Here is a 144,179-nt window from a genome sequence, read left to right as displayed (position 1 = left end):
CTCTCTTCCTCTCTTCTTTTCCTCTCCACTTTTTGCCTTCACAATGCTAATTTCTATATTCTACTGTACTCTCCCCATCATGATAGACTGAAATCTCTAAAATTTGTCCTTTATAAATATATTTACCTGTCTTCCCTTCCCATGGTTTCTTGCAGGCATTTGTCACAGAGATGAAAACTAACACACAACTACATGTATTGCATTGAACATTTTGTATTTATTTCAAGGTAGTTATAAAAATGTAACTAAATGAATCGATTTTTAAAAAGATTTCTTAGACAGGGTGTGGTGGTGCTCACCTTTAATACCAGCACTTTGGAGGCAGAGGCAGACAGGTCTCTGAGTTATACACCAGCTTGGTCTACAAAGTGAGTTCTAAGACAGCAAGAACTACACAGAGAAACCCTGTCTCAAAACAAAAATAAGAAAGAAAGAAAGAAAGAAAGAAAGAAAGAAAGAAAGAAAGAAAGAAAGGTTGCTTTTTTCATAGTTCGGGAAGCTAGACATCAGAATCAGCATGTTAACAAAACTGGTTCCTTCTTGAGACTTTGATGGTGTAAGGACCAGACAAACTCCATTTTGAGAAAGAAACTCCATTTACACAATGGAATACTGTTCAGCTATCAAAAACAAAGAAACCTTGAAATTTGCTGGCAAATGGATGGAACTAGAGTCAATGACCCCAAGTGAGGTAACTCAGACCAAGAAAGACACACATGGCATATTCTCATTCATAAGCAGATATTAATCACTTAATTAGGTTAACCACATCACAGTACAGAGACTGATGTGTCAACCAAGGTCCATGTAGGATGTGGACCTAGACCTTCTACTCAAATGTAGTAGATAAGCAGCACAGTCTCATTGTGGGTCTCACAATATGTGGAGTTGGGACTACTACTGACATGGACTCAGGCCTCCTAATGTTTTTCACTTCCCCCTGGCAGGATGGCCTTGCCAGGCCACAGAGGAAGAAGCTACAGGTACTACAGAGGACATTGGATAAGTTGAGGTCAGTTGCTAAGTGAGGAGGGCTCCCCTTTCTAAGGACTAGAGGAGGGAGCAAAAGCAGATGAGGAATGGGATGGGATCAGGAGGTGATGAGGGAGGGGACTGCAATTGGGATATAAGGAATTCAAGCTACAGAACAAGCAACCTTATATTACTAATGTGACAGCATGGGAATAGCTCTAAGACTGGCTGAGATACAAATGTCTATTCATAGACAAGGCTTCATGTTGGTCACAGATTCTCTGTGACTTATTATTAGAAGTCATTCTTAGTATGACATGAAGGAAGATTTGCAGGTGTCTTACTTCTGCTTATACAATGAGCAGAGAACCAATCTTAATTGGTCTGTGCTTCCCACACACCTCATACAATTATAATATTAGAACTGTACAATGATTGGAAGAAATTATGTTTTCAGAACAAAAGAACTGGACACTGATGCTGGATCAACCCTGACAGGATTCATTCCTCACAGCATGCTAGACAATGATATCCTGCATCCTGTATGTTCCAGCCCCAGGCACCTTAGTTGCTGTTACCCATCAGAACAGTACAGCTTCCAGGACAGTGTTATAAAAAGCTTCTCATCCCAATTGGTCTAGCATTTCAGACTGCCCCATACATGGCTCCTATTAAGCCTGAAATTTCTCCGTATTTAGAAAATAGACCACAAATGCTAACCCTGGCTTGCTTAACCATTTTCCCCAATTTTTGGGGGGCTTCAAAGGTATTATTCACCATAAATCAGCTTGAGGAAACCTTAAGAGAATGACATTCCATTTTCTCTAAGGGGGTTTGGGTAGGTTTCTGTTTGCTCTCTTGGTCTACAGGTCCTTATTTTCATGGGGAGGTGGTTATAAGTTATTACTGGTCTTATACAGAAAAAACTAGGTTAGGTTCAGGGGTGTCTCTCTTTTTCTTTATCTTTCTTTCAAAGGTAAGGAGATAAGAAATTAAAAAAAAAAGAAAGGGGGATATAGAAATATAGAGGCAGGAAAGAAAGTGGGGCTGCAGACTATTTAGGATAATTAAGTAATACAAGCTAATTGTTAGTTGAACAAATCACGGTCATGTCAAATACTAATTTAACTTTATTACAGAAATATATATCCTAGTTCTAAAAGATATATATGATTCTACAGACAGATAAGGTAAAATAGTTAAATAAGGTCTTCAAAAGCTTCAGAAACTTACAGAATATTGCATTTAAAGATTTTTAATTATTCTAAATATTCTTTGACAAAAAGACAAGCTAATTCCTAGCAACATCAAGCCTGCCTCAAAGAAGATGATGAGCATCAAAGAACCTCTTTATAGAGTTGACTTCAAATGAGCAAACCAGCCACTGGGAAAAATGTCCTCATTTCTGCCACAGAACTGATTTTTTTAAGTGGCTAGGCACAGTGTCAAGTGAATGCAATAACAGAGACATCTAAATGAGAGGCATAGTCAGGCAGATCCCCCGCATACTTGGTGAGCATCCTGGCCAGCCAATGAGAGACCCTGTTTGAAACCAATGGTGAAATACGTCTGGCTCTTGACTTCCACATATATGCTATACACACACACACACACACACACACAGAGAGAGAGAGAGAGAGAGAGAGAGAGAGAGAGAGAGAGAGAGAGAGAGAGAGAGATTTGAGGATAACTGTACTAAATCTCTAACTCTACTTATTGAGAACCTCAGAAGTACAAACTTATCCCCTCTTTCTTATCCCCTCTTTCTATGGCTATCAAGAAATCCTCCCTTTGAAAGGAAAGTCATTATAGAAGACTCAGAGTGTGAGAACAATGGAAAAGAATAAGCCTAATAGTTTAAAAACCTATGAACACTGCAGAGCAGATCTTGGAGGTTGTCATTAAGTAGCAATTTGTTCAGTTTCCATGTGCATAGGCTTTTAAAATTATTTCTGCTGTTGCTGAGGTCCAGTTTTAGTACATGGTGGTAAGGTATTATTAAATCACCTTGTATCTGCTGATGCATCCTTTGTGGCCTTCTATATGATCAATCCTGAGAATGTTCTGTGAGGTGCTGAGAGATCTATAATCTTATGTGTTTGGATAAAAAGTTCTGTAGATATCTATTATGTCCATTTGATTCATGGCATCTCTTAGTGTCATTTCTCAGTTTAGCTTCTTATTCATTGATCTATTCTTGGTGAGAGAAGGGTGTTGAACTCTTGCACTATTAATGTGTGGTTTAAAATTTATTAATACATTTTTACAAGTGTGGGTGCCCTCATCTTTAGGGAAAAGATATTCAAAATTGTGAGATGTAATGTTGGTTGAATTTTCCTCTGATGAGTGTGAAGTGTCCTTCCTCATCTCTTTTGATTCATTTTAGTTGAAAGCCTATTTTATTAGCTATTATAATGCCAGTTTTCTTCTTGTGTCCATTTCCTTGGAAGACTTTCTTCCAGACCTTCACTCTCAGGTAATGTCTATCTTTGTGGCTGAGGTGTGGTTTTTTGTGTGCATCAGAATGTTGGGTCCTGTTTACACATTCATTTTGTTAGTCTGAGTTGAGTCCATTTATGTTAAGAAAGATTAATGACCACTAACTGCTAGATCCTTTTATTTTGATGTTGGTTGTGCTAGTGTGTTTGTGTACTTGTCTAATTTTTGTTTTGCTGAAATGATGCTATCCATTTTTTCTGTTTTCTTGGATGTACTTAGCCTCATCAGGTTGGAATTTTTCTTCTAGTATCTCCTGTAAGGCTAGATTTGTGGATAGGTACTGCTTAAATTTGATCTGCTGCGGAATATCTTTTTTTCTCCATCAATGGCTATTGCAATTTTTGTTAGGTATTGTAGTCAGGGCTGATATCTGTGGTCTCCTAAGATCTGCAATATATCTACTCATGACTTTCTGGATTTTATGGTATCTGCTGAAAAGTCAGGTGTGATTCTGATAGACTTGCCATTGTATGTTACTTGACCTTGTTCCCTTGTCATGTTTAATATTTTTATTGGTTTTGTACATTTACTGTTTTGATTATTCTATGGCAGGAGAATATTCTTTTCTGGTCTACTCTATTTGGTATTCTGTAGTCCTCTTGTATGTTTTTTAAATTTATTTTTATTTAATTAATTTATTCAGATTACAACTCAGTTGTTATCACATCATGTGTAACCTCCAGTTCCTCCCTACTGCCTGCTTTCACCTTATTCCCTACCTTAGGTCTATGACTGAGGGGGACCTCTTCTCCACTATATAGTCATAGGTTATCAAGTATCATCTTGGTAGCCTACTTATTCTTGGTCAGGCCTCCTCACCAAGGGGAAGTGGTCAAATATGGGGCACCAGAGTTCATGTGAGAGTCAGTCTCCTCTCTCCATATAACTGTGGAGAATGTCCTGTCCATTGGGTAGATCAGAGTAGGGGTTCAATGTTCACTACTTGTATTGTCCTTGGTTAGTGAACTAGTTTAAACATAACACCCTGGGCTCGAACCCACCTATCAAGATGTTCTTGTAGGTTTCTGGGACCCTCTGGGTCCTTCTATTTCCCCATCTCTTATATTTCTCTCACCTGGCATCTCAGTAGGATGTCCTCACATCTATCTCAATCTCCTGGTAAGTGAAGACTTTCATAGGACATGCCTTTTGGGCTAGTGCCCAATTATAAGTGACTATATGCCATGTGAGTCTTTCTGCTTCTGGGTTAACTCACTTATTATGATCGTCTCTACTACCCTCCATTTGTCTACAAATTTCAGAATTTCTTTGTTCTTAATGGCTGAGTAGTATTTCACAGTGTAAATGTACCACAGCTTCTTTACCCATTATTTAACTGAGGGATATTTAGACTGTTTCCAACTTCTAGCTACTACAAATAAAGCTCCTATGAACATGGCTGAGCATATGCCCTTGTTGTGTACTGGAGAATTTTCCAAGGAGTAAAATAGCTGGGTCTTGAGGATTCCAAGTTTTCTGAGAAAGTGCCAGATAGATTTCCAAAGTGGTTGTACGAATTTGCATTCCCACAGCAAAGAAGGAGTGTTCCTCTTTCTCCACATGCTTGCCATCATGTAGTGCCCCTTGAATTTTTTATCTTAGCCATTATGATAGTTGTAAAAAGGAATCTCTGAGTCATTTTGATTTGCATTTCTCTGATGACTAAAGACATTGAGCATTTCTTTAAGTGTTTCTCAGCCATTCGATATTCCTCTGTTGAGAATTCTCTGTTTAGTTCTGAGCCCCATTTCTCACTTGGGTTATTTGTTTTAGTGGTGTTTACTTTCTTGAGTTCTTTATATATTTTGGATATTAGACCTTTGTCAGATGTAGGGTTGGTGAAGATCTTTTCCCAGTCTATAGGCTGTCACTTTGTTCTCTTGACAGTGTCCCCTGTCTTACAGAAGCTTCTCAGCCTCTTGAAGTCCCATTTATTAATTGTTGACCTTTAGGCCTGGGCTGTTGGGGTCCTGCTCAGGTGGTTGTCTCCTGTGTCTATGAATTCCAGGCTCTCCCCCACTTTTTTCTAACCAATTTAATATCTCTGGTTTTATGTTGAGGTCTTTAATCCACTTGGACTTGAGTTTTGTGCATAGTGACAAATATGGGTCTACCTGGATTTTTCTACATGTAGACATCCAGTTATACCAGCACCATTTGATGAAGAATATATGCTTTTTCCATTGATAGATTTGGCTTCTTTGTCAAAATTCAAGTGACCATATGTGTGTGGGTTCATTTCTGCATCTTCAATTCTAATCCCTTGCTCAACCAGCCTATTGCTGTGCCAGTACCATGCTGTTTTAATTACTGTTGCTCTATAGTACAGCTTGACATTGGGTATGGAGATTCTTCCAGAGGACTTTTAATGTACAGGATTGTTTTAGCTTTTCTGTTTTTTTCCCATATGATGTTGAGAATTGATCTTTCAATGTCTTTAAAAATTGTGTAAATATTTTGATAGGGACTGCATTGAATCTGTAAATTGCTTTTGGTAAGATGGCCATTTTTACTATGTTAATTCACTCAGTCCACAAACAAGGGAGGTCCTTCCATCTTCTCATGTCATCTACAATCTCTTTCTTCAGAGATTTGAAGTTTTTTTCAAACAAGTCCTTCACTTATTTGGGTAGAGTTACTCCTAGGTATTTTATATTGCTTGTGGCTATCATGAAAGGCACAGTTTTCTTAATTTCTTCCTCTTCGTGATTGCCATTTGTATATAGGAAGGCTACTGACTTTTTTGTCCAGCCACTTTGCTGAATGGCAAATTCCTACAGTTTATCAGCTGCAGGAATTCTCTGGTGGAATTTTTGAGGTCACTTATGTACACTATGGTATCATTTGCAAATAGGGATAATTTGACTTCCTTTTTTCCCATTTGGATCCCCTTGATCTCTTTTTGTTGTACTATTCTTCTGGTTAGAACTTCAAGAAATATATTGAAGAGATATGGAGAAAGGGGCAGCATTTTATGGTCTCCAATTTTAGAGGAATTTCCTTGAGTAGTTCTCCATTTAATTTGATGTTGGCTATTGGCTTGTTGTATATAGCTTTTATTATGTTTAAGTATGTGCCTTGTATCCCTGATCACTCCAAAACTTTAAATATGAATGTTTGTTGGAGTTTATCAAATGCTTTCTCTGCATCTAAGGAGATGATCATGTGTTCTTTTTTTATTTTCAGTTTGTTTATATGGTGGATTACATTGATGGATTTCTGTATATTAAACCATCCCTGCATGCCTGGAATGAAGCCTACCTGGTCATGGTGAATGATATTTTTGATGTGTTCTTGTATTCATTTTGCAAGTATTTTATTGAGTATTTTTGCATCAATGTTCATAAGAGAAATTGGTCTGAAATTCTCTTTCTTTGTTGGGTCTTTGTGAGGTTTATATATCAATGTGACTATGGCCTCATAGAATGAATTTGGTAATGTTCCATCCATTTCTATCTTTTGGAATAGCTTGAAGAGTATCAGTATTAGCACATCCTTGAAGGTCTGGTAGAATTCTGCACTGAAACCATCTGGCCATGGGCTTTTTTTGGTTGGTCGATTATCAATGATTGCTTCTATTTATATAGGGGAAATGGGACTATTTAGCTTGTTTACCTGTTATTTACCCAATTTTGGCAAGTGAAATTGATCAAGAAAATTGACCATTTCCCTTAGATTTTCAAATTTTATGGCATATATGCCTTTAAAGTAGGATTTTATGATTATTTGTATTTCTTCAGCATCTGTTGTTATGTCTCCCTTTTCATTTCTTATTGTGTTGATTTGGATACTGTGTCTCTGCCTTTTAGTTAGTTTGGCTAATGGTTTTTCTATCTTGTTGAATTTCTCAAAGAATCAACTCCTGGTTTTGTTGTTTCTTTTAATTATTCTCTTTTTTCTAATTTATTGATTTCAGCTCTGAGTTTGATTATTTCCAGATGTCTACTCCTCTTGGGTGTTTCTGCTTCTCCTTTTTTCTAAGGCTCCCAGATGTATCCTAAAGTTGCTTATGTGGGATGTTTCCAATTTCTTTTTAAAGACACTTAGTGCTGTGAATTTTCCTATTAGCACCATTTTCAGTGTCCCCACAAATTTGAGTATGTTGTTCCTTCATTTTCATTGACTTTCAGGAAGTCCTTAATTTCTTTCTTCCTTTCTTCCCTGACCCAGGTGTCATAAAGTAGAGAGTTGTGTAGTTTCCATGGGTGTGCAAGCTTTTTGTTATTTCTGTTGTTGTTGAAGTCCAGCCTTAGACCTTCTGATCTGAAAGGATACAAGGTATTATTTCAATCCTCTTGTATCTGTTGAGGCTTGCTTTGTGGCCTGCTATGTGATCAATTTTGAAGAAGGTTCCATGGGGTGTTGAGAAGAATGTATAGTCTTTTGTGTTTGGGTGAAAAGTTCTATAAATATCTCTTCGATCCATTTGATTCATGACATTGGTTAATGATGTTATTTCTTGGCTTAGTTTCAGTTTCAATGACCTATCCTTCGGTGAAAGTGGGATGTTGATGTGCCCCACTATTAATGTGGATCATTGAGTGGCTTAATCTTTGTTAATAGTACTTTTACAAATGTGGGTGCTCTTGTATTGGGAGCATAGATGTTCAAAATTGTGATGTCATCTTGGTTGACTTTACCTTTGATGAGTATGAAGTGTCCTTCCTCATCCCTTTTGATTAATTTTGGTTGACAGTCTATTTTGTTAGATATTAAAATGGCTATACCAGCTTTTGTTTTGTGACTGTTTGCTTGGAGTATTTTTCCAACCTTTTACCCTAAGTTAATGCCTATCCTTGTGGGTGAGGTGTGTTTCTTGAATTCAGAAGAATATTGGATATTGTTTATGCATCCATTCATTTAGTCTGTGTCTTTTTTTTTTTTTTTTTGAGAATTGAGACCATTGATATTGAGAGATGTTAATGACAAGTGACCGTTAAGTCCCTTAATTTTTTATGTTGGTTACAGTAGAGAGTTTGTGTGGTTGTGTTTTTGTGATGGTTTAGTTATCTATTCCATGTGTAGTTTTCATTGTGGCTTGTCACTTTGGGGTGGAGTTTTCTATCTAGTAATTTCTGTAAAGCTGGATTTGTGAAAAAGAACTGTTTGAATTCTTTTTTGTCATGGAATGTTTCGTTTTCTCCATCAATAGTTAGTGATAGTTTCACCGGGTATATCAGTCTGGCCTGGCATCTGTGGTCTCTTATGGTTTGCAGAACCTCTGTCCAGGCTCTATGATCTCTGCTGAGAAGTCAGGTGTAATTCTGTTATGTTTGCAATTGTATGTTACTTTGCCTTTTTTTCTTGACTCTTTTAATATTTTTCTTTTTTTTCTGTGTATTTCGTTTTTATTATTATGGGGTGGGAAGATTTTATTTTCTTGTCTATTCTATTTCATATTCTGTAGGCCTCTTGTATGTTTATATGCATCCCCTTTAAATTGGGGAAATTTTCTTCTATGATTTTATTGAAGGTATTTTCTGGGTCTTGGAGTCGGGTGTCTTCTCTTTCCTTGATGCCTATTATTTTCAGGTTTTTTCTTTTCATGGTGTCCTTGATTTCTTGGATATTTTATGTCAGGAATTTTTCAGATTTAGCATTTTCTTTGATGGAGTCTTTGCTTTCTACAATTGTATCATCTAGTCCTGAGATTTGTTCCTCCATTTCTTAGATTCCCTTAGAGAAGCTCACCTCTGTGTTGCTTACTTTCTTCTCTAAGGTCTCTCATTCCCGTTTTTCTTCTATCTGTGCTGTTATCACTGTTTCCATTTTTATCTTCAGATCTTGAAGTGTTTTATTGATTTCCTTCATCTGGTTGTTTGTATTTCCTGAATTTTTTCCAGTGCCTCTCTATAGGCCTCTTTTATGCCTTCTACTTGTTTGGGTGAGTCTTCCTACATTTGATTATGGATTTTATTCATTTCCTCCATTATTATCTTTATTACTAAGGATTTGAGGTCATTTTCCTGTATTTCAATTGTGTTTGAGTTCTCAGGGTTGCTTTCTTTGGGATAGCTGGGATCTAGAGATGCCGAGTTATTTTGGTTTTTGTTGTTTGCATTCTTATGCTGTCCTTTAGTCATCTTTCTTTCACTGATGTTGGGTGTTAGCTTCTGGTGTCCTTCACTGGTAATTGAGAGTGGATAGTTGGTGAGTGATTATAGGTCATGTGCCCTTTCCTGTGGGGCTTCCCTGGAGCTATCAGGTGACCTGGTTTCTGCTCCAATAAACTTTGCTCTTCATCTTAAGCTCCTGAGTGAGCTAGCATAGGTAGGCTTCTGCCTGATTCTGTTCACACTATTGAGGAGATTCACACCAGCTGTGTTGGAGGCTGCTGTTTAATTTTCTACCCTGATCTCATTGGGCAGTACAGCCTCTCCCAAGTGTATGGGAGACCCCGTTGGGCAGTGGGGACTGGCCAGGCCACGAGGATTGGCCAAGCTAGGTTTTAACTGCCCAACTGTGGGGGCATGGACTGGTCTGGTGGGTGGATAGCCTCCAACCTGGACCTGTTCATAGAGCAGGACTGCATTGGTTCTGTCCCACTGAGTTGTGGCTGCAGTTCAGACCCCATCCAGACCCCTCAGGGTTGTCCAGATTCTCCCAAGAGCATGGGAGTCCCTGCCAGGCCATGGGGACTGTTTGGGGAGTTCTTTATCTGCCCCATTTTGTATGCTCAATCCACTGAGGCCAGCTGCTTGACTATAGTGTGAGCCTGTTCAAACCCTGTGTGCTGTGATTGTGCAACATGGGCTTCCTGTGGCCTCTGGAGCTCTCGGTGGACTGGAGGGGGATGGGTGGAAATGTCTGTGGACAGATTCACCTATTTCCCTGAGACTTCCCCAGGCCATGGGCTTTGATGTGCCACCATCACATACACTGCACCTGGCTTATATAGGCCAGCCACAGTCTACAGGTGATTTCCATTCCAAAGTCTAGACAGTGGGTTCAGGACCTTCGTGGTCTGTTGATTGATCCGGGGTCAGACCTGCCTGTGATCTGCACTCTGCAGGACCCCACTAACCTAGTGTTCTTCAGTTCTTACAGTCTGTGGCTCCCAGTCCAGTCCCTGGTCTCCGTTCAGTAGAGCAGATACAGTGCATGATAGGTGCCTCCGTCTTGGAACTCCCTCTTGTATGTTTATAGGCATCTTTTTCTTTAAATTGGGAAATTTTCCTCTACAATGTTGTTGAAAATGATTTCTGGGCATTAGATCTGGGAATCCTCTCTTTTCTCAGTTCCTATTATTCATCAATTTCCTCTTTTCATGGTGTATTTGATTTATTCGATGTTTTGTGTCAGGAATTTTTATATTTAACATTTTCTCTTCTTCAAATTCTTCCATTGTATCTTCTAACCTGAGATTATTTCCTGCGTCTCTTGTATTATGTTGGTGATATAGCTCCTGTTTTCTTCTCTAAGTTCTCTCTTTTCAGATTTTCTTCAGTTTGTCCTTTTTTATTGTTCCATTTTCATCTTCAGATCTTGAACTCTTTTATTGATTTACTTCACCTTGTTGTTTGCATTAACCTGAATTTCTTCAAGTGATTTTTTTCTTTCATTTTCTCTCTACAGGCCTCTCTCATGGCCTTTCTAAAGGTCTCAATCTATTTGAATATCTCTTCTTGTATTTCTTTATGGATTTTATTCATTTCCTCCATTATCATCTTCATATGGAAAGATTTTAGGTCATTTTTTTGTGCATGTTTCAGTTGTGTTAGAGTGTCCCAGGTTGATTGCTTTAGATAATTGGGGTCTGGAGATACCATACTGATTTAGATTTTGCTGTGTTTTCACACTGTCCTCTAGCCACCTGGCTATCTCAGAAAGTGTGTGGAAATTTCTTGTGCCCTTCACTGGCTATTGAGATAGTGGATCACAAGACTTTGGAGGTTGATCACAGGACCTCCTAAGATGATAGGTGAGTGGCTCTAGGCTGAGAATAAGCTCCTGTGGGGACCAGAGAACCCTTTGGTGGACCAGCCAGGTGACCTTAAGTCAGACCCAGTAATGTTCTGTGGATCATCCAAGTGACCTGAAGTCAGATCCATTTGTCCTCCACACTGTGGAGGGAGACTCAGCCACTGACATTTTATGTACTGCAATTCAGTCTAAGACACTGAGCACAGTGTGCTGCAGGCAAGTGTGTGGCTGGATGCTAGAGACCATGCCTATGTGGGTGATCTGAGATCAGATCCAAGACTCTTCCATACTGTGGGCTCCCCTTTGGGCTGGCAGACCCAGACACTGGTATTTGTGGCCCACACACAATTTAGTCTGAGACACTGAGCACAGTGTGCTGCATGCTAGAATGTGGCTAGATGCTGTAGACCTCGGGCATGCCTGCACGGACCCAGGGACTTTTCTGTTGATTAGCAGGGTGACCCAAGGCCAGATCCACCTGTGTTCCACACTGTGTGGTCCCCTCTCATTTAGGAAACATCAGTACTACTGTTTTTGAACTTACAGTTTGGTCCCTCAGTTACTGTACAGTCACTCTTGTCCTGCTGAACAGACAAAGTGTGTTATCAGCTTTGCCATCTTAGATCCTATGGTCTTCGGTCTTAGGCTTCTATTTCTGTGAAGAATCACCATGGCCACTCCAACTCTTATGAAGAAAAACATTTAACAGGGGTTGGTTTACAGTTTCAGAGATATGGTCCACTATCATCATGGCAGGAGGCATAGCAGCCTGCAATCAGACATGGTGTTGGAAAAAAAAGTGGAGATTTCTACATCCAGATTTACAGGCAGAAGGAATTGAACTGAGACATACTTCTTCCAACAGTGTCACATATACTCCAAGAAGGCCATACTTCCCTATGAGCCACTCCATTTGAGTCTATAGGGACTATTTTCTTTCAAGCCACCTGTGTATTTGGTGAGGTTTCTAGAAACAGGAGTGGCCTCTATCATGTGAAGTGCTATCAGTTCTTTTACTTTGATGCATGGATCTCGGAATGCTCATTCACTCCGGGGCCTTTCTCTACAATCACTTTTGAGATTTGTAGGTGTCACATTAATCTCTGCTAAATTTCCTGGAAAATTTCCCAGTAGTATGTTGACATTACTTTAGTGTTGACTTAGTTTCTTCAAGATAGTGGTTAGAGTACTTGATCTGAATGTCCTCCCATCTTGCACCAGTCAATGATATCTTCTTTGTTCCATTTGATGATTACACTGTTCTCTATCTGCTCTTAATTCCTATATGTTTGGGTCTGTGCTTTTGTACTGAAGAATTTGATAGATACCCTAATCTTTGCCTTCTATCTTGCTTTTTGTTTGTTTTTTAAAATGGTGGATTCTTAACTCAGAGTCAATGCTTCTTTATGCCACCAGATGGCATCAAAAGCCTAGGTTGCTTCGAATAGCATATTTCTCTAGAAGTTCCTTTGCCTGAGGAAGAGTCAGAAGATGAACTGTTAAAGGCAAAGGGGTTGAAGATCATTATGAGGAATCAACTAAGCAGGAGTCATGGGAGCTCACAGAGACTGAAGCATTAATCATGTGGGCCTGCACAAGGTCCTCTGCATATATGTTATGGTTGTTTGCTTAGTGGTGGGAAGGAGATGGCTGACGGTGAGAATGGAAGTATCTTTGACTTTTTTGCATGCTCTTGAGACCCTTTTCCTCATAATCTGTTGCCTCTACCAGCCCTGTTTGTGCCTGGGGTTATTGTATCTATTTTGTACTGTGATTTCTTGATGTCTTTCTGAGAGAGACAGGAAGAGAGGGAGTTGTGAAGCACATCTAGGTGAGAGGAATTTGTGTGTGTGTGGGGGGGGACTCAGAAGAATAGAGAGAGAGAAAAGCTGCAGATGGGATGCATAGTATGAGAGAAGAATAAAAAAATTTAAAAAGCAAAATAAAACAAACCTAGTGTTTCAAAACCAGTGATTCAAAAGACTTTGGATGTCGATCATTGGAGCCTTCTAAGATCATTGGAAAACACATATTTTCAATTATGTCACTCCTGTAGTCATTTTCAGGGACTCTACCCACATGCTGTCATGCTCACATAGGAGTACAGGAATTGATGATATCATTTCACCAAAACAGTCATATATATATATATATATATATATATATATATATATATATATATATATATATATTCCTAACAAATACAGGTTTATGTGAAAGGGTTGGTCATAAAGTATTTATGTGGACCAATCACACATATAAAGGACCATTACTATGTTGAAAGCAGCAGTATTGGAGGTAAAAATGACATTTTTGTGAATTATGATTACAGGATAAATCTTTGAAATCACATACCATAAAATCATCAACTAATGAATGTTAAAAAATAAAGAGTATGGAAAATCATAAGAAACCTTAAAGAACTGTATTGACTGAACTATGCCATGTATAATATTTCCATTAACCTATTATTATATATTTTTTCATTAGAAAGCCATCTCATGGCAGTGATTGTGTAATGAAGAATGTTAAGAAAAGGAAATATGGTGAATATATTTTATAGTATTTTTTTTCCTCAATAATGACAGCAGAAATTAAGAAACCACAACATATTCTTTGTTTGAAGTTCTACCAGCCAAATCTATGAAGGTGAAAAAACCAAACCACCACATTGATAGCAAGCATCGACCTTTATCTTCAAGAATACAGACTATTAGGACCAAAGATTTTGGGCTCAAGAAAGCCAGACATGACACTGCATGTTGATATGGGTTTAAATGTTTGGTACTAGTTTTCACTCCCATCAGCAAAGGAGGAGTGTTCCCCTTTCTCTACATCCTCACCAGCATGTGCTGTCACTTGAGTTTTTGATCTTAGCCATTCTGATATATGTAAGATAGAATCTCAGATTCATTTAGATTTACATTTCCCTAATAAGTAGGGATGTTGAGTATTTTTTTAAAGTGTGTCTTAGCCATTCTGTATTCCTCTGTTGACAATTCTCTGTTTATCTCTGTACCCCTTTTTATAACTGGGTTGTTTGGTTTGGTGGTGTTTAATTTCTTAAGTTATTTATATATTTTGGATATTAGGCTTTGTTGGATGTTGGGTTGGTAAAAATGTTTTCCCAGTCTGTAGGCTGTCATTTTTTTTCTGTTGACAGTGTCCTTTGCCTTACAGAAGCTTTTCAGCTTCATGAGGTCTCATTTATTAATTGTTGATTTTAGAGTCTGAGCTGTTGGTGTTCTGTTCAGGAAGTTGTCTCCTATGCCAATGAAATCAAGACTCTTCCCCACTTTTTGATCTAACAGATTTAGTGTGTCTGGTTTTATGTTGCACTTGAGTTTTGTACAGGGTGATAAATATTCGCATTTTTCTACATGTAACCATCCAGTTTGACCGGCACCATTTGTTGAAGATGCAATTTTTTTCCATTGTATGGATTTAGCTTCTTTGTCAAAAATGATGTGTTGATAGGTGTGTGAGTTTGTTTCTGGGTCTTCAGTTCAAGTCCAATGATAAACCAGCTTAATTCTTTGCCAGTATCATGCTGTTTTCTTTATTATGGCTCTATAGCACAGCTTGAAATCCAGGATGGAAATACCTCCTGATGATCTTTTATTGCACAGGATTGTTATAGATGTTCTGGGTTTTTTGTTTTTCCATATGAAGTTGAGAATTGATCTTTCAAGGTCTGTAAAGAATTGTGTAGATATTTTTAAGGGAATTGCATTGAATCTGTAGATTGTTTTTGGTAAGACAGCCATTTTTACTATGTTGATTCTCCTGATCTTAGAGCATGGGAAATATATTCATCTTCTGAAGTCTTCTTCAAATTATTTCTTCAGAGATTTGAAGTTTTTTCATACAAGTCTTTGACTTTCTTGGTTAGAGTTACACCAAGATACTTTATATTATTTGTGGCTATTGTGAAGGGTGTAGTTTCCCTAACTTCATTCTCAGCCTCTTTGTTATCTTTATACAGGAGGGCTACTGATTTTTTTAGTTGATTTTGTGTTCAGCCACTATGCTGAAGGTGTTTGTCATCTGTAAGAGTTCCTTGATAGAATTACTGAATAAGTACCCAAAAGTCACTGGAATTCACTATACTATTCATTGGCAAATATTAGCAATGAAGCTATTAATTGTGACAAGAGTCACAATGCATCATAACTTCTGTCAGTTCTGTAATGATGAGCACTTTAAACTGTAGAACAAGCTTGTGTTGAATAAAGATGTGCTATTTTACACTGGAGAGGAAAAGTTTAAACATGATTTTGAGCTTCATGATAAACTCGTGAAAGCAAACCTGTGGTTTGATACACTTTTCAGGGGTAAAAGTAAATTGCAGAAAATAGCTTATGTGGTTGGGATCTTTGCCATCTTGAATGAGGTAAGTTTATCATTGCAGAACCCAAATGCACAATGCCTCAATTTATCTGAAAAGAACTGATCAACCCAAATAAATCTTCAGTTTTGAGAAGGGAAAGGTAAAAATAAAATTTACATGTTCCCTACCATATCTGTTATCTTTGAAGAACATGACTTTGACAAGACAAAATGATTATAATGCTAGTTTTTTTGAGGAAACAGTTGCACATGCTGGCAGACAAAATTACATGTTTTCCAAGTCTACATGATGCCTCATTGGCACTCTCCAGAATCCCATTCCCAGTCAAAGCTGAACATGTTACTGCAGCAGCACAAGAAAGTTCACTGAGCATACTACAGTGATGCAGTGGGCATTGGCTTCATCACAGTGTCACTTGAAAACTACTGGATCAAGCATTTGTGGTAATATCCTGTTCCATCTGAGACTGTTGCACCTTCATCCACTTCCAAAAACATATCTTTGTGAGACAGTGTTATCAAGTCCAAACACAGAAGTAGACTTGTGGAAGATGTTCTTCATTGTGCACTTACAAAGACTGCCCAGAGAATTTCTGGTCTAGTGAGAAAAAAGCAATATCAACCTTCCCATTGACTTTGGCTTTTTAAACAAACTGTCACAAAATGTAGAAATACAGTTTACTATTACTTTATTACAACTGTTACCCATGCTATACCATGCTTTAAGATTAAATTTCATTTATTTGTAATGAGAAATAAAAGCTTCAAATATATAATTACATATACAATGAAAAATATGTACTATATATCAGGTAGTATTTATCCCAAAGCAGATGGAAGAAACCTTAAAAGAATGATGCTCCATTTTCAATAAGGGGAGATAAGTAGGTTTTGGCTGCTTTCTTGGGCTATAGATGCTAATCTTCATTGAGAGTTGGTTATAAGTAACCGTTTGTCTTATGCAGAGAGAAAACAAGGTTGGACTCAGGGATCTCTCTCTTCTCCTTTATCTTTTTTTCTTAAGTTTAGAGAAAGTGGTTGAAAGAAAGAAAGGGGAATACAGAAATATATAGGGATGATAGGACAAAAAGTAGACTGTTGAGTCTACTCTTCAACGTAAGGCCTTTATTATTGCTCAAAAGTTATTTTTAATTCATTGGTATAGATTTTTGTATATTGATCCAAAATAATTTTAATTTTGATACATTGGTATATAATTCAAATTTAATATTATTCTTCACACACATTACATATATTTCTACTCTAATATTGAGTTCTTTTGTACCCAAAAAATTCAAATAGAATATAAGGTTTACCTCCAATACTTTGAAAGTATTATTGCAGGCTATGTAGGATAGTAAATAATATAAGTTTATTGTTAGATGATAAAATCATGGTCATGCCATTTACTCAACTATTTTTATCACAAAGGCTATCCATCCTAGGTGTAACAAATAGATATGATTCTATAGATAGATAAGGCAAAATAGTTAGATAAGGTCTTCAAAAACCTCAGAGTCCTACAGAATATGGCATTTAAAGATGTTTTATTGTTTTAAAGATTCTTTAACAAAAAGTCAGGTTAACTCCTGGCAACACCCAGCCTACCTCACAAAAGATGGTTTGTGTCAATGACCCTCCTTATGGAGATATCTTCAAATGTGGCAAACAAGCCACTAGGCAAAATATTCTTGTTTCAGCTACAGACAGAATTCTGTATAAAAACGTGCAAGCTTGGATGCAGGTAGAGTCAATAGCCAAACTCTGCCAAGACAGGGAAAGTATGTTCTCAATAGTTCCTGCCTCACAGATATGTCTGTCAGAGATATTGGGCCAGATGGCTGAAAATGATGCTACAATGTTATAGAGAGTTTTGAGTGACTCTTCAGGCAGCAAAGAGTCTCTGTCATTTTTTTCACTTTGGAAGAAGCTAACCTGCATTTCCTGTTTACTCAGGTAATTAATTTTGTTCCTTCTCAAGTCTCTGAGGAGGTTGAAGACCAAAGATTTTAGTTTTACAATTAAGTGTAATTGTATAAGGATTAAGATGTTTTTAGGTCTAGATAGATATTTTAATTTGATAGGCAAGAGATGTAATAGATATTGACTTAAATTCAGAATTTTAGACTCAGCAAGATAGGAAATATGTTTTTTTCAAGGTTGCAAAATACAAATAGCCAAATCATTATGAATATAATATTAATATAATTCTTGATTGTTTCTTGGTTCTTCTTGCTATATGTAATTTCTTTATATGTGTGTAATAATATAAATGTATATGTAAAATATTTAAAAACACTGACAGTTTTTTCTGGTTAATTTAGTATTATTAAAAATATGTTTTATGGCTCCATCCCATGTATATCCCATTCCAGGCCCAGTGCTTCATCTTTGGAGGGAGACCCATGGTGGAAACCTATGGAAGCAGTATGATCTCCAAATGTCAACCCCATGATTACACCAGGCCACTGGGAAAACATGGCAGCAGTGAGCTACATTCAGCTCCTCACACCCTCCATCCTCTGGACCTCACCCATACCTGCAATTCTAGAGGCTACTGGATGCCAAGGACTACCAAGTGCGACACCATGAACCATAATTCCCAGCCTGTCTTATCCTCCCAGAAAACCTAGCAATGGAGAGAGTTGCCTCCTTCCCCAGAGCACTCTATTCCAGGTTCTTTCCTGATCTCTCAAGGCTGTCAGTGCCCACCTGGAGAAGACACAGACCTAGGGCCCCCAGGGACTACCAGGCTGCAGGAGAAACAGCAGGGGTGAGCCATGCCTTGCCCCCTGCACCTTGTATTTACTGGACCTTACACCTACATGCATTCCCATAAGCTGGAGGAACATATGGACCACCAGCCAATACCAGAGAAAACCAGATGGATAAAGGCTAGTGAAAAAACACAATACAAAGAGCTTGTGCAAAATGACAAGACAAGAACACAAGTATCATTCTACAGCAAGCCTAGAATATCTCAAAATGGCTGAGGAACAATAAAGTGACATTAAAGCTGGTCTTAGGAAGATGATAGAGGCTTTTAAAGAAGAAATTAATAAATCTCTTAAAGATATACATGAAAACAACAATTAAACAAATGAAGGAAATGAATAAAACTGCCCATGACCTGAAAATGAAGCATAAAGGAATAGAAGCAATAAAGAAAACACAATGTGAAGGAATCCCAGGGGTGTAAAACCAGGGAAGAAAACAGGAAAAACAGATGCAAGCATCACCAACAGAATAATAAGAGATAGAAGAAAGAATCCTAGGCATAGATGATATAGTAAAACAAATTTCATACATGAGTCAAAAAATGTTAAAGCTAAAAAAAATCCTGGGACAAAACATCAAGAAAATCTGGGATACTCTAAGAAGTACTAATCTAAGAATAATAGGAAAAGAAGAAGGTGAAGAGTCCCAGCTCCAGGGATTAGAAAATGTTTTCAACAAAATCACAGAAGAAAACTTCCCCAACTTAAATAAAGAGGAGCCTGTAAACAAATAAGAAATATACAGAACACCAATCAGACTGGACCAGAGAAGAAAATCCTTCCACCACATAATGATCAAAACACTAAATGTATAGAACAAAGAAAGAATATTAAAAGCAGCAAGGGAACCTGCTGTCCTTCCTCTGAGTGCCACCAGGTCTCCCCCTCCAGGGGACATGGTCGAAGGTGAGGCACCAGAGTATGTGAGAAAGTCAAATCCCACTCTCCACTCTACTGTGGAGAGTGTTCTGTCCATTGGCTAGATCTGGGTAGGGGTTTAAGGTTTACCGCCTATATTGTCCTTGGCTGGTGCCTTAGTTTGAGCGGGACCCCTGAGCCCAAATCTGCCTATCATAATGTTCTACTTGTAGGCTTCTAGGACCCTCTGGATCCTTCTACTTTGCCATTCTCCCATGCTTCTCTCAGAGGAAGGACAGCAGGTTACCAAGAAGAGACTTGATACCCTATGAACATATACAGGGGGAGGTAATCCCCCTCAGGAATAGTCATAGGGGAGGGGAATAAGGGGAAAATGGGAGGGAGGGAAGAATGGGAGGATACAAGGGATGGGATAAACATTGAGATGTAACAAGAATAAATTAATAAAGGAGAAAAAAGCAGCAAGGGAAAAAAGCCAGGTAACATATAAATGCAGACCTATTGAATTACACCTGACTTCTCACCAGAGACTCTAAAAGGTCCTGGACAGATGTCTTGCAAACTCTAAGAGATCATAGATGTCAGCCCAGACTACTATACCCAGTAAAACTTTCCATAACCATAGACGAAGAAAACAAGATTTTCTAAGACAAACCAAATGTAAACAATATCTATCAACAAATAACAAGTCCAGCACTACAAAAAATACTAGAAGGATTCTCCATCTCCATGAGGGTAACTACATCCAAGAAAACACAGGAAATAAATAATCCTATAGAACCAAAAGCAAAAGAAGGAAAGCACACACACACACACACACACACACACACAAACACACTATAACCACTAACATCAAAATAACAGGAATTGACAATTTTTGGTCACTAACATCTCTCAATGTCAATGGCCCCAATTTACCAATAAAAAGACAGAGTCTAACAGAGTAGTTGCAAAATCAAGATCTATCATTCTTTTGCATACAAGAAACACACCTCAGCAACAAAGATAACCATTACCTCAGAATAAAGAATGGGAAAAAATGTTTTCCAAGCAAATGGACACAAGCAAGCTTTAGTAGCTATTCTAATATCTAATAAAATAGAATTTCACCAAAATTAATCAAAAGAGATGGGGAAGGTTGCTTCATACTCATCAAAGGAAAATACATCAAGATGAAGTCTCAATTCTGAACATATATGACCCAGATGCAAGGGCACCCACATTTGTAAAAGAAACAATACTAAAGTTTAAATCTCACAACAAACCCCACATATTACTAGTAAGAGACTTCAACACATCTCTCTCAGCAAAGGACAGATCACTGAGACAGAAACTAACCAGAGAAGTAATGAAACTAACTGACATTATGAGTCAATTGGACCTAACAGATGTCTACAGAACATTCCATCCCAAACCAAAAGAATATTCATTCTTCACAGCACCTTATGGAACCATCTTCAAAACTGACCATATACTTGGCCAAAAAGGAAGCCTCAACAGGTAGGAGAAAAATTGAAATAATACCTTGTATTCTATCAGACCACCGTGGATTAAAGCTGGACTTTAACAACTGAAAAAATAGAATGCCTACAAACTAATAGAAAATGAAAAACTATCTATTCATTGACCACACGGTCATAGAGGAAATAAAAAAAAATAAAGATTTTCTAGAATTCAATGAAAATGAAAGCAAAACATACCCAGACTTATGGGACACAATGAAAGCAGTGCTAATAGTAAAGTTCATAGCGTTTAGCACTAAGTGCCTTCATAAAGAAAGGGGGAAAGATCTCATACAAGCAATTTAAAAGCACACCTGAAATCTCTAGAACAGAAAGAAGCAGACACACCCATGTGGAGTAGATGGCAGGAAATACTCAAACTCGGGGCTGAAATCAATAAAGTAGAAACAAAGAGGGCTGTGCAAAGAATCAACAAAAGCACAATTTGATTCTTTGAGAAATACAACAAAATATACCAACTCTTAGACAAACTAACTGAAAGACATAAGGAAAGTATCCAAATTAGCAAAATTAGAAATGAAAAAGGGGACATAACAACAGATATTGAGGGAATACAATGAATCATTAGGTTGTACTTCAAAAGCCTGTGCTCCACAATATTGGAAAACTTAAATGAAATGGACAGTTTCCTTGATAGATACCACTTGCCAATGTTAAATCAAGATCAGGCACTTTTAAATATATGTATAACTTCTGAGGAAATAAAAGTAGTCATTAAAAGACTCCGAACCAAAAAGAATACCAGGGCCAGATGACTTCGGTGCAGAATTCTACCAGACTTTTAAAGAGCTAAAATAAATCCTCAAAACATTCTAAAAAATATAAGCAGAAGAAACATTATCAAACTCATTCTATGAGGTCAAAGTTACCCTGATACTTAAATCACACAAACAAAGAAAATTTGAAGTCAATTTTACCTATGAACATTGACACAAAAACACTCAGTAAAATACTAGCAAAGAGAATCCAGGAAATTCAAAACTATCACCCACTATGATCAAGTAGGCTCATCCCCAGTACACAGGGATGGCTCCACCTAAGAAAATGCATCAATGTAATCTGCCATATAAACAATCTGAAAGGAAGAAAAAAACATGATCATCTCATTCGATGCTGAAAAATATTTTAATGAAATCCAGTCATGTTGAAAAGGCTTAGATCAAGGATACAAAGCACATACCTAAACATAAAAAGGCAATATACATCAAACCAATAGCCAACATCAAGTTATATGAAGAGAAACAAAGCAATTCCACAAAAATTGGGGACAAGACAAGGTTGCCCACTCTCTCTGTATCTCTTTAATATAGTGCTTGAAGTCCTAGCTAGAGCAATAAGACAACTAAAGGAGATCAATGGGATATAAATTGAAAAGGAAGAGGTCAAATATCACTATTTGTAGATGATATGAATGTTTACATAAGTGACCACAAAATTCTACTACAGAACTCTTAGACCCAATAAATCCCTTCATCAAAGTGGCTGGATACAAAATTAAATTTTAAAAACTCAATAGCCTTCCTCTCTACAAGCAACAAACAAGGTGAGAAAGTAAATTAGGGAAATAGCATGCTTTATAATAATCACAAATAATATAAAGTCTTGGTATGGCTTTAACCAAGCAAGTGAAAGACCTATTGTATGACAAGAACTTCAAGTATCTGAGGAAGGAAACTGAAGATTATCAGGAGATGGAAAGATCTTCTATGCTCATTGATTTAAAGAATTAACATAGAAAAAATGGTCATCTTACCAAAAGCAATCTACAGATTCAATGCAATTCCCATCAAAATACCAGCACAGTTCTTTATGGACCTTGAGAGAATAATTTTCAACTTCATACAGAAAAATAACCCAGAAATGATAAAACTGTAAAATAAAAGAACTTTTGGTGTTATTTCCACCCTTGATTTCAAGCTATACTTTAGAGGAACAATAATAAAAACTGTATGATAATGCCAAAGAAATGGACAGATGGATCAATGGAATAAAATTGAAGATCCAAAATAAATCCACACACCTAGAGACACTTGATTTTTGACAAAGAAACCAAAACCATACAATAGAAAAATGATAGTATCTTCAACAAATGTTGTGGTCTAACTGGGGTCTACATACAGAAAAATGCAAATAGACCAATATTTATCACCCTGAACAAACCTCAAGCCCATGTGGATCAAAGACCTTAACATAAAAGCAGAAGCACTAATCTCTTAGAAAAGAAAGTAAGGAAGAACCTTGAACTCATTGGCAGAGGAGACAACTTCCTAAACATATCAGGTTTTAAGAACACCAATTAATAAATGGGACCTCTTGAAACTAAAAAGCTTCTGTAAGACAAAGGATACCATCAACAGATTGAAGGAGCAGGCTATAGACTTGGAAAAGATCTTTACCAACCCCGCATCTGACAGAGCGCTAATATTTGAAATATGTAAAGAACTCAAGAAATGCAATGCCACAAAACCAAATAATCTAATTTAAAAAATGTAGTACATAGCTAAACAGAAAATTCTCAACAAAGAAATCATGAATGGCTTAAGAAGCACTTAAAGAAATGGGCAGAATCAATATTCATCAGAGTAATAGAAATCAAAATTACTGAGATTCCATCTTATACCTATAAGAATGGTTAAGAGAAAAAACTCAAATGACAGCACATGCTGGTGATGATGTAGAGAAAGAAGAACACCCCTCCATTGCTGGTGAGAGTGCAAATTTGTATAACCACTTTGGAAATCAACCTGGTGGTTTCTCAGAAAATTAGGAGTAGTCTACCTCAAGACCCAACTATAGCATTCCTGGGCATATACCCAAAAAGATGCTCCATCATACAATAAGGATGTTTGCTCAACTATGTTCAAAGCTGCTTTATTTGCAATAACCAGAAACTAGAAAAAAAAAACCAGGTGTCCTTCAACCAAAGAACTGATAAACTATGGTACATTTACACAATGGAATATTTGCAGGCAAATGTATAGAACTAGAAAAGATCAACCTAAGTGAGGTAATCCAGACCCAGAAAGACACACATGGTATACACCCACTTATAAGTACAGACTAGCCACATAATACAGGATAACCATAGTACAATTCACAGACCTAAAGAAGGTAAGTAACAAGGAGGGTCCAAGTGAGGTTGTATGAATGTCACTGAGAATGCGAACTAGAATAGACAGAGGACATACTTTAAGAGAAATGTCAGGATAGGAGAGGGTGTGCTGAGGGAAATGAAACTGAGTTTCTGATGTGGGATCAGCAGCAGGAGAACAGAGGGCTTGCAGAGAGGAGAAGCCATGGCTGTGGCATCTCTGATACAGGCTGGAGACCTACGACAGGGTAGAGTCCATGCAGACATGGGATGAGTGTGGTTAAGACTCCCTACTAGCAGTGGACATGGAGACTGAAGGGACCACCCTCTAGCCACACAGAACACCTAGTGGAGGGAGAGGAATACCAATTCACCCACAAAAACTTCCACCAAAAATTTACCTGGTCTATAATATATGCAGGGGTAAAGAAAGAGCAGAGATTGATGGAATGTCAAATTAATGCCTGGCCACACCATGCAAGAAAGCCAACACTTGACACCTTTAATGATACTCTGCTGCTGGGTGGTGGTGGCACATGCCTTTAATCCAAGCACCCCGGAGGCAGAAGCAGGTGGGTCTCTCTGAGTTCAAGGCCAGCCTGGTCTACAAAGCTAGTCTAGGACAGCCAAGGCTACACAGAGAAACCCTGTCTCAAAGCACTCCTCTCCTAAAAAAAAGATACTCTTCTATGTTTGCCTTTGGAAGCCTAGCATAGATGTCCTCTAAGAGGCCCCACATAGCTGTGTATTTAAAGAGATGCTGAGAGTCATAGCCATACATTGGGCAGAGCACAGAGAACCTTGTGGGAGAGTGGGAGGAATGATAGAGGGACATGGAGAAAACAAGAACTCCACAAGAAGACCAACAGAACCAACTAACCTGGTCCCAGGGAAGCTTGCAGAGACTGAAAAACCAACCATGGACCATGAATGGACTAGACCTATGCCCCCTGAACATATGTACCTGATGGGTAGATTGATCTTCACATGAGCCACCTAGTAAGGGGACCAAGGGCTATCTCTAACAAGGACTTTCTGGAGGGATCCTCTTTTCAAAAATTTTTTCATATAGGACCATTACTTTAGTATTTGTCTTATATACTATAATAGCTAATTAAACATAGAAATATATTGTATGATAACATACAATGCATATCGCCAATATAAGCATAATTAGAAATTGCAGTTCCAATAGTAATCACATATTCTTTGATTTACTTACACGGAAGATGAACCCTCAAGTGAAGTCCACACATTCTCTTTTTGCATACAAAGCTTTTCAAACTTTGACTTAGTCTCACCTTTCTAAGCTCACTACTCATTGATCCTGTTGTTCCATATTTTATTACATACATAATTACTTTTACTTCCCAGTTATCATGCCCCAAGTTCCTGTGAGGATGTAATTGGCATGCAGTCCGTTTCTTCTCCATAGTTTTCCCAACTGATTTAAGTTTTCTCTTCTGAGAAACACCTTTTATCTTTACTTTTGCTCCTGTTGGAATCTCACAGTTTTTTTTTCTACATGCCTCCAAGAGCATCACTTACGTTGCTTGGATTTTTATACATGTGTTTACCACAAAACAAAATGAAGTCTGTAACACCACAAACTATTATAACTATCCTTGGCTCTTGACATATAGTGCACACATAATGGAAAAATTGAACATTAGTGAAGACCTTAATGGAAGGATAAGGTAAACTTTATTTTTTTTATTTCACATGTTGGAGCACTGAGGTTTTAAAAAACACTTTCTACTGAGAGACAAGTGCAGAGCAGAATGATGCCTGTGTTCGGCAGAGTCTGGAGGAGCTAGTTCTTTATTTCACTCTTCAGGATTCCTGCTGAACAACTGTACTTCATGACTACAACCTGATTCATTTAACTTGAATTTAGTTTCTGTCTATTATAAATCTTTCAGTGTAGTCTGGGGCACTCTTTTTTCCTAAGAGGTAGGAGAGGAAGGAGGTAGAGTGGGGACAGGAGGAGATGATGGAGGGGGCTATGATTGGGATGTAATGTGAATAAATAAATTAATTAAAATATGGGCTACATGTAACAGAATATACTTATATAGATGAAAAATCTACTTTTATCATCCATAAAAATGTTAATAGTGGTAAATGTGAGAATGGCAGAACTTTTATTCTCATTTATTCTTATGTCATATATATATCTTATAATTATATCTAATAACTTTGGAATAATTTTAGACTCAAAGCATAGTTACAAAAGTTATACAGGGGATTTCCACATGCACCAAGAGAGTTTTCCCTAATGCTGACATATCATGGCACACTAAGCAAATAAACCACCAACACACACATCACTACTAATATAAACTGCACTTTCCTATACACAATAAAGAACATGCCTCATAAACTTCACTATAAGCATCTTTAGAATAAAATTAATTTGAAGAATTATCAAATAATAATATATATAAATGTTTCACAGATATCCTATGGCATTAATGAAGAACTACACTAATCAACAATTGTGGAATATAAGAAACAATACAATGACTAGCTAGCTCAAGAACGGTAAAGTGTTCAATTAGCTGCTGCAAGGAAGTTTGGACTTAGCCTGGTCTAACTGCCTTAATAGGTATGTGTCATAGGTTTCCCAGGTGAGAGAGAACTCAGGCTCTTGAGGAACTGTGTGTATTTCAGTTCATGACAAACTGAGGCACGCTCTTAGGCAGTGGAGCATTCCAGCCTTCTGTGTATCTCTGTGTGCTCTAGAAGTCAGCTAAGCACATAGAAATTTGGCAAAGCAATTGGTGTTAGACATCAACCTTCTCTACCCTGTATAGCTTGGAAATGGCCTTGTATCCTGGCAACTACAACTGTATTTTCCTAACAACCACTATTATCCTGTTTCTGATAAGGGTATACAAATTCTGATTGCTTTCAATAAATTTGTCCCAACCCAATCTTGCTGAGACCCCTCCAACCTGGTCTGGCTTTCACTCAAACTGACCATATCGGAAGACCCTGGTTCAGCAAGTATGTGCTGGTACTTATAGGTGGTGTCTTGAACAGGAAGCTGAAATATGGGGATGTAACATAAATAAACATTTTAGGTGAGGAGCTCCTGTTCATAGAACACACCCAAGTATAATAAGGGATCAGTTAATTGGAGGTAAATATGAGACAGGCAAGATCAAAGAAGTGGCATTTGTTTTCTGAAGTTCTACACACTTTGTTGCTGGTGGGAAGACTTAAAACAGGACATCAGTTGATGCAACTTTTGGAATGCATTAGCAAACTTCAGCTTTCTTTCCCTAAGGAGGGATTTCTGGATCCCAGAACTTAGTGCAGTTTAAACAGAGCAACTCAGGGAGAATTAGATGCAGAAGGACTAAAGAAAATTTCTAGTTATGATTTTCAGCTTTGTAAAGAAGTAAATACAGCAATTGATAAATGTGCCAAATTCTTAATTAAAAATAAAAGTAATCAGGAAAAAGCAGAACTAACACTGGGAATAGAAGAAAAAGTATAACTTGAAGGTACTAGTATCTCTCTGTGTGATGAGACTGACCATCTTCCTCCTCTTTGTGCTAATGTTGCCTTCCACCCCTCGCTTTAATTCCCTCCATTTCTAACCTCAGTCCATCAAGTGAAGTTCCTGATAACATGGAGACTTTTTTTTCCCTGCTTTGATTCATCTCTTACTGAGGTTATTAAAATGGTGTCTCGCACAATAATAGAATCAGCCCAGGTTGTGGAGATGACTCAGCCATTAAAGGCTAAGCTCACAACCAAAGATATAAGAGAATCAAGCCTTTTAAACCATATTATAGGTCAAGTCTAAGAGATCCATATGAAAGAATTCTTTCTTTTCCTCTGGAGTGAAATTACCAATTCTGATAACCTGGAGCATAGAGTTAGAAATTATATATGCATTTCATTTAAGACTTTTAAGGATCTTAAGCAGACTTGTACTTAATATGGGTCTATTCCTTCTTTTACATCCTATTTCCTTGATCCTATGTCTGAAGATGCTTTTGTTCTCTCTGATTTGAAGATCTTAACAATAGCTTCTTTAACTGGGGGTGAATATTTACTATGCAAGACTAGTTATTCAGAAAAATGTCAAGCCTAACCTATTAGAATCAGCAAAATTAATGTGCCTATGACTTTTGAAATGTTAGCATGAGAAAGCATGAATAATGATACTCAACAATAGATTACATATCCTCCTGAGGTTTATGGACATGTAAATGCTTTTGCATAAGTTTCTGGGTTCTGGAAGAAGAGAGAGGGACTTTATAAAATTAGACAGGGGCCTGATGAACCATATCAACATTTTCTTTCTTGTCTTTTGCAGGCAGATGGACACCTGATGGTTGATGGAGATTACTTATTGCCAAACAACCGAAATATGAGAATGCTGTTTCTGCATACCAGAGGGACATCCATCCCTTTCAAAAATAAGTGAACTATTAATGATTATATCCATGGCCTCTGTCCTAATATTGAGGATTCCTATACCAAAAGGTTATCTCTGCCTGTGGCCTGCAAAGGGCAAACATCGCTTCAACTATGTAAAAAAGTTGCTCTTATCATGTTAGGGAAAGCTGAAAAGTTCCTTTTATTCTACATTTACATTGTATTGATTATACTCTGCATTCTGCTGAAGATAATAGGGTGCTGGTAGATCTGTTTTCTGAAATACAAATTGGGTTAACCCATTCTGGTCTTATAGCTCCTGAGAAAATTTAACATACCATTCCAATTTTGTATTTAGGAAACTTGATAAAGTCTTTTGCAATCATTTCTCAAAGATTGGAAATTAGGAAGGACATCTTAAAATTAAATGATTTTCAAAAACTTCTAGGGTTCATAAATTGGATTAACCTCCATGTTGAAAACTCTCACACTCCAACTGCCACATTTATGTGATATCTTTCAGGTGTATCCTGATCCTTCGTCTCCTAGAGAATGAACTGAGCCTGCATGTTTAGCACTGCAACAGGTAGAAAATGCACATAGAATTGCTCAGCTTTCATGTGTCTCACATCATATGCTGTTTCTGCATTGTTAGTTATCCATCCTTCCAGCAACTCCATAGGATTGCTCTGGTATGAAGAACCAACAGAATGCATATATCTATCAGTCAAAAAAAATAAAGGTTGTCACTCCATACTAGCTTATGATTGTTAAACTGGTGATTCTAAGATGTTCTCACACAAAACAATTGTTCAGCCAAGACCTAATAAAATTTGTATTCTTTATGATAAAAAACAGTGGGAGTTTTTGTTGAATACTTTAAATGACTCAGCAATAGTTTTTCCTATGCATCCCATTCAAATTGATAAAAAAATTCCTTCCAATAAACATTTATTTTGCATCAAAACATGCTCTTTTATTTTCTGAAAGTTTATCAATCTTCACCTGATATCTTTTCCTAAAGCAGTATTTACAGATACCATAGAAGATGGTAGAGTGCCCTGGTTTCTAGAGATCCTCACAGATATTTACTTACCTAGGTGTTTCTGTGCAACATGTGGAATTATCCATGAATCACATTGCTTTATAACACTACTCTCAACCTCAAAACTTATATTCTGTTAAAGTACATTTATGCCATTGTGGACACCTGTTCATTTTTACTGTTTCTCTATCAGGCATAACAGCTAAAGATGTTCTCACCTTTTTACACAGACATAACAGGATCACCAGAACACATTTTGTGAGGTTAATTTATTAATATGCAAGCATCAAATGTATATAGACTATGGGGTAATTTTGTGATAACTGGTTTTTCATCTCACGATGTAGATTTTTGTTTGTTTGCTTTGTACTATACGATGTTTTCATTAAGTGACAGATGCAGAGTTTAGGGGGAGCAGAACCTTCCATAAAAGAGGAAACTATTGGTTTTGTTGTGCCTGATGAAAAAAAGGAATGGATGATCTACATTGAGCTCAATGGAAGGCGCCTTCATTCGCCGACTGACTTCACTTCCAGTGCCAGCTATAGCTTCCGTGCCTTCTTCATTTATTTCCAGAAAGGTCTTGTGGAAAACATTGGATAAAAATAGGTTTCTCCCTGAAGACATGTTTGAGAAATCAGCTTTGCTCTGGCTAAATGCATCAGTCATCCCCATACTGATCAGGGCTGACTTGAGGTCATAGCTCTCTTCCATCTTGAACTTGGGGAGGTAAAGCTGCACTTCGTATGTGTCCATCATGTCTGCACTTGTCCACTCATTCAGTTTCTCATAAGTGATGGCCTTTTCCAGCTGCAAGATTATAATCCAGAAAGTCAGTAATTCAGAAAAAAAAGGCTGTAGAAGAGATGACTACCACAACACACACATGACACATGTAGAAGCCTGCTTGTTAAGTAATGTGAACTTTCTGTAGATGATACAGAGTCTCTGTTTTGCAGATAAAAAGCTCTCATGAAATAGAAAAAAAAATAGACCTTATTTTGAAAGGGAAATAATTCTACCACAATATGTAAAATGTTAACTGTACTAAAATATCCCAATATAAACAAGCATTTAGATTTTATTTTTACACAAAGCATATACTGTAGTGTAAGTTGTATGTTAGGACATTAATGTCTTTACTGTCAACTCGATTAGATTAGAAGCTACTAACAGATTAGTTAAGTATATCTCTGATTGTGTCAGTCAGAGCATTTCTATAGAGAATCAGATTGTGAGGGCTCTAACATAATGTTAATCCATTGACAAATGGTAGCAGTACTGTGGAAGGTGGTGACCAGCTGGACCATGGAAGTGTGTCCTTGATGGCTCTATCTTGGTATGGTTCATTCTGTTACTGCTTCCTGCCCACCACGATGTGTACTACTCTTCCACCACCACTTAGCCAGAATGGACTGAAATCAAGACCAAAATGAATCTTTTCTCCCATAAGAGGTTTCTGTTAGGAGTAAACCACAGTAACAATAAACTAACTAACACAGGACATGAACTTCTTATCTTCTTAGCATGGAAAACAGTTCATTGAAAATAAAATCTTAGAAAAATATAAAATGCCTATACTTTATAATCAAAGTAGTATAATCTATGTCAAGAAAAATTAAAAGGAGGGCAAAGAAAAACTCCAAATCTTATGAGTGCATTTTTATATTGGGCATAGGATTCTTTGACTCCTCTTTGTAATTTGAAAGTTCTAAAAATAGTGTATGAATGTGTGTATATGTATATTTGTATATGTATATAGATTTACCATTTTATTAAGATGTTTGTTTCAAAGCATACACTTTTGCTCATTTGAGCTCTCATTTGATAGTTTTATAAAACCAAGCATTGGCTATAAGTGACATATATGTGAATGGTATATATTAATAACGTGACAGTATCTTTGTCTTAGGAATCTGAATTCCTAAGAAGCAACTTGTTATGACTGTACTGGCTATCAATCAACACAGGCTTGTTGTTACTATCCTCCACAGTTTCCCACATTTTAATGGCAATATAATAGTCTTTTCTGTATAGTAGCAGAGCCATGGAAACCTACAAACATTAAGAGCCAGGTACACATGAAAAAAGTTGAAAATAGGCAGAAAACAGAGGATATCTATTGTAAGAGAAGCAAATGCTCCATTTTGTTGTGTATTTGCTCAGATTCATGGTCTGGTCAAGCATAAATGGATGAGTAGACTAAATGGAGATAGTTTGGGGAAAGGTTTTTTCCTCCTGAAGACTGATTGCTTGATTAAAAAACAATTTCTTAAAAAGGTTGTGTAGCATACCATACATATAAATATATGTACTCATATATAAATACTACTGATTAAAGATGTTACTGAGAAGTCTGTAGAGATGCCTCACTGGTTATAAGTACCAGCTGCTCTTCCAGTAAACTAAAATTCTTATCCCAGCATCTTCACTGAGGCTTATTGCTATCTATATACTCCAGTTCCAAGACATTTATTGTGCTCTTCTAGTCACCACAAACACTATATACACATAATATGGAAATATACATGCAGGTAAAACATCCACACACAAAAAATAATTTAAAAAAAAAACTAAAGAGATTCATCTAGGGCTGGGATACAGTTCCATCCTAGAAATCCTGCTTAGCACACAACAGCTGTGGCTTTGATCTGAGGCACGATACAAGAAGTTAATCCTCATCAAGAGTTTGAAGGGGTCAGCAAGTGGCTTCCATGTAGTCCTCCCTTCTGGGACAAACAAAGACGATTGAACATTGAAAGCCCTTTGTGCACGCAGTATGGCTTCAAGGTTCCCACATATCAAATCATTTCTTTGGTAGGTATACTCATGGTTTCCACAAGCAGTTGATATCCAGGGTACCCTTGCACCCCAACAACATTATTTATGTACTTTTTCCAGAGCATTCTACTTCACACCTGACAGAACTAGAGTCCCCTAGCTAGTTACAAACCACTCAGTCATGCTTAGCAAGAAAATATCAACTTTCCAAAAGTTATATCAAGCTGTACATACTCAAGCTTACTAGCTTTCAGCTACTGATATGCCAAATGACACATTATGAGAAAATTGTCATCAATGTATGATGAAATGTGATAAAGATTTAAAATGATGTGGCTGTATTTATTTGGTCTAAGGTAATTGTACTCCATTTTTGTGCCTTGGTCTTTCAAAGCAGAAGTATAAGGATAATAACTTGCTGGTTTGTTTAATATAATAAGAAGGAAGCAATTCTCAATAAAAATTCATCTTGAATTAAGTAGTTTCTACCAGCCCAAGAAGACCCAAGACAACTCTATGTGTGATCACTATTTGTGATAACAACCTCTATATCCGTGTATATGTGGCTAGAAATGTTTACAATTATCTAATCTTTCTACAAAAATAGTTATATTAACTTTCTAGAATCTTGTAAAGTATGAGCAATATTGAAGACAAAGTTACCAGGGCTCAAAGCATATTAGTTAATTGCCTCGTTATGCAGAAATTTACAATTATGGAGGACAATTCCTGTAGCAGCTTTAGAGAGAAAGCATCCACAGATACCATTAGACAGCTGTTATCTACCTGTTCCAGGCCACCAATGTCTTCTGGCAGCAGCAGAAGCAAGCTGAGGTCACGGTTCTGATAATAGAGTTGAAGGCCTATAGTTTGCAGCTCCTCAATGTGGAAGACCTGAAGCTCCCTTTTCATGGACATCATTTGTACTGGTTTGCTTGTGGTCTGTAAAAATGCAAATAAAGTCACAGAAGAAGTTTTACAACATTTTTCATGCTGTCACCATCAGTTTCCCTTCATCTTGGACTTTAGTAAAAATGGAAAACTCTACTAATAGTATCAATGATAGGAAACAAGGGAACTCTTATCTCTAACATCTGCCAGGCAACCTGTTTATGCCACAATAGGTAGATTCTACCAAGAACTTAAAGGAAGCAATGTATGAAAACCACATAAGTGTTAATAACCCAGGAACTATGAGCCATTTTACATGAAATACTTAAGAATCACAAAAAAGTATATCTAGTATCATAAACCTGAAGTCCATGAAAAAAAAGCAAGCAACAGTTTAGAAAAATATTTGTAAAATATTATTAGAGAATGGGCTTCTATTAAAACATGTACAGAAATACCTGCCCCAATCTCATGTCATCTACTTCTAAATACGTTTATTAAGCTACCTCCCATCCATGGGATTGGGGAAGGTATCCCATACCTGACCCACTATGGGAGGTAGTTTAGGGGATTGATATCTACTGTGTCCCAGGTTAACTAAGGCTATTTTAAAATATAACAAGTGTCTGTGTCTTTAATTGATTGATAGCCAGACATACTAATAATACTAGGAATACAGAATTTAACAACAACACCCATTTTGCTTCCTGATTGACTTTGTGCATTAATGTTCTACTGGGACAGATGATCATGGACTAGAATTCTGAAATCATGAGCTACCATCTTTCCTTCTTTCAAGTTGTTTCTATAAAGTATTTTGTGATGATGACGGCAAGCTGACAGCCATTGGAAATTCTCCTATCTTTCTCTAACTCTGTGCCAACCCCCATCCCCCAAAAACACGCACAGAAACATTGTTAAAATGAGATTAATAGAACCAATAAAACTTATAGTGGGATCATCTCTGTTTCAGGATGATTAACTTGCACATACCTCCACTCCCTTAGCTACCTGTAGTTCCCAAGTGGGAAATGAGTATAAAGCCTACCTTACTGAGCTCCCACATGCTTAGTAGCCCAAAATGATAAATTATACAAATAATTTCCATTCAGATAAAAACCCAGAAATGGGACGTTTTAGGTAGATGAGAACAAATAGCTTCCTGTCCAGCTTTCCTTTCCCTGATTAGAGCCAGGGCACAGGAAGATATCATTAGAAAGCAGAATAGTTTTAATATAATATATTTTAATAATAGAAAAGATTTAATATAGAATCTGTTTTTGCAAAATAATGTGAAGATCCTAAGTGTCCAAGTGTCTTTTAGCCAACTCGTACCTTGTTTATTCTGAAAGGCCTTTCAGTGGTGTTTTGCACTGAGAACTGATGCTCCCAGGTCCCTTTAAAATAAAGAGCATTCACCAGAACCATCTTAGTCATGTTGTCTATTGAGTCATCTGGGAGGAGGTTTGAAATTTTACCTACAAAAGAAGGGCACATTTTAAAATGGCTAACCAGATTTCTATTTTTCTGCAATAAAGTTTTCATTTAAAATTCTGTTTTCAGATATTCCAGAAACAGAACTATTTTTGATTAATCAGTATACCTTTTTCCAACATCTATGAAGAAAAAGAGAAGTGCCAGAAAAATACCTTAATTTCTCTACTAATCATCATTTTACAACTACACAAGCAAATACATAGGAGTATTCATAGACTTGGAAGACTTCTGTCACTTAGATTTTTTTCCAGAAACACTGGTACATGAATCAAGGCAGGAAAATGAAATATGTTAGTCACATAGTAGGGAGACACAAAGTTTTTATTTACAGATAATATGGGAAACAAAATGAAAAGTTCTTTAAACATTGAAATACACTACTTCTCCCACAATATATTTTTCTCCTAGCAATAGATAATAGGATTGCTATAGAGTTGCATCTTGGTGCTATGTCATATTTATAAAATTTGTGATGATAAATAGTGGTATAGTTAGTGTGGAGAACCCAACACAAAGTTTAAGTGGGATCCAAATTCATAATCTTCCTGACTCTGTCTTCAGTGGGAAGAGATTACAAGTATGTGCCACCAAGACCAGCTTACAAAAATATTATCAAGCCATAGAAACTGGTTTCTGCCAAGGAATCAAAACATAAAGTTAGCTTCAATAAAATGTTCTTAATGGGTAAGATTCAACACACCAGTAGTTCTAATAAAATCACACACACACACACACACACACACACACACACACACACACACACACACACCCCAGATATCAATCCAGTCTTTCAAGCTTCATTAGTTGTAATTAATTTGTTTTTTTTTTTAATTCTGAACAACCCTATCTTTATTCATTGCTTATTGATGACCAGGATATTGTGTAGGGGGATTGCCCTTTGTTGTGCAGAATATCCTCAAATTTCCAATTTGAATTTATCTCATTGTTCCTCAAAATAATATAAAGGATATCCAAGCTACAATCAACAGAGCCAAAAATGCCAAGTAACAAGGATGGTCCAAGGGAAGATGCATGAATCCCACTCAGAAGGGGAAATAAAATAGACATATGAAGCAGAAAAAGAGAGGGAACTTGATGGGAGAGGAATGGGAGATGAATAGGATGTGGAGAGGGGAAAGGCTGGGAGAGAGAATGAAAACCAGTGGAACATTTCTGAAACCTGGGACTGGGGGAGGGCAAGGCTTCTAGGGGTTTATAGGGTGACCTTTGCTGAGGATTCTACCAGCAGAGGATATGGAGCTTGAAATGGCCAAGAGGGACTTCCAGTGGAGGGATGGGGACATGAAAAGACCCACACAGCCTTAATCCAAAATATGTCTTGCCTCCAAGTAGTACAGGGATAAAGAAGAAGCAGAGATTGAATGACCAACGACTGGCCAAACTTGAGACCCACCCCATGAGAAAGAACCAACCCCTGACACTATTAATGATACTCAGCTATGCTTTCAGACATGAGCCTAGCACAGCTGTCTTCTGAGAGGTTTCATCTAGTAGCTTATGGAAGCAAATGCAGAGACCCACCGTCAAATCATAGACACCAGTCTGAGCACATTGTGGATGACTGGGAAGAAGAATTAAGAGAGCTGGAAGGTCCAAGGACACCACAAGAAAACCTATAGATTCAAATACCCTGGGCCCAAAGAGGCTCACAGAGACTGAAAAACAAACCAAAGAGCATGCATGGGCTGGACCTAGGCCTCCTACACATACATAGGAGATGTAAAGTTTTTTCTTCATGTGGATCCCCTAACATTTGGAGCAGGAGCTGTCTCTAACTCTATTGCTTGTTTTTATATCATTTTCTTGTAGCTACGCTGTCTTGTGTAGCCTCAGAGAGATAGAGAGAATGAGCCTAGTCATGGTGTAATTTGATATTTCTGGGGGGTGTTGGTACCCATGGGGGCCTCTCCTTCTCTAAGGGATAAGGAGGTGATGGAATTGGGGAGAGGCATGAGGGTGGGAGAGAAGTGAGCAGAGGGATGGTCTATGATCAGTCTGTGAATTAAAAAAGAATATTCATTTTTGTGGTGAAATCATAGTATGTCTAATATTCCATCCCTCCAAACTGTTTACATTCTAACCCCCATGATATTATATGTGTTTATTTAGAAAGAGAATTTCTGCATATTTAATCAAGTTAATATCATATCATACTGAGATAGAGTAAGCCACAGGCTGGTGCTTTGTGCCCTCATAGGAAAAAGGAAATTTAGACACAGACATTTAAAAACACAATACAAATACACAGGAACACAAATGGACCCAAATAAGTCTAGTGGCAGCAGAAACAAAGATTAGAATGATGTATCTTCACTCCAAGGTGTGTCTGGACTGGCAGTGGCCACCTCAGTCCACAGCATACACAGGTTCCTTCCATGGAGACAGATGGATTTTGACATTTGGCCTCCAGAACTGTAGCAGAATATTTTCTACCCCAAACTTTAACAAATTATCTTAATTTCAAGACATTTGTGATCATGTACAAGTAAAATAACACTGTATTTTTGTTATTAATTAATAACTATTTTTCTTTAAAAACCACAAATGTCATTCTTATTTTCCATTTTCTTTTTCTCTCTTTTCTCCTAGACTCCTTTTTGGAATCAGTAAGCTACAATTCTTTTCCTGTTTACTTGGGAAAGTGGAGATTTGATTTCTGCATTTTATATAAGACTTACTTATATAAGGCTACCAATCTGAGAGTTACAGGTATTCATAGAAAAGAGAGTTATGAATATTTAGTGTGTGTCTCACACATAGTCCTACATGGCACAATTCCATACAAGTAATATGAAGTTTGGAGCAAGCCCTGGGCCACAGCTTACCCCCAGTCTGGCTTCCCACCCAGGAGTTGATCTCCATCCTCATCTGGCCAGAGGCTTCCACAAAGTTAACAGACTGTGGTTCCGCACCAAAGTATGTTTTCATGTCCTCCAAATATTTCTGAAAGATACAGATAAATTCAAAAGTAATAAATCAACCCGGTATACATTATTTAAAACAAAAAATCAATTAAGGAGAGCAGCTGCAGGCTCTCACTCCACCCCTCCCATCTCTATTTCTTCATCCCCAGGGTTTCCAAAAATGCAAATGTAATCCCGCCTACTCAGGGTTCTGGGGTATTGGCACCCTTTCTTGATTATCTTTAGATTTTATTTCTTTATATATATATTATGGTTGCAGTATTTACTCTGTTCTGTTCCTCCTCCCAAGCCTTCCCATATACCTCTTCTTGATTCTTTCAAATTCAAGGCTTCTGTTTTTATAATTTGTTACATACTTGTAAGAATATGTACAGAGACATATATTCCTGAATATGTAAATACAACCTGTTTAATCTACATAATGTATGTCTTGTTTTACTCAGGTTTGCAACTATGAGTAGAATGGAAAGAGAAGACTATAAATCACAGGAGTTACCCAGTAGTCAAATGGTATGCGGAGATTGGCTTGGCTTTGCATGGGAGGCATGGGGTCTGCAAGTTGACTGCTGTGGCTTCCAAGCCACCAGGAACTTAGAGCAGCCTGAAATGTGACCTGGAGCAAGGTCAAAGGCCTCTTCAGTGGTTTGGAGGGACAGAGCAAGGCATCCACCTCTGGAGTTTTGGTGTTCCATCCCGTGGCACTCATCACAGCTGGCTGTACCTAAGGTTCAGCCACTGCAGCACTTGCCATGGATCATGGCTTGTTTTCCCTAAGAGCTATAGTTTTGCTTTCTTTAGATTGCTTGCTTCTTGAATGACTTGTAAGAAGTAAAGAGTGGCTACTTAATCCTGTTCCTGAGAAATAGCTTAAAGGTTGTGAGGAACACATTGGAATTTATAATCCAGAAAAAAGAAAACATAAATATGTTAATTCACCTGTGTCTTATGAAAAGATGTGCAAATGCCCGCATCCCTTTTGTTTTGAGCCCAGTGCTACTGAGCTCAAAACTTTCTTGGTTATGAGTCAAGTAGGAATCCAAACACCTACCAGTTCTAAGAGTGTGTTTTAGGCTATACCTAGGTAGTTTTGTGGATTCAGGATTAACAAAGCCCAAGACTCTGAGTTCTCCTAACTCATGTGGACAGCCGTAGCCTGCTGGAAACCATTTCATACCTGTCCAATCTCTCCCTTGCTCTTTGCTCCTTACCTGCTTGAGTCTACTACTCTTTCTGAACTTTTCAAATGGTGTGATGCAAAATTTTAAAAGAGAAAAATATTGCCTTGTCTCTGAGAAGATCTTGAGTCTTAATAAGACCGGGTCACCAGTGTTTCCATTGGTAGGATTTCAACCATTAGCAAAGGAAGGAGCTTAGCATCATTTCATGTTTCATATTGACAAAAATCTCTAAAATCTTCATGGGGGAACTTTCCTCCACTCTCATCTCAAAATCAGCTTTGCTCCCAAGGACAGCCTCTAGCCACAGTCCTGTGATGGACATCATCTTTGGCTCTTTCAGATCTACCCTATTATTATGTGACTTTGAGTTTTCTTGCAAAACAGGTTAGCTTGAGGGGTCCATGTGTATGTGTGTTCATGAGCCATTCCAGTGTCAGACCCATTACTAATTTTCTTCAGAACTTGGCATTCACAAACTGTTGGAAAAAGTTGGCTTTCCAAGGAACAATGTCCACATTATGATTTTTCCTGGAGACCCCAGAGAAATGTGTATTTTATTGCTTGTTCTTGTCCGCCTCTTTTTTCCCTTAATCAACAAAAGATAGTTACACTCACATTATGAAATGGATATGTTTTCTCTGCATATATCTGGTTAGCTGTTTTGAGTATGTAGGAATTTCCATGCTTGAGGATTTCTGCAGCAAGGGTCTGGAAATTGGAGCCTATTTCTTCAACCTTGCTTAAGTTAAGTTCCTTTAAAAGAATGGAGATTGGAGAAAAATGTTGAAAAGACAAGTGATATATGACCGACCTATAGTTAAATGAAAGTATTTTGTGTATTGTAGGCAGAAGATCAACTTTATTTAAAATAGATAAAAATATTTTCTTCAATGGGATTAACATAAGATTTTAATGAAAGAACCTTTCATTCATAGCTTACAAGGGCAGGTTAGAATGACTTAGAAAGTAAAACGAAACCTTGAAAGGGATAAAACAGGAGACAATACAAGAAGGAAACCAAATTCTTACAAAGCATAGACACTCTGGAGTATGAAAAATACTCTAACATATTTACTGTTTGCAACAAATGTTGTAAAAAATGGATTGCTTAAACTGACCACAACTCTCTTCACAACTGACAAATGAATACCAAATGTTCTTTTCACTCTCAGGACCAGATTTGATGTCTTGGCCTTTGCTAAATCGAAATATCTGTAATTTCAATAAAAACAAATAAATACATATAACAGAGAGTGTCCATATGAAAGCAAATACGAATCAGTAATATTTATGACCATAGAACACATAAATATCTAACCAAAAAGGTTCTGATTGTGCTCATATAATGCCAGTAGAGTGACTCCAAAGTTCTTTAAATGAAACTTTTTAAACCCTTTTTTAAGTTGCTCATGGCTTTATTGTCACATACTTCAGAATATTTGTGGCAGTGTTGAAAATATCCTAAAGTAAAATTCTCTAGGTTTCCATATTTTGCTCAATGATATTTTGAAAAGAGAGCTGTGTCAAAAATACAAATTCCACTAAGTTCCCTGTATGCAGAGAGAAAAATGTGCTCTACACAATGGGCTACTACTCAGTGCATAAAGGAAGAAAACCCTGGGGGTTGGTGGCAAAGAGGATAGGGCTAGGATCCCATATATGGACACTTACACAATTTATTTCATAGAAATTTAAAAGTTCTATGATATGTGATGTATAATATTTTGCCTCTAGTTCATATAATAAGGTTCTGGATCCTAATTCCCACAACCTTTATCATTTCCCAAGTAGTTAGAATAACTTTAGGGTGGGCACAAAATAGAACAATATTTATGCATTGTGCATTAGCTTTCTCTTGGCCTGTTTTTTTTTTTTATCTGTTTGTTTTAAGCTCATGCCACAGATACTAGTTTCTCTTCCTCAAGATCACAGAAACTAAAAATAAAACCTTCCTCCATTCTTTTGTCTTTTACAATGCCATCAAGACACTCTCTGAACTTTCTTCTTTGCTAGAAGTCCCTAGAAAAGAACCACTTGCTCCACATCTAGAGGAAGACTACTGCATAAAGTGACGAAGAAAAATTAGGATAGCTAGTATTGCAGGATTTCCTCAGTGTTTCTCTGTTAGCATCAGGTCACCCTCTTGCCCAGTTATCTTGCTATATGATTGCCATCTTTCAAAAACACGGTGGGATCCCCCTAAAACACCAGATGGCATGGTTCAAATAGTTGGTGACTATCCAGAAATTCCTCTAGGTTGTGGCCTATGTCATGGAAGCTGTCAGCCTCTGTACTCCAAACATTACCTTATTCATTTCTCCTTCTACATCCTTTTTACTATTCTTCATGATGATCCAATAAATAATCATTTCACAAACTTCTGTGAGCTACACTAGTAAATTTATGGGAACTTGGGTTTATAGCTGTTTGGTCAGAAGCCCAGGTAAAATAGCCTGTAGCTCTGACTGTACCTGAAATAAAGAAGAAATATCTTGGGGACCCAGGCTTCAGCTATGGCATCTGATATTTGTGGGTACAAAGTAGTAGAGTTTAGTGAATTTGAGTATGTACTGTGTAGAAGACCTCTATACATCTAATGCGAGAAGTAATGCATGCTGTAAAACCTATATTAAAGAAAATAAGTTTGTTTTGCATCGATATCCTCAAATGAAACAGGGAGAGATGGAGGGAGGTTGGTTAGCTGTACAAAACTATGGCCAGACAGCAACCATAGGGTTGAGTATTCTGTTCAAAGCAAGGTGAAGGTATTTCACAGAAATCTATTATATATTGTAAAAACAATTAAATGTCAGGGATTCAGAGATCCCTAAAACAGAAATGCAAATATTTGAGAAGAGAAACATTTGATCATTATATACTGTATATATGTTTTATCACATTGTACTCTGTATTGAGTATAAAAATTAAACTGAAAAAATGAAAAGCCACAGTGTTCAATTGATGCCAGCATCTAGATAATTTAATCAAAACTGCCTTTGCCTCAATTGTCTGGAAAACTCAGAGGTTTTAATTTTTTCTAACTGATTTAATTCTCATAATAAACGACAACTAGGCCCACAGAGACATAACCTTCCTGTTCACGCCGACTTTTCACTTGGAAGCCAGCAGGAAGAATGTGGTTCTTCTGTTTCCGCTAAAGTGTGGCACAGTGTAACATCCTGTGCCCAGATTGCAACAGCAGTAAGAACATCCTACCACAAAATGTACTGACTCAAAATAACAGAGTAAAGGCCACCTGTCCTAAAATAATTAGGTACATAGCAAGTTCATTAGACTCACAGCAGCTGAAGTCGTTAATAGTTACAGCATGGACAAGCATTGCCCACAGATAAAGTCATACAAAGTGGGCTCAAAATAGAAAACAACTAAGAACAAATCTATGGGTAGGCCTTATAAACCAGTTAAAAATGTTATTCAGTTGTATTCACATACCTGATTATACATATACACACAAATGACTGTTTGGTTATCGCTGTGTGTGTGTGTTTTCATGTATATATGTGTGCATGTGTATTTGTGTCTGTGTATAATGCACATTGAGGGTGTTTATAACAACTTAAACAAATACTTTTATGCAATATTTTCACGTATTAATACTATCTCCGAGCTCTTTAGATTGAAAAACGCAACTGGGATCTAAATAAAGATGTGATCAAATAAAATATGAAAATAGAATTCTTTTGGTGTTTTTGTCATTTTGTTCAAAATAGGGTATTGATTTGTATTTTTTGGCATGGCATAAAATTCACTATGCTCTGCAGGCTGGTCTAGAACTCATGGCTATCCTCTTGTCTCCACCCCTCAAAGGCTGGGATTACAGGAGTAAGCCACCGCACACAGCTAGGCTTTTTTAATTTTCACTATCAGCAGGATGTTGACTAGTCCTACTATTTAAAGTTTGACTATTAGTTTTAAAAACAGGTTTCTCATAAAAAAAATGGTGTTTGGTGCTAAACAAAATGTATGATCTAAGCATTTAGCTGTTTTTCTGAAGGATATAGGTTCTTAAAGATTTCCCAAAGAACAAGTCTCTTGCTGTTCTTCAGACAGGATGTGACCGTGGAGTTCTGACTAGTCTGGAACTTGCTATTTAAGGCAGGCTTTCCTTGAACTCAGCAGAGATCTGCCTGCTGGGATTAAAGTCCTGAGCCACAACAATTGTCCCTAAACAACTTCAAATAGATTTCTCTCCCTAGACTTTTTTTTTTAAATGATGCAGTATTTTCTAAGCATTCTGGGAGATATTATTGTAAAATGTGGGCTACTAGATTTTCAGGACATAAGTGAAATTAAAAAACACATAAAAAGCCAAAAACTCTGTTTACCTTTCATACACTAGAGGATGAATGGCTTTTTCCACTCACCTGAGACATCTGTGCTGCAGTGGTACCTTTGGTACCCAAATACACCATACCCAAGGAAGTAAAGATTCCCCAAGGTGAAAAGAAGATATTTCTACCATCAACAGATTCAGCTAGCTTTTTGCTGAACTCCAGAGCAAACTGGTTGATGGATGTTGCAAGAGAGGCCATTGTAAGAACCTATAAAAAGTGTAAGACAGAGAACATATAAATGTTAAATCTTTTCCATTTAATTTACTTCTCTAAAACCATTTGTCCAAATAAAGACTCAGCTATATATACAACTATTCATAAGAACTGAGTTGATTTTAACAAAATTCTAATCCATCCACAGCTGTGTGGCTCTCCCTTGATCTTTGGGTCACTGGCCACCAGTCCTCAGGAGCAAGAGGGCAGAAGCAACAAACTGAGGGTTCAGATGGCCAAAAAGTATGAAAGAATGACCTTCAGGAACCACCTCAGGGACATAGCTCACCTTTATTCAGGGTGAATAAAGGCTATATAGTCCTTGGCGAGTGGGTGGTGGATTCCCAGGGTAGGTGTACATAATTCCTTAGAGCTAGGAATTCCAAGGATGTTTTATTTGCATTTGACAGCAGGATCCAATTCTAAGAATGGAACACAGTACCTAATTATCCTATAGGTGCAAGGAGGGACAGGAGTGGAAGGGAACTTTGCCAAAGGTCATGTACCAGCTATGTTTAGAGGTATCTATGCCTAAAGACTCTCTAGATGAGGTCAAACAGAGACTAGGAAGCCCAGCTGGGGAGAGGGAGGCCTCTGTTTGTGCTGATCTCAGAAAGGCTATGCAGGCCTGGATGACTTCAACTTCAAACATCAAAGTCCTCCAAAACTGCGATTGTCACATATATTCTAACACTAAAAAACAAAGAATGTAAGAGGCTTACTTCAAAAGTTTCTATGACACAGAGAACAGCTAGATTCTGACTAGTTGACAGATGAGTACCATGACATAGCTTTTCTATTTCCTTATTCTTTGCTACTTTTATGCCTCTGTGAAGCCTTCCTAAGCTCCTTGAGAATAATATTTTCTTTATATATTTCTTTGCATACTTAACAGCATATAGTTAGGCATTTTACCACAAATAGTTTTTATATGTACTTTTCTATTACTTATGTATAGTTTATACTGTTTGTTATACTGTTTGTTATACTGTTTGTTAATAATACTGTGTATTATTTACTTTAACTTGATTTTATGAACTATGCTCAAAATTATTATCCAGAAATTGAGAGTAGTGTCCCCTTTTTCTTATTCACTTTTCTTTAATAAGAGAACTCAAAATTTTCCGTTTTGTTATGTTACATTCATCTTCTGAATTTTACCTTTAATTGCCATGGTGTTTTAATTTAAAATGCCTTTTAGAACTGAGTATCTATATATCTATATTTAAACTTACTACCAGTCTATAGTCAAATAGTTTTCAAATTGATTAAATAGCTGACACTGAATGCCTAAGCCTGAGACCTTTTATGGGTACTTGTGCTGTGAGGACCTGAGTCTTGTGCCAACATCATATTTCTACTAAGAAATCTACAACAAAGGCTTTGTTCTCTTCCTGTGGTCAAAAACTGGAATCCAGGATAGGCAAGTATAGATTTTGGTTACATCATTACTTTATTTGTACTATGATTCTCTTGAAATTCCCCCCACCCATAAAGTCACACTGATCAAACAACTTCCCAGACTCTGGGTCACACCCAAGGCGTGGTTTCTATCCACCGTGAAACCTCCTAAGGAGTCCAGGTGAACACTCTTTGAAGAAATAAAAATCCTTCCTGTGTTGTGGTTACCCTACATTCTTCCAGAGCCTGAGAAACATGCCAGTAGCCTTGCCCCACTCAATTCCATCTTATAAATAACTCCACTTCCTTTAAGATCATATTCGTTCAGGTCACATTTTTATTACACAATTTATAGTTTTAAAACTCACGAAGTATGGCCACAAGAGAAATGTTTGGTTCTGTGGCCAACCTGCAAGGGAAAGAGCAAGTAACATTTCTGGACCCAAAACTTTTATATCTCAATCTGAAGATTATTCTTAATATGGAACTTATTTATGCACCAAAAGCTCTTGAAAATCACACTTTTCTTTAATAAAAGAGATATACACATGTGAAAAGTTACTATCCATTTATCTTCAGTCTATTAACATCAGCAGTAATATATGAAGTATAGCCTCAGACATACAAACAAGAAGCTTTTCTGAAAATTCCCATTAAAAAACTGTTAAGGCTATATTAAGATGCCACCTAACCCAACAGCTGCAAATAATTCCTGAAAGGTATAGAATTCTAAATGAGATTTTATTGGAAATAACTTAGATATAACTATTGAACAATCAGAAGCTTACTATGTCATAGTCTCTTTCTCTCTGTGTCTGTGTCTCTGTCTCTCCTTGTCTCTCCTTGTGTGTGTGCGTGCATGCACACGTGTGCACACAGATGCATGTGTGGATACACATACACATCCAGCCCTAGGAGAATCTTCATGCTGTTTCTCAGGAGATATCCACCATGCATTTTGAGATGAGGAATGTCACTGGCCTGAGATTTACTAAGTAAGGTAGGCTGGCTGACCTGCAAGCCACCAGGATCTACCTGTCACCACCTCCCTAGCACTGAAATTATAAATAGGAATTACCATGCTTGGCAGGTCAAGTACTTTATTGATTTAACTCTCTTCCCATCCCTCTAATATATCATTTAAAAATAAATTGTTCTTTTGAAATTTTCAGAAGTTATAAACTAAATTTGTAACATATATCATGAATATCATATTAGCTATACACACTGAAGAAAACAATAAGAAAGTAAGAAGAAGATCATAAAATCTAGTATTCCAGGAAGCAGAAGCAAGCATATCTCTGTGAGTTCAAGGCTAGCCTGGTTTATAAAGTGAGTCCAAAACAGCCAAAGCTACACAGAGAAGCCCTGTCTGGAAAAAAATGAGAAAAGTCATAAAATTTACTGTTATAAATAAACATGCCTTTAGCATAACATGTTGGACATTACTTTAGACCCACCCTAGTCTAACAGTGTTATTTCCTCTTCTAAGAAACTCAGGACCAGAGAAGTTAGATGAGCTGGCTAATGAGACATAGCTAATGGAACAGGGAAAAATGCAGCCCCATTCTCTCCACTATGAATACACAGGCTTTGGTCAGTATAGCTAAGGATCTGTTTTGCTGGTAATGTGGGTAGTAATGTGGGACCAACAGGAGTAAGAGAAGTTTAAAAGAAGGACAGGGAAGAAGTAGAATAAGTGACAAAGGGAATGTGCTTGTTCTTTGTTCCATGAAAGAATACCCAAGATCTCTTGCTTGTCACCTCTGAGGACATTTCTGAATCTTACTTTATGAAGCTGTTCATAACAGAATATGACGTCTTCATTGCCTCCCAGTGCTTCATTATTTCCCAGTACCCTTTTCGTGGGGGGGGGAGGAGTGTTACATTGGAACAGTTCTGAGGAGTAAAGTGTGCCCAGGAGTTCAGAGGTTCCATAGCAGAGAGAGAAGATAGAGCATAGAACGCTGACAGACAGACAGGAGAAGGGGTTACGTAGATGGCATGACCAAACCACTGCTTCCACGAGTCAAAGGTCACACTGTCAAGCCACCCCATGGGAAGGGTTAGAACAGGTGGGATTTAGCTATTGCAAGAATGCTGCACTTCCCTTTGTTAAATTGACAGCTATAATCCAGACATGACTGAAGGACAGAAACCCACTCATATTTCTCACAACTCCAGGTGAGCAGCTGAAGCTTCCTTGAGATTACATGTCCTCCTCGTAGTCAATCAAAACTCAAGCCGATTCAGTGTTAACTATCTGACTTGTGTAGAAAAACGTTAAGGGAGCAGAACCTCACCTATTAGCCTGAGTTTCAAGTAGAGGTCTTAATAATCTCCTAGGCAGTACAGTAAAGAAAACATAAACATTTTTAACCAAGGAAATATTTACAATACCTTACTTCCTTCTCTTGGAGCAGACTTGGCAAAGTGTTCCTTCAGTAAGAGACTGTGGCTGAAGAGTTAGGAAACTTTTAACTGAAGAAACTTTAAAGGAAAAAAAAACAATTGTAGCCCCTCCTTCTTCTGAGCCCCACCCTCAATGCACTTTCATGAGCCAGCACACTCTTCCTTTTTCAGGCCTATCTTGGTCAAAACGTCAAATAAGGCAGAGAGAAAGACAGTTAAATTCTTGCCTGAATTATTAATTACCTGGATTTTCCACGTGGCCCTGCATGTAGAGACGTGAATTCTGACACACTGTAACTCAAACATTCCAAGATAAGTCCCTTGTATAGGTTGTATAGGTTGCCAACTGGCAGCAGTTAATACGGTTTATCCTGGTGTGCTTCTGTTAAAAAAGAGTGGTTTCAAATGGAATAATAATGGGCCATAAAACAGAAAACACTATCACTGAATCATTTGTTGCTGATTGGTAAAGGTTTCTCTTAAAGTGTTCCGTGAGAAACACACAGGCTTGGTTCTTCCTTGCAATAGTAGAGCAAAGCCTAGAGTATGACTCAGATCTGGGTCAATTCCTCTACCAACTGGAACAAGACTTCTGTTCATGTCTGGGATACCTTTGCTATGTCCGACATTGCTCATCATGATCTGCTTTTCTTGTTTTCTCCCCACTACCCTTCGTATTGCCACTCTTCTTTATCACACAGGAAAAGTCAATAGAGTAGCAGGGTTGTTTTCAGGAGAATGATCAGGAGAGCGAAGAGAGCTATGGGAATAATAGAAGAAACAAAAAAGCCTGAGAAACTAAGAGGCCTTTCCATACACTGAATCCTGTTACACATTTCACATGTGCATACATCTCCTCTGTATATTGAAGACCAATATAGAGTCCGCTGCGGAAAGTCGCTATGGGTTGCACAAGTGAATAAAACTTGTGGTAAGAACATGATGTGCCTCCAGGGTCTGTAGAGAGCAGATACTCTTATCCACATCCAGCTCTATTCTTAGCTGAAAGCTTCCTGCAGAGGCTTCAGATAGACAGACCACTTGCCTTGACTGACAGCAGCAGGTCAACAGGGTAGCCAGGGCTGCATCACTGCTCAGCAAGTAGGTATGTTCTAGCTGCGTATGCTATTTATATTGCTATCTCAGTTCTAGACATCTAGTGAAATCTACATATAGAAACATGCCTTCTATTAAAAACTCTTCTGATACTGAGCTGATATTTTCTTTTCTTAAAATATATTTTATTAATTTATTCATATTACGTCTCAAGTGCTATCCTATCCCTTGTATCCTCCCATTCTTCCCTCCCTCCCATTTTCCCCTTACTCCCCTCCCATATGACTGTGACTGAGGGGAATTACCTCCCCCTGTATATGCTCATAGGGTATCAAGTCTCTTCTTGGTAGCCTAGTATCCTTCCTCTGAGTGCCACAAGGTCTTCCCATCAAGAGGATGTGGTCAAATATAGGGCACCAGAGTTCGTGCGAAAGTCAGTCCCCATTCTCCACTCAACTGTGGAGAATGCCCTGTCTATTGGCTAGATCTGGGTCAGGATTCGATGTATACTGCAAGTATAGTCCTTGGCTGGTGCCATAGTTTGAGCAGGACCCCTGGGCCCAGATTCACCCATCATAATGTTCTTCTTGTATGTTTCTAGGACCCTCTAGATCCTTCTATCTCCTCATTCTCCCATACTTCTCTCGCCTAAGGTCCCAATAAGATGTCCTTCCCTCTGTCCCAGTTTCCTCGTAAGTGAAGACTTTCATGGGACATGCCCCTTGAGCTAGTGTCTATATATAAGTGAGTATATACTATTTGATTCTTTCTACTTCTGGGTTAACTCACTCACTATGATAATTTTTAGTTCAATCCATTTGTCCACAAATTTGGAGAATTCCTTGTTTTTAATAGCTGAGTAGTATTGCATAGTGTAAATGTACCACAGATTCTTTATCCAATCTTCAACTGAGGGATACTTAGGCTGTTTCCATTTTCTGGCTATTATGAATTAAGGCCGCTATGAACATGGTAGAGCACATGTCCTTTTTTGTGCTGGAGCTTCTTCTGGGTATATTCCCAGGAGTGGAATAGCTTGGTCTTGAGGAAGCCCTATTCCCAGTTTTCTGAGATGGCACTGGATAGATTTCCATAGTGGTTGTACTAGTTTGGGTTCCCATCAGCAATGAAGGAGTGTTCTGCTCTCTCCACATCCTGGCCAGCATGTGGTGTCACTTGAATTTTTGATCTTTAATCAAAATACAAGAAAATGACCTCAAGTCCTTAGTAAGGAAGACATAAACTGTTCTGAATCGATGTGTGTCTCTCTTGCTATGAGAAAAGGGCTCTGATCTATTTTTCTACAAGTCTGTGGTGATTTAAATAAGATTGGCCCCATAGGCTCATGTATCTGTATGGTTAGCCTCCAGTTGATGAGATGTAGAGGAAGGTTTACAAGGTGTCGCCTTGCTGGGATAGATGTGGCCTTGTTGGAGGACATGTGGGACTAGGGTTGGTGTCTGAGGCCCAGCCTCCCTCCCTCTCTCTCTCTCTCTCTCTCTCTCTCTCTCTCTCTCTCTCTCTCTCCCCCTGTGGATCAGGATGTAAAGCTCTTAGCTACTGTTCCTGTACCAAGCTGGCATGTATGTCACCATGCTGCATCTATGCTGATAATGAACTGAGTTTTTGAAACTGTGAGCAAGACCCAATTAAGTAATTTGCTTTATAATAATTCCCTTGGTCATGATATCTCTTCACAAAAATAGAACAGGGACTAAGACACCATCTATCTTACTTAGGGTTTCTATTGCTGTGATAAAACACCATAAACAAAAGCAACTTGGAAAAAGAAAGGGTTTACTTAAGCTTATAGTCACATTTCACAGTCCAGGGCAGGAACCCAAGCAGGGCAGGAACCTGAAGTCAGGGACTGAAGCAGAAGCCATGGATGAGGGAGGCTTTCTGACTTGCTTGTTCTGCTTTCTTATAGCACGGATGGCATCATCCACATGGTTCAACCCCTTCTACATCAATCAAGAAAATAGTTTACAGACTTGCCTCTGGGTAATCTGATGGAAGCATTTTCTTAAATCATTTTCCTCTTCCCAGATAACTCTATCTTGTGTCAAGTTCACAGGAAAAACAAAACAACCAAAACCAAAACCAAAACCAACCAACCAACCAATGCAATAAGACACCATCCCACTCACCCTCGATATTGGCCCTCTATGTAACACAAGTATTTATGTTCTTTCCTCCAGTGTGTTTATTTTTCTATGGTCCCACAAGTGACACATTGTGGTTAGTTCTTGGGAATCAAAGTGTTGTAGTTTGTCTATGGAATATTCCCATACTTTAAAGGCTTGCTCCTCTGACTGATGTTATTAGAAAGTAATGGAAACATTTAAGAGGCGGAGCCTGATGGAAAGTTGAATTACCTGGTCATGTTTTCTAATGAACTTGTAGAGTACCAGCCTCTTCTTCTGCTCTGCATATGTGCACTGGAATGTTCTGGACACATTCAACCACATTGTACTGGTCACCACAGACACAAGAACAACAGGGCTACCAACCTTGGACTGAAACGTCTAAAGCAACAAGCCAACATAGAACTTTTAACTTTATTATCTTATGTATTTTGTTACAGTAATAGAAATATGATTAACAAATAAGGACTGCTAACAAACAACAGTGGGTTAGTAAGCATGCTTATTATATATGCCTAATTATCAATGGGTTGCAGATACATACATATGACATAAAATGATAGGAATATAGCATGTTATTGCTTTTTTTTAGGTATTTTTGTCTGCGTAATTATTATGGGAGAGAACAAAAGAAGTCATATTTTCCTTCATTATTACATCAAATGGCTACTTTTTTTAAAATGGAAAATTATCTGATCCACTGCTTCTGTATTGTTACACTTTCATTAAATGGAGGACAAAAGTTTGTAAAACTGCTATTTTATAAATAATAAGTAACACTGTATAAACTAAAGCTATAAAGACAAAGTGGTAATGATGAACTAAATAAACATCATCTGGTTTTAGGAAAGAAAATAATAATAAAGTTATCCTGTAATCATTGTTGACAGTTGCATGGTTACTTTTGAGTTCATATTTAGTATATAGCAGAAGTACAGAAATGTGTAGGAAAGTCTTCAAACTTTTGGCACTTTAAGAAGCAATTTTGAGGCTTATAGCTCATGCTACAAAATATAATGTAGAAATAAGATCCTCCCCTTTTAGGGTGAGGAAAATCTACCAAAAAATAGTACCACATTTGCAGCTTTGTTAATAATAAAGAAAATGAAGGGATGATCTGCCACGATCTGCGGGCCTCCATGACCAGTTCTCCCTGTCATCACTGCACCAGTCCCACCAGCTGCTATAGTGCCCTCCTCATTGACATCCACTGTGGCTTGATGGAACACTTCCGAAAGAAAGAGGTCATTCCTCTCCGACATTCCTGAGAAGCTGGCCTTGCCCTTGTTGAAGGCATCCTCCATGCCCATGCTTCTCAGAATGGGTTTGAGTTCATAACGTTGATCTAGTTTGAACTTGGGAATGTAAACCTCAACGTCATCTTCAGCCATTGTGTCTTTGCTGATCCACTTGTTGAGTTTATCAAAGTTTATTTCACTTTCCAGCTGAAAAGCATAAAGAACAAACAAGGTAAAATTGAGAAAGGAGGAAAAATAGTTGAAAGTCTAATGTTAAAAATCAGGCTTGAAGTGCCTGAAGAGATGGCTCAGTGGACTACTTTTCCAGGAGCCCAAGGTTGATACCAAGCACCCACATAACTGATCACAAATATAAGTGACTCCAGTCTCAGGAATCCAATGCCCTCTCCTGGCATCCATGGACACTGCACACATGGAGTATACAAACATTCATGTAGGCAATATAGCCATAAACATGATGATGATGATGATGATGATGATGATGATGACGATGATGATGCTTTAAAAATAAATTTCAAAGCTGAGTATAGTGATAAATGCCTTTAAGTCCTGCACCCAGGAGGCAGAAGTAGATGGATCTTTGTGAATTCAAGGCTATCCTGGTCTATGCCAGACCAGCCAGGGCTACATATTGAGCCTCTTTCACAAAATATACATTTATATTAGCTGCAATTGCTCCTCAGTTAGAAGTGGGTCTTCATGAGTCCTTCTACTATCCAGTTTTTGGTGGCTTGATCTTTTGTAGGTCTCTTGTTTGAGCTCACTAGTTATGTGAGGTCATGTCCAAAAAACTCTGAGGACTACAGGGAAAGGGGAGTTGGTTTTCTTCATGGATGTGGCTCTTAATAGGTTGCCCATATTCCAATAGGTAGTCTTGTATCCATGCTCATTAACTTCAGTGAGGTTAAAAAAAAAAGAGTTTATGAATTTGGTCAGAAAAGTCCTAAGAGGGTAAAGAAAAAGTTGAAGTATAGGAGTAAGGAGTGCATCTCTTACCTGGTGTGCGCGCGCGCGCACACACACACACACACACACACACACACACACATACACACACACGTATGAAACTCTCAAACAATTAAAAAATTGAAGAAGAGTTCAAAGGAAAATGAACTCTTAACCCTACACAAAAAATTTTAGGCAACTAAAGAAAGCTGAGAATGACAGAGATGGTCTACCTTAGGGGAGAGCACACCAATTGCCATCTAATATCAAATGCCCATGCCTGAAAGTTTACATATTAGTAACCTTATACAGAGCAGGTTGTATTTAAGAATATACATATATATATATGTGTGTGTATATATATATATACACACACACATATGTAACAACAATTTATGAAAAATAGGCATGGGTTTGAAATAAAGCAAAGAAGGGCATAGGAAGGGTTAAGAGGAAAAAAGAGAAAGGAAAAAGAAATTATAGTTTCAAATTTTTAAAAATAATAAACAGTTAAATAACGTTACTATGTATAATTTTAATGCACTAGACAGGCTTTGTAAGATGATAGCACACATAACTTAAGGTTTAGATTCAGACGTTTTGTGACACAACACATCTATTATCTACTGACTCATTCATTTCTGTGACAAATTACACACCATACACAAGGCACAGGTGCTCATTTTGAGCAATGGGAATTTGTATGCCCAATTTTGAAACATTAAAAACTGTAATGCCTTACCAATTCCAAGCCAGTGGATGCATCATCAATGTCATCAGGAAGCAACAGGAACATACTGATATTTCCAATGTATGGAATTTCTAAGATCTGGGTCTTTAGGTCCTGTATGTATCCAATGTTCAGCTTTTCACGCAGGTACATCATCTGGACATTTTTACTCTCATGCTAATATTGTTGAAAAGTGAAAAAAAAAGTCGATTGATTCTCAGATGTTTTAAGATATTTACATAAAGAATAAAAGACTAAATTTCTGCTTAAATGCTAATAAGGAAATAGAGTTTCTTTAATTAACAAAGAAAAGTGTATATTTTTAGAAAAGGTAGCCAAACTTGATGGATTTTTTTCAATTTTATAGACACTACTTTGCAATAATAATAATAATAATAATAATAATAACTTATATAATAAATAATATTACATTTATATTATATAAATTTTATATAAATTTATATAAATTTTTATTTATATATATAATATATAATTATATAAATTTTATATAAATTATATAAATATTATATTATATATAAATAATAAATACATAATAATAACTTATATAATAAATAATAATAAGTTATTATTTTTATTATAAATACCTAATATGAGTCAGGAACTTAGGTAAATTCTCTTGAATATTTACAACAGCATTTTGAACTAGATAGTATCCTAGCTTTAAAGAGCAAAAATGAAACACATGGATGATAAATGAAGTTGCAGTATAAACGTAGAACCAATACTTAAGTCTAGGCAAATGGAATTATCAAACCATGGTCTTCACTTCTATCCACATTGACTCTTAAGAAATTATTGAATGATACTCAGTAGCTTGAAAGAATCATGATCTAATATGCATAAGCTGTAACTAACAAGCTTTTGGAAAGCCATTGAACAGTCCCTAAGTTCACTGTATCCTGTAAAGCCTTACATCCATGTTAAGAAAATACATCTTGTCTCATACCGAGTTCACACGGAAAGGATAAAGTTCTTTAAGTTTCTTCTCAAAAGGAGTTTTCCACTTTCCTTTGAAGTAGATAGCATTCACCAGGACCAACTTGGTGTCTTCATCTACAGAACCTTCAGGTAACAGGTTTGGAATTTCACCTACAGAGAGCACAATTCACATTTAGGTTTTTATAAGAAAAAGTAGAAGAGAAACTGCATAAATACTGGATTTATAGTATAATTATATAGTAATTGGAAAGACTTTTCCTCCCTTTTATACTGTTTTCCAAAGTTTTCAGTAGTCTGAAGTATATTCAACTCAGAAGGAAGTGTAGGAGAAATTGATTGGACAAATTTTAATGGAATGTGGTGAAATTCAAGGGTGATTGCAAAAGAAATCAAAGTTGTCTATGTGTGGGGGGGAAGAAAGGAAGAAAACATTTCTAAAGTTTTACCTTTTGTTTGAGTCTTAACCCAGGAATTAATCTTTTTTCTAGCCTCTTCAGCACATTCACGGAAGTCTACTGCCTCTGGTTCTGTAGAGTAATATTTTTTACAGAGTTGTATATATTCCTTTAAAACAAGAAAATATTAAATGTTGCATGCATCGTAGTTAAATAAGGGATGATGTGATGAATTACAGGAAGAACAAAAACAGGGAGACATGAAGAGAAAGGGAGCTGAGGTGGCGGGTGAGGGTGTAGATCCAGGGGAAAGTTTCATTCCCACCCCTTATGCCCAGCCCTACACTCCAGGCCCAATCCCATCTGAAATTTGCATTAAAGACAGTGAAAAAGAACAAAGGTATAGCTTCCAAAATAGAGGAGAACGACAGCTACATCACTAGGAAAAGCAGTTACGTCACTCTCATAGTTTGCTGCTCTTCACAGGAGACATCTTCAACAGGGTTGGGAGAGACTGGCAGCGCAGAAGAGACAGTAAGCCCGTCCTTTAAAAACTGACTTAAACTTTGAACCCGCATCTGTGAATTGTGGAGAAGTGACCTCACTGACCTCACCACCGCTGTTGGAAGCAGCCCTTCTAGTTACAAGCTCCACTTACTTCCTTGAACCTTTCAGACTTTTCTCCAAACAGCTTATTGGCACTTTCCAATATGTAATCTCCCAGGCATGCGTTGATTGCAGAGCTGAGAGAGTGGAAGGATGAATGGACTTTATCTCTTGCTTGTGCCTTAAGAGAAGGAAGAAATATCCATTAGTAACACAGTAATATTAACTAAAGAATCCCGAAGCAATAACATTTTCTCAACACAACATATGTTGTATACATATATATATATATATATATATATATATATATATATATATATGTACACTGTACTTATATATTATTATACAAGTAATACATTATATGCACACGTGGTGGAAGACTGATAGAATTGAAAAACAACCATGAATGAAAAGTTATCAAGTCTGGATGCTGTCCTGGTTCTGCCCCTCATTATTGGATGCCCTTAGGATATTTCGCACAGTACTGAGGCTCGGTGTTCTAGTTATGGAAGAACTATGCTACTTTCCCTTTCAGTTCAACACTATGACTTTGACAAAAGAGGCTGCTAGCAATAAAGTACAAAAGAAATATGAAGACCCAAGCGAGGTACCTGTAAAATAGCATCCGGATAATTTCCCCGTTGAATCTGCTGTGTGAAATCACAGCCACTGAAGTTTCCTGGGGTTCTTGCGGTGATGTTGTAGCCAGTCATTTTGTTAAACTGCAGGACCTGAAATCAGAATCAGGACTAATGATGACAGTCATGCCAAATTGCTTCACTCTGAATGAATGGCTCAGGTACCTCTAGTTTAGTATTTCTCAACCTGGGAGTTGCAACCTCCTTGGGGGTCAAGAAACCCGTTCACAGGGATAAACTAAGGCCAGAAAACACAGAAATCTGAATTAACATTCATACCTAGCAAAATTACAGTTATAAAGTACCAAAAATAATTTTATTATTTGGGACCACCGCAACATGAGGAACTGTATTAAAGGGTTGCAGGAAGGGTAAGAACCACTGATAATAGATGGTACGGGGTCTGGCTCTCTGCCTCTGTATGTGGAAAACAAGCACAGTATTCTTTCTGCATCATAAAAATTCATGAAGTATTTGATACTGGACATTCTAAAAAATCAGTGTTATTAGATGGTGACTTATGAAGTATGCCCTGAATTATCTAAATTTCTTCCAGCCCACAAATTATCTTAAAAACCAGTATTTTAATACCATATTTTATTTTTCAATGTTTTAAATAAATCAATTCAACTAACCCATCCTCTCTTCTCTGAAGTGATCTTCCTACTAAGTACAATTTAGGCTGAAGAAAGGTCGAAGCCATAGTGAGCTTTCATATGTATATTAACAAGGAACATAAGATATTCACACCTACTATATGTATCCACAAAGCGAAATTAATAGGAAATTGAATTAATATCTGTGTCAGGGGGAAACTACAGATATTTAATACATAAAATCTCTTTCATTTTCAGTAGGTAGTTTCATACAGCCCCATGAAGGTTGTGGGTATGGACTGGCCTCTGTAAATCCCTCTCAAGTCCTTTCTCCACGAAACTGTCACCAGCTCATCTTATTCTTCCATGTACAGATATTCACATGGCCTCTTGCCTCTAATGTCTCAGGAACTTCTGGTCGTGAAGCAGTTTCTCATTAAGGCCCGTAGTGAAAAAGAAAGAGACTTGTAAATAAATGGGCTAGTAATCTGAGCTTTGTAAAGCGGGAAGCGGGCATGTCTAGTGGATTGGTGAATTTCTCCACTGGAAGGAGGTGTTGGTATTTGGAGGCCTTTCTCTGCTCTCCAACTCATGCACCATAGACCCTGCCCCAACGATCTCCCACACTCCCTCCCTCCCTCCTTCCTTTCCCCCTCCCCTGAAAGAAGGAATATTTCCTGTACAGATTTTCTGATTTTCCTACCTCCTAAGAAAATTGACCTTTAAGTTTTCTCCTGGAGAGCAAGAGAGCGTCCCTGAACTGCTGTAAACTTCACTGGGGGCAATGTCTTCTCAAGAGAGAATGTGAGGTGACTCTGGCCCATACAGAGGTCAGAAGTGGCAGCTTGGCTTGGACACAGAGCTGGCAAACTTCTCTTGCCTACACAGAGATCCTCTGTAGCCCTGTGTGGTTGGAGAGACTGCTGCCCCTATCCTTTCCTCTTTCTGTTATAGCAATATTGCATCTTCTAGGTTCCCATTTCCTAACCTGATGTCCTAATTATCTTATCTGTAAAATGAATATGATAATCATTGCATCCATGTCACAGGATGCTGAGTTATGTAAGTTTCTGAGAGGTCTTCAGAAAGATTATCTATAAGAATTATAAGAGGATTAATAATTTTAGCTATTACTACAATTAATATTTCAAGATGCTTCACATATTATCTCTCTTCCTCACATCTATCTTATAAGTCATAGGTGTTCTTTCCCATTTTATAAATGAGAAAATGGAGACTCGGAGGATTTCACTGCCTTTACACACTTACCTGAGGGCAATGATACCACTTATCACATAAAGTTCTTACATTGTTTAACGTAGAAGGAAATCAGGAAACCCAGACAGAGCTTCTTTTATAGCCAGTGCTTCTCCCCTAATTTAAAGGAATTATTCTGGGCATGGTGGCACATGCCTTTAATCTCAGTGCTCAGGAGGCAGGAGGCAGAGGCAGATGGATCTCTGTGAGTTCAAAGCCAGCCTTGCCCACAAAGTGAGTCCAGAACAGACAAAGCTACACAGAAAAACCCTGTCTTGAAATTACAAAATAATAAAATCTGTTTTTATTTTGAAACTCATCAACTAAAATCTCTTCATGAAATAGTTACAAGAAAATTGCATGGTCCTACATACTGACAAAATTTTCTTGATATAGGAAAACTGTATCTGTCTAGAGTGACCACAGCTGAATATTTTTCTTTAGTATGTCAAAATTATTTTTTAGTAACCCAGAGTACTTCATCTGAGATTAGTGCTCTAGCTATTACTGCTCCTGGTCTTTTACATTTAAAAGTTGAAAACACCAATGCTTTCTAAAGTTATGTAAAATGTGGTTTACTGTGTTTTTTCAAGGCAAGGAAAACAAAGAGGAAGAAGTGTTGCACAACCCTGCTAGTACCAGAGCTCAACAATTGAGCTGTGTTGTAAGACACCATGCTTAAACTGCCATAAGCATAGGGAGGAACCCAGCTACCTCCTGATCTGCAGTAAGACTGGCTCATGTTGTCTCTGTGAAACTTGGTACTTGAAAACAGGCTGCCTGAAGTGGATCACCATGTTCCTGAGAAGAATGCATTTATGCTCAGATATGATTCTTGTGGGAAATCAGGGAAGAGCCAGCGGCATTTTGGTGTGACTGAAAGCACAAGGCATGCTTATACTCAGAGTACATATTCTTAATATTTGCATGCATGTGAATGCAATCTAAATTTAATTACATGATTTCCACATTCAGGTCTCTCATGTAACAAGTAACAGGTTCATGAGAAATTTAAAACCATTCTATGATTCTTCAGGTATGCTGCCGTGTGTAGTTTAAGACTATCTAAGATCTGTGAAAGACTCTGCTGTGTGAATCTGGGTCCATTCATCAAGAAAGGAAGACAGAAGCCTTGCCACATAAATCTCAGCCAATGATGCTTCACATTTTATCCACATTGACTCTGAAGACTGGCTGTCTATAATATCTATACCCCCTGTGTAGTCACAGCTTAGGCGTTGCAAATGTGGAGAAATCTATTAAGGCTGTATCTTACTATGTGTCTCTATGTGTATGCCAACAAAAGCCATAGTGCTTTTTCCTTCTTCATTACCCTGGCTTGAAACCATCAGGAGGCATCCTTTATAAGAAAGAAGAACAAGCCCTAACTACAGTAGCAGCCTGTTAAGAAGGAGCCTCAGCTGTAAGGTAGGAAGCCATGGGAGCTCATAGGAACAGGTTGCCAGTGATCTCCTCTGTACAATATTTGACTTGAAGCCAACTGAAGTGAAGTATGCAAAACATTTGCTTTGCAAAGTATGAGCATGATATGAGTTAAAAGAAAGGTTTTGTCTGTAACTGTTTTCATCCTTGCAGGGATGCTGGTAACTTCTGCTCTTTGCAGTAGAGCAGTTTCCTGGTTTGGACATTTCATAGGCTTAAACTTACAGCATCTTTGCTGTAATGGCTAGTGATCATAATTCTGTCACCATTCCTGCTCTCTTAGAGTCCATATGATCTGAGCACAACACAAGAGCAAGTCTATAATTCAATTCAGAAAACACTTGGTGGAGATCTTTCGCAGTCTGTCGTCAGTCACTTTGTTCTCTTGACAGTTCCCTTCTCAGCTTCATGAGGTCCCATTTATTAATTGTTGACCTTACGGCCTGGGTTGTTGGCGTTCTGTTCAGGAAGTTGTCTCCTGTGCCAATATGTTCCAGGCTCTTCCCCACTTTTTCTTCTAAGTGACTTAGTGTCTCTGGTTTTATGTTGAGGTCTTTAATCCACTTGGATTTGAGTTTTGAGCAAGGTGACAAATATGGGTCCAGTTGCATTTTTTCACACATAGACCTCCAGTTAGACCAACACCATTTGTTGAAGATGCTATCCTTTTTCCATTGAATGGATTTGACTTTTTTGTCAAAAATCAAGTGAGTGAAGAGTGGGATATGACTTTCTCACGTACTCTGGTGCCTCACATTTGACCATGTCCCCTGGAGGGGGAGACCTGGTGGCACTCAGAGGAAGGACAGCAGGTTACCAAGAAGAAACTTGATACCCTATGAGCATATACAGGGGGAGGTAATCCCCCTCAGGAACAGTCATAGGGGAGGGGAATAAGGGGAAAATGGGAGGGAGGGAAGAATGGGAGGATACAAGGGATGGGATAACCATTGAGATGTAACAAGAATAAATTAATAATAATAAAAAAGAAAACACTTGGTTCTGCTGTGAGATTTAAACGTACCTTGGCCATCTGGTGTTCAGTGTCATCCCTGGCGCCGAGGAAAACCAGGGCCAAGGTGGATGAGATACTCCATGGAGAGAGAAAGACATTCTGGGCAGGGTTTGTTTTTCTCATATGCTTAAGGATATTGAGGGCAAACATGGTGTTTGCCATGGAAAGTTCTTCCATTGCTTCGATCTAGAAGGAACATGGAAAGAGAAAAAGCTCTGAGAGATGAAGTCAATAGAGTGCCTCGCTGTGTCCTGCCTAAGGTTCCCTTTCTGACTTTCCCCCATGGAACAAAACGATGGAAAGTAAAAACAGCCTAGAGGCAAGAACCCTGTGCAGCACACTGTGCCTAGGTATAACATTTCCCATCACATCTCGAAACAAGAAGAGCTGCTCTTTTCTTTTCCCCCAGACTCTGTAAATGATGTAAGCCAGTCCTGAGATATGAAGAACAAATTTTTAATGAGAAATGGCATGTTGTGATATTCATTTAATGATAAGAACAGTAATAACAATACCACTCATTTTAATTCTTACTGTCTACATGATGGATGCAGCAGACTGTAGACACATAACTGTACTAAACACTCTAGTTCTATAATCATTTAACCTTCATTGAAATCCTATGAGGAAAAGGACTTCTACTCCTAGAGCTACAAAGGAAGCTACTTGTCCATGTCATCAATAACAAAGGGTAGGAAAGGAAATTGAAGCCAAGATGGAGACCTCCATGTTTCACCCATATTAACACTACACAAATAGACATCATGTACAAATACATGCATATGCAGACTATAATACACAACATATCCAAATGGGTGCCACCTGTACACATTCTTGTTGGGTTCAGGTGAAACGGTCTTTCAACTTCTCTGTTTTTAAAACTGCACAGACTTCTTTGACTGTTGGTATCTGCATCCAGATCCTACCCTTTCCACAACATACTCCCCACACATGTCTCAGCCTTGCTCATAAAGGATTTCATATGAACAAGGGAGTTCACATTACTACCCTCTTCTCCTGCTGCACAAACCCAGGTGCCCAAGGAATTCAGGGATAATCCAGCATGTAGGAACCACACAATGTGCTTAATTTATAGCTATCTAAAAATAAAGAACAGGCATGCCTTTCATGACTTGGACACACCAAAGGGGGTGTGTGTGAGAAGAGATGCTGGGCAATCACTATTTTCCTAGTTGTCTATTTTTTCTTTCATCACAATCTAAAATAACCTATAATTACCAAAATACATAATACCAAACAATGGCAACACTCATCTCTTTGTAAACGTTCTGGGACAAAGAGTTTCCAGATCTGGGGAGTAGTGGAGAGTCCCCTGGATGAAGCAAGCTTGTTGCCACTCTCCTGACTGTCTACAGACACATTGTGGAAGAGAGAAGACTTTGCAGCAAAATATGTCATTCATAACATAATGCAGCTGCATTTTGTAAAGACAAAAGAGTAAATTGGCTTATGCCCTTCAAATTCTTCCCATCCCCTTGCCTTTTCATTTAATTTATTAAGAGGTGTGTGTGTGTGTGTGTGTGTGTGTGTGTGTGTGTGTGTGTGTGTGTTTGTGTGTTGGATCAAGGGCCACATGAGTGTGAGCATAGGGGAACATGACATTGCGAGGGAATATGGAGGACAGAAAACAACTTTGTGGGGCCATTTTCCTCTTTCCATGTCTACATGGGTTCTGGGGATAGATACAACTCAGGCCCCCAGCTCATTTGTATAACTTTGTCATGACCTAGGAGGTGGATATGACTGCCTGTTTTACAGACCATATTCAAAGTTTCCTGGAAGTTAAGCAATGTTTGTGAGGTCCCATAGCTCACTGTAATGCCACAAGGATGCACTCTGGGATCTGCCACAGGAAGCCCACAGACTTCCAGGCTTCTCATGGTGATTCATGCATCACCAAAACTGTCAGAGTTATGGAAGTGATATATTGAGAAATACTAGAAAGGGGAAATAAAAAGAAAAGCAGCAAGTCATTATTGCTCCTTGAAAGTATAATAATTTAAAAGAAAATAGTATTGCTTTCTTTTTTGTTTCATCACTGATGCCAGGTTAAAGTAGGTGGTTCAGAAATTAATTTCTCCTCCAGTGACTTAAAGTTACAATTAGAAGACTTCATGCATATGTTTAATAAATACATTATTTTTAAATTATGAATAAAATGTTTCTATGTTCCTATATGAAAATTCAAATGAGGGATCAGTGCTGGGAGAGTGCATTCCAATCACTCTGCCTCATAAATCTGAGCAACAGCCTGTATACTCAAACTTTGGTACTAGCAAAATTTAACAGTCAAGGCCATCATCAAAAAAGGCAGTAAATTCTAAATTAGTACTTTGGTTAATTTGATAGAGAACAAAAAGTTGCTAAGTAGAGTGTTTACTTCTTTAAGATTTCATCTCAGCCTCATCAGAGACTTGAGAAGGAATAAAATTATTACACACACACACACACACACACACACACACACACACACACAACTACATATAGCAAGAAGGAGTTATATTAATGTTGCATTCATAGTATTCTGGCTTTTTGTATTTGGCAACCTTGAAAAAAACATTTTCCTGTCTTGGTAAGTCTAAAATTCTGAATGTAAATCAATATCTATCATATTTCATCTCTATCAACTTAAAACATCTATCTAGACCTAAAAACAACTTAACTCCTAAACAAATAAGCTTAACTGTGAAACCAGGCTAGTTGGTCTTCAAAGGCATCAGAGACTTGAGAAGGAATATCATTAGTTACCTGAGTAAACAGGAAGTACAAGTTAGTAGCTTCCAATTTGAAACAAATAATGACAGAGACAGTTTGCTGCCTGAATAGTCACTCATAATAGTTTAGTTTCACAATTAAGCTAAGTTGCTTAGGGGTTAAGATGTTTTTAGGTCTATATAGATGTTTTAAGTTGATAGCTATGAGATATGATAGATATTTACATTCAGGATTTTAGATGCTCCAAGATAGGAAAATGTTTTCTTCAATGTTGCTGAATACAAACAGCCAAAACACTACGAATACAACATTAACATAATTCCTGATTGTTTCGTGGTTCTTCTTGATTTATGTATTTTACTTTATATATGCATAATAATATAAATGTATATGTGAAAACATAAAAAAATATTATTTAAAAAAAGAAGTCATCTCAAGCCAGGCATGGTGGCACATACCTGGAATGCCAGCCCTCAGGGAGGCAGAGTGAGGTAGATCTCAATGAGTTTGAGGCCAGCCTGGTCTACCAAGGGAGTCCAGGACAGCCAAGGATACACAGAGTAAACCTGTCTCAAAAAGCAAGCAAACAACCCTAAGCTCCCCGCCCCCAAAACAAACAAAAAACTCATCTCAGTCTGAGAATACAACTGAGTGCTAATTGTGTGGCAACCTGTGTTCAGAGCCCCAGGTCTACCAATAAAAAATAATGTTGAACTAAACAATCTGAATTATTTTGTCAGGCCGACTTCACATGATCTTGAACTTCTGATCCTCCTTTGTCTTGCCTCCCAAGTGCTGAGATTACACATGTGTGCAACCAACCCTGATTTACACAATACTAGGAACTGAATCTGGGGCTTCCTGCCTGCTAGGAAAGCGATCCGCCGTCTCAGCGACATCCCTTGTCCTGGAAGTACAATTTTAATGATGTGCTGTTAATTAGATTTACATAAAACGAGAGCTGATGTCTTTATTGCAGTTACCCAATTATGCCTGCTACATCTGTTTGATGGGAATGACCACATGCCCTGTCTCCTCTCGGATTTCTGCTATAACAATGAGAATATGAGAATGTAGATATTGGACCACTACTTCATTTCAGAGTTGGTGATTTTCCTACAAGTTTCTCATATCATATCTGAAAGCTTCAAACTAATATACATATCCGCATCATATTCCTTGGCTCCCCGACAAGCCCACATATTATGCTTGGATGGCGATCTTCCCAAACAACATAAACTTGAGGTCATAGCATGACGTGACCACCACAACCTCTCTGAATGAGAACACATAGGATGAGCTTCCCAACAGCATAATACACCAGGAAACACCCCATGCTTCCAAATATGACACTGTTATTAACATTAGGATTAATAAATGGAAATTATCTGCTGGGCTGGGCTCTCCTCTTTCTGTTTGCTCCTGCAATACAAGTTTGGCAAAGGCACCAGTGAAACTTGGCAGGGATGATGAATTCAGGTGTGCCACGGGCTTACCACCTGCCTCACTCCCTCTGCGCAAGAGCCTCTTGGTGGAAAATTGGATTTTGTCGCAGCATTTCAATTTTTTTGTGTGTGTAACTACATAATAAAAACGTTTTTAAATTGCTTTCAGAAATGAGTGAGAACTAAGATAAGACTCTAGTGACAAGGAAACATCCTATGAAAAATTAAAACAAGTTTCCCAGGAACTTGGAGTAGTATTTTAGTTGACAGTTTTCATAATTAATAATTATCTACTTACTAGAGAATAAATTGTCATCTTGGTAACTTATTTGATATTTCTCTTTCACAGAATTGACCCATTACAGAACTAGGTTAAATAAATATATTTTGATACTGAATTGTTTTGACTCAAATTGCAGCTTAATTTTTATTCTTTCAGGCTGTTAATTTTAGGTCAAAATTGAACTTCATTTACGTCTATTTAAATGTTTAATTTCAATTGCTTAAGTATAAACATTTTATTATCTGAAGCTATTTATGTCTAATTTCATATCAAAACAATAGCTAATATAAAACATACATATTAAACCTCTTCAATAATATTAGCATTAAAACTCAAATAAATGTACACTTCAATTTCAGTTTGGCTAGTGATACATACATATTTGCTGTCTTCTGAGACTAAAAGTGTAGCATTCATAAATTTAATTTGAGTCTTAAACCAAACTATCTTTAGTTAAACAAGTGAAAAAGAGAACATGGTTATATTTTTGTACTCACCCTCAACACAGGTCAATATATTAAATATTGCTATGAAGGAAGAAGAAAAAAGGAAGCCCTGGATTCACTAGAGATGGCCAGAGGAACTGCTGAAACACGTTATTACCTCGTTATCTTCTGAGCAGCTGACAAACAGGAAGTACTCCTTGGAAAGCTGGCACAGTGTACACAAGGTAATGACTGGTTTTATAAGGCTCTGCCCCTCCCATGCAGCTTTTTTTTTAAACTTTTTAATTTGTATTCTTTGTATGATTCAACAGTTTACTCATAAAGACATCATTAGAAAAGAAATGCTTGTTTGTAATGTTCAGTTTCAGAAACAACTTGAGAATGTGACATCATTCAAAAAATTCAAGAATTTAGCAATTTTCAATGTAAATCTTTTAGCTGAGATCTGCACCTCTCACATTTCTGTCTTTCTCCTTTCTTACAAGTCTTCAATGATAGCACTAAATCTCATGATACTAAATCCACCTTAGGACTACCTCCATCTATGGGAGTCTTTACAATAAAGGATGGATCGTTTCTTTCCTCTGGGTCTAAGGAGGAGCAAAGGATCCTCCACACATAAGAGGAAAAAGAGAAACAGAAGTTTTCTCATTTAATAATTATTTCAAACTCTTATTTTCTCAGAAATAATAACCCAAATAATAATGGCTGAACTCTAACCTACTGTCTCAGGAAATAGCCAAAGAACTTGTCATATGCCTTTGATTACACCGTAGATCTTTCTCTACCTAAAACAAAAACCTACTGCTTACATGGACTTAAAAAGGACAGAAACTTCTATATACTAACTAGAAATTATAATGTTGAAATATTATTTTGGGGAAATTACCAAAATTTTACTCTAGCTCTAAGGCCCAGAAATAATTTTCCACAAGATGATTAAATATACCCAAAAATATTGAGAACAAAAAATTAAAATTACAAATAACTAAATGTAATCATGATTCTAAAAAAATATGATATTGCTAGAATTTATTAGAAAGAATTCAGAAGCACATATTCCAGATTACTTCTCATCTTTTATTTCTACACTTCTATAAAAGAACACAAACACAAGGCAATGGGAAGTACCACACTTCTCCCTAGCATGCTGGGAAGACCCTATGGCTTTTACTAGAGAACTGGGATGAAGCACTCAAATGGCAGGGAGACTGAGACCAGAGATGGAGATGGTGTGAGCTCTGTCTGTCTGTGTCCACGGAGCCTGACCTCACTCCTACCTTAGCTTGCTACTGCAATCTCTGGTCGCATAAGAACCGAGTGAGTTAGGGGAGCAAGAGTACAATAGGCAGGTTCTTCTATATATGCCTGGAAGTCAAGAGCAAAGTAACTTTACCTAATGAAAGACCTCTGGTCACATAATAAAAATAACTACATGCCTCCCACAAGAAAAAAAATGATCTTTAAACTCCTGAAATCGGTCCATTATACCAAAGGGGGATTTGGGGCAGATGTGGAACCTTCGCAAACTGTGTCGTCCCTGTGTTCTGTCCTTTCTTCAAGTAAATACTCAGCTGATGCTGCAGCTTGGTGGACTGCTTCCCCTTTTAGTTATGGGGTCCTAGACAGCACCATCTGCTATGTGTATGTGGCCTAGTTAAATGTCTTTCAACCATTCTTCATCTACACAGCAGCAGCTTTATATCCTGCACATATCAGAAGCTCCTATTCCTTACCCACACTTCATCTCACTCATCTTTCAGGTTATATCGTTTCTTACCTTATTTATTCTGTTCATGTTATACCCCTGAGGGGATACACCATCCTTCTCTCAACTGTTCCAAATCTGTGGCTTCTATTCCCAATAGTTTCAAGAAGCCCATTTTGAGTCCTATAAGCTTCAGAGAACTTCTAGTTAGAAATACACAGTTGAAACTTGAGCCTAGAGTGTAATAATCAGGTTTATCTTATCTGCTTCCTCAAATTGAGGCCACTATCCCCAAGTAGGTAACTTCATTACGCTACACCAGCCAGAACAAAATGAATCATAAAATGGTTTCTTGCTAAATCATTTCTGGTGAGTTGAGTAAAATGCTACATCTCTCTAGAAAGGCCCTGTAGTGTGCTGTGTAAAGACGGGGCTTCTGAAAGGTTTAGAAAGATCTTCTTCAAGTTCCCCTTTCTCTGCTTTCTAGTTGTATGATCTTGCAGCCATTTCTCACCTTTTGTCAGCATTCCTTTCCTAATAACAGCATGCATCTGGGAGTGACACTTACCTAGAGTAAAAGCAATCTTCCTCTGCTTCATTTTACTTGTATGTTATTCAGGTAGTCCTTGATCTCAAGGGGTAAGCTCAGTTCTGATCTATACGTTCTGAGAGGATTTTTGTTGGGGTATGTTTTCAGAAAACAAAACAAATAATTCCTGATGAGGGGGGAAGGTTCACGGAAAATGTTCATACCATACACCAGCAACCCCTGCTGTGCCAGTCACTATGATTGTATGACTGTGTGATGCCAGAAGAAGCTGTAGCCATGTTATGTCTGGAGAGAAAGGCCAAAAAGTTTCACATGCTAAACCATACTCCTGATATCAAAGCCCCTCTAAGCTAGCACCCCAAACCACCCACTTAGCCTCCAGTTTCTGTTCTTATTATCAAATAAGATGTTATTATGCACATATGTTAAGCTTTGTTACACACACACACACACACACACACACACACACACACACACACACAGGCTTTTATGAAGAAGAGATAGGACAGTGCTTGCCCATCTGTGCTATCCCTGGTATACATAACCAACAGCATGTGACATTGGTTAGGTTTACACGCAGCCTTCTCATATAGATTAGTAAAATTCACAAATTTAGCATCTTTCACATAATATCCAATTTGACAAATGTAAAAGACAACATAGAAACAAAAATTAAGTTTTCTGGTACCAAATTGTCCTTCGAAGGAAAAGATAGAACTGATAAAGGATACTGGAGAAAAACGTTGAGGTGAAGGAAGACAAAACAACACAGAACAAAACCTCTACAAGGGCTGAAAGAGAATGGTGTTCAACTTACAGAAACAAGTAGCAAAAGCATTGAGTAGCTCCTTGTCATCTGCCTGAAGGAGCATTGGTATTATAGAACAGAAAGACAAACTATAAAGAAGAAAGATCTTACAGAGGAGCCTTGGACTCAAGAGCAAACTAAAATCCAGCCTCTCTGCTCCAGAGGAAAGGCAGGATGAGTAGAAAGCAGTTTTACAAAGGAAACTCTGTAAATCTGGAAGGGGAATTTTAACCTTAGGAGACCGGCCAGAGCGCAGCAGTGGAGCCTGCTTATCATGTCCTTAGTGACGAAACTCACCCAACCCCAGAGCCCCTTTCCACTGCCAAATAAATGAGATATGTTTCTATAACATAAAACCACCATACTATATTTTTGGACAGACGATTCTTATGAAAGCTGAAAAGAGCCAAACAGACATTCTGATTCTGACCTTATCTTCTAGGAAAATGAAGATTAAAAAAGCAAAAGTATGGCAAAGATATAAAGTTAGATAATAGGACTTCAACTACATAAATTAAACTATGTGTAGAAATACGACTTGAGAAAAACATTCCAAAATATAAATGTTTATATTATTCTAAATAATTGTCATTTTTATACTTTAAAGGTATTTCTACATGCTCCATCATACATAGGCATTACTTTTCTTTGTGGAGTTATTCTTTTGGTAGTACTTTCTCACTTGTTGAGAGTTTTGTGTCTTTTATGTGGTTATAGGCAGTAACCTTAGGACTTCACACATGGCAGGCAACTGCTCTACTAGGGAGCTGTGTCTCCTATCCCACAGGAACTGTGTAAAATGAGAACCACATTATCAAACAGTCTATTTTGAGTCTTTTCTCTTCAATTAGCATTATACAAACAATTGTGTACAAAGAAAAAATAACTTTGAGCCAAGTTCTAATATTTTAATGTGAAGATTTACATGTACTATACCACTCACTGCTTGTAGGAAGAAAAGAATGTCTCATGTCTCTTTGCCCTGATGGAGAGAAATGACCTTGAGGTCTTCAGTCATGAGCTCTCCAACAGTTAAGCCAGATGCTTGACTCCTGGTCAGTGCCTACTACCTGTCTGTTCAATGGCTTAGTTTACAGTATGTACACAGCAGTGGCAATGCACTTACACTCTCTCTACTTTGAATGAACAGTCATGGGTACATATAAACTAGAAATATTCACGATCTCTACATTAGCAGAAATACCACTGAAATTACTCAGCACATGGATGTTAGAAAAGAAATATGTAAAATTCCACATGGTGATATTATTGTACTGATCTTTCAGTAAGACACACTTAAATTTATAGCCAAGAGTAACTATCTGTAGCATTTATGTAAGATGATTTCTTCTGAAGCATTAGGTGTCAGCTGCTGTGAACAAGTGTCAGTAAAAGCATTGTATGAACTTGGGAGTATCTTCACTAAGCTATTTTTCACTCAACATGTCTGAAAATACATTTAACCTCAAACATACCTACTTTTACCATTAGCAATAAAAACACAGCACATTAATGGCTCAGGAAGAAATGTGCTTTGTATCTAAGTTCCTACAGAGAGGGGAGGTGAAAGGGAAGAAGGCAGGAAAGGAGTTTCGGGGTGTGTGAAGAAGATAAGCAAGGAACTGAAGAGGCTTTGAGTGAGGGTGGCCCAGGCCAGGGAAAGGAAGTTCTTTAAATCCAAAGCAACAGCAGCAAAGCTTGTCTGTTTTGAGATAAAGCCCCAGGCTAGCCTGAGTGTGAGAATGTTTGCAGAAGAAACAAGCTTTGTTAGGGAGCATAACACCTCTGACAGAGTATTTATCTTGTTACCAAGTAAAAGCCCAAACACAATATGCCTTGGTTGGGAATATGTTGAGACAAAGATCTAGTATTCTATGATTCAGCTACCTGAGAGAGCCAGTAAAGGCCCTAAGACTTGTCATTCTAAAGTCATGCACGGAACACTCTCAGAACAGTGCAGAACCTCGTGTGACTCACTCAGCACACACATCAGATGAAACTGGATGCTATAACCTAGTGTTTCCTTAGAGGGACTAATGATCCAACCTTACACTCATATAGACATAACTGCACTCATCATTCAGCCTACATCATCCTCATGGATAATTTATGAGAGATCATTTATATTCATATTTATTAATATTTATTTATAGCCTATTTAGTTTCTGTTCCTCTTCTATAATTCTACTCTGCTACAGCCATTGTTGTATGCCTAAAGAAAGAAAGAAATTTTAAGATATATTTTATAAAATACATTTAGAAGACAAACTGCTAGGAAATTATTAATCTTTCCTCAACTTAGCACCAATTACTTCTGTTTTATCCCCTCATGGGTTTCTATATCTTTTTTCTTAAGGGTATATAAAATATCATACTAATCAATAGCACTACTAATGTACAAAAATGATGTATACATGGAATTTAGATTCCACCCTCCTTAAAATAACATCAGTAAATCCTTTATTTTAAATGAGCATGAAGACAACTATATGAATATTACCTCAGGGCTGGAACTTTCTTTTCCTTCTGATCTTAACAGCCTTATTTAGACCTGAGTAAAAGTGAGGGGGAGGAAAAATTATTTCCATTCATTAGTCATAAAGCACTAAGTGCCGACACAGGAAGATGATTGATGGGTGGGGGAAGAAAGGATAGTAATACAGAGACTCCAGAAGTCTCTCCAGTCTTGACCTTTCCTCTCATCTTGAGAATTGCAGCTCTAGTGTCCTCATCAACATCTCCACTTGACCATCTTACAGCTTTCTCAGGTGTACCTCTCTGAGTTGACACAGCAACTCTGTCCCAAAACTGTTCCTCCACATCTACTTCTTCTTTGTCTAGCAATCACCAAGTTAACTTCAAAGCAACAGCCTTTAGTTGTTTTAAAATTTCCTCCCTTCCTCCATCTCTCTGTCTCTCTGTCTGTCTGTCTGTCTGTCTGTCTGTCTCTCTCTCTCTCTCTCTCTCTCTCTCTCTCTCTCTCTCTCTCTGTCTCTCTCTCTGTCTCTCTCTCTCCCTCTCTCTCTCTCTCTCTCTCTGTCTCTGTCTGTCTCTCTGTCTCTGTCTCTGTCTGTCTCTCTGTCTCTGTCTCTGTCTGTCTCTGTCTGTCTCTGTCTCTCTGTCTCTCTGTCTCTCTGTCTCTGTCTCTGTCTCTCTCTGTCTCTCTCTGTCTCTCTCTCTCTCTCTCTCTCTCTCTCTCTCTCTCTCTCTCTCTCTCCCTCTCTCTCAGTGTCTCTCTGTCTGTCTCTGTCTCTCTGTCTCTGTCTCTCTGTCTCTCTCTGTCTCTCTCTCTCTCTCTCTCTCTCTCTCTCTCTCTCTCTCTCTCTCTCTCTCTCTAAGTCATGTATGCAGCCTTGAACTGATTATGTTTAGTGTATGATCCCTTAACCAATGATAAGTTTGGTTTCTTTTCAGCATGAATCTGACCCAGCCATGGCTCTTCTTAAAGACTTTTAACATGTGTCCATAAATATAAGATAACATCTAGCCTGTGCCTATATAAGTTGGATCCATGCAGGGACTACCACAGTTCTAATCATTAAATTAAATGGTATACTGCATTCACCACCATATCTGGCACATGTAGTATTAATGATGGCTATTACTTGACCCCTATTAATGTACCTAGATTGTATATAAGTTCTGCTCTTGCATATTTTTTTTCTGTAAGACTTGAGAGAAGAACCTGTTTCTTTCTTATACACTTTAGTTTTTATACAAATAGACTTAACATTCTATTATGGAATATGCTCATTTAATACCTTTGAACTGAACTAAAATCAAATTTTGCATCTTACTTGAGTCTTCCATAGTACTATTGAGAGCCTAAAAGTATGGCCTTTTTGTTTTACTTCATCTCTTAGGCAAATGGGAAAAAACCCTCTAATCTAGGTGGCATCCTAGGAAATAGCTGTGAAGCAGAAGGGATCCTAAGTGTAGAAGCTGTGGGAACTTTACAGTCATAGGAGTCCATCAACAAAGGAACAGAAAGCATGATCTTCAGTGGTTGCATTGGCCACCAAGACTGTGGCAGCATCAGGGAAGTGGATCCTCTGATCCAGGGGCTTGTTAAGTGACACAAAAGTGCTAGGCAAAAAGAGTTCTAAGCAGTAAGAAAGTATTGAGTGAGGAAAAAAAGGTGGTAAATATTTTAAAATGCCAGAGGAGGAGTCTGAACATTGGCCACAGGACTAAGGGAAATCAAGTGAGTTGAAAGCTTAATCCATTCCTGCAAGTTATCATAATGTCAGAAGGTGTTATGTAGGCACCTGGGGGAGGAAAAAGTCACCAACAGTATCACACAGTTTTTATTTCTGTGAGATACAATAATGGCATATGAGGCATAAAGTACCTCTGGCAAAAATAGTGTCATTACCACTATAGGGGGTAGCCAACCACTTTAAGATTAGATTTTAGGTCAAATCCACAGGAGGGAATGCATGTTCTCTAGTTCTGGTCAAGAGCCTGTGCCTGGGAGGCCATAGGCACTTCAACGAAGTCCACTACTGTTTTATTTGTTTGCTTCTTTGTTTTGCAAAACAGTCACATTTAAAGTTTCCTTCTAAATACCTGTGCTTAAACCTATACATTAATGTTGTACCCGGCATTCATTTGAGAAGCTTCTTCCATCATTGTACAGTGGTTAACGTAGAAGTCTGTAACTTGTCAAAGTTCCAAGTATAGACCATGGTGGAGTTCTTGGCCCTAAGTGGGGCAACTAAGTCACCTATCACCTCCTGCAAGGCTTAGGAAACCTTGAAGAATATGGAACAGAAAGACTGCAAGATCCAAGGGAGGCAGAGCCATGTGCCATGAAGATTTCCTTTTGATATGATTTCGCTACTGCACTCATGCTTTCACTGCAGCTGTGCTTATCTGAATAAGACTTACATAAAGTTGGGTCCCCTAGCATTTCATCATGGATGTGTAGGTATCTAGGAGGACTTACTCCTCACCACAGGACTACTGGTGGCAGAGCAGTGAGTCTTCAGTCGTGTAACCACTGATAAGATGCCCTGTTCCAGTAGCTTTCCACCCACTCATAGACAAGGAATTCTAATTAAATTAAGTTATAAAACCCAAAACACAAGAGGACGGCATGGAGGTAGAAAGGGGAAGCACTTAGGAGAAGTGATGTGAGAGGGGAGTGAAAGGAAAGGACCAAAATATATTATACAAATGTTGAAAGTGTCAAACAGTGATATGAAAAAGACGAGTTCCAGAGGAAGGACATCTTATTAGCTTTTTAAAGATTTTTTAAAGGTTTTGTGGCCATACACAGGACAAAATGAAAAATATAGAAAAATGCTTTTAAAGATGCTTTAAAACATCATGTCCTGAGTAATAGATTACATGGGAGTATTAAGAACATTAGCCTTAGAGAAAAAAGTACTGACCTGATTTATGTTCGTGGCATTGACAGGATTGGTGAATGCAATTATGCAAAGAACAGAACAACTCGGATTCCTGTCAGGTCAGAACTTGCCATGCCCCATTTTTTCCTGCTATTAAGCTCTAGATATTTATAGCCAAGGTTCTTCTTTACTTAAAGTCTGAGTCAAGGGGAATAACTAGCCAAAGCATGTTACTCCTCAGTGAGTTTTGTTTTTATTGCAATGTCAATGGCATGTCAGTTGTGTTGGTGTGTGGTGCTTTCAGCATTCACACCCATAAACAGTTGTTGCATTGGTATGAAAGAATTCTCTATTTTCATAAGCAGGCAAAGCATAATAGTGTGATGATTTGTGATGTCCTCATGTTTGGTGGGCTTTGGGTCATTAGAACTGCCTGCACAGTATTATCGCTCTCAGGCCTCATAACCACCATGTGGACTCTGTAGAGAAGAGGTTAAAACTCTATCCTTTACTCAGGAAAGAGGCAGTCTTACCCTGTGTTCAAGTACACGTATCTTGTTGTGAGTTGTAAGTGCTTAAGCACTCTTAATCTACTACAAATTTTTACTTGCTTACACCTGAATGCACAAGCCCCATTTCAAAAGAAAAAAATTGGAAGACTTCAGCATTAGTTTTAAAAAATGCAAAACGTTGGCCATCACATTTTTCTACTGAATAGTAATGACCCCTTCCCATGTCTCTGTGACTCATGTTGAAATTACATTGCACAGTTTCCTAACATGTCATCATAATCTTGCAAGGAAGATCCCCTTTCTTCCAATTGTATTATTGTGGAAACGTAAGTACTTGTTCTGCATTTCAAAAGCATACAATTCTATCTTAAGCTACAGTAATGCTAACTAGTGATAGAGCATTTTTCTACTTTGCACAGTGGCTGATTTCAACACCCTGCACTGTCATATGTATAATTATGTATGTATATATGTACATATATATATAAATGTTCCTATGTCTATGTATGCATATATGTATGTTTCTGTCTCTGCATGTCTCTGTCTCTCTTGTCCCTGTGTGTGTGTATGTGTGTGTGTGTGTGTGTGTGTGTGTGTGTGTGTGTGTGTAAAATGCTTATAAGTTTCAACATTTCTGGATAAAATTATAAAATAAGACAAATTTGAAAAGATATATATGCCATATTATGTAAAACTAAAATATTGTTATAAATAAAATGACATAAAGACATGTTTAAAAAGTTTCTTGATATTTAAGAAATGCTTGGCATATTATTTTTTATGATACAGACACGCTATTAAAGACCTCCACTCAGAATGTTACACTGATCTAATAATAGCTGTGGCAACTTATGTAAGACATTTTTTAAAAATTTCCCTTTCTTTACATAGTGGGCCCATAGCTGCTTCTATATTATATGACAAACATCACCAGTAAACGCATCTTGGAAAGAAAATATTTATTTGGCTTCTACTTCCAGACCTGAGGTTGATAGTTGACCTTGACCTCTGCAGGCATGCTGTTATGTGACTCTTTACTTCTTCGAGACATGAACAAGTATCTTTTCACTTCAGACAAAGATGATGATAGACCAAAGGAAGGACACCATCAAAGCCTAACTTGAGAACTAAAGTGTTTTTCTGAGGTTTCTTATGGGAGCATGAGTGACTCAAAGACATCTGAAACTCTACAGCCCAGCCTAGCATGACTGACTGCTCATGAGAGCTGGGAATCTGGAACACACTGCACAGTACAAAGTGTTCTCTGCAGGTAGCTCAGTAACCTCTTCCTCACAATACAGCTAGTCCCTGTTTCTTCTAGGCAGCTAAGCCTGTCTGGGAGTGTCTCTCAGTGGTCCTTCCTGTTTACATGTGCTTGGAGAGTCAGGGGTTAGTGAATCTGATCACTTTCAGGGGGTTCTTGAGTTTAGCCTTCCCTGCAGGATGGAATATTTGACCTCCCTTTCAATATCTGGTGTCTTAATGAGCTTCCCTCTACAATGGAAGGCTCTATGCTTAAAGGAAACTGCTACATGCCTAATGCAAGTGCACTATACATGCCATATACACATAGAGGCAAACAGACAAAAAAGTTAAATGACAGTTTTACAGCCAAGAAACAACCACAGGATTTGGCTCATTGATAGTAAGTGGCAAAAGATTAAATTAAATCCAAGGTCTGTGATTTTTTCCACTGGTAACTTCCATGTTCTTTCTAGTATGGACATGGTCATTTTGGGTTCTGTGATTAGGGAGCTGTGAGACTCTTAGTGGTCCAAGGAATACTTGTCTTTCCAGTTCTGAGCACTGAAGTTAGCAACTGTGTAGTCCTCAATAATCATGGTAAGGTGGCACTTCACATCACATTACTTCCATAGTTAATGTTGTTCTAGATTGGGAACTGTGGCAAAGTGGGGAGAATTCTTTGGAAGGGTTCTAAGTAAACCTTCTCTACAAGGAAGATGAAACTAAAATGAATATAAAGTGAATAGTTTTGAAAAAAGCCCAATCTGTCTTTTTTTTTCTTTTAATAAGAAAGCTGATGTTTGGTATGTTAAGGAAAGACAGTAATCTTCATTTAGACAAGATTAGAAAGACATGCCACTTTATATGTGATGAGTTATGTCTTCTGTGACATGGCTTATATATAAAAGGAGAACATAGCCAAGGCTCAAAGTGTCAGGGCAGCTACTTTACCCCAATCTCCATTCTGATAGGCAAGCAGCAACTCTTTCTGGGGTGACAAACTTAATGTGTACTCAAGGATTGAATACCATGATGAAGAGTTACAAACGGTGTCTTATTTTCACCAGTTCACCTGCTTCATCATTTTAAGGGGAGGGTCAGTTCTCAGCACTATTGTAGCCCTCCACTTGTCTTGCTGTTGGGTGGGCTGGCTGCATGGGAGGATATTCATATTTAATACATTATTTTGTTCTTATATATCACCTTTATAATATGTCTTTTAACTTTTAATTAAAGGTATGAATATACAGATTAATTTTTTCCCTAATTAATGGGTTACTTAATCTTTTTCCTTCATCATGGGCCAATTATGATAATTTTTCTTTTCTCAAGAAATCATCATCTCTCTTTATATTCTGAAATGGTATCTGTTGTGATTTCTTCTTTTTTAATTCAACTCATTAAGTGTTTTTTCCTTAATTTTTAATTTGCATTGCTCATGACTTGTGCAGCTTTATCTTAATTTTATAATTTCTTTTTTAAAAACAATATTTTGTTAATTCTTTGAGAATTTTACATTATATATTTTGGTCACATTCATTCGTCCTTCTCAAACTTGCCCAGATCCACTCCTACCTCTCTACTCTGTTCTCTCTGCCCCCTCACCTCTCTCTCTCTCTCTCTCTCTCTCTCTCTCTCTCTCTCTCTCTCTCTCTCTCTCTCTCTCTCGCTCTCTCTCATTGTCTCTCACCTAAACCCTAAAACCCTAGAACAGTGGATACACTTCACTGCTGTTGCTCAAAGCCCTCAAAGACCTTGAAAGGAAAACTCTTAATTTCACATGGAAACACAGAAAACCTAGGATAGATAAAGTGATCCTGAACAACAAAAGAACTGCTGGAGATCTCACCATTCCTGATTTTAAGTTGTACTACAGAGTTTGAAGTTGTTACAAACAGACAAATGCAAAACAAACAACAGAGAATGGTATTAGACTAAAAACTCCAACATAAATTCACATAGCTATGGACACCTTTTTTTAAAATGAAGAATCCAAAAATACATGGTGAAAAATAGACAGCATCCTCACCAAATGCTGCTTGACAAACTGGATGCCAGCATGTAAAAGAATGCAAATAGTTCCATACTTAACACCTCACCCAAAATTCAAGTCCAAATGCATCAGAGACCTGAACATAAAACCAGATATACTGAATCTGAAGGAAGAAAAAGTGGAGAATAGCCTTGAACTCATTTGCACAGGCGACATCTTCCTGAACAGAAGCTTAGTACAGGCACTATGATCAAAATTAAGAAATCATAAAATGTAAGAGCTTCTTTAAGGCAAAAGACACCATCAATAGAACAAAGCAGCAGCCTACAGAATGAAAAAATAATTTTCAAATTCGACATTTGATAGAAGACTAATATTCAAATGTATAAAGAACACATGAAACTGGCTATCAAAAAACAAATAACACAATTAAGATGGGGTTTCTAATGTTTATATATAAACAGAGAATGCTGAGACTTCAATAAAGAAAACTCAAATGGCTGAGAAATACTTACATAAATATTCAACATCTTTGGTCATCAGGGAAATGCAAACCAAAAATACTTTGAGATTCTATCTTACACCTGTCAGAACATAATATAATATGGCATAATATAACATAAATGACAGCACATGCTGGTGAGGATGTGGAATAAGGAGAACATTGTTAGTGTGAGTGAATATTTGTATAGCCACTATGGAAATTAATATGACAGTTATTCAAAAAGTTGGGAATAAATCTATCTCCAGACCCAGCTATACTACTCCTGGGTATATACCCAAAGGATACTTCATCCTACCACAAGAACAACCACTCAGCTGTGTTCACTGCTGCTCTATTCAAAATAACCAGAAAATGGAAAAAAAATTAGATGTCTCTCAAAGAAAAATAGAATATAAAAATGTAGTGCATTTATACAATGGAGTATTTTTCAGCTGTTTAAAACAATGGCATTATTAAATTTGCAGAAAGAAATGGATGGAATTTAAAAAGTTATCATGAGTAAAAAAAAACCATATGTATGGAGACTAACATTGAATAAATGATAACCAACTTATAATCCATAGACCCAGAGAGGTACAGAAGAAGAAACTAGAGGGAACACATGTATTTCCCTAGACTGGGGGAAATAGAATAGATTTTGTGGGTGACCTTGGAGGAGTGAGGACAAGAAAAGGAAGATCAGGGGGTGGGGAAATAGAGTTGAAGGATGAAATTCAGGGACAGAGCGATCTGAAACTGAGGGGCATTTGGGGAGCAGTATGGAAACCTAGTGAGGTGAAAACTTCCTAAAATATATGAAGGCAAGTCTACTGAGGTCTCCTAATAATACAAAATACAGAGTCTCAACTGACCATCTCTTGTCACCAAACAAGGCTTCTAATAGTGGGACTTGGTTGCATTCAATTAAGTTATTGGTCAAGGAGGACTCAAGGAAATCTCCAAAAAGCCCAGGCTGCTGCTGTGACAGTGGTGTGCTCTCTGAAAACTGAGAGCTGGTCCCTATTGTTTTGTTTGTTTTGTTTTGTTTTGTTTTGTTTTGTTTTGTTGACTTTAGGGATCACAGACTTTATTGGTTCAACAAGAAGCAGCAAAAGGGCGTCATCCACAGACATGGAAGCTGCCTTTCGAAAGCAAGAATCTATTATTGACACTCATTTCTCTAGTAGTTCAAATGCATCAGCAATTATAGAATCTTATGTATTAGTCTCTATAATATGCCCACCATTTTCCTCTACATTTTTCTCCCTGCAACAAGTTGCCTCAGTTTCCCTTCTGCATTATTGTAACACTATTCTCCAAGGTTGTCTTTTTGCATCTGTTCTGCCTGATCTCAATAAGTTTGTGTAGTATAGTTTGTAATTTTTTCAATATTTATTTAAGCAGTTTCAAGTTTTTAACCAATATTTTTGTAAAACTAGAATAATTTATCATCATGATTAGTTTCCCATGCTCTACCATACTCGTGTAAACACAGCTCAGCCTTTACTGCTGGGCCTTTGACGTGTTTCACCTATATCTTAAGCCTACTGTGGTGGTTTGGATGAGAATGGCTGCCAATGGTTCCATTGTTAAGGAAAACACCGACAAAATTCACTGAGTATGGAGAAGCCAAGGTTTATATGGAGTCTTCACCCCTACATCGTCAAATCTTTGGTGCAGGAAGGTACTCTGTAGGCTACTAAAAGATGAATATAAATACCAATGCAGGCAAAAGAAAACGAAAACAATAACAACAACAACAAAATACTTTGATCAAATATCTTCCTTTTTGTAAGATATGGTAGAACAATGGTGGCTTACAAAATGTGGGGGGTAGCTAATCAGTGTCTGATTTGACTCAAGGCCCCATTCCAGGAGATAGACCCTATACCCAATGGCTCTATGCTTGGGTGACCAAGAACCAGGGACTAGATTGCCCAGAGACATAGGGTAAAACCAAACACTACTAGTCATAAAAGGGGAAAAGCAATAAGATAACATTTAATAATGTTCTGCTGTACTCATAGATTAGGCCCGTATACACAGCAAGACATTACGGAGAGAGAGTATGTGTGTCTTTGGAACACACACCTGTAAATAAGATGTCTCCATCAAATCCCTCCTCTCAGAGCTCAGAAAACCCCTGCATAAGAGGAGGCATAAAGAGTGTGAGAGTCAGAGGGCATGAAAGACATCAGGAGAACAAGGCACTCTGAAGCAACTGAACAAGGTTCATATGAGCTCACAAAGACTCAAGCAGCAAGCACAGGGCTTGCAGGAGTTTGCACCAGGTCTTCTGCTTGCTTATTGTAACTTCTAGCTTAGTATTTTTATGGGATTCCTGAGGGTATAATTGAGTGGGGTTCTAATTCTAGTGCCTTCCCGGGCTCTTTTCTTTCTGTTGTGTTGCCTTGTTTAGCCTTGATTGGATGTTTTTGTTTTACCATATTATATTTTATTTTGTCATGTTTGGTTTTTATCTCTTAGAATCCTGTACTTTTTAAAGTGAGAGACAGAAAGGAAAAGAATCCAGAGGACAAAGGAGGTGGAGAGGAACTGGGAGAAGTAGAGGAAGGGGAAACTGTAATCATGAAACTTAGAATGAGAACAGAATCTATTTTCAATAAAAAAAAAAAAAGAAGCTCTCTTACATAGTGCCTCCTAGGTGGTTAGCTGTATCAAAACAAAGCTGCATACCTCCTTCCCAGGTACCAGCCATCAGAAACTCATTGAAGTGGATGATTAAAGAAAGTGCCACACTTCTATGAGGAGCACATGGTCAGAAAAACAGCTCCTGGTGCCCTGGGTAAAGAGTTGAAGTGTTACATGGTCCAAATCAGTGGTGAGAACACAAATTTTCTCATAAAGCAAGGGTCCTGACCCACGGACAGAGCTCTTGGTTTTAAGGGGCATTGTTACTATAGACCAAGGAGAACGGAAAAGATGAAGCCAAGTCTGTTTGTAGACGCATTTTGAGTGCCAATCAGAGTGTCCTCAACTTGGTTATTTTTAAAAAGAAGAGAAGGGTAATCCTGGACTGAGAGAAACTAGTGTTCCTGATTGGTGCGATCCCAGAAGAGGTACTGGCATGCAAAAGCTTCTCGATCTCTCTAAAGAAGATGATGTCCGTTAGTGTGTTGTCAGAAAGCCTTTACACCAAGAGGGGAAGAAGCCCAGGACCAAAGGACTCGTAGTTCGGTGTCTTGTCAGTTCACATGTTGTCCAACATAAATGCTGGCACATTTCTTTAAGGAACAGCGTATGAATAAAAATAAGGAGGAGATTTCAGAATACGCTAAATGAACAAAGCCAAAGCAAAATGCCAGGAACAGACTGCCAGAAGGTGTCGGCTGCCCTCCTCACTGACCTTCACCTTTGACCATGTCCCCTGGAGGGGGAGACCTGTTGGCACTCAGAGGAAGGACAGCAGGTTACCAAGAAGAGACTTGATATCCTATGAGCATATACAGGGGGAGGTAATCCCCCTCAGGAACAGTCATAGGGGAGGGGAAAATGGGAGGGAGGGAAGAATGGGAGGATACAAGGGATGGGATAACCATTGAGATGTAACAAGAAAAAATTAATAAAGGAGAAAAAAATGAAAAAGAAAAAAACATAATAAAGGCAATTAATAGGAAAAAATTCAGCTAAATGGCTTATTTCTAAATACAGTTGCAAATGAAGCATTTAATAACTCTTATGAAGACATTCAATCCCATTGCCTTTATTATGTCATTTAAACATTATGCGATTAGTTTAGGTAGTTTTCAGTGCCTTTCCCTCAATTTCTCATGTACACTGATTATATATACATATATTCGAATAAATCTAATAAATAGAAGATGACTCACTAAAAAAAAAAAGAAAGAAAGAAAGAAAGAAAGAAAAGAAAAACCAAAAAGGAAATAAGAGGTTCAGGTAAGTTATGATACAACATTTTGTTTATTTATACTTTCTTATTTGCCTCCTTTGAATTAGTTTATGCAATAGCAGGATTTGTTAAAATAGTTTCAATGACATATCATTGTAGTTCCTACCTATTACTCTTTCTTGTCCTATTTCTTCTCCTGCTAACTCTCTCCTCCACCTAAATAGTTGCCCCTTTTATTCACACACACACACACACACACACACACACACACACACACACACACACACATATATATATATATATATATATATATATATATATATATATATATATATAATAAAGGAAGAAGAAGCCATACTGAGTGAAAATTAAGAATATTCCCTTCCATGCAACAAATATATTAGAAATATATTTAAATAAGTAAAAAAGAAAAATGAAATAATTCAATATCTAAAATAAATAAAAGGTATATATACACACATATATTTATATGATGTGTGTATGTCTGTGTGTTTAGTACAATTTTACATATGTAAAGCTTCCAGGGATGCTTTGAACGTACACACTTTTTCCTGGTGTATGTGCAATAACAAAAATTATTTATTTAAAGATATAGGTGTATACATATCTGTATCTTTAAAATGTTTAAATGTTTTTTTGAAAGCTTCTTAAATACATACAGTGTGTTCTGAGTACATCCAGGTTTTCCAGTTCCTTCACCTCCAAATCATGCCCTATCTCAACAACTACTCTTTCCTTCCAAGTTCATGTGGGGTTTTTGTTTTGCTGAAACTATGTAACTATGTAGCCCTAGATGGCCTATAACTCACTATGCAAGGTAGACTGTCTTTAACCCACAGAGGTAATGAGGAGGAAGACATTGACCACAGCCCCCCAACACACACACACACACACACACACACACACACACACACACACACACTAGGATAAAACCCCTGGCCTCTGTCTCCAAAGTGCTGGAATAAAAAGCTTGTACCATCACTCATGGTTGTTCTTTTTCATTTATATTTTCACCTATTAAGTATGATTAGTTTTGTCTGTATGTTCATAAATGTAGGACCATCTGCTGAAGCATGGTAGCTTATTAGGGACTACTTTTCTGGAGATAATTGTCTCTCTTTCTCTGAGAAGCCATTAATTACCAAAAGACCTTATTCATTTCATTTTACTTTATGATTCTAAAATTGAGCCAGTTTAAAACATTTTTACATTGACTCATTCTCTGTCTCTGTCACTGTCTCCCTCCCCCACTTCTCTCTCTCTCTCTCTCTCTCTCTCTCTCTCTCTCTCTCTCTCTCTCTCTCTCTCTCTCTCTCTCTCTGTCTCTCCATGTGTGTTTCCATCATATATGTCCTGGGGAGCAAATGCATGATGCTTGGTGACAAGCACCATTTTCAGCTGAGCCATCCCCCCCCACTTCTCAATCTGCTTTTTTTATAGGTTGCAGTTCATATTTTAACTTTCATTCCACAATCACAAGATCACCATGCATGTGTACATGCTCATGTCAATTTATATTTAGGCTGTCTCTAATTTTGTGATCTAATGTGATTTTTCAAAGGAACACCCATCAAACTACCTTAATGTGAAAATTTAACCATCTGGTATGTAGACGGTGTCTTGTCTTTCATTTCTTTGACTACTGAGGTCTGGCATCCTTCCATCCATAATGTTTTCATAAGATGTATCCCCTTTGTTGTGAGCACACATTTGAATGTGCACCAGCTGATTTACATAAAATGTACCATAGCATTTGTGTGGGGAAAAAAAAGTACCTTGAAACAGACTTCTTTAAAATGGAGGGGGGATATTTTGTACAAATTTTTTCTCTCATGTTTGTTGTGTAGAAAATTAACTCATCTGTACTACCACAAATTACTGTTCTTGCTGGGAGAACAATCTCTTACTTGAAATATATATTGATGTCATACTTTTATTGTAGCTGAGAAGCTTGAATATGTGTGGAAAGTTTCAGGTCTGCACATATTAAGACCCCCAAGCATAACTGGAATTATCTTGGCAAGGAACTTGAGAAGAGAAGGTCAAAATGTTGAAGGTAGGATGGGCCAGTGAGCTGTTAATATGGAACATGTAGAATACACTCACCACTGGACCAACTGTGAGGACTAACCTTCTCTCTGCAGGATAATGTCTAATAGATTTCTGGAATATTTTAGCATCTCTAAAATTCAGAATTATATGTCCAGTTATCTATCTATCTATCTATCTATCTATCTATCTATGTATCTGTAAAACAGTTAATATGGGTCACCAAGGTTCATCATGTATAGATGATACTACTTTCTTCCTGGTTATGAAATTAGTCCATAAAATAATTTTTAATTGTATAATCCTTATGTTTGATCTAAACACATATTAATTTTCATCTTTCTGCCTATAGTTATAAGATGCTATTAAAATGTCAAATATAGCCTTTATGCATATTCTGAAGACAGGAAAAAATGGTATGCACTGTCTTGGCATAAATATCCAGAATAAATCGTAGTCTTCACTGAAAAAAAAATTCAGAATTATAAGTTTCACTTATTGTTCCTTTTTACTATGGCATCTCTGATTTTATCCCTAGCTAATATCAATTCAAAGGTTTACCCTCATATTCACTCTATCCAGTTATCAATGTTCAGTTACCTGCACTGGGGTATCAGGAATAGGATGCTGACTGTGGTGTGTGAGGTGTGGCTGAGATTCCAATTGCTCTATTCATGGATTACTAATATTTCCACTTTTCTGTTGCTCTGTGCCCCATGTATAAGGTCACTAGCTTTTCAGCTTTCAGGGCCCTTGTACAGAAAAACTACGATGATATTTAACTGTCTCTGTGGATCAGTTTCTAAGATTCAACTTTCTTGATTCTGCTAAATCTGCTATCAATTGTTATAACAAATTTATTTCCCACCATCCAAAAGCCATTGCTATGTTCTCTCCTATTTCTTGTTCTCTAAGCTAAAACTTTAAGACAACATCAGTGTCAATATGGAAACTCACTATTGTCTTGGGTAATTTCAGAAAAAACACTAAGGTTTAATGAGCATGTTTAGTCTGCCATGCTTAATCATCTATTTCCAAAATTCCCACAGCAGCCTTCCTGAGACAGTGATGTTCCCGTTAGCTCACTGAACACATCATGACTAATGAAAGGAATGTTGTACCATCCTCCCACTCCTTCCTGAGTTATACCATGACTCCAGATGTGATGTACAATCTGAGTTAGGTGACCTATATATGAATTATCAAAGTACTTCGAAAGCATGAATGTTAGGGTCAGCTTTGGGTGATGCTTTAATTTTTTGTTCTTTTCTGGGTTTATATCAACTGCCAGGATCAACTATCTCTGTCCTGAAGTCTCACTCCACCCTCTCACCATCTTGGAACATATCAGTTCCAGAGGAACTAACAGAGTCTGGAAATATGAGACCCGTAAACCTGAACCATAGCAATGTATAGAAAAATGGACATGACCTGTTTTACATCAAGGACTGTTTTCTCCATCTCTTGATTTCACCTTCTAGACCACAATGTCTTTACAGTGAACTTTCCAAGTTCATCGTTTTACAGGTCTGGTTTGAAAACTTACTTCTGCCAAAATAGAAGTCAGTAATCATGTTCTAACATTGAATTGACAAGTTTTTTTTAATAGGTAACATGTATGCACTTTGCAAGGTCTTCATTATTCAACACAGTTTCAAACTCACTATGTAACTAAGATCAGGAACGAACTCCTGATCAGTTTGCTACTATCACTCAAATGCTATAGATCTTATTACTATGCAGATTCTGAATAAGTAGGTATTTGATGATCTACCATTTTAGAAGCTTCTGGGCAATCGTTAGCTTTTGTCAACTTGACAGAAACTTAGACATAGCTAGGGAGAGAGAATCTCACCTGAGGAATTACTTTCATCAGAGTGAACTGTGGAAATTTCTCTTGGTCATTTTCTCAATTGCAAATTTATGTGGGAGGATTCAATCCACTGTGGGGTAGTGCTATCCCTAGGCAGGTAGGTTTAGACTCTGTGAGAAATGTAGGTGCAAGTCATTAGCCATGGTCTCTCCTTCACTTCCAACTTCTAGAAATTGTAATGTGGGTCCCTGTGATGATAGAGCTACTAAAACCTGTAAGCTAAATAAACTCTGTCCTGCACAAGATGGCATTTGGGCAGTGTTTCATCACAGCAACAGAAGCAAGCCAAGTAAATTACAGATTTTCATTGCACTAGATGCTGGGAGTCTGAGAGCCAACCCTGGTTGGCAAGGCTCTGGGCAAATTTTATCTTTTCTGTAACCTGTTGTAACATACCAGTTGGTAGAATGCAACAGCTTTCTTGGTGCATCACAGACATGCTCACCCAGCAGCTTCTGTATGCATTGTAGCTGATGGCTTGAACTTACAGCATCCACAGAATTCCCACTGGATGCTGGAACAATGTGTCCAGAAAAGAGAATGAGAGATGCCTGGGAGAACTACATTACCCATGAAAGGCCCTGGAACATGGCTGCTGCTGTAAGGATGCATAGGGCACCAGGCTGGAGTTTTCCCTGAAGTTCTCTGAGCATCGGTGAAGTTTATGACTTTATCTGGAGCCTACTTCTTGAGCTCCTACACTTCTTCATTCTGCTCCTTCCTTCGCTACTGCCACCATCTATCTTCCTGTTCCTCTTGGACACCATTTGTTTATTAGCCACATGAATATCAATGGTCTTGCTTTTGAGAGAACTCAATCAGGTGGTCTCCACAGTGTTTCTCAGCATCAAATGGAATGACAGGAAAGCATTAACAGTAGAAATATTCCACACTGAAAAATGTTGCTGCAGATTCCCAGTCTCAGACTAGCTACTGAGTCACAGTGCGTACTTTATTGATTGAATAATGAAGTCCAATTTCATGGTAGGGTGTACTACTTAAAGCTTAGCTTAATTTCTCATTCACAGGACTATGGCAGAACTAAGCCCTCCTCTTCCACACATACCACCTAATCAGAGCTGCTCCATTTCCTTTCTCACTGTTGAACCATGCAGCATTATTGTGAGGTAGACAGTAAGTACAGAATAACCAGCAGCAGGTGTTCCTCATCTTTAACCAGGATATATGGACTGTCTGCATTAACTGAAGACTCCCCAGCCCTTTCCTGTGCCCTGCCCTCCACCTCTGCTCCAGAAAGAAACAGCAGAGTATCTAGTCATTGCCACATCAGCTCAGGACTGCTGACCCAACATTCCTCCCTAACACTATACTTATCTAATCATGAGGGAAGACAGGAAGACTGCTCCACACGCACACTCGACTTCCTCCCTCTTTGTCATGGAAGCATATCACGCAGCTAACACACTGTGTGGCAACTCAACTATGTACACACCCTTGCACCATATTTTGAAATGCTGGCCCAGTCAATGGGAGCATGGAAGAAATTTCATCATTCTGACAGCGAACAGTGACAGAACATTTTAAAGAAATGCTCACAAAATATTTGTTTCATGATTTCCTTGAAATTATTGAACAGTACATCAAAAAAGGAAGGAAAAGCAATATGTGCATAGTAATCCATATTTAAAGAACACAAAATGACACAATTGGGGCTGCAGCTGCTTCTGGAAACACAAAAATGTAAGGTAGGCAAAGTTAAATTTTGATGGTGCACTCCTTTAATCCCGGCACTAGGGAGGCAGAGACTGGTGGATTGCTGTGAGTTCAAGGCCAGCCTGGTCAACAAAGTGAGTCTATGACAGCCAGGGCTACACAGAGAGACCCTGGCTAGAAAAACAAACAAAAAACAAGCAAACAATCTCCAAATTTTGATCAATAAACAAATTTCATTTCTGAAAAGCTCTGAGGCATTTTATTTTGTCTTTCATATAGTGAAATTGGATTTTTAAAAGATACTTGCTGAACTTTCTCCTATACACTTGAATGTCAAGTTGATCTAGCCTTTGTGTTTTAAGTTGCTACTTGAATTACTGACTTTCACACAATTTTCTCTTATTTTCTAGATAATTTTAGCATTGGCTTGTTCTACGTAATTTACATTTTTACTTTATTCCTTATAATAAACCTTAGAATGGTTAGTGTGACAACAAAAAATGGTGACTCCTCTTTTAACATGATTAAACTCTAGATGTAGAAATAGAAATGTTTCATATTGAAATAATTATTACTATAGTCTTTAGATCTAGTATGTAATGTCTAATAATACAATTTCCAATAAGCTTGAAATCAACAGAAATTATTATAGTTTTAATATTTACTAAAGTGATATTTGAACAGTATCATGATCCTTGCAAATCTAACAGGGAGGATGAAAACTCCCACTCCACAGTGAAGGAATTGATGAAAAATCATAAAGGTTGGTGGTTTTGTTCTCTAAAGGCAGAGGTTACCTCTTTCCATTCTCCGATATTTTTATCCCTTGTTCTCTTTGATGTCTATTCTCCTAATGCCCACTACATAAAGCCCACCAGAGTTTTACTATCAAAGGCCATGTAAATGTGTAACCTATATTGCATTTGTCTGTATAGTCCAGCATATAAAAAAGGATGAAAAAAAAACAATTCTAATCTTCATGTCCATCTCCTGAATACTAAGAAAAATGTTATTTATAAATTCCTTAAAGAATTTTCCAATTCTCAAGGTACCAGCTAAGCATCCCTGACCTCTGCCTGTCCCTCTGGCCTTTCCTCTGTGTTTCCACACTCCTCTCACAAGGTGAATCACTTGTTCTGAAATTCCTCTGCCTGTCTTCTTATTTCATATTTCTGAACTCTTTATTACATCTGTTTTCCCAGTGATTCCTAGTTTTTGTCTTGTCATACATACATCTCAGCAACTTTTTTCTGGAAGGTTACCCATGTCTCTTGGTCATGGATATCCCTGGATATCTGCTGTCCCACAGGATAGCAGAATAAAGATTAGCAGGAGACAGAGGTGGCTGGGAGAGACTGTGAATGCCTGTTCATGAGTAATTCATTTAATTTCAATTTATTCATTTAACCACAAAAGTTATCAATAATTTTTGTTCAACATAAGGTGAAGACTTGCATTTCATTAAGAAATGTGACATTACTGTCAAAAAATCCATAAGCACAATTCATAAAGCAAAATAACCATGCTTTCTACTCTCCAGTCCACCCAGCAAGCCACCAACCTGTGTCAAGGCATTTCTGTTCACTGGCATCTAATTTCTTGTTCCACACTTGGAGATTTCATCCTTCCTTTTGACTTTGTTAATTTTGTCAATTCTTAAAGCTCTCCTTTTGTGTCATGTTTGACTTTATTGTGTGAAGATTAAATATATACCTCTTTATTCTTCTTCTGGCTCTTTAAAATAATGCTATTTCTAGAGTAAGAACTTCCACAAGCCAGTAACCACAAAGGCATATCTCTTTGGTGCAAGTTCAAACAGGTCATCATTAGCATGTTTATCTTGTGCACCAAGCTAAGAAAAGAAACCATATTTATCTTTGTTTTGACGAATGCAAGTACTCAGAAGAGCTTGCAGGAATTAAACTGAATTGAGGCATTTTACAGTACTCATAAACCTCTTCATAGTTCTTGTTCCCAATCCTCTTAATCCTTTCACTTTTACTCTCGATCTACCCTGTGGACAACTTAGTCTCTTCTTTCCTCCTCCTAATCCCTCAGAAACATCTTCTACTGGTGATATTCTGAAGTAGATACTCTGTGATCCTCTACATTTTCACTTTTACTAAAACATGTTTTAATAGTGAAAAGTATATACTCCAAAGAGTTAAAAGCACTGCTTTTAGAGTACCTGGGTTTAGTTCCCAGCACTGACATGGAGGCTCACAACAGTCTGCAACTCTAGTTATATGGCTTTTTATATCCTCTTCTGGTCTCCTCCTACATCAGGCACACACATGGTGCACACATATGTATGCAAACAAATAATCTCTAATACAAGTAATTAAAAAATATATTTAAGAAAATCATATAGCCTTCAACCTGCCCCTCCCCTAGTCCTCAAAAAGGGGGAGTCTTCCTCCCTTTATATCTGACCTCATCCTTTCAAGTCTCATCTGGACTGTCTATATTCTCATCCTCTGTGGCCTGGTGGTGTGTTTATAAACATCTCTTTCAACATGGGGTGGGGGACTCCAAGATGGCGTCGACCAGTATGCACCATATCTGATCTACTGCGTGGAGACCAGGGGTTTGAATGGAGCCAAACTGCTGGATCTTGAGAACTGTAGGTAAGTGAGGTCCCAAACTCTGCAGACCACCAGTGGGCCTGGCCCCAGGACAAGCAACAGCCTGGAGGTCCTGAACCCACTCCCCAGATGCCCACATGAGGGTGGCAGCCAGCCTATATGTGGGGAGGAGGTACACCAGAGCCCCTGGCCTGAGGAGTCTTGGCGAATAGGGTGAAACTGCCCTTGGACCCCTCCACCTACCCCATGCAAAACTGCAGAGGTCCCCCAGGCTGAATGGAAACACAGGCAGTGGAGCCCACCAAAAACACAGTGGGTATGCAGCTAGCGGGGCTGTCCTGGGCCCAATATAGAGCCAGTTGCAACAGACTGAGCCTGCAAATGGGCAGTTAGAAACCAGCTTGGACTGCTCCCACAGGCCCAGCAGGATCTCCCAAGGTATAGGGAGAGGCTGGCCACCCCTGCGGTGTTTAATCCCTGACCTAAATGCAAATACAGCCCCGAGGTTCTGTGAGTGCTACAGGGTCATGGAAAGTGCAGGCAGCTTGGCGCTGGCTGCAGTCTGAAACAGTCCTGTCTCTAGGCTGCTGTTACTGACCCTGTACTTTCCAACAGACAGATCCTAACTGGATCAGCTCCCACAGGCCCGGCAAGATCACCCATGCTATCAGGAGAGGTGGGTTACCCCTGCAGTGTCTAATCGCTGACCTAAAAGTGACTACAGCTCTGAGGATCTGTGAGCACCCAGGCTACAGGGTTGCGCAAAGTGCAGGCAGCTTGGAGCTGGCTGCAAACTGAAACAGTCCTGTCTCTGGGCTGCTGCTACTGATCATGCACTCTCCAACAGACAGATCCCAATTGTATCAGCTCCCACAGACCCAGCAGGATCTCCCATGCTCTCAGGAGAGGCTGGACACTTCTGCAGTGTTTAGAGGCATAGCTAAAAGACAGCTACAGCCCAGAAGATCTGATCCAGCTGGGGTCTTGGCTACAAAGCAACAGGAATGACAGGCAGCTGGGACCAACCTACCCAACCAGAGCACTTGTGTGCTGACCTTGTTTTAGATCCCAAAACAGCTGATCTGAATTACAGCAGTAAGGTGAAAGGGTCCAAACAGAAACCTACATCTGCTGACTCTGTCTGGAGCCTAAGGTGTAGAGAAAAATCTCCAGGAGTGGAAACCATATCACCTGCCTGTTCCAGGGAAGTACTCCTTGATCCCCACAGGAAAGGGCACCCAACCTATAATTATTCACCAACTATCCACTCTGAACCAGTGAAGGTCACCAGAAGCTACCTCCCAACATCAGAGACACCAAAATGACAAGAGGACAGTGAAAGAATGCAAACAAAAACCAAAACAGTTTGGCATATCCAGATCCCAGCAATCCCAATGAAAGCAACCCGGAAAACCCAAAAACAATCAAAATTCAAGAAAATGACCTCAAGTCATTAGTAAGGAAGATGATAATGGAAGAAATGAATAAAAACTGTAAACAACTGCAAGAGGATGCAAATAAAAGGGCTGAAGACATGAAAGAGTCATATAAAGAGGCACTGGAAGAATTTCAGAAAAATACAAACAACCAGATGAAGGTAATCATTAAAGCCAAGATATGAAGATAAAAATGTAAGATATGATAAAGGAACACACAGAAGAAAAGTGTAATCGAGAGGCCTCAGAGGAGAAAGCAAGCATCTCAGAGGTGACCTTATCTAACAGAATCCAAGAAATGGAGGAATGATTATTGGGACTTGAAGATATAATCCTAGAACTCAAAACAACAATCAAAGATAATGCTAAATCTGAAAATTTCCTGACACAGAACATCCAAGAAATCAAGGACACCATGAAAAGATGAAACTCAAGAATAATAGGTATTGAGGAAAGAGAGGACAGTTGACTCCACAGCCCAGAAAATATCTCTAACAGAGTCATAGAAGAAACTTTCCCCAATTTGAAGAAGGAGGTGCATATGAGCATACGGGGGACTTACAGAACACCAAATAGAATAAACCAGAAAAGAAAAATCTTCCCACCACATAATAATCAAAACACATAATATACAGAGCAAGGAAAAAATATTAAAAGTGGTAAGAGAAAAAGGCCGAGTAACATACGATGGCAAACCTATCAGAATTACACCCGACTTCTCAGCAGAGACCATGAAAGCCAGAAGAGCTTGGACAGAGGTCCTGCAAACCCTAAAAGAACACAGATGCCAGGCAAGACTACTATACCCAGTGAAACTATCAATAACCATTGATGGAGAAAACAAGATATTCCATGACAAAAACAAATTCAAATAGTATTTATCCACAATTCTGGCTTTACAGAGGTACTAGAACAAAAACTCCACCCCAAAGGGGCAAGCTACAACCAAAACTACATAGGAAATAGATAACTATACCATCACAAAATTACAACCTCACAAACTGTAACAAACAGCAAAAATTAAAGGACTTAACAGTCATTGGTCATTAATATCTCTCAACATCAATGGTTTCAATTCTCCAATAAAAAGACACAGACCAAATTGGTGGATGTATAAACATGACTCAGTGTTCTTCTGCATTCAAAAAACACATCTTACCCACAAGGACAGACATTACCTCAGAGTAAAAGGTTGGGGAAAAATATTCCAAGCAAATAGTCACAAGAAGAAAGCTGGTGTAGTTATTCTAATATCTAATAAAATAGACTTTCAGACAAAATTAATCAAAAAGGATGAGGAAGGACACTTCATACTCATCAAAGGTAAAGAAAGCAAGAAGATATCACAATTTTGAATATCTATGCTCCTAATACAAGGACACCCACATTTGTAAAACAACTACTAACAAAACTTGAACCACTCATTGATCTCCATACATTAATAGTGGGAGACTTCAACACCCCATTTTCACTGAAGGATAGATCTTCAAATCAGAAACTAAGCTGGGAAATAACTTCATTAACCAACATCATGAATCAAATGGATCTAACAGATATTTACAGAACTTTTCACCCAAACACAAAGGATTATACCTTCTTCTCAGCACCCCATAGAACATTCTCTAAAATTGATCACATAGTAGGTCACAAAGCAAGCCTCAACAGATACAAGGATATTAAAATAATACCTTGTATCCCATCAGATCACTGTGGACTAAGGCTGGACTTCAACAACAACAGAAATAACAAAAAGGCTACACACACATGGAAACTAAACAACTCCCTACTTAATGATACCTGGGTCAAGGAAGAAATAAAGGAGTTCCTGAAATTCAATAAAAATGAAGGAACAACATACTCAAATTTGTGGGACACAATGAAGGTGGTGCTGAGAGGTAAATTCATAGCACTAAGTGCCTTTAGAAAGAAAATGGAAACATCCCACATAAACAACTTAACGACACATCTGCCAGCCATAGGAAAAAAAAAAAGAAGCAGAAACACCCAAGAGGATTAGACTTCTTGAAATAATCAAACTCAGGGCTGAAATCAATAAGTTAGAAAAAAAGAGAACAATTCAAAGAATCAACAGATCCAGGAGCTGGTTCTCTGAGAAAATTAAAAAGACAAACCATTAGCCAAACTAATTAAAAGACAGAGAAACACTCTCCAAATCAATGAAATAAGAAATGAAAAGGGAGGCATAACAACAGAAACCAAATAAATACAAAGAATCATAAGAATGAACGTTAAAGATATTTATGCCACAAAATTTGAAAATCTAAGGGAAATGGACAATTTTCTCAACTGATTCCATTTGCCAAAATTGAATCAAGATCAGATAAACAAATTAAATAGCCCTATTTTCCCTATAGAAATAGAAGCAATCATTGATAGCCTCTCAACCAAAAAAAGCACAGGGCTAGATGGCTTCAGTGCAGAATTCTAACAGACCTTCAAAGAGGAGCTAATACTGATACTCTTTAAGCTACTCCAAAAGATAGATATGGATGGAACATTACCAAATTCTTTCTATGAGGCCATAGTCACATTGATACCTAAACTCCACAAAGACCCAACCAAAAAAAGAGAATTTCAGACCAATTTCTCTTATGAACATCGATGCAAAAATACTCAATAAAACTCGCAAAATAAATACAAGAACATATCAAAGACATCATTCAGCATGACAAGGTAGGCTTCATTCCAGGCATGCAAGGATGGCTTAACATATGGAAATCCATCAATGTAATCCACCATATAAACAAACTGAAAATAAAAATCCACATGATCATCTCCTTAGATGCAGAGAAACCATTTGACAAAATCCAACACCCATTCATGTTTATAGTTCTGGAGAGATTGGAAATACAAGGCACATACCTAAACATAATAAAAGCTATATACAGCAAGCCAATAGCCAACATCAAATTAAATGGAGAAATACTAAAAAAAAAACCCTCTAAAATCAGGGGCCAGACGAGGTTGCCCACTTTCTCCATATCTCTTCAATATAGTTCTTGAAGTTCTGGCCAGAGCAATAAGACATCAAAAGGAGATCAAGGGGATCCAAATGGGAAAGGAAGAAATCAAATTATCCCTATTTGCAGATAATATGATAGAGTACATAAGTGACCTCCAAAATTCCACCAGAGAACTACTATAGCTGATAAACACCTTCAGCAAATTGGCTGGATACAAAATTAACTCAAAAAAGTCAGTAGCTTTTCTATATACAATTGACATACATGCAGAGGAAGAAATTAGGAAAACTACACCCTTCTCAATAGCCACAAGCAATATAAAATATCAAAATACCTATAAAATATTTTGAAGACATTGAAAGATGAATTCTCAACTTCATATGGAGAAACAAAGAGCCCAGAACAGCAAAAACAATCCTATGCAATGAAAGATCCTCTGGAGGAATCTCAATACCGAATCTAAAGCTGTACTGTAGAGCAATAGTAATTAAGACAGCATGGTACTGGCACAGCAATAGGCTGGTGGATCAATGGGATTGAATTGAAGACCCAGAGATGAAACTATACAAATTTGGTCACTTGATTTTTGACAAAGAAGCCAAATCTTTTCAATGGAAAAAGGATAGCATCTCCAACAAATGGTGCTGTTCTAAACGGATGTCTACATGTAGAAAAATGCAATTAGACACATATTTGTCACCATGTACAAAACTCAAGTCCAAGTGGATTAAAGACCTCAACAAAAAACCAGAGACATTAAATCAGTTAGAGGAAACAGTGGGAAAGAGTCTGGAAAACATTGGCACTGGAGACAACTTCCTTAACAGAATACCAACAGCCCAGGCATTAAGGTCAACAGTTAATAAATGGCACCTCATCAGGCTGAGAAGCTTATGTAAGGCAGGAGACACTGTCAAGAGAACAAAGTGACAGCCTACAGACTGGGAAAGATCTTCACCAACCCTACATCTGCCAAAGGTTTAATATCCGAACTATATAAAGAACTCAAGAAATCAAATACCACCAAACCAAATAATCCAATTGAGAAATGGGGCTCAGAACTAAACAGAGAATTCTCAGCAAATGAGTATCAAATTGCTGAGAAACACTTAAAGAAATGTTCATCCTCCTTAGTCATCAGGGAAACGCAAATCAAAACGACACTGAGATTCAATCTTACACCCATCAGAATGGCTAAGATCAAAAATTCAAATGACATTACATGCTGGCAAGGATGTGGAGAAAGAGGAACACTCCTTCATTTCTGGTGGGAATGCAAACTAATACAACTTTGGAAATCTATCTGGTGCTTTCTCAGAAAAATTGGAATAGGGCTTCCTCAAGACCCAGCTATTCCACTCCTTGGAATATGCCCAGAAAATGCTCCACCACACAACAGAGACATATGCTCAACCATGTTCATAGCAGCCTTATTCATAATAGCCAGATAATGGAAATAGCCTTAGTGTCCCTCAGTAGAAGAATGGATAAAGAAACTGTAGTACATTTATAGTATGTAATACTACTCAGCTATTAAAAACAAGAAATTTCTGAAATTTGTGAACAAATGGATTGAACTGAAAATTATCATAATGAGTGAGTTCACCCAGAAGTAAAAGAGTCAAATAGTATATACTCACTTATATTGAGACACTAGTCCAAAGGGCATGTCCCCTGATAGCCTTCACTTACCAGGAAAGTGGGACAGAGGGGAGGACATACTATTGGGACTTTAGGTGAGAGTAGCATGGGAGAATGGGGGAAACACAAGAATCCAAAGGGCCCTAGAACCCTACAAGAACATTATGATGTGAGGATCAGGATTCAGGGGTCCAGCTCAAACTATGGAACCAGCCAAGGACAATATAGGCAGTAAACTTCAAACCCCTACCCAGATCTAGCCGATGGACAGGACATTCTCCACCGTTGAGTGGAGAATGGGGTCTGACTTTCACATGAACTCTGGTGCCCTATTTTTACCACGTCCCCTTGGTAGGGAGGCCTGGTGGCACTCAGAGGAAGGATAGCAGGTTACCAAGAAAAGACTTGATATGCTATGAATATATACAGGGGGAGGAGATCCCTGTTAGTCACAGACATAGGTGAGGGGAGTAGGGGGGATGCAGGAGGATGAGAGGAAAGGGAGGATACAAGGGATGGGCTAGTAATTTAGATGTACTATGAATAAATTTACATAAATTAAAATAAAAATATATTTTAAAAAAGAAAATTATTTAGCTGTGAGTGAGTTGATATAATGGTAACACTATACAAAGCATTGTTACATGTGTTATTTAAATTCACATTATTACAGTCCCCACTGTATATCATATTATAATCCCCACTTGAGACAGAAGAAAATGAGACTTAATGGCATTATGACACCTACTCAAGGCTAGACTGCTAGTATAAATCCGAAGTGAGACTATGCCTCCAGACTTCAAAGCCAAGTATTAATCAGGCATCATAAAATCACCCCAAACAGATTCAAGAAATGCCTGAGAAATTATACAACTGCTCCAATATCTTTATTAAGTTGCATGTAGTTCGTTGAGTGGGGTTGAAGCTTCAAAGACTTTTCCTCATCCACTCTTGTATATCTGTTCTTGCCCTAGTTCAACTCCTGTTTAGGCCCTGATGTTGATGAGACATTACAAGTATAGCTTCTGACATTAGTAAGAGAAACAGACTCCCAGCAAATGTCTTATTTCCATGGCTCCTTTTTTGAAATGAAAATAACATTGGTTTTACTTTTATTTATTTTTTGTTTTGTTTTGCTTTTAATTTTTTATTTTTATTAATTTATTCAGATTACACCTCAATTGTTATCCCTTCACTTGTATCCTCCCATTCCTCCCCCCTCCCTCCCTCTTTTACCTTATTATCCTCCCCTAGGTCTGTGACAAAAGGGGACATTAATCTCCACCATCTGGTCACAGCCTCTCAGGTCTCATTTTAGTAGCCTGCTTATCCTTTCTCTTAGTGCCACCAGGCCTTCCCACCAAAAGGAAATGGTCAAATATGGGGCACCAAAGTTCATGTCAGACTCAGTCCCCACTTTACACACAACTATGTAGTATGTCCTGTCCATTGGCTATATCCAAGTAGGGGTTCAATGCTTACTGCTTGTATTGTCTTTAGTTGGTACAGTAGTTTAAGTAGATGCTCCTGGGTCCAGATCTGCCCATCATGATGTTCTTCTTTTAGGTTTCTAGGGTCCTCTGGGTCTTTCTATTTCCCATTCTCCCATACTTCTCTCACCTAGAGTCCCAATAGGAGGTCCTCACATCTATCCCAATCTCCTGGTAATTGCAATTTTTCATGGGACATCTCTTTTGCGCTAGTGTCCAATTATAAGTGAGTCTTTCTGGGTCTGGGTTAATTCACTCAGTATGATCATTCTAGTTCCATCTATTTGTCTGCAATTTTCAGGATTTCCTTGTTTTTAATAGCTGAGTTGTATTTCATAGTGTAAATGTACCAGTTTCTTTATCCATTTTTTGACTAAGGGACATTTAGGTTGTTTCCAGGTTCTGGCTATTACAAATAAGGCTGCTATGAACATGGTTGAGCATATGTCCTTGTTGTGTGGTGGAGTGCCTTCTGGGTATATTCCAAGAAGTGGTATAGCTGGGTCTTGAGGTAGCGCTATTCCTAGTTTTCTGAGAAAGCACCAGTTTGATTTCCAAAGTGGTTGTACAAATTTACACTTCACAAGCAATGAAGGAATGTTCTGCTTTCTCCACATCCTCGCCAGAATGTGCTGTCACTTGAGTTTTTTATCTTGGCATTCAGATGTGTGTAAGATGGAATTTCAGGGTCATTTTTATTTGCATTTCTCTGATTAGTAAGGACATTGAACATTTCTTTAAGTGTTTCTCAGCCTTTAGATATTCCTCTGTTGAGAATCCTCTCTTGAGAATTCTCTGTTTAGTTCTAAGCCCCATTTTTCAATTGGGTTATTTGCTTTGGTGGTGTTTAATTTCTTGAGTTCTTTATATATTTTGGATATTAGACTTTTATCATATGTAGGATTGGTAGAATTCTGTGCTGAAACCATCTGGCCCTGAGCTTTTTTGGGGGAGACTATTAATAAACACTTCTATTTCCCTAGGAGAAATGAGACTACTTAATTTATCTGATCTTGATTCAACTTTGGCAAGTGGAAATGAACAAGAAAGTTGTCCATTTCCCTTAGAATTTCAAATGTTGTGGCATAAGATTCTTTGAAGTAGGACCTTATGATTATTTGTATTTCTTCAGTGTCTGTTGTTATGTCTCCTTTTTCATTTCTGATTTTGTTGATTTGGATAGTGTCTCTCTGCCGCTCAGTTAGTTTGACTAATGGTTTATCTATCTTGTTGATTTTCTCAAAGAACCAGCTCCTGGTTTTGTTAATTCTTTGAATTCTTCACTTTGTTTCTAAGTTATTGATTTTAGTGCTGAGTTTCATTATTCTGGCTGTCTACTCCTTTTGGGTGTTTCTGTTTCTTTTTTTCTAGGGCTTCCAGATGTGTCATTAATTTGCCTGTATAAGATGTTTCCAGTTTATTTATAAAGGCACTTAATTCTATGAATTTTCCTCTTAGCATTGCTTTTAATGTGTCCCATAAATTTGGGTATGTTGTTCATTCATTTTCATTGACTTTTAGGAAGTCCTTAATTTCTTACTTTATTTCTTCCCTGACCCAGTTGTCATTGCTTAAAGAGTTGTTTAGTTTCTATGTGTGCATAGGCTTTTTGTTATTTTTGTTGCTGTTGAAGTCCAGGTTTAGTCTATGGTGATCTGAAAGTATACAAAGTAGTATTTCAATCTTCTTGTATCTGTTGAGGCTTGTTTTGTGACCTATTTTGGATCAATTTTGGATAAGGTTCCATGAGGTGCTGAGAAGAAGGTATAATCTTTCATATTTGGGTGAAAAGTTCTGTAGATATCTGTTACATCCATTTGATTCATGACATTGGGTCTCGATTTACTTTCTGTTTCATTGACCTATCCTTTGGTGAAAGTGGGGTGTTGAACTCTCCCACTATCAGTGTGTAGGGGGTCAATGTATGGAGTAAGCTTTATTAATATTTCTTTTATAAATGTGGTTTCCCTTGTATTAGAAGCATAGATGTTCAGAATTGTGATGTCATCTTGGTTGACTTTACCTTTGATGAGTATGAAGTATCCTTTGTCATCTCTTTTGAATAGTTTTCATTTAAAGTCTATTTTATTAGATGTTTAAATGGCTACACCACCTTGTTTCCTGTGTTCAATTGCTTGGAATACTTTTTTCCAGCCTTTTACCTTGAGGTAATGTCTATCCTTGTGGCTGAGATGTGTTTCTTGGATGCAGAAAATGTTGGGTCTTGTTTATGCATCCATTCAGTTAGTCTGTGTCTTCTTATTGGAGAATTGAGACCACTGATGTTGAGAGATATTAGTGACCAGTGGCTGTTAAATCCCTTGATTTTGAGGTTGGTTTCATTAGAATGTGTGGTTATGTTTTTGCGATGGTGTAGTTATCTATTTCCCATGTAATTTTTTTGTCACTTTCGGTTAGAGTTTTCCTTCTAGTCACTTCAGTAAAACAAGATTTGTGGTTAGGTACTATTTGAATTTGTTTTTATCATGGAATGTCTTGTTTTCTCTATCAATGGTTATTGAAATTTCCACTGGATAGGGTAGTCTTGCCTGGCATCTGTGCTCTCTAAGGGCTTGCAGGACCTCTGTCCAAGCTCTTCTTTCTTTTATTGTCTCTCCTGAGAATTCGGGTATAAATCTGATAGGTTTGTCATTATATGTTATTTGGCCCTTTTCCCTTGCTGCTTTTAATATTTTTTTCTTTTTTCTGTATACTTTGTGTTTTGATTATTGCGTGGAGGGAGGATTTACTTTTCTAATCTATTCTATTTGGCATGCTGTAGACCTCTTGTATGTTTATATGTATCTCCTTCCTTAAATTATAGAAAATTTCTTCTATGATTTTGTTGAAGATATTTTCTGGGCCTTGGAGCTGGATGTCTTCTCTTTCCTCAATTCCTATTATCCTCAGATTTTGTCTTTTCATGGTGTCCTTGATTTCTTGGATGTTTTGTGTCAGGAAATTTTCAGATTTAACATTTTCTTTAATGGTTGTTTTAAGTTCTACCATACTATCTTCTACTGTTGAGATTTGTTCTTCCATCTCTTTAATTCTGTTAGAGAAGCTTAGGTATGTATTACTTGCCTGCTTCTCTGAGTTGTCTTGTTCCCAGCTTTCTTCTGTCTTTTATCATTGTTTCCATTTTCTTCTTCAGATCTTGAATCATTTTAATGATTTCCTTCATCTGATTGTTTGTATTTTCCTGAGTTTCTTCCAGTGTCTTTCTATAGGACTTCAGATCTTGAACTGTTTTTTTTTATTTCCTTGATCTGATTGTCTTTTCGTAGATTTTTTCCAGTGCCTCTCTATAGGCCTCTTTATTGTCTTCAATCTCTGTGGCTGCATCTTCCTGCATTTGTTTTCATATTTTATTCGTTTCTTCCATTATCATCTTCATTACTATGGATTTGATGTCATTTTCTCATGTTTCAATTGTTTTTGAGTTTTCAGGGTTGATTTCATTGAGAGAGTTGGGATCTGAAGATGCCATATTGTTTTGGGATTTGTTGTTTATGGTTTTATGCTGACCTCTATTCATGTTGTTGTCTCTGATGTTGGGACCTCAATCCATGCTCTCTGTACTCCCTGGACCAGCAGGCTCACAGATGGTCAGAGAGAGAGACAGAGGGCACAGGTGAGGCCATGACCCTGGCCTGTGGGTTTTGGTTTTGTGCTCATGTTCACACGGTCACTGGCCCCTGGGGCTTTCTCAGAACTTGCTGGTCAGTTCAAGATTAGAACCACCCATTTTCCTGTGTTTTTCCTGGGCCAGTAGCTCTACGCTGAAGTTACACTGCCCACAATTCAGTCTGAAATACCTAGCTCCTGGTTATCACTAGAAGGAACCTTTCCAGCCACTGGGAAGTGTGCACCCTTCCTCCAAGTTCTTAGATCAGACAACCTGTGTGCACAGCTTTAGAGCTATGTCTGAAGGGTGTGTCTACAGCTGCCTGGGTCCCTGTGTGGGCCCTGGGTCTCTCTGTGGACTGGTGGGTCCCAATTCACACTCTCCATTCCCCCTGAGCCACTAAGCCCACAGATGGTTAGAGAGGGAGACAGGAGGTTCAGGTGAGGCAAAGACCCTTGACTCTGGGTTTTGGTTTTGTGCTCATATTCACGTGATCATTGGCCTCTGGGCCTTTCTCAGGACTTGTGGGTCTGTATGAGGTCAGAACCAGCCATTTTCCTGTGTTTTTCCTGGGCCAGCAGCTCCAGCCTGGAGTTACACTGCCCACAGTTCAATCTCAGATACCAAGCTCCTGGTTATCACTGGTGGGAATATGTCCAGCCACTGGGAAGTGTTCCTCCTTCCTTTTTGTTTTTAGATCAGTCAGCCTGAGTGTGCAGTTTTAGAACTGTGGCTGGAGGGTGTGTCCACAGCTGCCTGGGCCCCTGTGTGGGTGCTGGGCTTCTACTTGGACAGGCAGGTCCCTCCTTGGGCTGGCAGGCCCCTATCCTCCCTCTTTGCTCCCCATGGAGAGGCAAGCATGCTCAGTGCTGTGTACTGTCACAGGGCAGGGGTGGGGTCCAAGGACCTATCCACTACTTTCCCTAAGGTTTTCTCAGGCTACGAGCTCTGGTGCTTCACTGCTCAGAGTTCATTCCAATATATTGAGTTTCTTAGAATATGGCTGCAATTCCCAGTTAGCAGGCATATTCCTAGGTCCAGAGTCTGGGGAAATAGGTTCTAGTCCTCCATGGGCCATTGGATAACTGAGGACCACATCCATCTGTGGTCAACACTTTGCAGACACCACTCACCTAGTATTTTCGAGGTCTTGTAGTCTGTGGCTCCTAGTAGGGCCCTTAGCTTCCTTCCTATAGATCAGATACAGTGCATGGTCAGTACCGCCATCTTAGACTCCATTTTCATGGTTCGTACAATCTCTTAACACTCTCTTCTGCAATGATCTTTGAGCCTTGAGTGTGGGATTTATTTTGTACATATATCTATTGGGACTTGGCTAAAACTTTGGATTTTTTATTGGTTTGTGGTGCTCTCTGTTGGAAAGAGAAGTTTCCTTCATGAGGGGTGATTACTATACTTATCTGTGGGTATAAAGGAAATATTTAGAATGTACTTAAGTATTATGCTGATTTAGTAAAATTGGTGGTTGTAGGTTTTCCTTCAATATGTATAACTTTACCAGTTCCAGGTAGTTGGCTAGAGTTTTCAGTATCTGGCATGCTTTTCCTCTAATTGAACAGTCCAATTAGAGAACTGTTGGTTATGGCCAAAGTATACACACCACTACTGAACCCTTGGTGCTATCATGCCATGCTGCTTGCTGTTGTGGTTCATAAGCTTCATAGCTGGTTATAACTGTTGGTTGCTTCCATCCTTTAGAAGCTTGTATGGCACCTTCTAGTACCATACAAACTAGTCCTCAAGGAAGCATTCTATTCAGTCCTAGCTTGGGGGGGGGGGAGGTTCTCTGGCTCCTGTTTCTCAAGTGTATGGTATGTTCAGCTATAGGATCTTATCTTCTACCTCTGTTGGAAACCAAAGGTAATAGCAAATAGCCTGTATGTTGTGGGGACTCTCAGAGAACCCTGCTCAACAACTGAAAAAAATACTTCTCATTCTTGGAGTTGAATATTTTGTTAGATGGTCTTGGGTCCTTGGAAGGAGCATTGTCAATCCATATGAAATATTTCATGTAAACTATACACACACACACACACACACACACACACACACACACACACACACACACACATATACTCATACACTCATACACACACATGTACATACACACACATACACACACACTATATATATACATATATATATATGTATATATATGTATATATGTATATATATGTATATGTATTCCTTATGAGTCCCAGACATCCATATCTGCCACCCTCATACTTCTTTATCTATCTCCCCAACTCCATTATTTTCTCCTATGCCACATTTTTCCATTTCCCTGATCAGATCACTTGTATCCTGATATTACTTCCTCCAATCCCTACCTTGGCAATGGTCCCTTTTTACTTTTATGATTTCTGAACATATTCTAGAATAATGATTTGAAGCTAATACCCTCTAACAAAAAAAGCATGCAATGTTTGTCTTTCTGGGTCTGGGTTACCTCATCCAATAGGAATGATTTTTCTGCAAATTTCATTTTTCTTTACAGCTGAATAGGATTCCATAGGGTGTACACACCACAGTTTCATCATCCATTTATATGTTGAAAGGCCTTTATGCTACTCCCATTTTGTAGCTATTGTGATTATAGAAAAAATTAACATGGGCAAGCAAATGTCTGTTGAGTATGATCTTGAGTCTTTTAGGCATGTACCAAGGAATCCTATATGTGGGTCATAGGGTTGATTTAATTTTAGCTTTTATGGGAGTTCTCCGCACTAATTTCCATACTGATTCACCAATTTGCATGCCCACCAACAGTGACTGATGATTTCCTTTCCTTGTCCCTGCTTCAACATTTGGTGTCAGCTTCTTTGTTGATCTTTACCATTCTGAGTCAGGTAAGATGAAATTTCAAAGTTGTTTTGGTTTACATTTGTCTAGTTGCTAAGGAATATGAACATATTTTGAGATATTTGTTGGTCTTTTTTATTTTCTTCTTTTGAGAACTCTCTATTCAGGTCCCAAGCCAATCTTTCTTTCTTTCTTTCTTTCTTTCTTTCTTTCTTTCTTTCTTTTTTTCATATATCTTTAAAATTTTTTCATTCTGTTTATTTTATTTTATTTAGTTAGTTTTTATTTTTATATCTTTTTAAAAATATATTTTATTAATTTATTCTTATTACATCTCAATGGTTACCCCATCCCTTGCATCCTCCCATCTCTCCTTCCTTCCCATTTTCCCCTTACTTCTCTCTCCTATGACTGTGACTGAGGGGTACTTCCTGCCCCTGTATATGCTCATAGGGTATCAAGTCTCTTCTTGGTAGCCTGCTATCTTTCCTCTGAGTGCTCCATACCTGATCTGAAGCTGTACTATAAAGCAACAGTAATTAAAACAGCATGGTACTGGCACAGCAACAGGCTGATTCATCAGTGGAATCAAATCTAAGGCCCAGATATGAATCCACACACATATGGTCACTTGATTTTTTACAAAGAAGCCAAATCCACTCAATGGAAAAAGGATAGCATCTTCAACAAATGGTGCTGGTCTAACTGGATGTCTACATGTAAAAAAAAAAATCAATTTTTCAAAGGGATCATTTCTTTCTTTTTTTTTTTTTAGTTATTTAATATGTTTATTTAGTGTTTAACTGTGCTATGCTGTGGGAGTTTTCTTTTCTTGTCTATTTGGTGTTCTGTGCATTGTTTGTCTTTCCTTAGCTTGAGAAATATTTTTCTATGATCTTGGTAAAGATCTGGCCTATACCATTGGTTTGAGATTGCTCTCCCTCATCTATGCCTGTAATTCAAAGATTTGATTTTTTTCATGGTTCTTTGTTGTTGATGTTGTTTTGTTTTGTTTTCCTATTCCTTATTTATTTGGTCTACATCACCTACTTTATGATTCATTCAACTTCAAGGTTTTCAAGGTTTTCCTTTGAATTTTCTAGTACAGTCATTGGGTTTTCCAATTCCTCTTCAGTGTTTCTATTTTGACATTGAATTTTGCTCTCAAGCTTTGGGTTGTTTTTGTCATTTCCTTATGTTTGTATTTCTTGAGCATTACTCACACATTCATTTTTCCTAAGCTCTCTCCTTAATTCAATTATGGAGTTTCTTTGTGTCTTATTTAAACCTCTTAAATCCTTTGAAGAATCTTATAGTTATTCTTTTAAATGTTGGGTCCTGGTCTTCATCTAGTTAATTCTCATTGGCAAATATTGCTACAGGACTTTACCTCCTGACTACAACCCCTTCCATCCTTTCCTCCTAGTCCCACCCTCCCTTATTCTCTCCCTCTTCCCCCCTACACTCTCTCCCCTACTCCTCAGAAAAGGAGAGCCTACCCCCACCATCCCACCCAAGCACATCAAGTCACATCAGGACTGAGAGCATCCTCTTCCTCTGTGGCCTGGCACAGGAGGAACAACCAGCCAATGCCAAGAGCAATCAGATGGCTAAAGGCCAGCATAATAACACAATCAACAAAAACCAGGACAAAGTGGCACCACAAGAAGCCAACTATCCTAAAACAAGTCTTAGATATCCTAACACAACTGAAACTCAGGAAAATTCCTTAAATCTATGCTTATGGAGATGATAGAGGCCTTTAAAGGGGCACTAGTAGGTTTTAAAGCGAAAGTATTCACTAAATCTGAGCATGTTTATTTATTTTTTTAGTTCTAATTCTAACATGGATGAAGCAAGTCAGGCAGAAGTGAGGATGTTCAGGGAAGTTGGACCTAGAGGTTGAAAATAGCATGGGTGGAAAGAATCAGGTGGGCAGAGGGGACAGGGCTGGTACACAGGATGTTTCTCCTGTTCAAAGTTGGCTTGTTGTGGTAAATCCAACGGGCTAAAAAAATGGGTGTGGTGTTAGAGTGCCCTATGGGTTGTGGACAGGTAGAGAGAGTGCAAGAAGACTCCAGGAAGAAGATTAGATATTGGTTGTGGCACAAACAGAGGAGATCAGACTAGGCAGAGGCCCAGGACCAGGCTAGAGTTGGTGTTTGTGATGAATCCCCTGTCCAAACTCTGGAGGAGGAGGTGGGAGGTCTGTCTGGGTAGAAAGGCTACAAACAGCACAAAACTCCCCTTTGAGTGGTGTAACATAGATAAATGTAGGGTTTTGTGTGAAACGTTTTAAGATTAATACCTGGGACATTCCTTCAAAGTCTGATACAAAAAAAAAATGATTGCATGAGTGTGTTTATAAATCCTCTTCTGTCTTTATCATAGTTTATTGCATTAATTCTTTAGAGCATACCTCATTCTTCATTTTTTGTCTCAAATGCTCCTGAATGGGCCTTAAATGCAATTAAATAGATATTGGTTACTATGAAGATATGAGTGAGTAGAAGTCTTGGTTAAGTTATGTAAACATGTTTTTGTTTTGGTCCCACATGTAGGATATGAAACTGCCTTTAGCTTATGCACAGCTGATACCAGCATAATGAAAGGTGTATAATCTTTTTCAGCTAGGACCTGGCTTGTGCAGGATGGTGTGGTCTTTTTCATCTGAAAAACATCCTCTTCAGACTCTGAGAGGGTATAAATAGGAGCCAAGGGGAGAGGGAGGTTTCTGTGAGATGCCCATATAGAGAAATGCTCAGAGTGCTTCAGGAAGGCTGTTGTTGATTCATTCTGCTTTTGCTTCTGCTGTTTGCTCTTTGCTGTTGCTGTTTTATGTTTAGCCAGACAACTGGAATGCTGACAGTGAAGAGTGGAATCACCTCCTAGGAACTGGGAGTAAAGCATACATCTCCTGTTACAACTTTCTTTCTCTCTTCCTAAGATCAATGGCTTGAAAGGTAGGTAGAGGCATTAAGGAACCCAAAATAAAGTAGGTTTTTTAAAAATCAAAGCTTACATAATAGTGCCAATATTTCATCCTTAGGTATGTCTTGCCATGCTGGTCATTGCTGTGGATCATAGGTATCACAGATGTGTTATTAGTAGTTTCTTCTCTTATTATTATTAGTTACATATGATATTATTAGTTATATACTAGTTGCTTCTCTACCATGTGCTTATCACCTTCTGGGACAATGAAAGCTACTTCTCATGGAGGCTGTTATATCATATCTATCTTTAATTGTGTGTGTCCTGTATCCATACTGATTTTGGGGGGCCAAAAGGGCCTTATCTTAATTCCCTGCGAGGCAATGAAGGGTAACTAATAGTTTGTATTGCTTGAGGAGTCTTGGACTCCTATGACTAACAACTCAAAAAAGAGATTTCTCAAACATGGAACTTTGGTTTAATAGTCAATGGCTCTTACAGAGAATACTGTCAACCATAGTAATATAAATTCATTTAAAACTGTATATATGTATGAAAACCTATATATGTATTTGAATAAACATATACTGATATGTGCTAGTTATATTTAATTTTTAGTTATATAAAACAATATGATTCTATGGCCTTTTCAAATACCTTTATGTTATTTTTCACTCCTCATTCCCTTTCCTTCTCTAGTGATCTTGCTCTTCCCCCAGTTAGAGCCCCTATTCTCTGACAGACTTTATTGGAGAGGCACAACACACTCAAGTCTACTCAGTCCAGAAAGTGGACCCATAACAGAACAAAGCAGTGACTGTACCAATGTCCAATTTGGTGAATGTATGAGTTTTAAACTAGGATTACTATAACAAATGTAGGTGAAGGTTTACAAGGAAACACTTCATTCTCCTCCGTAAAGAAGTAAATTGACAAATGAAAATAACTTCTGGAACTCCCAGAAACTGACAAGATTCATAAGTTCTATCATTACCAAGAATACATCAGCAGGAAAAGTTGCTGAGAATCACTCTTAGACAAGCCAAGCTGCAAAGAAGATTCTCAGACAAATAAATATTCTCAGAAGAGACTCATTCCAAAAAAGTCTAAAAACAGAGACAAGCCAAACTGACTAAAAGAAACAAAGGCCAGTTGAGCTCCCTGGAAGAGTCTCAGACCAATGGAAGCAGCAGGAAAAGACACACTCCAACTGGCTGAGCTGCCTGCAGGTTGAGCAGTACCCTTTATGTATTCAGCTTTCGTGTATTATAACCCATGCTGGGGTCAGCTTTTGGTGGTATAGCTGTCTTTGAGTAATTATTCCCCTGTAAGTAATCCCTCACCCATATTTCTGTACCTGAGTCCCAAAATATTATCATTTTCCTGAGTTAGAATTTTATGGGCCAGTACTTTGGTCCGTTGTTTGTTTCCCCAAAAATAATGTTAGTTAATAATGAACAGTAAGACCCTATTGCTGAAGACACTATATTCTTCAGTCACAGAACACAAAGAAATCAAGCTGCTATTGATCTGAAATTTTTATTCCTACTGGATACTTTCACAGAGCTGGAAGGTGCTATGCAAGCTACTGGAGTAGAAAAATAATCATCAGCCATCCTAAGCTGTAACTTCAGCAAGCTATTATAACAACTAGCCTGCTAATAGCTTCCTATTTGTGAAATGATGGCAAAAACACCATGGGAGAAAATAATGCCTTTCTAATGGGATTTAAAGTTCATCTCCACAGGATGAAACCCATACCTGGCACCATTATTGGGGCCAGAATCTATAGCTAGAGATGTCACAGGCCCTAGAGATAATCTAATACTATTATGCTGCTAAGTGGATAGAGACACATAAAGACTAATTGTTGTTGCCACAGAGAAATGAATCTCTCATTCCTCCCCTGAAAAGTTTCTATCCACAGTACAGTTGATGATGTTCACAAAGAGACCCAAAACTTTGCAAGAGAATAAGAGGCTGAAATATTCTGGCCCAAAGGGAATATCAACACTACATCACCATCCCCAGTAAAAGACCAATTAACAAAGCTTAAACTACACATCGATCACCATACACTAATAGTGGGAGACTTCAACACCCCACTTTCACTGAAGGATAGGTCATTGAAACAAAAACTAAACCAAGAAGTAACAACATTAACCAACATCATGAGTCAAATGGATCTAACAGATATCTACAGAACTTTTCACCCAAACACAAAAGATTGTACCTTCTTAGCACCCCATGTAACCTTCTCGAAATTTGATCACATAATAGGTCACAAGCAAGCCTCAACAGATACAAGAAGATTGAAATAATACGATGTATCCTATCAATCACCATGCTCTAAGACTGGACTTCAACTACAACAGAAATAACAAAACGCCTACACACATATGGAAACTAAACAACTCTCTATGTGATGACACCTGGGTCAGGGAAGAAATAAAAAAGATATAGAAGACTTCTTGCAATTCAATGAAAATGAAGGAACAACATAACCAAATTTATGGGACACATTGAAGGCAATACTAAGAGGAAAATTCATAGCACTAAGTGCCTTTAAGAAGAAAGTGAAAATTTCTCACATAAGCAACTTAATAACACAGCTAGATGCCCTAGAAAAAAAGCAGAAGCACCCAAGAGGAGTAGATGCCTGTATATAATCAAACTCAGGGCTGAACTCAATAAATTAGAAACAAAGAGAACAATTCAAAGAATCAACAAAAGCAGGAGCTAGTTCTTTGAGAAAATCAACAAGATAAACAAACCATTAGCCAAACTAAACAAAAGGCAGTGAGACACTATCCAAATCAACACAATCAGAAAGGAAAAGGGAGATATAGCAACAGACACTGAAGAAATACAAAGAATCATAAGATCCTATTTTAAAGGCATATATGCCACAAAATTTGAAACTCTAAGGGAGATGGACAATTTTCTTGATTGATTCCACTTGGCAAAATTGAGTGAAGAACAGATAAACAAATTAATAGTCGTATTTCTCCTAAAGAAATAGAAGCAATCATTGATAGTCTCCCAACCCAAAAAAAAAAAAAAAAAAAAAGCCCAAGACCAGATGGTTTCACCACAGAATTCTACCAGACCTTAAAAGAAGAGCTAATACTGATACTCTTCAAGCTACTGCAAAAGATAGAAATGGATGAGCCTCTACCAAATATTTTCTATGAGGCCACAGTCATGTTAATACTTAAGCCCAACAAAGGGCCAACAAAAAAAAGAGAGAACTTCAGACCAATTTCTCTTATGAACATTGATGCAAAAATACTCAATAAAATACTCACAATACAAATACAAGAACATATCAAAGATATCATTCACCATGATGAGGTAGGCTTCATTTCTGGTATGCATGGATGGTTTAATTTACAGAAATCCATCAATGTAACCCATCATATGAACAAACTGAAAGAAAAAACCACATGATCATCTCCTTAGATGCAGAAAAAGCACTTGAAAGACTCCAACACCCTTTCATGTTTAAAGTTTTGAAGAGATCGGGAATACAAGGCATATACCTAAACATAATAAAGGCTATATATAGCAAGCCAATTGCAAGCATCAAGTTAAATGGAGAGACACTCAAGTAAATTCCTCTAAAATCGGCTACCAGAGAAGGCTACCCACTTTCTCCATATCTCTTCAATATAGTTCTTGAGGTTCTAGCCCAAGCAATAAGACAACAAAAGGAGATCAAGGGGATCCAAATGGGAAAGGAGGGAGTCAAATTATCCCTATTTGCTGATGATATGATAGTGTACATAAGTGACCCCCAAAATTTCACCAGAGAACTCCTTCAGCTGATAAACACCTTCAGCAAATTGGCTGGATACAAAATTAACTCAAAAAAGTCATTAGCCTTCATATATAAAAATGACAAACAAGCAGAGGAAGAAATTGTGAAAACTACACCCTACATGATAGCCACAAGCAATATAAAATATCTAGGAGTAACTCTAACCAAGCAAGTGAAAGACTTCTTGGAAAAAAAACTTTAAATCTCTGAAGAAAGAGATAGTAAATGACTTCAGAAGATGCAAGAACATCCTTTGTTCATGGTTTGGGAGAATTAACATAGTAAAAATGACCATTTTACCAAAAGCAATTTACTGATTCAATGCAATCCCTATCAAAATATCTACACAATTTTTAAGACATTGAAAGATCAATTCTCAACTTCATATGGAGAAACAGAAAACTCAGAATAGCTAAAACAACCCTATACAATAAAAGATCCTCAGAAGGAATCTCCATACCAGATCTCAAGCTGTACTATAGACCAACAGTAATTAAAACTGCATGGTAATGGCACAGCAATAGGCTGGTAGATCAATGGAATCGAATCAAAGACCCAGAAATGAATCCACACACATTTGGTCACTTGATTTTTGACAAAGAAGCCAAATCTTTTCAATAGAAAAAGGATAGCTTCTTCAACAAATGGTGCTGGTCTAACTGGATGTCTTCATGTAGAAAAATGCAATTGGGCCCATATTTGTCACCATGCACACCACTCAAGTCCAAGTGGATTAAAGACCTCAACATAAAACCAGAGACACTAACTCAGCTAGAAAAAGTGGGGAAGAGCCTGGAACACATTGTCACAGGAGACAACTTCCTGAACAGAACACCAACAGCCCAGGCCTTAAGGTCAACAATTAATAAATGGGACCTCATGAGGCTGAGAAGCTTCTGTAAGGCAAGAGACACTGTCAAGAGAACAAAGCAACAGCCTACAGACTGGAAAAAGATCTTCAGTGATCCTACATCTGACAAAGGTCTAATATCCAAAAGATATAAAGAACTCAAGCAATTAAACACCACCAAACCAAATAATCCAGTTGAGAAATGGGGCTCAGAATTAAACAGAATTCTCAACGGAGGAATATCAAATGGCTGGGAAACATATAATGAAATGTTCAACTTCCATAGTCATCAGAGAAATGCAAATTAAAACAACTCTGAGATTCCACCTTACCCCCATCAGAATGGCTAAGTTCAAAAATTCAGGCGACACTACATGCTGATGAGGGTGTGGAGAAAGAGGAACACTCCTCCATTGCTGGTGGGAATGCAGACTACTGCAGCCTCTTTTGAAATCTGTCTGGTGTTATCTCTGAAAACTGGGAATAGGGCTTCCTCAAGGCCCAGTTATTCCACTCCTTGGAATATACCGAGAAGATGTTCTAGCATACAACAGGGACATATGATCAACCATGTTCATAGCAGCCTTATTCATAATAACCAGAACATGGAAACAGCTAAGTGTCCTCAGTAGAAGAATGGATAAGGAAACTGTGGTACATTTACACTATGGAATACTACTCAGCTATTAAAAACAAGGAATTTCCAAAGTTTTTGGACAAATGAGTTGAACTAGAAATGATCATAATGAGTGAGCTAACCCAGAAACAGAGAGATTCACATGGTATACACTCATTTATAACTGGACACTAGCCCATGGGCATCTCATGAACGCCTTCACTTACCAGGAAAGTGGGATAGAGGTGAGGACATCCTATTGGGACTCTACGTGAGAGAAATGTAGGAGATGGGGAAATAGAAGGATCCAGAGGGTCCTAGTAACCTACAAGAACACTATGATGGGCAGATCTGGATTCAGGGGTTCTGCTCAAACTATGACAACAATCAAGGACAATATGTGTAGTCAATATGTGCAGTCAGCGTCAAACCCCTACCCAGATCTAGACAAAGGACAGGACATTCTCCACAGTTAAGTGGAGAGTAGGGACTGACATTCACATGAACTCTGGTGCCCCATATTTGCCCATGTCCCCTTGATAGGGAGTCCTGATGGCAATCAGAGGAAAGATAACAGACTTCCAAGAAGAGACTTGATACTCTAGCATCATATTCAGGGAGAGGAGGTCCCTCTCAGTCACAGTCATAGGGAAAGGGAATGGAGTGAAAGTGGGAGGGAGGGAGGAATGGGAGGATGCACGGGATGGGATGGCAATTGAGATGTAATATGAATGATTTTATTTTTCAATAAAAAAAGTAGAATAAAGATCTAATTCTAGCCTTGTTCCTGAAGCAGTTCTCTACTGGAAGAGGGAAAGTAAAATTTCCTTAAGTTTATAAGTCTACAATGCTCTAGTTGAAGACCACACATCCAAGAGTATCTGGTATTGAAGGATTAAAAAAAAAAGCACAAAGTTGAGAGTAAGAAAGGGCATATACAGGGGGAGGAAGTCCCCCTCAGTCACAGTCATAGGGGAGGGGAGTAAGGGGAAAATGGGAGGGAGGGAGGGAGGGATGGGAGGATACAAGGGAGGGGATAACCATTGAGATGTAATATGAATAAATTAATAAAATAAAATTTTAAAAAATGGAGGTGGACATGGGAAAAATAAATGTGATCAAACACCTTATTTGAAACTCTCACATTTCTTGAACTTTTATTCATTTTAACCTCCTGTCTTACTACTCTAAGGAACCTTCTGAATCCAAACTTGTAAGTGTTTCTCCAAGAAGCTGATGGCTTCCATTCAGGTTTATGATGCCTCTAGGTAAATCAATTAATCAATGAGCCGCACTTGGACAATAGGATACTAGTCAGTGATAAAAAGAAACAAATCTGCAGATATAAGTGAGTATATACCATTTGAGTCTTTCTGCTTCTGGGTTAACTCACTCATTATAATCATCCCTAGCTCAATCCATTTATCCACAAATTTCGGGAATTCCTTGTTTTTAATAGCTGAGTACTATTCCATAGTGTATATGAACCACAGTTTCTTTATCCATTCTTCTACTGATGGACACTTAGGCTGTTTCCATGTTCTGGCTATTATGAATAAGGCTGCTATGAACATGGTTGAGCAAATTTTCTGGTTGTGTGCATATTAGCCCAAGGGGCATGTCCCACGAAAGCCTTCACTTACCAGGAAACTGAGACAGAGGGGAGGACATTCTAGTGGGACTCTAGATGAGAGAAGCATGGGAGAATGGCAAAGTAGAAGGATCCAGAGGGTCCTAGAAACCTACAAGTAGAACATTATGATTGGCAGATGTGGGCCCAGGTGTCCTGCTCAAACTAAGGCACCAGCCAAGGACAATACAGGCGGTAAACCTTAAACCCCTACCCAGATCTAGCCAATGGTCAGAACACTCTTCACAGTAGAGTGGAGAGTGGGATATGACTTTCTCACATACTCTGGTGCCTCACCTTTGACCATGTTCCCTGGAGAGGGAGACCTGGTGGCACTCAGAGGAAGGACAGCAGGTTACCAAGAAGAGACTTGATACCCTATGAGCATATACAGGGGGAGGTAATCCCCCTCAGGAACAGTCAGGGGAGGGGAATAAGGGGAAAATGGGAGGGAGGGAGGAATGGAAGGATACAAGAGATGGGATAACCATTTAGATATAACAAGAATAAATTAATAAAGGAAAAAAAAGAAAAAAAGAAACAAATCATTGGTGGACACTAATTAGGTTAATTTCTTAATTATCAAGATAAATTAAAGAAGCTAGATACAAGATCTGGGGATGGCTCTATTGGTGAAGTTATTCAAGTTATTGAAGACCCAAATTTGATCCCCAGAACCTACTTTTAAAAGATGCATTCTTCTGATCCAGTTCGGGAGCAGTGGAGACACAAAGGGCTCTGGGGCATCCTGTCAATCCAGCTTAGTCAAATTGATGAGCTCCATGTTCAGCAAGAGAATTTTCCACAAAACTTAATGTGTAGAGTGATTGTGGAAGACATTTGACGTTGACTTCTGATCTTCACACATGTGCATGCACATACAGACATACACATAAAAGGATCTGAGAACATAAAGAATGGCATTCAAAATGATATATACAAATTCTTGAAAATGAAAAACTCATTCAGAAAGCAATTTTGGATGAGATGGGAATTTTTTTACTTTCATGATATTAATTTTCAATTGTCAAACAGATCAAATCTTCAATATCTGTATAAGCAGATAAATACATTTAGTTTATGTCTTAACAGAGTTTAAACATATCAAATTGAGGTTAAGAATATAATAAAATCTTCTCTGGATAGTTTATGCAGCATTAACACTCTGACTTCATACTATGTATGGAACATTGTACAGCCTCTGTACACCATAATCTATAATCTACCAATTGGGTGCCATGCAACTTCTGTCCACTAGAGGGTAGAGTTCTTCAATAAAAGAGCTTAGGAAGCTAGAAACAGATTCATCCTTACTCTGGGAAGCAGCCTTCCTTCCTTATTACTCTGAGGAAAAAGGAAGTGTGTGTGTGTGTGTGTGTGTGTGTGTGTGTGTGTGTGTGTGTGTGTGTGTGTTGTCCACATGGGCATTTATGTGCATGGAAGCCAGAGGTCAACACTGGCTTCTGATTTGCGGTTTTCCATCTGTCATCTGCCTATACAAATTCTGCTTTTCCATCATGGTTCAGCTGAAATCACACTGTTTTGATGACATGTCTTTTTCTTTCTATATGAAGTCGTAATCATCCTATGTTCTTAGATTAAATCTCTCCTTCACTCAAGTCCCTGTTATTTTACTTGACGGACATTACAACACCAATCTCTCCAAACACCATCAATCTTTAGGATGAGGCCTGTCTCCATGCCTTTCAGCACCACAGTGCTTTTCATATAGACCAACTTTGATTATGGTTTCATCTTACTCTTCCTCTGATGGTGATTTCCTCCTTCAATTAAGCTTGTATTCTTGTCTTCTTTTTTTAAAGATTTGTTTATTTTAATATTTTGTGCATTGGTGTTTTGCCTGCATGTATGTCTGAAGGTATCATATCCCCTTGAACTGGAGTTACAGACATTTGTGAGGTGCCATGTGGGTGCTGGGAATTGAACCCACATCCTCTGGGAAACCAGCCAGTGCTCTCAATCTCTGAGCCATTCCTCTAGCACCACAGTATGTGTCTTTGTAAGAGATGTTATTCTGTTCTGTAGTGGAGGACATGAATACTCATGAGTCCTCCTGAATTTGTCCTTTATAGTATGAAATACTTAGATTCTTGAAGTTGGGCCTATTCTCAGAATATCAGAGTAGCTACACCAAAGTACAGGTGATATCACCAGGCACAATGGCCTATAATATCAGCTACTAGAAAGGCTGTCACAGGGTGTTGCAAGTTTGATGTCAGCATGGTACCGATGGGCTTTTTGTCTCAAAATATTTTTTAGTTAGAATGATTAATTAGAGGTGTAACTCAGTGGCAGCATGCTTATCTAGGATTGTGAAGCTCTGTGTTCAGTCCACAGAATCAATAAAAACAAATGCGAAGCTGTAACATGCTTCCAAGACTAAGCAAGAAGTTTTTCCATACCCTTTCAAGACCAGCCAAGCTGACTCACACTGAGGAATATTATCAGTGATCAAACTGAGTTTCCTTGCAACAACAAAAAAAAACAGGCCTGCCTAGATTTCCTCTTTATCTCAATGATAAAATGTTTTCAGAGACTATTCATATAAATACATATTTTTTTCTATTTCAACATTTTTATCTGAAAATTGCATGGCAAATAACAAAACCTACAATACTAGGAAGCTACGGAAATGAAGGACACTATAAATGAATCAAATTTGAAATTCTAATGAGTTTGTTTCTTTGTTGAAATGTTGCATGTTCATACTTAGTAAGCATTCAAGCAATAATTCTTGTCTACTCTCTGTCTAGGTGGAGTAGTGTACGCGCTCAGGGACAGAAGACTTTCTGAGGATGCCACCAGGTATTGGGTAGTTCACTGGACATCTGGTGACAAGTGGGCATCTTCTGACACAGCACAAGCCTGAAAATAGGCAGCCTTATTACAGAAAGCTTTTAGGAAACAGCAAAAGCAACAAAGAAAACACTAGAGGTCAGCAGGACATCATGGAACGCCACTTCCCTAATAATCTTACACCTGCCGGGAAAGGTCATTGATTTCAAATCTCTGTAGCTTTTATAGGAAAAGGTGAATATATTGATAGTGGGAATCATTGTCCTGATTGTTGTAGAAAGATAAAAAAAATAAAAGGACGTTGTATAAGGAAAATTCTGTGAAGGTGGATTTGATTTTCAGGTGATTAGTCTAAACATAAAAGGAAGTATATGTGACTCTGTCTCTCTCTCTCTCTCTCTCTCTCTCTCTCTCTCTCTCTCTCTCTCTCTCTCTGTGTGTGTGTGTGTGTGTGTGTGTGTGTGTGTGTGTGTGTGTGTGTGTGTGTTCTATGGGGAAGGGTGGACAGCCTTCCTGAGAGTCTAACAAAAGCCTATGGAAGAAGTGCACTGGACAGAGAATATTCCTTCAGAGAACAGGCATTTTGTTTTGTGCTGTGCATCTTTTTCAGCTCAAAAAGTTAATGCATGACACTTGGATGCAGAAATTGTTGGTGTTTACTAATATTATGCCACTGTGTCTTTTGCTATCCCTACAATAGAAACATTTTAAGACTCTGTTCTCTATTTTTGTTTCAGTACATCTTCCAGCAAACAAGCATTTTTGTTTTTTACTGTTTTTATTTTTTGTCTTTGTTTTATTTTATTTTATTTTTCCTTTTTTATTAATTCATTCATATTACCTCTCAACAGTTATCCCATCCCTTGTATCCTCCCCTTCCTTCCTCCCTCCCATTTTCTCCTTACTCCCCTCCCATATGACTGTGAATGAGGGGGTCCTCCTCCCCCTGTATATGCTCATAGGGTATCAAGTCTCTTCTTGGTAGCCTGCTATCCTTCCTCTGAGTGCCACCAGGCCTCCCCATCCAGGGGACATGATCAAATATGAGGCACCAGAGTTCGTGTGAAAGTCAGTCCTCACTCTCCACTCGACTGTGGAGAATGCCCTGTCCATTGGCTAGATTTTAATTTAATTACAAATTTTCTCCCTTCCCTTTTTTCCCTTCAAACACTCCTATGTATCATTCCCCTCTCTCCTTTAAATTCATGATCTTTTCTCTCACTAATTGCTACTAAAAGTTTCCTTGAGGAGGGTGCTCACTATATTTATCTTCAGTGTAAGAAGTTCATCGACTGTTGTTAAGATGAATCTCATTTAGTAAATTTGTGACTGTATTGCTTATAGATCTAAGTGCCTGCACTTGAAAAAATAAAAAAGAGCGCAAATAAGTGGTTTGATAATGCAACTTAAAAAGTCACTGAAAGACAAAATAAAAATTAGAGCATAAATTGGTGAAATAAAAACAAACAAATAAATAAACCAAAAAAATTACAAAGAATCAACATATCTAAGAAATGGTTCATTGAAAAAATAAACAAGATTGACAGAATCTTGGCCCAACCAAGCAATGAAAAAAGAAGAGGAGCTATATTAATATAATCAGGAGTAAACATTACAAAGAAGTCAAATAAATTCAGAATATTATGAGGAAATAGCCTGTAAGATTTTACAGAGAATTTACCACAAGAATGAAACCAAGAATTCTACAAAATAAACAAACATAAAACAAATGAGAAAATTGAAGTAGTAATAAAAAAAAAACTCCCAGATAAAAGGAGACCAGGGCCAGATGGATTTACAGCATAATTCTAACTAACATTCAAAGATGTAAAATTAATCCTTCTTAAACAACTCAAACAAAATATAAACAGAAGGAACACTCTCAAATTCTTTGTATAAAGTGGGTATCACTTTAGGACAAATACTAGGTAAAGACACAAGAAAGAAAGAATATCCCTGATGAACATAGACCAAAAATGTTCAGTAAAATACATGCAAGCAGAATACAGGTATGCATCAAATTATCTACCATGACCAAGTAGGCTTTATCACTGAAATGAAGGGACTGTTCAGTATATGCAAGTCATTAAATGTAGTAAACCACATAAGTGAACTTAAAGACAAAAAGCACATGATCATCTCTATAGACACATAAAAAGCCCTTTGCAAATCCAGCATTCCTTCATAATAAAAATCATAGAGAACATAGGACTAGGAAGCATACCCTAAAACAATAAAAGTGATATTCAAGAAACACACAACCAGTATCATTCTCAATGGAGAAAGGTTTAAAGTACTCCAATGAAGTCTGGAAGGAGAGGGGGATGTTTACTCCCTCCACTCTTTTTTAGCATTGTGCTCAAAGCACTAGCTTAAGCAATAAGTCAAGAGAAAAAAATAAAGAGATACACATAGGGAAAGAAGAAGTCAGACTTTCCCCATTTTTTTTCTCCTTGATGATTTGGTAACTTTGAAGAATTCTCAGGATCAAGGTAACTTAGGAGTTTCTTCAGAAGGTCACTGGCATTGCTAGGGTTCTTTTTTCTCATTATTTGAACCCAAGATAAAAAAAATAAGAATAAAAACAAACAAAACTGACCTTATTTCTGTATGTGGAATTTTCTAGTCATGAAGAAGAAAAATCCTGTAGTTTTGATTCAATAGGATTGCTGTGTTCAAGTCAAGGGGAGTGCACTAACATTGACCCTCCTGCTTTAAACTTAAATCCAGGTGTATCTGCATTCTGGCTTACTAAGATGGGTCTTACTAAGCCCTTGATTCTGTGTGTGCTGATGTGAGAAGCGCAGAGTCTGAGAAAGTCAGACACTATCCTCTTATTCTGACATAGACTTAATAAGAGAAAAAGGAGAAATATGCTGTTTATTCAGACTTGTCATGATTTTCCTCTAATCTTTCTGATTATAGAATAGGCTGATGGATTACTTCATGACATTTGCTCGCTGAAAGGTATGATTAACCAATCTTTAGTAGAAGATGACATCGTCCCAGAGGGAAATTTTACTACTGTGCCCTGACAGTGTTATATCTCACATAGAAATGGACCCCCTTTCTGTGAGTCTTTGATTACCTGGTAAAATGCACTAAAAGGTTTTCTCCAGAGCCTTTGGCCATTAAAGTATCTCAGCCTGACAGTGCACCAGGTGGGAACTTTATGGGTTCAATTTAATATTTTAGTCATGATTTTTGGCATATTTTCTGCCCTTATTACTTCTTATTTTTTTAAATATCAAGATCAAAAAGATTAATTCATAACATCTCATGTCAAAATTTATCTCTCATCTATTGCCAACACATTTTCTTAAAACAGGGATTCAGCATACCTCTGCTAGGCTGGGACTGCAGAGAACCAGCCTGGGGCAGCCTCATGTTCCCAGAGTGATGATGGCTGCCTGCATGAGGAAGCCAAGCTCCCTTCAGCAATTGGACCTCTTTATTGATGAGTTGGAGGTCAGAATCTGTGGATGGCACCAGTATTTTCCATGGACACCCTGAGAACAGAAAGTGGTCATCAATATCCTTCTCATCTACTCTGTTTTCTTTGTTTTTGTTTAGTTTGAGGTAATAGTGGTTTGATTTTGTTTCATTGGGATTGGTGTTGGTGTTAGAGGCTGATGCTCAGTATATACTCAGGATTGGCCTAGCATTCTCAATCTTGCTCCCTACAGCCGTGATTACAGATGTGTACCATCATTGCAGGCTTTTTAATTTTACTTTTTTAATTATCTAAGTATGTGATATATTAAAATAAATGATGGTAGAGAGGTAGCTCTGTAAATTGATTCTTGTTCTTCTAAAGAACCTGAGTTAGGCTCCTAGCACCCATGTCAAGAAGTTAACTATTGCATGTAAGTTCAGCTCCAGCAAGCCCCTTCTGGCCTTCACAGACACTGCAAACAGACACATCACATGTAGATGCAAAAAATGTAAATAAATCCTTTTAATAAAGTAAGTTATATACAAGGATAAGCATTCAAAATGGAAGTGTTGATAAATAGTAATATTTCTATTAATAAAAATAAATAAAATTTAAAACCAATGGTGACAAAATGAATATAATATGCTGTTATTCAACTTTATGCTAACTTTGCAAGTGCATCTATGTATTCCACATACAGTTCAGAGTTTAAACATAAATTTATTTTAAATTAATAAATGTGTCTTTATGATAACCCCTAGAATATGTTGCTAAGCTATTTTTTTTTACTGAATTTGCTAGGGATAATTATAATGGTGTTGATAACAATAATTTTTCTTTATTGATATTTCAGTGATTGCTTTTGGGGTAATCTCTTTTATGTTTTACACAAATGCATCCCCCTCTTTCTCTTCCTCCTATCCTCCATCCCTCACTCCTTCTTCTTCTCTCTATGCTCCCTGCCTCCCAGCCTCTATTTATCACTTTCCATTTTGTTCTTTTCTTATTCTTATTAGACAAATAGAATTCTATTTACAATGTCAGTCTTTGGATGTTAAGGAATGTTGTTTCAAGGTGAATGGTCTTTAGGACAGGGAGCTTTTGGCATGTACATGTGTAACACTTATTTGCATCACTTTTTAGGAAGTAGAAATACAAATCCAATTTCTATTCCATTGTATTTTCTTCTATTAAGCCAGATCCTGTACTCTTAAAACAAAATACATGTACCAAACACTTAAGTGTAGTCATACACTCGGCAGCCATCTTATAGACCTTGGTGTGCTTACATATCTAACAAACATTTAATATTTAAAGCTAAGCTCTACCACATTACAGAAAAAGCATTGTCTTGTTCTTGAATAAGGCTTAGTACCACTTACTATAGTTGAGTAGCATTTCAACAGTTATGTAAGGTAAGCTCAAAACAGACTCTTCCCCCTCAGGGAGAAGCAGAAATAACCACAGTGAAGAAAATGGAATAGAAAAGTGGTACATGCCAGAGGGCCCTAATAAGAAGATGGACTCACATGTGATCACAAGGGGTAAAGTAATGTGCAGTTTGAAGTAAAAAGACAGAGAAACAGAGGAATAAAGTGCTGGTTGTTAAGACAAAAATAAAATTCCACATTGTCCAAATAACACTGAACTTCAAATACAGGGCAAAAGTGAGGACCACTTAATTTTAGAAAAGAAAATCATAGTGGAAGAAGGAAATTGACCAAAGACATGTTGGTATAATCCATTATCCCATTCAGAAAGACCATCACTGATGTAATTGCTCAGAGACAATCCATAGATTTGGTAAATTCATTTGTAAAAGGACTTCAGACTCTCTAATAGATTTCTTTTACCAATAGTTTGTGTTCTTTGTAATTCCAAAGGTGCCCATAAAAGTTGCAGCTAATTAAAGTTCATGATTCTACTTGCTGGTAAATGCTAGGGCTGGTGTTTCATTACCGACAATCTTCCCTTCAGCAGACAGTTGGCACACCTTCCACAAGTATGTACCTGACAAGGACAGCTTAGGGAGAATTTTTGCTAATAACTTTCAACTCTTGGGACTGTTCTTTTTCTACAGTCCATGTGAATTGGGGCAGGATGGTTTGTTGCATGGCCTCTGAGTGCCATATAAAGGTAACCTTAGACTCTTGAAGAATTACATGGAAAGTAGTTTGTTAACTGTATGCCTTTTTTCCCTCCACCCTCTCACCCCCAACCAAGGATCACAGGTAAAAAATATTTTAAAACAAGAAGAAGAGGGAAAACACCCTAAATATTGAAAATTTTAAAATCAGCAAGCTTAAGTCATTTAACACCCTGGAATAGTACAATAAAAATGTACATTATCTTTGTTCCTCAATTCACTCCATAGATTCACTGATTGATTTATTGATTCATTTTTGTCCTCTTGGCTGGGTCAGTATTTAATAACTTCTTCCTCTTTGACTTCTCTCAGCATTACTTAATTTGGAAACTACTGACTCAGATATCAGCTAAGGCAGTGGAAGGAATTTATAATAAATTCTTGGAATGTCTTAGTAGGGTACACCTTGTACAGAAAGGAACCTGCAAACTTACCAATGGGAAATGTCCAAGTGTATAGTAAGTGTTTAATTGCATACTACATCCTTAATTATACACCACTGATTATTTTTCAGTTCTATAAAAATGTGATTACTGTATCCTACCTAAAGTTATTATGAATAAGTCTAAATTATGAAGTTATGAATATTAATAAATAATCTCATTATAGGGAACAGGTATCCTTGGAATGACTCACTTGACAAAGTGATGAAACACAAGTTAAGGGAAGTGAATAATATTTAATGTATTGTTAGAACATGTAAAATTGGAATATTCCAAGATGATGGTGCCAGTGTGTACTATGTCTAGAGCACAGGATCAGAGGCTGAAAAACAGACTAAAGGCAACAACTAAGGTCCCCCACCCCATCACAGCAAGATGTTTCCCAGGATCTAGAATCCAAAGCTCCAAGTACCCTGCACTCTCAGGAATACTGGGGCAACTTCAGACACCCTGGAGAACAAAGGATCAGCTTAGTGAAACATGGGACCCTCAAGAACAGCATCTGAAACCAAGATACAGCATTATGGCCTCCAAGACACTGTTCTACTCTGCTGCTGATCCCTCTGAGGAGACTAAGTAGTCAGAGGGACGATGATGAACCCTGGGTCCTGGAGGCAGAGCTCAGAAAAACGTAAGTTCCAGGAGTACAGTGTCTGCTGATCCAGCATACCAAGCAGCTGGTTCAGCAGCTACCAAAGGGTCAAGAAATTAAATACCACCAAACCAAATAATCCAATTAAAAATTGGGTACAGAAATAAACAGAATCCTCAACAGAGAAATATTGAATGACTGAGAAACACCTGAAGATATGCTCAATGTCCTAAGTCATCAAGGAAAATATAAATAAAAATGACTCTGAGATTACATCTTACATCTATCAGAATGGCTAAGATCAAAAATTCCCTGGAGGGGGAGACCAGGTGGCACTCAGAGGAAGGACAGCAGGTTACCAAGAAGAGACTTGATACCCTATGAGCATATACAGGGGGAGGAAATCCCCCTCAGGAACAGTCATAGGGGAGGGGAATAAGGGGAAAATGGGAGGGAGGGAAGAATGGGAGGATACAAGGGATGGGAGAACCATTGAGATGTAACAAGAATAAATTAATAAAAAAAATTCAAGTGACCCAATAGGATGTCCTCCCCTCTTTTCCACTTCCCTGGTAAGTGAAGACTTCCTTGGGACATGCCCCTTGAGCTAGTGTCCAGATATAAGTGAGTATATACCGTTTGACACTTTCTGCTTCTGGGTCAACTCACTCATTAGGATCATTTCTAGTTCAATCTATTTGTCAACAAATTTCAGAAATTCTTTGTTTTTAATAGGTGAGTAGTATTCCATAGTGTAAATGTACCACTTTCTCTATCCGTTCTTCTACTGAGGGACACTTAGGCTGTTTCCATGCTTTGGCTATTATGAATAAGGCTGCTATGAGCATGGTTGAGCAAATTTTCTTGTTGTGTTCAGGAGCATCTTCTGTGTATATTCCAAGGAGTGGAATAGCTGGGTCTTGAGGAAGCCTTATTCCCGGTTTTCTGAGATAGTGCCAGATAGATTTCCAAAATGGCTGTACTAGTTTGCATTCCCACCAGCCATGAAGAAGCATTCCTCTCTCTCTCTCCATATTCTTGCCAGCATGTGGGAGAATGGGGAAATAAAAGGATCCAGAGGGTCCTAGAAACCTACAAAAGAACATTATGATGGGCAGATCTAGGCCCAGGGGTCCTGCTTAAACTATGGCACTAGCCAAGGAAAATATATTTAGTATACTTTGAACCCCTACTCAGATCTAGCCATTGGACAGGACCTTCTCCACAGTTGAGTGGAGAGTGAGGTCTGACTTTCACACGAACTCTGGTGCCTCATATTTGACCACATCCCCTGGATGGGAGGGCTTTGTGGCACTCAAAGGAAGGATAGCAGGCTACCAAGAAGAGACTTGATACCCTATGAGCATATACAGGGGTGGGAGGACCCCCTCAGTTACAGTCATAGAGAAGGGGAATGGGGTGAAATTGGGAGGAAGGGAAGAATGGAAGGATACAAGGGATGGGATAACAATTGAGATGTAATAGGAATAAATTAATAAAATATATTTTTAAAACCTCAAGTGACAACACATGCGGTTGAGGATATGGAGAAAAAGGTACACTCCTCCTTCGCTGGTGGGAATGCAGACTTATATAAGCACTTTGTAAACCAATCCAGCACTTTCTCAGAAAATTTGGAATAGTGCTACCTCAAGACTCATCTATACTACTCCTGGACATATACCTGAAAGACGGTCCAACACACAACAAGGACATTTGCTCAACTATGTTCATTGACATTTTATTCATAATAGCCAGAATCTGGAAGCAACCTAGATGTCCCTTAGTCAAAGAAAGGATAAAGAAACAGTGGTACATTTACACCATGGAATACTATTCAACTATCAAGAACAAGGAAATTTTGAAATTTGCAGGTAAATGGATGGAACTAGAAGTGATCATACTGAGTGAGGTAACCCAGAACCAGAAAGACATGCCTGGTATACTCACTTATAAGTGAATATTAGCCCAAAATAGATATCCTCTGAGATACTCCACCCAGTGATGAATGGGGACACATACTAGGACTGGAAGCTCGACTCTGGGTGGAGGACTGAGAGTAGTAAGGAAGAATGGGGACATCAAAGGTCCAGGAGGTATCAAGAGCCCCACAGGGAGATGATCAAGGCCTGTGGATCTGGACATGAGGGCCCTGCCCAAACTGATGTACCAACCAAGGACAATGCATCCAGAGAACCAAAGCCACCTGTTCAGATAGTCAATGAACTGCTGACTCTCCATCAGTTTGGGGGAGGTTCTGCTGGTCTTCTGGCATGCACTCTGGTGCCCACAATTTGGCTATTGCCTCTTGGAAGGACAGCCTTGCAGGCACACAGAGGAAGGGGATGCAGACTATGCTGATGAGACCTATTAGGCTGGGGGCATATGGTGGGGTAGGAGGCCCCACATCAGAGGTCTAGGGGAGGGGAATAGGGCAGAAGAGAAAGGGAGGATAGGATCAGGAAGTTAAAAATGAGGAGATAACAACCAGGATGTAATGTGAATAAATTATAACAAATAAAATATACAAAATGAATATTTTAAATTGTGTAAGAACAAATGCTTATAAAATCTGGCATGAGCAGAAGATAGCTTGTTGGATCTTATCCCTGACTCAAAATAAAGACAAAATTCAAATCTTAAGGCAAACTTTCAAAATTGTTTCTCTAGATTATTCTTAACAAACCAAATAACAAGAATAGAGAAGTTGTAAAATTGTATCATAAAAAAATATTAAGTAACCAGCTTCACACACAATGCAAATCAGGCATAAACATCTGCTTTTTTTCCAGACAGAAAGCAAAGAGTAAAAATAGAGGGCACAGCAAAACACAACAGGATCCAGAGGATACTTGGGGATCTAGGCATATTGCTCTTTGACTAAAAAGGTATACAACTCTGCTACATGGAATTATAAAGCTCACCATTTGTCGGGTACTTCCTTTGATGCTAACTGTTGATTCTCCTTTCAGCCTTGAGAAGAAATGATTCTGCAGTGAGCTGTAAGGTCTTGTTGCCTTACCCAATGTTGTAAGTTTCTATGTACAGTGAGTCAGAATTTCTACCTAGATTGTCAGTGCTTCATTTACTGCTTTCTCCTTTATATTCTCATGGGATCCTAAGAAATCTAACTTCAGATGAAGCACATCTAGATGCCAGAAGAAAAATAAATTGATAATGAAATGGAGAAAATAATAATTAGCACCCACTTGAGGTTTTCACAAGATATAAATTATAAGATGCCTTATACATACAAATCACCCAGAGAATGCTCTCTACCTTTGCCAGTGTGTCTGCTTCAGCTTGAATGAGACTGACAAAGTCTTAGAAATAACTTAGTAACTAACCATTCTCAGTAATGCTACTTCTTAGGAAAAACACAATGTTAATCAGAAAACTTATATAATAAAATTCTGAAAAGCTCAAAAGCTCTGTAAGCAAGCATTTTTATTGGTCATAATTTTTAAACAAAGTACAGCTAACAGCATATTACAGCATTAACCATCCCAACTGAGCTCAGCTAGAATGAGATGGACAGTCTAGAGTAGACAGGTGAAAGAAAAGATCTAAGAAACTAGATTCATAACCCCTTATAGTTCCTACTATGCATGAATTCTAAAAGTTCCAAAATCCAGATGAATTAAAGAATTTACAGATATTTCAATATAAACTCAAGAAGAGGAGACTGTGCCATACAAAAAACATGTCTTTGATGTCCTTGTGTGAGATAAGTACAAGTAAGTAGTGGGACACCTTGGAAGTACTGGGATTTTACCATCCTCTTTCTTCACTGATGCTTGAGGACACGGAATCACCTTCAGCAAACTCAGACTCACCTTTAGGATGATCATGGTGGTCACAGAGTCCTCTAGTGATGATGTCAGACAAATTAGCCCTTGAGTGGTCCAACAACAGTGGTTGTCAAGCCACCAATAAAGGAATTAGATAATAGCCACCACCACACTGATTAGGTGTGAGCAGGGTGAGATACAGGGACAGGTCAACACTGTGTGCTTTGTGGGGATGAGGTACCAGTGTTTTAACTTCTAACAAATGATGTAGTTGGCAATATTTGAATAAGAAAACAGCAACAAAATTATGAATAGTCTTTATTTAGAAGACAGAAAATACTAGAATCTGAAGCATATGAGTGGAAAAGCTATTACCAATTGTCATTCTGGAGAGCAGATTTGAGGCTTTATGTCTGATACATCAGAGCAGGAAATGGGGATGGGGCAGCTGTGGCAGAAACTGCAATGGAAGCAAGTGATCCTAGCACTTATACTTTCAAACAACATCCAAAATTAACTTGAAAAGGAGCTGAAGAGGTGGCTCAGAAGATAAGAGAACATGCTGCTTTTGCAGAAAACTCTGGTTCTATTCTTAACACACAAATGACATCTCGCAATTGTCTATAACTCCAGTTCCACTGGACTCAGCATCCACTCCTGGTGTTTCCAAACACTCACAAGTATAAGGCAAAGCACTAATACACATAGAATAAAATTAATAACAACAATATGTGCAATATTTAAATTCAATTAGAAAATCCACATGGGAATTTCTTTTCTCTTTCTTCTGATCTCTTTATAGCTTTAAACATTCATCTTTGTGCACTTTTTGCAAGTCATCCTTTTCTAGTGCTCATATTAGTAAACATTTTTGAACCTGAGATTATTTGACTCTGGTAACATAAGTTTTCATTCTAAATTATAATTCTAGAATGGCCAATTCAAGATTTCACTCCAACTCACAGCAGAGCTATCATTAATTGGGAATGTGAGGAGACTTAATTTGTATAGAAATATTATTTTTAGCATATTGGAATTAATTTTAAATTAATAGACTTTAGAAGAGCCATGATCCCAGCCCTGGCCACCGAGCATCCACAACACAAAGCAGTGTCTTCCCAAGAAATCCATTCCAGCCATAGTTCATGTCTATAAACAGTCTCACTCCAAGTAACTTTGATTGAAATTATGGTCCTCCTAAATTTCCACTTACCAGCCTCATTGTGACTCTAGAAGCCATACAAAACTACCTAGTCCCTCCTTCCAGATGGCAGCCAAATATTTCTATTCAACCAAATATGCCCCTTTCTCATCTGTTGTTCACCTCAGGCTTTCTGGCTCCTCTTCATTCTGTTTGTCCTTGAGTAGGTTGAAATCCTGTGTTAAACTTTGTAGTCAGAATCTATGGGAGCATAAACATCCTGTAATCAGCCAATGTAATATCAAGGGGGAAAACTACTTGTTTGCACAAAAATTCAGACATACAGTATCCTGTTGAGTGGATAATCATTTAGGAAACCAGAAATAACTGTCCTCATTCACACTGTTGGGTTAAAGTTAAGTATTAACAAGAGAAATGAGTTGACCATGTCAGCTAAACCATACCCATGATCAGGCAATCAAACTATAATTTCTTTTCTTTAGAACTCAAAACTGTTATAAAGGTGGACAGTTCCCAGGCCCCAAACTCTGGGTCACCCTATACCTTCTGCCTACCTGAACATGACTCCCAAGTTCAGGGGATCTATGGATCCAGCCTCTGGATACCAGACTCATCCCATATCCCCGGGACAGCTTGCATACTAGGAACAAGGTTCCAGTCTCCTGTCCACAGATATAACAATATCCCTGTGGATACCTGCCAGACAATAGGAGGATACAGGTCCAAGATGGTGGTACTCAACCTGCACCAAGTCTGAGGACTGGGAGCACAGTGACTGCACAGTGAGCAAGTGACCTCCCTGCTGACTCTGAAATGTCAGTTTCATTAGTCTTCTATGTAAAGTAGGGATCATGGCTGTCAGACATGCACTGTTCCAGACTCATACCTCCTACTCCCTAAAGATGACTCTGGACTCCAGAGATGCACACATTCACCCTACTGTTCACAAATATACTATCCATCTTAAGAAGACCTGCCAGACCTCAGGATCACACAAGTTAGATAATCACTTGAAGCCCCAGCCTATTGGTACAACTGAGACACATCCAGCAGAAGAGAGCCTCATGCTATTTATGGACATCTAGTATCCAAGCCCATGACTCAGGGTTCCCCCTGCATGCCTGAGATGCAAAACAGGATCCAGAAGCAACCTTCCAATGCCAGAAATAAACAGATGGTTAGAAGCCAATGTAATAACACAATCAACAAAAAACAAGGCAACATGGCACAACCAGAACCCACATATCCTAATATGCAAAACCCTGGCCATATCAACACAACTGAAGCATAGGAAAACGATGATGATTCTACATTTATGAAAATGATAGAGGCCTTTAAAGAGGAAATGAATAAATCACTTAAAGAAATACAGAAAATACAATCAAACAGGTGAAGTAAATGAATAAAATGGTTCACAATCAAATAATGGAAATAGTATGAATGAAGAAAACACAAGTCAGGAAATACTGGAGATGGAAAACTTAGGAAAGAGAACAGAAACTACAGAGGTAAGCATCAGCAACAGAATACAAGATCTGGAGGAAAGAATCTCAGGAATAGAAAATGCAATCGAAGAAATCAGTACATCTGTCAAAGGAAATATTTAATGGAAAAAAATTCCTAAAAAAAACATCCAAGAAATCAAGGGCACCATTAAAAGATAAAACATAAGGCTAGTAGGAATAAAAAAAGAGAAGATTCCCTGCTCTAAGAACCAGAAAATATTTCCAACAAAATCATAGAAGAAAACTTCCCCAACTAAAAGAAAGGGATACATTTAAACATATAAGAGTCTAAAAGAATACCAAATAGGTTAAACCAGAAAAAATTCCTCCTGCCACATAATAATCAAAACAATAAATGTACAGAACAAAGAAAAGTATTGAAATCTGCAAGAGAAAAATTCCAAGTAACATATAATAGAACATCTATCAGAATCACACCTGACTTCACAACAGAGACAATAAAAGCTAGAAGGGCTTGGGCAGATGTCTTGCACACCCTAAGAGACTGCAGATGTCAATGCAGACTACTATACCCAGAAAAGCTTTCTGTCAACATAAATGGAGAAAAACAAAATATTCCATGACAAAACCAAAATTAAGCAATATTTAAGCACAAACCCACCCCTACAGAAGGTACTAGAAGGAAAATTCCAACCAAAGGTGGATAACTATACCCAAGAAAACATAGGATATAAATGACTTCACTGCAGCAGAACCAAAAGAAAAAGCATACAAACACATCACCACCACCAACATCAAAACAATAAGTACAAATAATAATTGATCAGTAAAATCTAAGAACATCAATGGACTGAACTCCTCAATGAGAAGACACAGGCTAACAGAATAAAGGCATAAACAGGACACATCATTCTGCTGCATACAAGAAACACATCTCAGCCACAAAAAATAGACATTAACTCAGAGTAAAGAACTCAAAAAAGGTTTTGCAAATAAACAGACCCAAGATGAAAGCTGGTTTAGTCATCCTATTATCTAAAATAATAGATTTTCAACCAAAAGTAATAAAAAGAAATGAGGAAGGACAATTTGTTCTCATCAAAAAAAAATTGCCAAGATAATGTCTCAATTCTAAACACCTATGCCCCAAATACAAAGGCACCCACATTTGTAAAAGTAACATTATTAAAGCTTAAATCACACATCAATGTTCACACATTAATAGTGAGATATTTCAATGTACCACTTTCTTCAATGAACAGATTATCAATACAGAAACTAAATAGAGGAAAAAGTAAAACTAGTAGAAATAATCAATCAAATGGACCTAAAAATATCTACAGAATTTTTCACCCAACCACAGAGAATATACTTTTTCCTCAGCACCTCATGGAACCTTTTTCCAAAATCAACCATACAATTGGTCACAAAGTCAGTCTCAACTGATACAAGAGCACTGAATAAACTCATTGTATATTATCAGACAAGCATGGATTAAAGCTGGGCCTCAACAACAGCAGAAAACTTTAAAAGCCTATACACACATGAAAAATGAACAACTCTTTACTCAATGGCAACTGAGTTAGAGAAGAATTTTTTTTTAAAGAAATTAAAGACTTTCTAGGACTAAATGAAGTTGAAGGCAAAACATACTCAAAGTTATGGGACACATTAAAGCAGTGCTAAGAAAGTTCATAGCACTAAGTGCCTTCATAAGGAAATTGGAAATATTTCATACTAGCAATTTAACAGCTCAGGTGAAACCTCTACAACAAAAGAAGCAGACACCCTCAAGAGAAGGAAATAATCTAACTCAGAGCTGAGATCAATAAATTAGAAATAGAGTGAACAATACAAACAACCAACAAAACTAAAAGGTTGTTCTTTGAGAATATCAACAAGATAGACAAACCATTAGCCAAATAAAATAAAAGGAACAGACAATATCCAAATCAACAAAATCAGAAAGGAAGATCCAAGATAGCGGGGAGCAGTGTGGACCGTGTTTGGAAGCTCTAGCGAACAATTCGGGGAATTACACAGATTTCTGAACCAGGAACACTGAGGTCCACACACCATGGATGCAGGAGTGCTCCACAGTTCAGAGGGACCAGGGTGTGGAGGACCTGCATGACCCTGCACACTGGAGGAGCTCTGGTTTTCTCGGATCAGAGCAGCAGTGGCAGATGCAGCACCAGCAGCGGCGATGGTGGCACCAGCGTCAGCAGTGACTGTGACTGAGGTTTGCAGCTCAGAGTCTTCTGGCGGAGGCGATTGGTGTGGTGGCTGGAGGGAATTGCTGTGGGAGAGGGGACTCTGGGCAAGATTTGGGTGGCGCGGTACCTTGAATCCAAACTGGACTTGGAGGACAGTTCAGCCCCAGAGTCCTGGGTTCAGCTCAGTGTGCAGTGCCGTGGAGACAAAGGCTCAGCTCAGCAAACAATTCTGCCTGAGGCACTAGCTCAGTTCAGCCACAGCTCCCCTGCTGTGACACAGGCTGGGCAGACCGCTCAGTTCCACCAAAGGCGCTAGCTCAGCTCAGCCGCAGTTTGGCTGTGATGCAGGCTAGGCGGAGCGCTCAATTCTACCCAAGGCGCTAGCTCAGCTCAGTGAGCAGTTCTGCCAAAGACACTAGCTCAGCTCAGCATGCAGTTCTGGGGTGCTGATGCACACTGAGGTCAGCACGCAGATTCGGCCCAGAGTCCCGAGCTGGACTTGCAAGGCATATTGGGCCCAGAGACTCTAGCTGAGTTTGCGCAAACGCTCAGTGGCCCTAAAACTCTGGCTGGACTCTCCACGCAGTTTAGGCCCAGAGTCCTGGGCTGAATTCAGCGTGCAGTGTGGGTCCAGAGTGCCTGGCTGAGTTCAGTGCACAATTCTGCCCCAGAGACTCGGGTGGAGCTTGGCGAGAAGTTTGGGGCCAGAGTCTCTAACTGTACTTGGCAGACAGATTGGGCACAGAGACTCTAGCTGAGCTTTTAGCACAGTCCAGGCTCTAAGATTCTGGTTGGACACAATGCACAGTTTGAATCCAGAATTCCTGGCTGAGCTTGGCGGATGGTTCGGGCCCTGAGTATATAACTGACCAGAGCATTTGGGCCAAAAGCCTCTAGCTAGCTGAGCTTGGTGTGCAGTCCCAGCCCAAAAATTCTGGCTGGACTCTGCATGCATTTTGGGCCCAGAGTCCCTAGGGGAACTCAGTGCACGGATTGGGCCCAGAGTTCCTAGCTGAGCTCGGCAGATGGTTCAGGCCCTGAGCTCGGTGTGTGTTTTGGGCCCAGTGTCCCTGGCTGGACTTGGCAGGGGACTAGAAGTCTGTGGATACCTTGGCATGACCCAATGCTCATTCAGAGACTCAGAATGATTGCAGGACCCACAGTACGGGGGAGCTGAGGATCACTGGCTGTGAGAGTCCAAAATAACAGTGCTAGCCTCCTGCCATCCACACCAGTGAAGCATCAGAGCTTCCAGCCTATGGAAATCATGAGAAAACAAGTGAATCTATCATCAGACTCCCTCCACCCAACTCTGGAAGCTACCCAACAAAAACAGAGATGGCAAGATGTCTAAAGGACAGCGTAAAAGCATATGCAAAAAATCCCAAAACAACATGGCGTCTCCCAAAGAAACCAGCTATCCCAAAGAAAATGACCCAGAGAATTCAAACACAATGGAAATACAAAAAAAAAAAAAAAATGACCTCAAATCCTTAGTAATGAGGATGATAATAGAGGAAACAAATAAAATTCATAATCAAATGCAGGAAGATATAGCCAAACAGGTGAGAGACATAAAAGAAGCACATAGAGTGGAACTGGAAAATTTTCAGGAAAATGCAAATAAACAGATGAAAGAAATCAAGAAAACGGTTCAAGCTCTGAAGACCTATAAAGAAGCAATGGAAGAAACTCAGGAATATACAAACAATCAGATGAAAGAAATAAAAAAATCAGTTCAAGATCTGAAGATGAAAATAGATTCAATGATAAACACACAGACAGAAGAAAAATGAGAAAGTGAGACCTCAGAGAAGAAGGCAAGCAACACAGAGGTGAGCTTTTCTAACAGAATCCAAGAGATGGAAGAACGAATCTCAAGTCTAGAAGATACAATCACAGAACTTGAAGCAACCATTAAAGAAATAGCCAAATCTGGAAAACTCCTGACACAACCCATCCAAGAAATCAAGGAAACCGTGAAAAGAAGAAATCTGAGGATAATAGGCATTGAATAACGAGAAGATATCAGACTCCAGGGTCCAGAAACTATTCTTAACAATATCATAGAAGAAAATGTCCCCAATCTAAAGAAAGAGATGCCTATAAACATACAAGAGGACTATAGAACATCAAATAGAATTGACCAGAAAAGAAAAACTGCCTGTCACATAATAATCAAAACACAAAACATACAGAATAAAGAAAAAATATTACAAGCTGCAAGGGAAAAGGGCCAAATAACATTTAATGGCAAGCCTACCAGAATTACACCCGACTTCTCAGCAGAGACCATCAAAGCCAGAAGGGCCTGGACAGAGATCCTGCAAACCCTAAGAGACCACAGATGCCAGGACAGACTACTTTACCCAGTAAAACTATCAATAACCATTGATGGAGAAAACAAAATGTTCCATGACAAAAATGAATTCAAACAGTACCTATCCACAAATCCAGCTTTACAGAAGGTACTAGGAAAAAAACTGCAATTGAAAAGGTCAAGCTACAACCAAAACTACTCAGGAAATAGATAACTATACCATGGCAAAAACACAACTACACAAGTGCTCAACTGGAACTAACATCAAAATTAAGACTCTTAACAGTCACTGGTCATTAATATCTCTCAACGTCAATGGTCTCAATTTTCCTATGAAAAGACACAGATAAACTGAATGGGTGCATAAACAAGATCCAACATTCTTCTGCATTCAAGAAACACATCTCACCCATTACGATAGGTAAAAGTTTGGAAAAAATATTCCAAGCAAATGGTCACAAGAAGCAAGCAGGCATAGCCATTTTAATATCAAACAAAATAGACTTTCAACCAAAATTAATCAAAAGGGATGAGGAAGGACACTTCATACTCATCAAAGGTAAAGTCAGCCAAGATGACATCACAATTCTGAACATCTATGCTCCCAATACAAGGGCACCCACATTTGTAAAAGAGTTGCTAAAAAAGTTTAAACCACACATCGATCCCCACACAATAATAGTGGGAGACTTCAACACACCACTCTCACTGAAGGATAAGTCATTGAAACAGAAACAAAGCTGAGAAATAACATCATTAACCAATGCCATGCGTCAAATGGATCTAATAGATATCTATAGAACCTTTCACCCAAACAAGAAAGAATATACCTAGTTCTCTGCACCCCCATGGAACCTTCTCCAAAATTGATCACATCATAGGTCACAAAGCAGGCCTCAACAGATACAAGAGGATTGAAATAATACCTTGTATCCTATGAGATCACCATGGGCTTAGGCTGCAATTCAACAACAACAGAAATAACAAAAAGCCTACACATATGTGGAAACTAAACAACTCTCTGCTAAATGACACCTGGGTCAGGGAAGAAATAAAGAAAGAAATCAAGGAGTTTCTGAAATTCAATGAAAATGAAGGAACAACGTACCCAAATTTGTGGGATACATTGAAAGCAGTGCTAAGAGGAAAATTCATAGCACTAAGTGCCTTTAAAAAGAAATTGGAAACATTGCACATAAACATCTTAACGATATAACTGGAATCCCTAGAAAACAAAGAAGCAGAAATACCCAATGGAAAAAGAGAAATATCTGCAATAAATGGTGCTGGTCAAACTGGATGTCTACATGTAGAAAAATGCAAATAGATCTATATTTAATCACCCTGCACAAAATGCAAGTCCAAATATATCCAAGACCCCAAAACACTAAATCTGTTAGAAGAGAAAATAGGAATCTGCCTTGTACTCATTGACACAGGAGACAACTTCCTGAATAGAAGAACACCAAGAGCTCATGCTCTAAGATCAACAATTAATAAATGAGACCTCATGAAACTGAAAAGCTTCTGCAAAGCAAAGGACGCTGTCAATACAATGAAATGACATTCTACAGATTTGGAAAAGATCTTCACCAATCCTATATCCAACAAAGGACTAATATCCAAAATATATAAAGAATTCATAACATCAAACACCAGCAAAAAATAACCCAATTGTAACAATGCTGTACATAGCTAAACAGAAAATTCTCAACAGAGGACTATCAAATGGCCAAGAAGCATTTAAAGAAATGCTCAAATTCTGTAGTCATCAGGGAAATGCAAATCAAAATGATTCTGAGGTTCTTTTCTATCTTATAATTGTCAGAGTGGCTAAGAAAAAAAATTCAAGTGACAGTACCTGCTGGCAAGGATGTGAAGAAAGAGGAATACTCTTCTACTGCTGGTGGGAGTGCAAACTTGTACAACAACTTTGGAAATCATCATACAGCTTTCTAAGAAAATTGGAAATAGCTCTACCTCAAGACCCAACTATGCTACTCTGTGGTATATAACTAAAAGGTTCTCCACCATACAACAAGGATATTTGGTCAACTATTTTTATATCAGATTTCTTCATAATAGCCATCATCTGGAAGCAACCTAGATATCCCCTCCACCACAGAATGGATTAAGAAACTGTGGTGCATTTATACAATGGAATACTACTCAGCTATTAAAAACAAGGAAATCATGAAATTTTCAGTTAAATGGATGGAACTAGAAAAGATCATCTTGGGTGAAGTAACCCAGACCCAGAAATACACTTGTGGTCTGTACTCACTTATCAGTGGATTTTAGACATATAATACAAGATAAACAATCTACAATGAATAGACCCAAAAAAGATAAACAATAAAGGTGATCTAAGAGAGGATATTTAAATCTCACCCAGAAGGGGAAATAGAAAAGATGGAGTTAGTGATTGAAGAGAGGGAACAAGTTAGGAAAGGGAGACCTGAGAGATATGAGGGTAGAGATTGGACCTGGGGATAGTGGGGTGGAAGGACAAAAGATCTGCAGATAAAATAGATATTGTTGGTGGGGGCATCCCTGAGAAGATGTAGACCTAACACAGGGTACTCTCCTAGGAGGATATGAGGGGGGGACTCTAGCAGAGACTACACGTACCAGGGCCAATAGTGACTGAAGAGGACGCCCTCTAACTAGACAAGACTCTTAGTAGAGGGAGGAACACTAATCAACCCACAAAAAGTTCAACCTCGGATTTATCCTACCTACAAGATATATAGAGATAAAGATAGACCATATAGAGCAGAATTGAGGGAATATCCAGCAATTGCCTGGTCCAACCCAAACCCACCCCATAGGAAAGAGACAACCCAAAATACTATTAATAATACTCTTCTATGATTACAGAAAGGAGCCTAGCAGAGATGTCCTCTGAGAGACTCTATCCAGCAGTGCTTTGAAACAGATGCTGAGACTCGTAGCCAAACACTAAGAGATGCTTAGAGAGTCTTGGGGAAAGGGGAAAAAAGAACCTGGAGGTAACAGGAGCTCCACAAGAATATAGCCAGAAGATGCTCTACCACACAACAAGGACATATGTTCAACCATGTTCATAGCAGCCTTATTCATAATAGCCAGAACCTGGATACAGCCTGAATGTCCCTCAGCTGAAGAATGGATAAAAAAACTGTGGTATATTTACACTATGGAATATTACTCAGCTATTAAAAACAAGGAAATTCCAAAATTTGTGGACAAATGGATGGGACTAGAAATGATCATAATGAGTGAGTTAACCCAGAAGCAGAAAGAGTGACATGGTATATACTCACTCTATTTGGGTACTATCCCAAATGGCATATCCCATGAAAATCTTCACTTACCAGGAGATTGGGATAGATGTGATGACATTCTACTGAGACTCTAGGTAAGAGAAATATAGATGATGGGGAATTAGAAGGACCTAGAATGTCCTAGAAACCTGCAAGAAGAGCATCATGATGGGTAGGTCGGGGCCCAGGGTGGTCTGCTCAAACTATTGCACTAACCAAGGACAATACAAATAGTAAACATTGAACCCCTAGTCTGATCTACCAAATGGACATGATATTCTCCACAGTTTTGTGTAGAGTGGGGATTGACTTTGACATGAACTCTGGTGCTCCATATTTGACCACCTCCCCTTGGTGGGGAGGTCTGATGGCACTCAAAGAAAGAATAAGCAGGCTACCAAGATGAGACATGATAGCCTGTGACCATATAGTGGGGGAGGAGGTCCCCCTTGGTCATAGACCTAGGGGAAGGGAATAGGGTAAAAGCAGGAGAGTGGGAGGAATGGGAGGATACAAGTGATGAAATAATAATTGAGTTGTAATCTGAATAAATTAATAAAATTATGGTTAAAAAACAATTTAGTTGTAATCTGAATAATAAAATTAAAATTTTTTAAAAAGATAACAAATAAGCCATATTTTTGAGATTTTATTGGTACAGCTACTCTGTTGTACATAGAAGATCCAATCCTGTAGTAGAGATGTCCTTGTCCTCTGGTTCTTAAATCTTTCCACTCTTTCTACCTGAGCTTTAGGTCTGTGGGTTATGTTATAGATATATCAACTAGGATGGATCATCCTAAGTCAGATGATCTTGTGTTTTAGCCAATTGTGGCTCTGTGTAATATATAGCCTCCCTATTCTATATAACGAACTCCTTCGATAGATGCAAAAGCTACTTGTATCTGTGGGCATAAGGATAAGTGTTCAGAATATAGTTTGAAATAACACTGCTTTGGAGAAGTGACAGCAGAAGGTTTTTCTCTAGGATTCATGACATAGTGCATCAATGGTTGGCTATGTTTACAGGAACAGACATGAATTCTCTCTTATTTTGTGGGACTTAGTCCAATTACCTATTGGTTCCCCCTGCCGAGTGTGACTATTACACTGTGAGGATATCTTGCTGTATTGGTCATTGTTGTGGATCACAGGCTTAACAACTGTGTAGAAGTATTGATTGCTTTTCCTCCTTTGCAGATTTAGTGGAATGAGAGCCGCTCCTCAAGAAAGAAACTTCAAATCAGTTCTAGACTAATTCATCCAAATATTATGTCCCAAGTAAGTGTTATTTTCACCATGGCAGTGTAACTGAGGACAATAAATGGCAACAGCAATAGCTTATGTTATTTTAAGAAATATCTTGGAATTCCCTGACTAATAACCTGGTGAGGTTTTCTATGCCTGGCACTGGAGCTTTTGTTAGAGCCCCATGTCTCTTGGGTGGGACACTTAATTTAATTAAAACTCTGTCTCTGTCTCTGTCTCTGTCTCTCTGTCTCTCTCTCTCTCTGTCTCTCTGTCTCTCTTTCTGTCTCTGTCTGTCTGTCTGTCTCTTTGTCTGTCTGTCTGTCTCTGTCTCTGTCTCTGTCTCTCTGTCTCTCTGTCTCTCTCTGTCTCTCTCTGTGTCTGTGTCTCTCTGTTTCTCTCTCTGTTTCTCTCTCTCTCTCTCTCTCTCTCTCTCTCTCTCTCTCTCTGTGTGTGTGTGTGTGTGTGTGTGTGTCTGTGTCTCTCTGTTTCTCTCTCTCTGTTTCTCTCTCTCTCTCTCTCTCTCTCTCTCTCTCTCTCTCTCTCTCTCTCTCTCTGTGTGTGTGTGTGTGTGTGTGTGTGTGTGTGTGTGTGCAGACACATATGTAATATATGCAAAATATATATTGTTCTTGTGACTTTTTAAAGCATTTGACTTTTTGTAAGATTACTAAACATAAGAGGCAAAAGAACCTCTAGAGAGCAAAGGCCTTTAGCTCCTAATTGTGTAATGAAATTTGGGGAGGTGGAGTGGCATACGATGAATATATGGCAGATAATTGGGTTCCAATTCCTCATCCTATCAATTTAGTGTTCCTAAACTTATAATAATAAATAAAATACTAATAATTACTAACAAACAATAACTCAACTTTATGGCATTCTCAAAAAATTAAAAATCACTTAATTTAAAGTAAAGCTTTAAAATGGAGCTTTCCTGAATGTCTTATGTAAATTAGGGAAGAATGGGGGGACACAAGGGATGGGATAACCATTGAGATGTAACAAGAATAAATTAATAAAAAAATTAAAAAAATTTTAGATGCTTCTCTATACTGTCCCTAACCATTGTCATCTTTTGTTTTTTTAAGCATAAAGCAATGATACTATTTCTATATTTGTTATATCCTGACATATAAGCATACTTGTTTACATATATGAGTTGATATTTGTAATTTTAAGCTGTGGTCATGGTCTTGGTGAATAATGAATAGAAAGTTGAACACCAAGCCTTGAAAAAGTGCAGTAACCAGGTAACAGGGCCGTGATGTCACTAATAATTATTTGCTTTAACAATGTAAATCATCTAGCACCCTAATCTATATGTTTCCTCCTTTTAAAAGGACAATCTTCCCCACCTCGGCTGTCTTCTGAGACAAGAAGTATCCTTGGCATCAAATATTTAAAAAATGAGATGAGAAAGAAGAGACCACATCAGAAGATGAACAAGGATGTGCAGTGCAGAACTGGAGAAATATATAAAAAGGAGAATAAACATTGCCACAACAGAAACAGACTGGAGACTCAAATGCAGCTGGATTGCCAGTGAAGACTCCTACCTATCTTAGGCTACAGCCACAAGGAGCTGATGACTTAGAAGAAGTAGAAATACAGTTTCTGTAGAGCTCTATGAGAGAACAACTACAGTAAAGCATTAAAATTCTATTCAAATACTTAAATCTCAGTACTGTGCTCAGGTTGTATTGTATGAAGGAAGAAGATATTTCTAAGTAAAAGTTCAATGTTTTTTAAATACATTGTGTTCTTCATAAGAGAGAAAACTGGCTTAAAAGTCAGAGGATCTGGAGCACTGCCTTTGGGTTTCTATGGCTAGGATGAAACACCAAGTAAGAAAGGGTTTCTTTCTGTATACACTTTCAGATATCAGTCCGTCACTGGTGGAAATCAAGGCAGGAACTCAAACAAGGCATGAGAAAAGAGGCAGGATCTGATGCACAGATCATGTATGTGTAGGCTTTTTGTTATTTCTATTGTTGTTGCAGTTCTGTCTTAGTCCATGATGACCTGATAAGATACAGGGTATCATTTCAATTTTCTTATATCTGTGGAGGCTTGCTTTGTGACTGACTTTATGGTCAATGTTGGAGAAGGTTCCATGGGTTGCTGAAAAGAAGGTATATTCTTTTGTGTTGTCTGTTATGTCCATTGGATTCTATTTAGTTTCTGCTTAGATGTTCTGTCCATTCGTGAGAGTTGGGTGTTGGAGTCTCCCAGTATTAAAGTGTTAGAATCGATGTGTGATTTAAGCTTTGAAGCAGGCATGGTGGCTCACACCTTTAATCTTAGCACTCGAGAGGCAGAGGCAGGCAGATCTCTGTGAGTTCAAGGCCAGCCTGGTCCACAAAGTGAGTCCAGAACAGCCAGGGCTGTTTATGAAACCTTGTCTCAGAAAACCAAATAAAAGTGTTTCTTTAATGAATGTGAGTGCCCTTATATTTGCCACATAATTGCTCAGGATTGTGATGTCCCCTTGGTATATTTTTCCTTTGATGAGAATGAAGTGTTCTTACTAATCTTTCTTGATTAATTTAGTTGAAAATCTATTTTATTAGATATTAGCATGGCTATTCCAGCTTGCTTCTTGGGTTTGCTCAGAAAACTTTTTTTCATTTTTATTTTTCAAATAATTTATTCAGATTACATCCCAAATGTTATCCCCTAACTTATATCTTCCCAGTCCCCCCTTTCACCCTACTTCCTTCTCCTAGACTTGTGAAAGAAGAGGACCTTTTACCCCACCACATGATCACAGACTGCTTCTCCTTTCTCTGAGTGTCACCAGGCCTCCCCACCTAGAGGGAATCATCAAATAGGGGGCACCAGAGTTCAAGCCAGAGGCAGTTCCCACTCTCCATACAACTGTGAAGAATGTGCTGTCCATTGGTGAGATCTGAGAGTTCCACCTGTGAATGTCTCCATTGTGTTGTGATTAAGGGCTTGTGCCGCCACCACACTGCTCAAATATTTCATTTCAATTCCAGTCAAAATTTTTAGGAATCTCAAGCAAAATTCAAGCAAGGAAACAAGAAAATTCTAATTCTTCAGTCAGTTGTGCCAATTTAAACTTCAGTTAGTGAAGCCCTGTCCACCATTACTTGGAATTTAGTTATTGTTTTTTCTTTTTAGTGGGCCCTTTCCAGAAGAAACTGATAAATACCTCACAGCTAAGGAGCTCTGACTTCCAGCCACTATCAACTCTATGAAAGGGTTTCAGTTCCTTCTTCTTTTCTTGTGGCCAGTATCTTAACCTCACATCTCTCGGTTTTCTCCCTGAACTATTTTAGAGAGCATATGGAGAAGTGTGACTATGACTAAGCACATTGCATCCACAAAAGCCAAAACAAAGTCAAAAAAGATCCAGAAGCCTTCTGCCATGGCACCTTGGAGAGTTAACTCCCAGGCAGGTTTATAAGACTGACAGCTTCCTAGTTCTGCCTCTACAACCAGCTACATGCCTGCAGCCATTTCTGCTCTGTAAGAGTTCAGCACTCTGGCAGCCAAGAGCCACATCCATGAAATGTTCTGGCCGATGGGTGCTCTCTGGGAGCTATTGCCCACCAGACTATGACAGAATATGATTTTAAGGATGTGGATACTTGAATTTAGGTGGGTGCCAACTTGTTGCAGTTGTTTTACCAGTAAAGCCTAATAGTGCTTATTATTAGGCCTATAATTATTATTATGACAGTATTTTCTGACCCACTATCAATCAATCAAGACACAGACACCTGTTATATTTTAAAATATCCTTAGATAATCTGGGGCAGGGCAGATATTAATTCCCTAAACCACTTCCCATAGTGGGGCAGGTATGGGATACCTGCTACCTGCCCAATCCCATGCTGTCTGCTTCTAACAATTTCTATCAAGCTACTTCTGACTCATAATCCCAAATTCTTGCTAATGTTTTTCATCTGGCTTAAATACTCCATCCATGCCAGCCATGTGATTCTCCTCCATCTAATCCATGGCACAGGCTTCTTCCTTTCCTCTCCTCTCCTGTTGTCTCTCTTCCTCCCAAGATTCACTTTATCTCCTCTCACCCTGGAACCCTAACCAAGCCTATCCCATTTACCCTGCCCAGGTGTGATGACCTTTTATTGGTCAAATATGTTAAGTTCTTAGGTAAGGTGAAGGTGGAGTACAGAGACAGCAAGCAGTAATTAACATCCAAAATACATCAGACAACCCTCCAAAAGTCTATCTCCACATTCTTCCATAGCACTCTCACCTGGAGTCCCAGTAGTGAGTCCCAGCATTGGTCATGATCCCCTGCTGGGTGAAGATTCTCAGAAGACATCCATGTTGTGCTCGTATCCAATTATATGTGAGTATATACTATGTGTGTCTCACTCAGAACAATCATTTCTAGCTCCATCCATTTGCCTGCAAATTTCAAGATTTCCTTGTTTTTAATAATGTAAATGTACCACAGTTTCTTTTTCCATTCTTTGACTGAGGAACATCTAGGTTGTTTCCAGAATTCTGGCTATTGTGAATAAAGCTGCTATGAACATAGTTGAGCAAATGTCCTTGTTGTGTTCAGAGCATCTTTCAGGTATATTCCAAGGAGTAGTATGGCTGGGTTCCAAGGTAGCCCTATTCCCAATTTTCTGTAAAAGTGCCAGATTGATTTCCAAAGTGGTTGTGTGAGTTTGCACTCCCATCAGCAATGAAGTTCCCTTTTCTCCATATCCTTGTCGATATGTGCTGTCACTTGAGTTTATTATCTTAGCCATTCTAAAAATCTTTTTTACAGCCCTTTAATCTTAGGTAATGTCTATCTTTGTTGCTGAAGTATGTTTCTTGAATGCAGTGAGGCCATTGATGTTGAGAGATATGTTACCAATGATTGCTATTTCCTTTTATTGTAGAGTTTGTGGTGATAGTCTGTGGCTGTGCTTGTTTGTTTTTCCTTTTGCTGTTGTGAAGTTATCTATATCCTGCATTTTCTTGGATGTAGATAGCCTCCTTGGGTTAGAAGTTTCCTGCTAGTATCTTCTGTAGGGCTGGATTTGTGGCTAGGTACTACTTAATCTTGCTTTTGTCATGGAATATCTTCTTTCTCCATCTATAGTGATTGAAGGTTTTGATGGCTATAGTAGTGTGGGTTGGCATCTGTGGTCTATTAGTGTCTGCATGACATCTGCTCATGGCCTTCTGTTTCTCACAAACTCTGTTGAGAAGTCAGGTATAGCTTTGATGGGTCTGCCTTTATATGTTACTTGGCCTTTTTCCCTTGCTGCTTTTAATATCCTTTTTTAATTCTGTAGATTTAATGATTTGATTATTATGAGGTTGGAGGAATTTCTTTTCTGGTCTAGTCTGTAAGCCTCTTGTATGTTTAAAAGCATCTTTTTATTTAGGTTGGAGAAATTTTCTTCTAAGATTTTTGTTCGTTTGTTTTTGTTTTTCAAGACAGACTTTCTCTGTGTAGCCTTGGCTGTCCTGGACTCGCTTTGTACATCAGGCTGGCCTCGGACATATTTTTCTGCTCCTTGGAACCTAGAATCTTCTTTTTCTTCTATTCCTATTATTCTGAGATTTTGTCTT

At 38.2% G+C, this 144,179-nt stretch overlaps 1 protein-coding gene across 1 annotated transcript; it reads right to left on the bottom strand.

The window, feature by feature from the left end:
* Nucleotides 1–29,708: 29,708 nt before the first annotated feature.
* On the bottom strand, nt 29,709–65,285 carry SERPINB2 (serpin family B member 2). The gene is made up of 17 exons (XM_084797800.1): nt 65,136–65,285; nt 60,184–60,360; nt 55,837–55,956; nt 55,278–55,406; nt 54,671–54,788; nt 54,232–54,374; nt 53,277–53,441; nt 51,380–51,775; nt 50,562–50,711; nt 47,121–47,154; nt 45,084–45,124; nt 43,132–43,308; nt 39,362–39,499; nt 37,470–37,587; nt 34,462–34,604; nt 33,022–33,177; nt 29,709–30,264 (listed from the first exon to the last, which is right to left on the bottom strand). The coding sequence occupies exons 2-17, from the start codon at nt 60,349–60,351 to the stop codon at nt 29,860–29,862; spliced, it is 2,601 nt and encodes an 866-aa protein (XP_084653926.1). The 5' UTR covers nt 60,352–60,360; nt 65,136–65,285; the 3' UTR covers nt 29,709–29,859.
* Nucleotides 65,286–144,179: the final 78,894 nt, after the last annotated feature.

The sequence above is a fragment of the Acomys minous genome (assembly GCF_964271855.1).
Source record: "Acomys minous genome assembly, chromosome: 1".
NCBI classification, from domain to species: Eukaryota; Metazoa; Chordata; class Mammalia; order Rodentia; family Muridae; genus Acomys; species Acomys minous.
This window is presented reverse-complemented; position numbering and strand designations above follow the sequence as displayed.

Bases quoted from the DNA above. Each gene is read 5' to 3' on its own strand.
- SERPINB2 (XM_084797800.1), bottom strand. From the start codon at position 60,351: ATGGAAGAACTTTCCATGGCAAACACCATGTTTGCCCTCAATATCCTT. The intron at 54,375-54,670 runs GTAAAACTTTAG...TGCTCTCTGTAG, and splicing joins GGTTAAGACTCAAACAAAAG to GTGAAATTCCAAACCTGTTA. The intron at 43,309-45,083 runs GTGAGTTTTAAA...CACTTTTTATAG, and splicing joins TTCTCTTGTGGCCATACTTC to GTTCTTACAATGGCCTCTCT.